Genomic DNA, 144,179 nt, shown 5'->3' on the forward strand with positions numbered 1-144,179 from the left:
GGGGGGTTTCTACAGTTTTGGTCCCTCTGGGGTGTTGCAAACCCGACATGGCACTGAAAACCAATCCATCAAAATCTGCGCTCCAAAATCCAAAAGGCGCTCCCTTCCCTCCTGAGCCCTGCCGTGGGTCCATACATCAGGTTATGACCACATATGGGGTATTGCCGTAATCGGGAGAAATTGCTTTACAAATGTTGGGGTGCTTTTTCTCCTTTATTCCTTGTAAAAATGAAAAAAATTCTATGTTTCCACAGAAAAAATAGGCGATTTTCATCTTCACAGACTAATTCCACTAAATTCTGCAAAAAAAAACTGTGGGGTGAAAATGCTAACTATACCCCTAGAAAAATGCCTTGAGGGATGTAGTTTCCAAGATGGGGTCACTTTTGGGGGTTTCGACTGTTTAGGTACCACAAGACCTCTTCAAATCTGACATGGTGCCTAAAACATATTCCTAAAAAAGAGGCCCCAAAATCCACAAAAGCTCCTTTGCTTTTGAGGCCTGTGTTTCAGTCCATTAGGACACTAGGGACACATGTTGGATATTTCTAAAAACTGCAGAATCTGGGCAATAAATATTGAGTTGCATTTCTCTGGTAAAACCTTCTGTGGTACAGATTTTTTTTTTATTACAAATGAATTTCGGGAAAAAAAAAATTACATTTGTAAATTTCACTTCTACATTGCCTTAATTCCTGTGAAACGCCTAAAGGGTTAAAATACTTTCTGAATGTGGGTTTGAATACCTTGAGGGGTGCAGTTTTCAAAATGGGGTGACTTCTAGGTATTTTTTAATATATAAGGCCCTCAAAGCCACTTCAGAACTGAAATTGCTGCTAAAGTTCTAAGCCTTGTAACGTCCTAGAAAAATAAAAGGACGTGAAAAAAAAGATGCAAATATAAAGTAGACATATGGGAAATGTTAACTAGTAACTATTTTGTGTGGTATTACTATCTGTTTTACAAGCAAATACATTTAAATTTAGAAAAATGCAAATTTTTGCTACAATTTGAAGTTTTTCACAAATAAATATTGAATTTATAGACCAAATTTTTTCACTAACATAAAGTACAATATGTCACGAGAAAACAATCTCAGAATCTCTTGGATAGGTAAAAGCATTCCGGAGTTATTACCACATAAAATGACACGTCAGATTTGAAAAAATCATCTGTGTCCACAAGGCCAAAACAGGCTGTGTCCTAAAGGGGTTAAAACAACATAATACTAGAGATTGTTTTAAAATAATATTTTGAAAATATATTGAGAATCTCTATATATTGGGACTCCAAATCCCTCTTGTCTCACCTACCCAGTGACATCCTGTACATTCTAGTAACAGTTGCCATGGACGCTCCTTTTCTTGCAACCAATGAATGCGCAGTCCCAGCGCATCCACTAGTCCCTCCAGCTACTAGGAGTCAGATGATATTTAGATACCTATATTATAAATCACTACATACCACATCCATTTCTTCCCTCTTCGAGTCCCCTTCTATGTCCCGTACCTTGGATCACTCCTTCGCGCTTGTCTGGTGCCGCTCCGCGGCTTGCCGTCCAGCACGTCCGCTCGTCGGCTCTGCAGTAGGAACGGCTCCCGCTGTCAGAATCACTGTACTACTATTTAAAATCTTTTAAAAATTATCCTGCATATGGCTATGATATAACATACTGCCACCACCCTAGTTCTTTAATACCACAATCATTTTTCATATCAATGAATTAGTGAATGTTTTGTTACAAGTGCCCCCTGACCTTTGCCCTTAACGCCCCGTTTTTTTTAAAGTATAAATACATGTACTGTTTTCTACTAGTCATTTGTGCTCTAAGGGTATGTTCACACGTAGTCAACAAAAACGTCTGAAAATCCAGAGCTGTTTTCAAGGGAAAACAGACCCTGCTTTTCAGACGTTTTTTGACCAACTCGCATTTTTCGCTGCGTTTTTCGTGGCGTTTTTTACGTCCGTTTTTGGAGCTGTTTTCATTGGAGTCTATGAGAAAACAGCTCCAAAAACGTCCAAAGAAGTGTCCTGCACTTCTTTTGACGAGGCTGTATTTTTACGCGTCGTCGTTTGACAGCTGTCAAACGACGACACGTAAATAACAGTTCGTGTGCACAGTACGTCGGCAAACCCATTCAAATGAATGGGCAGATGTTTGCCGACGTATTGGAGCCGTATTTTCAGACGTAAAACGAGGCATAATACGCCTCGTATACGTCTGAAATTTGGCCGTGTGAACATACCCTAATACTGCTTGAGGAAGGAGCCGGTTCGGCTCCGAAACGCGTTGCCTGTATTTTATTAAAGACTTTGACTTCAAACCCTGTTTCTTCCTTATGCTACACTAAGGACTAACAGCCAACTACGCTCCAAGAAACCAGCGCCGCTCCAAGGGTTGAATTTTTTGAGGTTCATCACCTTCATTGGTCTTGATTCTCACTATTCCACTATCCAATTAACAAGCGGTCCAAGGTATGGTGTCCGGCACAACCCGCGGCTTGCAGTTTTCTTGACACTTCAGACCACAAACTTCAAAGTCTACATCTCCAGGGGTGTCGTGGTCCTAGCACAACACCCGGTGAGCATTTCATCTCTACATCATCTATTTCTCATTGTACGAAGGTAATACCCTAAGGTTGCGCCGGTTTGAATTCTTTTTTTCTTCCAGTGAAACTCAAAATTCCTGAAGGAAGTCCGTGGCAGTTTTTTTGGCCGTAGGCCTAGTTTACATGATGTTTTTTGACAGGCAGAAAAATTCGGAAGGAATTTTGAGGCAAGTTTTTAATTGCCATCGTTTTTGGATGCCTTTTTTTTTACCGCGGCCATTTCAACAAACGCTTGAAACGAGCGCTGCAGGTTTTCTCTGCCTCCTATTGATTTCAATGGGAGGTTAGAGGTGGAAACCGTTTGAAGAAAGAGCATGAAACTTTTTTCCACGAGCGGCCAAAAGCCGTAGAGAAGAAAACGCCTCTGACTCCCATTTAAATAAATGGGGGGTGGTTTGGGAAGTTTTTTGGCACGGACTCCGACGTAGTTACCATGTCAAAAACTGACTCTTATGTGGAACCTATGGGGACACAAAAAAAGGGATGTTAAAAATCGTCAGATGTGTATGTGTATGTTGGGAGGGGGTACTTATTTTTTATTTCAGAATGGTATAGGGTTGACTCCTGACAGCCACAGGGTAAATAACCAAGTGTTACTGAGGTTGCAGTGAGCGCTCTCTTCCCTGCACAGCAGCGTCTCTGTATAAAGTTAAAGGCTCACTGATCACAAGGAGGGATCTACATATTTCCTGCTAGAGGCGGCTGCAGCACGGAACAAAATTCACCGTGCATTCACTAGACCCGGGTAAGTGTCCTCCCGTACCCCTGTATATGAAACTACGTGGTCCGGGTGCTGGTGGGGCGCTTCCACTGACAGGAACGCTGCGGCGCCGCTGTGACGTGCGCTGGCCCTTGTGACGTCACACACAACACGTGACCGGTCCGCGGCCTATTCGTGTTGCTGTACTGGGGGAACGTGTCTCTCCTGCAGCTCTTGATGTAGTAACTGCCGTCATCACGTCACTGGTTATCCTGCAGAATAAAATGCTGTAATACAGCAAAACGAGAGATATCAGTGACGTGTGCATTACATAAAGCTGCAAGTCTCCCTCATTTTCTGAGCTGTAAATTACTATAGCTGTGTCTGGGAAAGATGGGTGACGACCTGTGTGGTTGCCAATACTGCTCCTGCAGGAATTGCCACCCCGGCCTCTATGTTTGTACATTGATTTTTTAGCTAAAATTACGCCATTGTCTAGACTCGCCAGCAAGTTCAATGTTTCCCTATGGGAATAAAAGACATAAACAGGGAAAGGCTATGTTCACACAGGGTGGATACGCTGCGCAAAAGTACACACTGTATCTGCCCTGGAGCCCACAGGGAATTCCACCGAAAAATACAGCAAATGTTGGTTGGTGCAGACTTTCGGACTGTCCCCACTGCGGAAAGACTGCTGGGAAAAAAAGTTAATACTTAACCCGTTCTCCCTTGTCATAGCGACGCGTCCCCCTGTTTTACGTGCAGCCCGGTCTCCTGGGAAGATGTTGCAGCAGTCACATGGGATGAAACGTCATCTAAAATCCTAGGGACTAAGTTCACATCTGCTTTAGCCTCCATCGCAGATCCAGTAAAAAAATGACTGGAAAAATAGCAAAACAATGGACTCAATGATGGAAACCAGACGGAACCCATTAATGGGAACCTGTCACCAGCATTTCACCTATTGAACTCTACCCCTCACTGGCCGCTGCTGTCAAAAGTTTATTCCCGTTATCCCCTCTCCTAAACTCCGCCTCCGACTGTAAATAACGGTCTGCAAACATTTTGCGCCTTTTATAGTAATAATTCAGCAGTCTCGTTCGTTCCTCTTATGCCCGCCCACTGCCGAAAACTGGCCCGACCTGAAAGCTAAAATCTCATCTGGGATCGCAGGCATGCACCCATCATGTATGGTCCAAAACCCTTCCCTTTGCCCGGGCCCCAAATCTAGTTACTGCACATGCGGCACTATGATGTGCACACACCAGAACAAGACATCGATGCGCAGGATTTCATGTGTGCTTGCGGGAGGCGAGGAGCTGTCAATCAAAAGTAAGGAGGCGGGATAAACTCGGAAAGGCTTGAATAAAGATATGACTTTTCTAACGAAGATATGACTCATTTCTAACGAAGATATGACTCTTTTATGTTCATTAGCATACGGCACAGGAACACTAAAAAACAGAATACTAAGGCCTCATTTACACGAGCGTATCAGATTCACGCGCATGAAAAACGCACGTGAATCTGGTCCTTGTGTGTTGCGTTATCCATCAGTGTGCTTTGCGAGTGGCGTAGCTTATTCACGCACTCGCAAAGCGCATCTTTTTTTTTTTACTATTTACATGTGTAAATGGCCCCATTGAAAACAATGGGTCTGAGTGCTGTGCATTGTTCCAACGCACAGCAGACGGATGTTATTCACGCTCATGTGAATGGGGCCTAAAGGTACAGAGCCTACTTAGAAGATAATTATAGGTTACATAAAAATTATTTTTCACCCACTACCACCAGGTATTGCTGGTGTAATAGGCAGTGGCGGATTATCATATGGGCGATTCGGGCGGCCGCCCGGGGCCCGAGGCTCCCAGGGGGCCCATGGCAGCCCGAACCGCACATCATCTTGCAAAGTTACTTATTCAGCGCGCTAGCGCTGCTAACTAACGAAGATGAGGGGAGGAGCAGGGAATTGGCCGGGAAAGGGGTAGGACACGCCTCCCTGACAAGTGCGGGCCGCCGCCATTGAGTAACAGAACAGCGAGGGACGGCTGTTCTGTTACTCCGAATCTGCAAGACGGTCGGTCACCGGCGCTGAGGTCAGTACAGCAGGCTTATCCTCCTTCCCAACTGGTTCCCGACCGCTGGCTGTATTTTTACGGCCAGCGGTCAGGGACGGGTCCTTAAAACCCGAGCCATAGACTTTCTACGGCTCGGGTTTTAACTTGCTGCCCGCGCGATCGGGTCTCCGGCTGTCAGTGACTGCCGGGGACCCTGAGGAAAAGACAGAAGCAGCTTTCGCTGCTTCTGTCTTCTCCGATGTCTTCTTACACAGCGTTCAATGAACGCTGTGTATAGGAATAGAGACAGCAGCAGCGGCGCTGTCTCTATTCCTCCCGGTGATCATGTGACTGTTCACATGATCGCCGGGTGCCGTTAGTGGCAGGCTGCTGCTGGGTCTAACTAGACCCAGCACAGCCCTATTAGTGACAATCGTCACTATGAGAGGGCTGATTTCCCCTGTAACTGGGGCTGCTGTGCAGCTCCAGTTACAGTGGAAAAACATGGTGTAAAAGAAAGAAAAAATATATATAAAGTTCCCCAAAGGTCTTTTTTGACCTTTGAGGAACAGACCACAGTAATAAAAAAATAGGAAAGTAAAGCGCAAAAAAAATGAAATAATAAATACACATAAAATACCCACCCCAATAAAAACCGTCCGTCCCCCCCGCCAATCATTGTTGTAACGCTAGCGCTGACCCAATTACCCTAATATAGACATGTAATATATTAACATTTACGGTAAACAATGACGATTACAAATAAAAGGTCTATTTTAGGGTAAAACTATGTTATTACCAAAAAAAATAGCTGAAACGTAAAAAAGCTTATTTTTTTACTATTATTTTCAAACTTTATGAATAAAAATTCTAAAATAGCAAAAAAGGTGTGTATAAAAACGCTAAAAAAAAAGAAACATGCATTGTCTACGGAAAAAACGTCGCAAAAATCACGTCGTTTTTATTTATTTTTTATAAAAATGTGTGTTTGGTGCAACTTTGTAATTACGTTTTATTAAAAAATATTTTCACTTTTTGAGATACAGCTGCTTTGTATCCTGTATCCGTCAGGTCAGCAGGACTGACGGGATCAGTGAAACGGGCCCTGCGCTAAATTATAATCTTCGATGTGATAGATTTGAGGTGGATCCTGCGTCGTGTCACTGATCCTGTCAGTCCTGCTGACCTGACGGATACAGGATACAAAGCAGCTGTATCTCAAAAAGTGAAAATATTTTTTAATAAAACGTAATTACAAAGTTGCACCAAACACACATTTTTATAAAAAATAAATAAAAACGACGTGATTTTTGCGACGTTTTTTCCGTAGACAATGCAGGGTTCGTTTTTTATCGTTTTTATACACACCTTTTTTGCTATTTTACAATTTTTATTCATAAAGTTTATCTATATGGGGCTGTGTGTAACGCTCTCTACGGGGAGGATGTGTGATATATAGAGGGGGCTGTGTATGGCGATATCTATGGGGGTGTGTAATATCTACAGGGGCTGTGTGTGGCACTATGTACAGGGGGCTGTGTGTATGTGGTGTTTTACAGTGTGTGGTATTATATTCAGGCGCGCAGTGTTTGGTGCTATTATATTTAGGGGCACAGTATGTGGCACCATGATAACTTTATTTTCGTTTATAGGTGTGGAAATGTTGGAAAAGTGAGGAGACGTCTGAGTGGCAAATTCTGCAGAAATGAGTCATGGCCGGGAGAAGTCGTCATGAGCGCTGGACCGGATGGAGAAGAAAAGAGGAAAAAAACTACTAGAATCTGAGACGTCGTCACCTGTGAGTCACTAGATTTATAGAGAATCTGTCACCTCTCCTGACATGTTTATTATAGGAATCCTTGTATTTCACAAAAAGTCTTTCTGCAGTCCAGGACTGATAGACAATTCCCCTTGTCAGGAGGTTGTGTCCCTGCACAGTGTGATACTGTCAGTATGTAGGGACACAGCCCTGTGACAAGGGAAATCGTAACACTGTTAATGCTTGCCCAAAAAAGTAGTGTCAAAAATAGTTACGGCGCGGCAGGGCGGCGGTGAGGAAGGGGGGCCCAAGTTTGGGTAACAGCCCAGGGCCCATGGTCTACTTAATCCGCCACTGGTAATAGGTGAAATGCTGGTGACAATTTCCCTTTAAGGTCAACGGAATCCGCCGGGCACTGAAAAATGAAAAAATAGGGAAAGATGTTAAACCAGCCATAAGGCGAAATTCACATGAACGTGTGCGTTTTGCGCGCGCAAAAAACTCAGCGTTTTTTGTGCGTCGTATTTCCATGTGGCATCAGTGTTTGGTGCGTGACTGCGTGTTTTTTGCGCGTATGGCCTCGTTATGACACGTGGTTTTAATGTTTACAAGCATAAATGAAGGAGGTAGTTTTATTATTCGCTTAATTTTGTCAACAACTGTAGCGCGTATCACGCGCAGCACACGGAAGTGCGTCCGTGTGCCGTGCACGATTTTCATGCAACCTTTGACTTCAATGGGTGCGTGATTCGCGAAAAAAGCTCAAGTATAGGACATGTCGTAAGTTTTACGCAGCGGACACACGCTGCGTGAAAAACACGGAATGCCTGAACGGCCCCATTGACTTACATAGGTCCGTGCGACGCTCGTGATTTTCACTCGCGCATCACGGACGTAAAATACGCTCGTGTAAATAAGGCCTTAGGCCACCTTCACACTTCAGTATTTTGCATCAGTATTTGGAAACCACAAATACTGAAGTGTGAAGTGGCACCTACACAAAGAAAAATTATATTAGAAAGTTGTGCACCTCTTCAATGTTTTAGACCCACTCCTGAATTTTTGTAAAATTGAGGCAAAATGCCAAGTTTTTTCCGTGATATGTGGCTAAAAATACACTTGAAGTGTGACGTGAATTCTCAGCCTTAAGCCTTATTCACACGACCGGGTCCCGACCGAGTGTCGGCCGATAAAATCGGCCATTTTTCCCGGCTGGTTTGCATTTGTGTTGCATCCGTTCCGGGCCGGGCATATCTGGACAGTGACATCAGGGGCAACTCCTGAAGGGGAATCCCCATGTGGCCGGTGATTTCACTTCAGGAAAAGCCCCTGTCGTCTGTGTCCATTTATGGACACTGAACGTTACTGGCTTCGCCTGGTGTGGAATCCCCGGTCACAGAGTGTTCGGGGATTCCGCTTCAGGAGTTTCCCCTGATGTCACTGTCCAGATATGGACAGAGACATCAAGCGCTCTGTCCAGGAGCGGAATCCCCGAACACACGGGATTCCGCTCCTTCAGGGAGCTAAAGTGAGGCTAGCACATAGCAGAGCAGGGAGATACCTCCCTGCTCTGCTATAGTGGCGTCGCTACAGAAGTATCTGCAGCAGTAGCTGCTAGCGGCGCCATCGGCCATGGGAGGTGTCGCCGGGCCAGGGCGCTTTTAAAACAAGCAGGGGAAGGGAGCCAGCGCAGCGCTCCCTTCCACCTGCTGTACACCCGGGCCCTGCCACACTGTGTAGAAACTTACCTCCAGCGTACAGCTATTCGTCCGAATGGCATAAACTCCTCCTCCTCACATGCGCTGTGAGGAGAGAGCGAGCGACGGTAGATACGGCCGTCACTCGTGACACATTCCGGTGATGGCCGTGTATTACCCGGCCCCATAGACTTCTATGGGGGCCAGGTAAACGGTCGAAAATAGGGCATGTCCCATTTTTTGACGGCCGATTTTCCCGGCCTGTCAAAAAATCGGTCGTGTGAATAGCCCCATTAGGGGTCTATTGTTCCTACTGCAGCCGGGTGACATACGTTTTATGAACGGCCGTCACCCGGCCGTGAAACCCTGTCATGTGAATAAGGTCTTAGGATAAAATGGTCTAACTGGAGAAGCAGAGACAAAGAAACATAGATAAAAAAGTGTTATTTGTCTAGTTTATGTGACATTCACCAAAATCTCAAACAGATGTGTGCGAATTTGGCTACCACATTGTCCCTTAACCCCTTAACCCCTTAATGACCGGCCTATTTTGGACCTTAATGACCAAGCAATTTTTTACGTTTTTCAATCGTCGCATTCCAAGAGCTATAACCTTCTTATTTTTGCGTCGACATAGCTGTATAAGGTCTTGCTTTTTGCGGGACAAGTTGCACTTTTTAATAGCACCATTTTTAGGTACATATTATTTATTGATTAACTTTTATTAACTTTTTTTTGGGGGGGAATAGAAAAAAATCTGAAATTTCGCCACTCTTTTTTGCGTCCTAAATCTACGCCGTTTACCGTGTGGTATAAATAACACAATAACTTTATTCAGCGGGTTGTTACGATTGCAACGATACCAAATTTGTATAGTTTTGTATGTTTTACTACTTTTACACAGTAAAAACACTTTTTTTTCAAAATTATTTGTTTTTGTGTCTCCATATTTGAAGAGCCGTAATGTTTTTATTTTTTCGCCGATGCGGTCGTATGAGGGCTTTTTTTTTGCGGGACGACTTGTAGTTTTTATTGGTACCATTTTGGAGTAGATGCGACTTTTTGATCACTTTTTATTAAATTTTTTTAAAGTCAGTGTTCACAGAAAACAGCAATTTTTCCATAGTTTTTTATAAAAAATTTTACGGCGTTCACCGTGCGGGTTAAATAATGTAATAGATTTATAGTCGGGGTTGTTACGGACGCGGCGATACCAAATATGTGTAACTTTTTATCTTTATTTTGTTTTTTTAATAGTAAAGCAGTTTGTAAGGGGAAAAGCTGGGTTTTTCATTTTTTTTCAAATTTTTTTTTAAATTAACTTTATTAAACTTTTTTTTCACTTTTTTACTAGTCCCATTAGGGGACTATAATATGCGATTCTGCGATCGCATTTATAATACACTGCAATACTTTTGTATTGCAGTGTATTACTGCCTGTCCGTTTAACACGGACAGGCATCTGCTAGGTCATGCCTGCGGCATGATCTAGCAGGCATTCACTCCAGGCAGCCTGGGGGCCTTTATTAGACCCCCGGCTGCCATTACAGACACAGACACTCGGCGATCGTATCGCCGGGTGTCGGTGGGGGAGAGAGGGAGCTCCCTCCCTCTCTCCAAAACCACTCAGATGCGGTGCTCGCTATTGAGCACCGCATCTGAGGGGTTAAACGTGTGAGATCGATACTAATATCGATCTCACACGGCAGAGCAGGGACGCCCCCAGCCCTCAGCTGCCTCTAGCAGCTGAGAGCAGGGAGATCTGACAGTTCCCTGCTCTGTAAACTTATTCCGATGCCGCGACGTAAAAAGTCTATGGCATCGGAATAAGGCCCGTTAGTGACCGACGTAGAAACACGATGGGCCGGTCACTAACGGGTTAAGGACCGAGCCATTTTTCATTTTTTCGTTTTTGTTTTTCACTCCCCGCGTTCCAAGAGCCATAACTTTTTTATTTTTCCAGTGATGTGAGGGCTTATTATTTGCGGGAGGAGTTGTCGTTTCTAATGGCACCATTTAAACTAGCATGTAATGTACTGGGAAACTGAAAAAAAAATCTTTGTGGGCTGAAATTGGAAAAAACTATGATTCCTACATTGTCTTTTTGGTTTTCGTTTTTACGGCTTTCACCGTGCGGTAAAAAAGACAACTGGTCTTTATTCTGCGGATCAATACGATTACGGCGATTCGAAATTTATAACGTTTTTTATATATATAACTACTTTTAAAAAGAAAAAACCTTTTTGTTAAAAAAAAAATTGTTTTGTTTCACCACTTTCTGAGAGCCAAAACGTTTTTATTTTTTCATGCATTGAGTGGTGTGAGGGCTTATTTTTTGCGGGACGAGCTGTAGTTTTTATTGGTACGTACAACTTTCTGATCACTTTTTATTACATTTTTTTTGCGAGCTAAATTGACCAAAAAAAGCGATTTTGGCGGTTTAAATTTTTTGTTTTTTACTGCGTTCACCGTGCATGTTAAATAATGTTAAATAATGGTATATTGTAATAGTTCAGACTTTTACGGAGGCAGCGATACTAATTTTGTTTAATTTTTTTATTTTTTACATCCCCTAGAGGAAAAATGGGAAAAGGTTTTTCTTTTGAACTTTTAATATATATTTTTTACACCAATTACTGGTCCCCCTAGGAGACTGAAACCAGCGATCATTAGATCGCTGGTACAATATACTGCAATACTAATGTGTTGCAGTATATCGTTATTTTCACAGGCTTCTGTTAAGTCGTGCCAGAGACACGGCTTAACAGAGGCTTACAAAAGGCAGCCTTGGGGGCCTTCATTAGGCCCCCGGGCTGCCATCACAACCACTGGCGCTCTCCGATCGCGGTGTGGGGGCGCCGATGAGCTGTCAGAGCGAGCCGCCCCCTCTATAACGTCTCAGATGCTGCGGTCGCGAATGACATCAGCATTTGAGGGGTTAAACGACCAGGAACAGTGCGATCGCTGTTCCCGGCCGTTAGTCTGGGCTGTCAGCTGTAAAACACAGCTGACACCCGCAGCTGCCCGTGAGCGCCCTCCATACTTCCCTATGACACTTATCACGTGCATGTACGTGATAATGCATCAAGGGGTTAAAGGAGTTGTCTAGATTATAAAATCCATTTTCATATACTCTATTAGGGAACCCTGAGTTAAGATAGGGGGGACCTATGTTCAGGATTCTCATCTATTGGCCAGAGTAGAGAGCGGTTACAAAGAGCATCTCACTATAAAGGACCTGACCGGTCCCATATCACACAGACATCCCATTGATATCAATGCACAATGTATAATACATCATTTCCTCTGTGATGGCGCTGCATGGAAGTTAAACACTAAGACCTTATTCACGTGAGCGTGCTCGATCTGCGTCAGCAAAAAAACGGGCTATTTTTCTTGCTTATGACTGTCCGCGTCGTCAGTGTGGTTTCCGTGTGTCATCCGTTTTTCTGGTCCGTGTTTCTCCTCTGCAAGCACTTCCTAGTTAAGCAGTTGTTCGTCTGCTGTCCGTGTTTTTCACGCACCTTTAGACTTCAATGGGCGAGTCTGATGTACAAAAACGGACCAGAATAGGACATGCGGTGAGTTTCATGCAACGGACATACATTCCTTGAAAAAACCCAGATGTGTGAATAGCCCCATTGAATTGCATTGGTCAGTATGCTGCCAGTGATTTAAACGGACAGCACATGGATGTAAAATACGTTTGTGTGAATAAGGCCATACTTACAGCTGAATGCTGGTGGTCCCAGCAGGGGGACACTTTGTTAGGCTTCGTTCACATCTGTGTGTCGGGACTCCGTTCATGGGTTCTGTCAGACCTTTCCGTCAGGGGAAACCATGAACGCAAACCATAGCTTTCCGTTTGCATTACCATTGATTTCAATGGTAATGCTTCCGTTGCTAATTGTTTTAGTTTGTCTGTTCCTGTAAGGTTTCCGTTTTTTCGGCGGAATAAATAGCGCATTTGACTATGCTATTGATTCCCCCAAAAAAACAGAAACCTTACAGAACGGAGACAAACGGAAATCATTAGCAACTAATGCATTACCATTGAACCACAGCACAGATGTGAATGAAGCCTAAACAGTAATTGTCAAGTGACCCTCCTAACAAGTAGGGATTGTTCAAAGCAGAGAATCCCGTTAACCCTCTAAATGTACGACTGCTCCTGTACGTCATATTTCACTGCTAATGTCTAATAGGCGTCTAAGCATGTGACACCCGGTTACAACATTGCCACACCCGCTCACCAAAAAATGTAGGACAACCGGATTCTGACACAAATCGATTCTAATATAATCATTAGTCAGGAACGGTCACAGTTATGAATTCTATTCTCATGTTCTCACATTCTATTACTGACCGCTGTGGTTTTGAGGCAGAATTTTTGTGGTGTTTTCCCATTCCATTGTGGGACAGCAAAGCATATTTAATAAAAAGTACTTATAGGAATTTTACATGAGATGCTGCACATTGTCGATGCATTTGCTTCTAACAAAAAAACATAGTCCTAGAAAGGACCGAATTCATTCTGAGGTTTGACTATACACCAGGTGGGAGTCAAACTATTGAGACACGCACTCGATCCTGGGTAGTCTCTAGCCCCATGGGCAATATGATTCCATAGGAGACTCTTGGAGTAGCTTTGTTCTTTTTTTTTTTTTGCATTGTAATCAGAGCACCATGGTACCAGTCATAATACCCTGTATATTAAAATATGCCAATAAAAATATGGTAAGGGACATGCATTGTATTACAGTAGAGGAGGGATTCGCCGCCTCTGTTAACACTAGCGTCATGGCTTCCATTCATAACAGGGCTATGACGGATCCATTGTCAAATGAACTGCAGCGAATCCTGACGGATCCCACTGACTTAAAGGTTCCAATCATTTTGACAGGAAGAATAACGCTACAGACTACACTATTCTTGGCATAAAAAAATCAACATAACCCCAATGGGAAGGAAAAAGCACCATTGTGAACAGAGCCTATAATTCCCACAGGTCACGTATATGTTTTCCCCAGCAAGACACTGACAAACCTTCTACCAGGGCCCATAGACATGCAGTACATTGTCGGTAGATCCATTATAAATCAGTGGCAGTTTGCTGATCCGTCTGCTCTTTCCCAAATGATCTGCTCTTATCACAGGGGGAACTTGCTGCTCGCCACACATTTGCAGATGAAATGTATTACTTCACAGCGCCCGGTTAAATGACCCCTATCTTTCACCTTCCTGCATAGGGGCATAAAGAGAAATGTTCCCCATTTGTGAAAACCATTTTGGGAGGTAACACTTTTAACCCTTTGTTCAATTCAGTCAATCATCTCTGAGATTCTCACACCAACAGCATGAGAGCATAAAAAAAAGTAAAATGTGTTAAAGGGGTTGTTCACTACCGGACAACTGGTGACCTATCCGCCAGTATATCATCAGTGTGGGTTCGGGTGGGTAGGACCCCGTACCGATCAGCCGCAGTGGTGGCCTGCTGGCACCAGATGTTATTGCCCCTTATGCGATGTACGGAGCCGGAAGCAGTTGGCTCTGTACATGGTCCTATTCACATGATTCCAGCAGGTACGTCCAGTGCCCCGAAGGCAGCCGGAGCTGCTTAATGGTGCGATTCCGGCTGTCAGACGCCACAGATTATGTACTGATGATCTATTCGGTGGATAGTTCATCAGTTATCCGGTAGTGGACAACCCCTTAAAGGTGACACTGGTTATGTGACTATTATGGGGACATTGTGCCTGGCACTAATGAAGGCAATTTGGCAGGGGCTTGTGAGAAAATTTTGGCTGGCACTAATGGGAACAGTAACTGAAATCTATGAGGGCTCAGGTTTGCAGTTAGGGAAAGTCTTTGGTTGGTGCACAGAGGCTGGTACAATAGAGGCACTAGCAATCTCTTTGGGGGGGGGGGGGGCACTGTTTCAGTCACATATACTGTATGTCCGCACTGAAACTTGTTCTCTTGCATGCAAAAAAAAAGGGACATGTGGAAAATCTGGCCTATGTGTCCTTGGGCAGATTTCTTTAACTGCCTAAGAGAATGTGATGTATATAAATACATGTATATTACTTCCTCCGCCACACTGTTTGATGTCCATATATGCTGGATAAAGGGCCTTTTACACCTGCCTATATTCGGCCGGTGCAGCAAGTGCCGATCAACGAGACATCATTGATCGGCGTTCGTTTGCTCCTGTCACACTGAGCAATGTCTGCGGATGAGCGGTCGTTACTCGGATCGCTCGTCCCCATACATTATTATCATGTCGACCACGAATCTCCCTGTTTACACAGGGAGATGTGCTGCAGACAAAGATAATATTTCACTTTTTTTTTAAACGATACGATCAGCAGATGAGCGAGCGTTTGCTCGTTCATCTGCTGATCACTGCCCTGTTTACATGGCAATTATCAGGAACGAGCGTTCTATGAACACTTGTCTGCCCGATAATTGCCCAGTGTAAAAGGGCCTTTAGTCGGAGAATGAATCAAACTTCTAATAAGCATCTAATCCTTATCTCTGCTCTGAAAGCACTTCTATCTATTCAGACACAGATATCACAGTCACTACTTCCCTGTTATTATCAGCTTTGGTTTAGAAACAGATCACATTCCCTAACATTTACTCCTGCCCTGAACCTATTTCTTCTTATTTGTTACATTTTAGTCTTTTACTGGATGTTTTATTTTAAAGATAGCCACACCTATGCAGGGCGCCATTTGGTCACGTGACTAATACTCTAACTCCCTGAATCCTACAGCGTCTTCTGCATGGACTGAAGGTCCACATAGGCTTGCAAAGAGAAACAGACCTGTGGTCCATGCAGGAGACGCTGTAGGATTGTAGGAGTCAGAGTGTGGGTCACGGGACGAGACAACAGCCTGGAACAGAGCAGCTATCTTCAAAATAAAGTGCTCAGTAAGAGAATAAACGTCACTGCCTTTCACATAATCAAGTTTAGAAACAGATGGGGAAAAAAGATTTTGCAGGAGTGCTTCTTTAATCCTTTGTGGCTGCTTCTTTGTTTTATTATGTTGTGTTGATAAAATGCCATTCACACTACTCTGTACTCCCCTCTCTTCCTATAATTCGTGATCTGTAGCATATTGGAGGGCACAAGGTTGACAAGACCCACTTTTTGACAGTTTTCTATTAATTTCCATGTGGCGTTACTGACCCTGGGCCCTGATATAATCTAAAAAAGGGCAGAAAGCGATACTGTGTACAGACCCTAATAGTGGGTGTTTTTTTCACTGGCTTAACTTTATGGAATATGTTAGTGAATTACTATATAGTTAAGGTGATTGTTTTTTGCCCCATGTTGAGGCTTTTGCCCCATGTCTGCTCAGATTTTTGACACCGATATATTCCCATATTGATAACTGTCATTCATTTGCAGCGGTACATTCATACTTTATACTTAATTTAATTATCTTATAAACTTCAGATTCTTAAAGGGGTTTTCCGGCCATAGACATGGCAAGCTGATTCGCTGGGCACCCCCCCCCCCCCCCATTTTTGGGTTCACTGGTTGTTCTTGTGTTTAGACCCTTATCGATCAGACAAGTGGTATATCTAATCATTATGCCGTAAATGTCTATAATAGGAAAACATCTTTAATGTATCCCTCCATTTTATAAACTAGTAGCAAATCGCTAGGTTATGCCGCCACTCTCTGAATGGTGGGGGCCCGACCTCTGGGACTTCCACCGATCCTGAGAATGAGGAAGACACTGTGCTGATTTAGCGCAAGGGTCTTGCCTAGTAATGGTTGGGGTTAAAGTTTCCACAATTAGTAAATATACTCAGGGAAACTGTCATTTCTCTTTCCCTACTGGCAGTAATGGGAAAAGCAGTTCTCCCTAGAGTGGTAACTCGACTTTCATTAACCTGGGGCAAAGATTCACTTGACTGCCCTAGCCCTGTATCTAAATACTTTGACTAAAGGCAGAGTGGCTTTTTTGGCACCACCCTGATACCCATCACCTGGCTAGATGCCCCGACAGCCTCCAGTATCTACACCCCTGGTTCTACCAATAAAGAAATATTTAGGCTTACAGAAACCACAATACTTTGCCGCTGGTAAACCAACTAAGTTATCTTCACTATTCATCATTGCTGTATTATCATGGCGACAGGAAGCAGATAATTCACAAATTCAAGTATTTGAATAGGGCCTGCAGGTTCTGTTTGTAATGTCAAGATCTTTTATGTATTTAGTCCCTTTTTAATGGTATGTTTTATTTTCATTTTCAGGGTTGAAACTTAACAAGATACAATGACTAGTACTTTAGAATTCATTTCCAGAAGATCACCCATTGTCTGCACTGGAGGATGTGTAGCAACCAGCCAACCACTTGCTACACAAATTGGTTTAGGTACTCCATATTTAAGTTTACTTTATTTATTTATTTATTTTTTAAACAATCACCAATAAATCTCTTGTCACATTGTTAAAAGTTGTATTACATTTATTCTATTCCACTCATTCTATTTACTGAAAGAGGTTGTCTCACAATAAAAATTCTTAAATATATGCCCTATTAGGGCATATGGACATCATAGAGGGGTGGTCCCGCTCAGCACTTCATCTGATGAGCCTACTTTGGCATACCAGGCCTGTCCACGCATTACATGATTGGTGATTAATGTTACATTTCCCCTGCAGTATCTAAACGCAGCTTCCCCTGGTGATAACAACTGATTGCCAAGAGTTAGAAGAGACAAACCATTTAACTGTTCATGGTAAATCCTTAGTTAAACAGTAAGATCCACCGCCCCCTTCGCACCTGTATCACTGTATATCTAGGAAGATTCAGAAGTCTACACCTTTATACGTAGCGTAAACACTGCAAAATTTCCAACTGGATTTTGTGTGTGGAAATTCAGCAGCATTTTCGCTAAATGAACTGACATTGAGGATTGAGAATCCGCACCGAAAGTCAATTTCGGCATTTCTTTTCTGCAAATGTTATTTTGCAGCTGCTACTGTAATCCACTTCAGATTTTTCACAGATTTTTTGCTGCATGGGAATGTACCCTACAGCTGGCCATAGACATGAGTCACCATGTCTATAGTGTTTTGAAGACTGTCCCTGATATCTATCGTCCTGGCGGAAACAGGGATTGGACAGGTTGAATTTACGCACGTCTAGTCCGATTGTTTCCCCAAGCAGAATCACTGCCAGGGGCGTCCTGCACACCCTAAATGTATCAAAATCGGTGCAAAGGAAAAGTGGAGTAGTTGCCAATAGCAAACAATTAGGTTCAAGCTCTCATTTTTCAAAGGCCCTTTTAAAAATGAATGAAGCAATCTGATTGGTTGCTGTGAACATCACTGCTGCAACGTTCCCCTTGTATGTTTTCCCCACTGCTACATAAATGACCTCTATTGATCCTTTTCTCATTAGGATATTGATAAGATCTGACTGTAGGTGGTATCAGTACATAAATACTATAGTTAGTTAATAAAGTTAATAGTTTTCTTGCTTGGGATGGGAACCAAGGTCACTATTGTCTGCTGTAGGAGATGTGGGGAATAAACAGCACTGTACATCTCCTGCAGTTATTGGATCCTTCTTATGTAATAACTTTCCATATATGCAGACTAACGTATGATAAGTCCAATGGCTGGAGCTGTGAAAAAAAGCACCGTGCACAGATCGTGATTTACAAAGGGACAGAGGCAACATCTCTGCAATTACTGTAGTAGAGTCAAGTGACGCAAGTCTCATCCATGCATGTTATACGCATCTTTTCACCCCTTTATTCTTTTTTTCCCCCATAGGTAATAATATTTCATATCACAACAGTTTTATGAATGTTGCATGTATATGTGACTATCACACAACTTTCATGTTACTTTCATTTTGTCGAGATGAATGAATGCGATTATTGCCTGACCTTGCTTGACATTAAATTCTGGTCTTAAATTTAACATAACTGTCAGCCAAACACTCGTTCAGCCAACAGATATGTTGCTTATGTTTATTATAAACATGCTCCTTCTTCCGTCGCAGTATCCGAGCATGCACATTTATTTCAGTCAGGACAGCAGGATGATTGTTGGGCACCACTGTTGATACTTCCTTCCGAGGGCAGACCTTGAGCAACCATTAGGGAAGCAACTTAGGCGTGAGATTTTCATCAGATCCAAAAACCTTATGGGTTTAGTTTAAAATTAATACAGTTTAGCTGCGATTATGAAAATTGTGACAAAAAAACATTAGATGCACAGATCAGTTGATGAGTTCTTTAACTCTTAGATGAATGGAAAATAGTTTAGTGTTTATGATATTTCCACAAAAAAAATCTTCAACTAAAATTGAAAAGAATTTAAGAATTACTTCAATTACTTAATTTGTTTCCACTGAAAACAGCAGCATATGAAATCGTCTAAATTAATATAATTAATGCGATACAGTGAAATCCTAGAAGAAGAGAAGGTAGAATCCAGGGAAGTGCAATGGTTAAAAGAAAATCGATGTTTCCACTTTATTGAAAATCAACAATTAAATATAAAACACGGAAGGGAGAACGCAGTACAGGGTGGTCTCAGATGGCAAAATGGGAAAGCCTACGCGTTTCGAACATGGTCTGTGTTCTTATTCATGGCTGATGTACATGTAGAAATATTTTATAAGTATTCTAAAACGAATATAGACACAAGTAAATATATTCAAGTCTTTAATCAGTTGTAGAAACAACTATAATATATAACGGCATGTATTAAGGATGTAACAACGCACAGCACCAGCACAATGAAAGGGCAAGCAGTTCAAATGAGCATTTTTCACTACTTTTTTTTACTCGCGTTCCTTGCATTAGATTCAATGGCTGCGGGCAAAAAACACTGCAAAAAAACATGCAAAGAATACTGGCAGTTCAAAATATGCCTTAAAATTCCTGCCTACAAAAAACTCTGTGTGAACAGTGTCTTATAACAGTTCTGATTCACCCTTCAGTGTATTTATCTGACCATAGCAGCTAATTCTCAAAAGCAATCAAGGATCTGATATTGTATTAATTGCAAGAGGATAAACTACACACAAAATACCATGTAAAAAAAAATATTAATTACAAATCAAACAGATCCATAATTTTTAACTTTTAATAGTCTAGTATTATGTCCCAACGTATTTCCCCAAACGTATTTGTTCATCAGGGGGGTAATAGTAAAACATTGATGGGTCCAGTCCTCACAGATTAATAAAACAAAGCAATACATTTGAAACTGAATTAAACCCGGTGAGAAGTAACAGTATGCCACGGGCTGTTGCTACATTTCAGTATACAGTATCCAGCAAACACACATCAATGATCATGTTAAAATGTAGCACAGGATAAAACTCCTGCACATAAACAAGAATGCGCTTAAAGAGAACCTTTCTCCTGCCCATACACGTGCAGCTGAGTGCAGCATGTAATAGGGAGGGCTTCACAAACACTGTCTCACTTGACATTTTTTTCGTATCTTCTTCCGTTATATACATATCGGTGCCATTATATTTGGCACCCGATATGTAAATAAGCCCCTGAACTGTCAACTGTTACAAAATTATACCAATAAAAACTACATCTCGCCCTGTAAATAAACAAGCCCTATCAACACCGCCTATAAAACACCGCTCTATCTACGCAAGAATAAAAAAGTTATTTTAGAAAATGGCTACCCAAAAAATTAATTTTTTTAACAATTAGTTCTTTCTTTGTAAAAGTATGAATATGCCATAAATGTCTGTGGTGACACAACCCCTTTGAAACAGATCCACTAGGGCAAGAGCCGCTCAGGACCCCCCCCTTTATGAAGTGCATATGTGTCACAAAGCGGGTTAGTGGACCCACTAGGCCGTACCGCCGTAGCGGGGAGGCAGCTGGCCAAACAACAGGAAACCTCAGTAATACAATGTCCCGCACAATGGTACCTGGATAATCCAGACAGTGGCCGCAGCTCTGGCAGTGATGGAGATGGGTGCAGCAGATAACGCCAAACGTGGCGGATGACACAGGTGCCGCAGGTTGCGCCAGACGTGGCGGATTCCTCCGGACGTGGCAAATGACATGGAATGTGGCGGATTCCTCCGGACGTGGCAGATGTGACACAGGACGTGGCGGATTCCTCTGGACGTGGCAGATTCTATCGGACATGGCAGATGACACAGGATGTGGCACGACTTGATACTAGAGGCACAGCATGGGAAACAGGAACAGGTAGCAAGGCACGGGTAACAACTGGAACGGGAAACACTAAGGGACCATTTGCAAGACAGACTGGGAAAACTAACAACGCTCAGGCAAGGATCAGAAGGCCCGGGGCCTTCTTATAGACCAGGAAATCGTGGCAGTTGATGATGATGACGATCTCCTTTGTGCGCGCGCTGGCCCTTTAAGGCCGGGCACGAGCGCGCGGACCCTACGGGACACAGCAGACCGGAGCGGAAGTGAGTGCTGGTGTCTCCTAGGAAGGAGATGGGAACCAGCGCTCACGGATCCATGGCTGCGGGCGTCTGGAGGTGAGTAAACCCGACGGCCCGCGGCCATGGACGCTAGAATATGTCTCTATAGGTCATATGGAATTGGGTTCTCAAAATGGGACAACCCCTTTAAAGCTATGTTTACATATCGCATTTGATGCAGATTTTTGAGCCAGAGCCAGAAGGGATTTTGGAAATAACGGGAAATATAAAAGGAGAACTTCTCCTGGATCCTTTTCTGTCTTTGGCTCAAAAATCTGCATCAAAATTGACAACAAATCGCGATGTGTTAGTTTGACGAACCTGAGTTTATGGCACATTTCATCAAATGAAGTAATTAATTTGGATTAGGAGCTGTACGTATATATTGTAAATACATGTGCAGTTACAGGGTATGGCTTTTGAAAGTTTCATTCCCTATGTCGTTTTTGACTGTTCGTTTCTATGTACACAAGCAAAAGTCACCTAGTGCGACATTAAAGGTCACAGTAAGGGTATGTGCACACGATAACTGCAATTACGTCTGAAATTACGGAGCTGTTTTCAGAAGAAAACAGCTCCTGAATTTCAGACGTAATTGCATGTACTCGCGTTTTGCGGGGCGTCTTTTACGGACGTAATTTGGAGCTGTTCTTCATTGGAGTCAATGAAAAACAGCTTCAATTACGTCCCAAGAAGTGTCCTGCACTTCTTTTGACAAGGCTGTAATTTTACGTGCCGTCTTTTGACAGCGACGCGTAAAATGACAGGTCGTCGGCACAGAACATCGTAAAGCCCATTCAAAGTAATGGGCAGATGTTTGCCGACGTATTGGAGCCGGTTTTTCAGACGTAATTCGAGGCGTAAAACGCCTCCATAACGTCTGAAAATAGGTCGTGTGAACCCAGCCTTATGGGAATGTTTTAAAGGTCATCATCAGGAAAGTGAATTACATGACAAATAAATAAATATGATAAAAAGACTGTTTAACAGGCGGCCTGCAGATAAACGATGTGACACATTCGCTTAGTGAATGGTTTCTCAAATTACATTTTCTAATATTATTTTCAATTATTGTATATGAATAATGAAAGTACAGCTACAATGGGGCAGAGACTGGCAGGCTGCTTCCAAGAAATTTTGGAAATGGCATAAACAGCAGTTCACTAATTTTATTATCAGAATTTTGCAACATGGCACTCAAAACTCATCTGTACCTGATTTAGCAAAAATCAGATTATAGAGTGTAGACTCAGGCAAGGGCTACATCAGAGAAATACTGCAACACAATCTCAATGTTTCCTAAAAAAAGTTGCAAGTGATCTTCTGACTTTTGCCAAAAATCAAAGCGTAATGGATTATATTCCGTTTTCAGTAGTCACGGGATTTTACCACAATTTGTCTATTTACACATTCTGCCATGCAGCCCTAGTCTAATGCAGTAGAGTGAAAAAGCAGGTGTTGTATAGGCAGGGGGATAGGTCATCAGTATGTGATCGGTGGGGTCTGGCACCTGGACTCCGCACCGATCAGCTGCCTCCGGGCACCAGACGTTATGTAGGGTCGGTGTCAGAAGCAGAAGGCTCCGTGCACTGTATAGTGAACTTGTTGCATTACTGTATCTCTGCTCCTATTCAAGTGAATAGGAGCAGAGCTGCAGCAAGGCCGCTATACAGTGGTCGGACCCCCACCGATCTTATACTGATGACATATCCTGTGGATAGGTCCTCAATATGAAAAACCCCCCTGCCTGGACAACTCCTTTTAATGGCAGATTCACACAGAGTGTTTTTGGGGTGTGCAGTGTTTGCAAATGGGAATTCATAAGAGTCCTATTCACACGTTGCATTTGTTTTCATTGGTGTTTTGGCGCATGCTGTGGTATTTTGAATTTACAGCCGTTCACATTTGACCTTTTCTTTTATTACAATTGAACAAATATAGTCTATTAAATGTACCACACGATGAATTGTATTGTATTTCCCAGATACTTTGTAAGTATGAATTCTGTATCAATATGAAATAATGCTATTTGATATGAGGCAGCAGCTGATCCTGGAGCTGTCACATGTGGCCACATGTACAATGATTGTATTAATGATGATTGTATAAATGTTTGCTTTCACAAAGGTCACTGCAGGACTGGAAACAGACCAATAAATGTTTGCATGATTGTTTCTTAGCATTAAATAAGTGACTGGGAAGAATGACTTGTTTATTCTTTATTAGCATTTTCAGTATTATTTGTTTCCATTAATGTAATATAGACATTAGAAGTGAAGTTTTGTTTTCTTTATTTGCAGATATTCTGAAGAAAGGTGGGAATGCCGCTGATGCTGCAGTGGCTGTGGCGGCTGCCCTTAATGTCACTGAACCCACTGGCACAGGAATCGGTGGGGATTGCTTCTGTTTGTTTTATAAAGCAGGAGCTAAAAAAGTCTATGGACTGAATGGGAGGTATGAGTGGTTCAATAATTCCAGTTGATTTTGCTTAAATTAAGGGCATGATTTTGAATTGCCAATTTTGGGCATATCCTATATATACAGTTGAACTCATAAGTTTACATACATCTTAGCCACATTCATTAAATCTCTGTTTCTTTTTCACAATTCCTGACCTTTAATCCTAGTTCAAATTCCCTTTTATAGGTCAGTTAGGATTACTACTATATTTAAAAAATCTGAAATGTCAGAATAGTACTAGTAACAATGATATATTTCAGCTTTTACTTCTTTCATTACATTCCCAGTGGCTTAGACGTTTACATACACGTGGTTAGTATTTGGTAGCATTGCCTTTAAATTTTTGTACTTGAGGGAAACGTTTTGGGTAGCCTTCCACAAGCTTCTCACAATAAGTTGCTGGAATTTTTACTGATTCCTCCTGACAGAACTGGTGTAACGGAGTCAGGTTTGTAGGCCTCTTTGTCACACACGCTTTTTCAGTACTGTCCATACATTTTCTATGGGATTGAGGTCAGGGCTTTGTGCCACACCATTACCGTCACTTTGTTGTCCTTAAAGAGGCTCTGTCACCAGATTTTGCAACCCCTATCTGCTATTGCAGCAGATAGGCGCTGCAATGTAGATTACAGTAACGTTTTTATTTTTAAAAAACGAGCCTTTTTGGCCAAGTTATGACCATTTTTGTAGTTATGCAAATGAGGCTTGCAAAAGTCCAAGTGGGTGTGTTTAAAAGTAAAAGTCCAAGTGGGCGTGTATTATGTGCGTACATCGGGGCGTTTTTAATACTTTTACTAGCTGGGCGTTCTGATGAGAAGTATCATCCACTTCTCTTCAGAACGCTAAGCTTCTGGCAGTGCAGACAGCGTGTTCTCGAGAGATCACGCTGTGTCGTCACTCACAGGTCCTGCATCGTGTCAGACGAGCGAGGACATCGGCACCAGAGGCTACAGTTGATTCTGCAGCAGCATCAGCGTTTGCAGGTAAGTAGCTACATCGACTTACCTGCTAACGCCGATGCTGCTGCAGAATCAACTGAAGCCTGTGTCCTCGCTCGTCTGATGAAGAGAAGTGGATGATACTTCTCGTCAGAAAGCCATGCTAGTAAAAGTATAAAAAACGCCCCGATGTACGCACATAATACACGCCCAGTTGTACTTTTACTTTTAAACACACCCACTTGGACTTTTGCAAGCCTCATTTGCATAACTACAAAAATGGTCATAACTTGGCCAAAAATGCTCATTTTTTAAAAATAAAAACGTTACTGTAGTTTTATTATTCCCTACATTTCGTCAACAACTGTAGCGCGAATTACGCGCGGCACACGGAATTGCGTCCGTGTGCCGTGCACGATCTTCATGCAACCTTTGACTTCAATGGGTGCGTGATGCGCGAAAAACGCTCAAGTATAGGACATGTCGTAAGTTTTACGCAGCGGACACACGCTGCGTGAAAAACACGGAATGTCTGAACGGCCCCATTGACTTACATAGGTCCGTGTGACGCGCGTGATTTTCACGCGCGGATCACGGACGTAAAATACGCTCGTGTAAATAAGGCCTTAGGCCACCTTCACACTTCAATATTTTGCATCAGTATTTGGAAACCACAAATACTGAAGTGTGAAGTGGCACCTACACAAAGAAAAATGATATTAGAAAGTTTTGCATCTCTTCAATGTTTTAGACCCACTCCTGAATTTTTGTAAAATTGAGGCAAAATGCCAAGTTTTTTCCGTGATATGTGGCTAAAAATACACTTGTGAATTCTCAGCCTTAAGCCTTATTCACACGACCGGGTCCCGACCGAGCCCGAGTGTCGGCCAATAAAATCGGCCGTTCTTCCCGGCCGGTTTGCATTCGTTTTGCATCCGTTCCGGGCCGGGCAGGCATATCTGGACAGTGACATCAGGGGCAACTCCTGAAAAGTACAACTGGGCGTGTTGAAAAGTAAAAGTACAACTGGGCGTGTATTATGTGCGTACATCGGGGCGCGTTTACTACTTTTACTAGCTGGGCGTTCTGATGAGAAGTATCATCCACTTCTCTTCAGAACGCCCAGCTTCTGGCAGTGCAGACAGCGTGTTCTCCAGAGATCACGCTGTGTCGTCACTCACAGGTCCTGCATCGTGTCAGACGAGCGAGGACACATCGGCACCAGAGGCTACAGTTGATTCTGCAGCAGCATCAGCGTTTGCAGGTAAGTAGCTACATCGATTTACCTGCAAACGCCGATGCTGCTGCAGAATCATCTGTAGCCTCTGGTGCCGACACGATGCAGGACCTGTGAGTGACGTCACAGATCTGCACTGCCAGAAGCTGGGCGTTCTGAAGAGAAGTGGATGATACTTCTCATCAGAAAGCCCAGCTAGTAAAAGTAGTAAACACGCCCCGATGTACGCACATAATACACGCCCAGTTGTACTTTTACTTTTCAACACGCCCAGTTGTACTTTTGTAAGCCTCATTTGCATAAATACGAAAATGGTCATAACTTGGCCAAAAATGCTCGTTTTTTAAAAATAAAAACGTTACTGTAATCTACATTGCAGCGCCGATCTGCTGCAATAGCAGATAGGGGTTGCAAAATCTGGTGACAGAGCCTCTTTAAGCCATTTTGGAAGTATGCTTGTCCATTTTTAAGACCCATCTTCCCCCACGCTTTAACTTCCAGGCTGATGTCTTGAGATGTTGCTTCAATAACTCCACATCATTTTACTTCTTTATAACGCCATCTATTTTGTGAAGTGCACTAGTACCACCTGCAGCAAAGCACATCCACAATATGATGCTGCTAGCCCTGAGCTGCATGGTTGTTTTTTTTGGCTTGTAAGAGTCCCCCTTTTTCCTACATATATAACGATGGTAATTATGGCCACTTTGAAGATCCTTGTGCGCCCACGCTTTAACTTGCTGGTTGATGTCTTGAGAAGTTCAGTATCTCCATATAGTTTGCCTTCCTCTTAATGACATCTATTTTGTGCAGTGCACCAGTCCCTCTTGCAGCAATGCACACACACATTATGGTGCTGCCAGCCACAAGCTGCACGTTTGGGATGGTGTTCTTTGGCTTGCAAGCCTCCCTCCTTTTTCCTCCATATATAGCGATGGTAATTATGGCCAAACAGTTTCATAGTAATTTCATCAGACAAGCGGACATTTCACCAAAATGTAAGATCTTTGTCCCCATTTGCAGTTTCATACCATAACCTGTCTTTTTTTATGGTGGTTTTGGAGAAGTTACTTCCTTGCTGAGTAGCCTTTCAGGTCATGTCAATATACTTTGTTCACCCAATCATTGGCCCATGTATAAGGGCCTTAAGAGTTACATTTCCCTGCAGCACCAACATGGGGGAAATGAAGAATTACACTGTGCCCATTGAAATGAGTTGGCTGTGGGACAGGGGACGTGACTTGCTAGCTGAGCCAAGTCCAACCCTGAAGCTAACCTTTATCTCCATCATCATCCTGCTTACCTGCTCTGTGGCATTTTGAGGGGTGAATCTAGGCGCCATCCATCCGAACACTGCCACGGCCCGCTACACGGCAAAGCCACGGCCTAAATTTGTTGCCACACTGCTTCTGTCAAGCTTCCACCACCCGCATGGCTTACAGGAAAATACATGGGTGCTGAAATACTTGTCCAATTCCATGATCCTATCTAGTGTCCTGTGAAGGCTCCAACAGCACATATCGGCTTCTGCTGCCTGCTGCAAGGCTAAAGCCCCGGCCTTGTGGGGGGCATCCAGGACATGACATGGCTGCAGCCTACCTACAGACTCAATAGAGGAGCCCCAACCCAGAGGACCTCTCCCACCATCCTTACTTCCTTTTCTTCCTAGAAGACGCATCTAGTACTTTTCCGACCTCACAACAACCGCATTGTAGTTCATATCGCCTAACCCATATCGCCACAACTTTGCAGAAATCCTTTATTCAAGCCATACTAACTGACACAGGCACTAAAGACACTCACACCTCTGAAAATATAAGCGAGCTTAAAGGATTCTATGAGGCCCTTTCTGACCTGGAAGCGCAAGTTGCTCCAGAGGAGTCTCGTGCTAAACTGGAACGCATTTTACACATTTTTAGTTTCGATCTGTTTCTTACAATTGTCCTAGGAATCCCAAGTTAAACTCTTCCTGCACTTTACACTATCTAAGGTCCTATAAGTCTATAGAGGTTCTATACTCTCAGGGAAAAGCCCAGGCCGCGAGGATTTCATCACAATATATTATAAATAGTTCACATTTTCCTACTGTGTGTAACGCCTTCGTGGTGGATGACAACGTTGCATACCAAGCATTAGAAGCTTACATCACAGTTCTCCCCAAAGAGAGGAATTATGTCCGAGTTATAGGCCTATATCCCTCCTTAATGCTGACTTATAATGATGGGCCAAACTTTTAGCACACTGTATTAAGGCTTGTTCTCATATACCCAGGCCGTTTTCCTCCAACATTGTACAGAAACCCAGGAGGGAAACTGATGCCAGAACTAATCCCATTCTTTCCTCTGGTAGCAGTTCTAGCATCAGTTTCATTTGTTTTTTCGTTGGATAGAAAAAAGTTGTATGCAGCGTTTTCCTGTCCAGCTATGGACACTGGAGAGGTGCACAAAGTTTCATCAGTTGTGGTAAGCTCAGGTTAAATACAACTGGTCGGAAAACAACTGTTATATGTGAACCCACCCTTAGTGGCCTATTAGATGGGTCAATTGGTCCAGAACAGATGGGTTTTATTCCCAGTAGAGAGGGCAATTACAGCAAAGCTAGAATCATTCACTCCGTCTATTACGCAAGACAAAACAAAATTCTGATAATTCTCTTAGAGGGAACCTGTCACCAGCATTTCACCTATTAAACCAGCAATACCTGGTGGTAGTGGGTGAAAAATTATTTTTATGTAACCTATAATTATTTTCTAAGTCGGCTCCGTACCTTCAGTATTCCATTTTTTAGTCTTCCTGCACTGTATGCTAATGAGCATAAAAGAGCTATATCTTAGTTTTGAAAAGAGTCATATCTTCATTTCTCAAGCCTTTCAGAGTTAACCCCGCCTCCTTACTTTTGAACGACAGCTTACTTTTGATTGACAGCATTCAGTGTAGGCCAGTTTTCTGCGGTGAGTGGGCATAAAAGGCACAAAATGTTTTCAGACCAGTATTTACGGTCAGGGGAGGAGTTTAGGAGAGGGGATAATGGCAATAAACTTCTGACAGCAGCGGCCAGTGAGGGGCGAGCAGTGTTTAATAGGTGAAATGCTGGTGACAGGTTCCCTTTAAGCCCCGATGCCGAAAATACTTTTGATAGGGTTGATCAGACCATTCTGCAATGTGTACTAGAATCTCTTCATTTTCCCCCAGCTTTGTTTTTGGTTATACTATCTCTTTACCATGATCCTCATGCCAGGATTAGGGTGAAAGGCACCCTGTCACAATTTTTCCATATCCGGAATGGTACTTGCCAATGATGCCCTCTCTCACCATCATTGTTTATCTTCGTTATGGAGACCCTCATTCGGAAGATTCGACAATCCCCTGAGATTGAGGGGTTTACAGTTGGCTCCTCTACTCAGAATACTTCAGCTTTTGCAGATGATCTCATCCTATTGACTTATCCAACCCAAGCTATTCCTTTCATGTAGATCTTTTTCACACAATTTTAAAATGATCTTGGGCAGATCAGAGGCTTTGAATGATACAGATTTCCCTTTTCCCAGTGACTTCTCTACTCCGAGAACTATGCACCTCTTATAATTAGCATTACAAAAAAAACTACGACAGTGCCCTTTTCCTCTTGGATTGGCTCTTGGATGGGTAGAAAGAATATCCTTAAATCCTACATTCTTCTTAAGATTCTCTATGTGTTGCAGATGTTTCCAATACACCTCTCCCTATCCTTTTTTAAAACCATGTGTAGTCCAAAAATCCTATGGAGTGGCAAACGGGCAAGGCTTGCTCAATCCCAACTCATCCAAACGAGAGCAAGGGGTAGGTTTGATTGGCCTGATGTCCAAATCAACAACAGGGTTAACAATCTGTCCAGGTAGCTTAATCTGGTATCCCTGTCTCCTTCCCACATTGATCTAGAGAATTCTCCTTTGGGGCGCAACAATCTATTACTTCTGTGGTCACTATTTACCCCTCACACTGCTCAGCAAATTATTAGTTTTATCTTGAGAGGTACTCTTAATTGATGCAATCTCAGGAGGTCACATGGTCATCTCCATCCCTTGTGATGCCCATCCACCTGGTTCCCTTATTACTACAAGAATGACCCATGGCTCTGTTGCAACCTTGGCCCAGGCTGTGAGATCTTCACCTTAGATCAGCTTTCAGGGGAAACATAATGTTAGATATTAGTGGATAGAGTTAGTGGATGAGTCTCTGACACAAAACCTTACTAGACTTTGCCTCCCCTGATGCGCCAGTGTTTCTGGGAGTCTGAACCAGATAGTAAAATCCACAGGGGAGGAATCAAAGTTCATCCTCAACATTCTCAATGGTTCTCCATCTGTATCAGGATACAAAAAACCATATTGACTAGATGTATAAGACACAGTGTTCTTAAAGAGGTTTTAGCTATCCTCTTCTGAGGTCTGTTGATGTCACTAAGCCCCAGACTTTATGTTTTATATATGTAGTACTGGTTCCCTGGCCTGGAAAACTTCTGGTGTCAGGGTAGGCAGACAAACAGAAATGTGTTTAGTGGACATCTTGCTCTCCAGTTTTGATTCTGTTAGGGGCTTTAACAACTCAATGTAGGCCCTCCAGGTACAACTTAGGCATCTTTCACACTGGCGCTACTATCAGTTTACCTCTCTTTCGTCAGAGGAAGAGAGGATCGATACATTAAAACGGAAAGCAGCGGTTCCGTTAGAATTACCATTGATTGCAATGGTAATTCTTTTGTATCAGTTGCTTTCTGTTTGTCTCCGTTCACTAGGTTTCCGTCTTTTTGAACGGAAACAAAAGTTCTGCAGACTGGACTTTTGTTTCCGTTCAAAAAAACGGAAACCTAGCGAACGGAGACAAACAGAAATCAACTGATACAAAAGAATTACCATTGAAATCAATAGTATTTCTAACGGAACAGTTGCTTTCCGTTTAATGTATCGATCCTCTCTTCCTCTGACGGAAGAGAGATAAATTGATGATAACGGTAGTGTGATCTTCGCCTGATAGACATGTTTACTGACGGCGTCAAAACTGGTGATTCTGCTACAATGGCTCTCTGTTAGTTTCTCTTCCATTCTTGAATGGATCAAATTTATAGATATGAGAAACTTCTGCCCGGGAGAATAACTCCTGTGCTAGATACTTGTCCATCTGGGGTAAGTGGTCTTACCTTTAGGAGAAATTGCCTCTCCGTTACCTAGTTTTACCTTCAATTCCATCATTTACGAAAGATCACTTTTCATATTCCTGTTTTCTATTATACATCTGACATTCTCGAATTGCGAGTCTTGTGCAGTTATTTTATAATTTTTTATATTTATGTATTGTTTTGGTTTCTGGTCACGCTCTAACATTCTACTCATTTTATGTACTAATTGTATTTTGCAGAGATTTAACAAAAAAGGAAATGAGTTGGCTGTCTGTGTAAGGCACCAACATGCCAAGGCCAAGAGATGCTTTTTGTAGCCGCTCTCTACTAATGAATATCCTCTCTCTTTTAATGACTCCCCCCTCTATTAAATCAGAATTCTCTAATCGGATCATTGAATATGGGTTTTCTAAACAAGACAACTGCTTTAACGTCCTAACCAGTATATCTGTATAGACAGTGCATTCTAACATCAGAATACACCGAAATTACATCCCCTTGGCAATTCTAACACTACAGTACGTATGTGAATATTGAAGTTGGATGGCTGCAGAGTGAAACCCTGACCATTCATCACCACTTATCTGACTTCCATGCTCTCTGATTAGCTGAGTGCATGGCATCTCGCACAGGTAGTTCCCATAGGTGATTGTCATCTAGTCTTGAGATTTTTTTCCCGAATGCAAGACAAAGGCCAGAATGAAGAAAAGGAGCTATTGAACTACAGTGTATTAGTAAAGAATATAAAGCTATTTTTTTTCTTTAAAGTTAAATATGGGTATTCTCAGTTATGCACCCAGAATGAGATATAACTAATAGATTGAGAAATAATTCAATAACTACCTTATGGGGGGTGCTTGCCTTAGATAACCTATGTTTATATGGCATGTTTGGGCATATGAATGTAATAGAGGGGAGTTTTCCGCTCGGGATCGCCCTCTATTGGCCAGATCAGAGAGCTTCTACAAAGTGTGGCTCTACCTCTGCACGACTATTTGTTTCCATTCAGAGGGTATGGACACTCACAGGCCACTGACAAAAAGAGCTGATCTTATTGGGCCAAGTCACGCAAACGAACCCATCATCCGCTGCGAGATCATCGGACTTGTCAAGTAAATGAGGGTTGTCCAGCCCCCTTTAAGCAAATGTTATTTTGTAATTACAAATATTTTTCAAACTTTGGGTGTCATGATGGCACATTCATTGTGGCACTGCTGCTTTGCAGGACTGGAGCCATTCCTAATAAGCTGAACATCTGCTTGGACTTTGTATGTTCTCCTCATAGTCATTTAGGTTGACTTTCTAAATTATTAGTATATAGTACTGTACTTGATGTTGGCTATAGATTGTTATCACCAGACTATTGATTACAAATTAACTAAAACTAAGCTCTTATACTTTTGAATATTATGGGACTTACTTCATCTGTTTGTCTTAGTTTTCATCAGCCCGTGTTTTTCTGGGATGGTGTATCTAATCTTTGACACCTTCAGAAAACCATGTAACACAGCATTTACCATATTGATGTATTTCCTGCATGGAATTATGAGGTAATTGTTCTTTTAATACATGTTCAATAAATATAGATAACTAGATGTTTGAGGAATATTAAATCGACTATACGGTGTGACAGTCACTTATCATAGGATAGTTTTATATTCATCCCTGACTAGCTTTACTCGTGTTGTCATGCCTTCAGACTACCACTACCCTGCAGTGACAATATGGGGAAACCAGTAGACTGAGATTTATAGAAAGGGTGCATTATTTTTTATAATACTCACATCAGCTGCTGCAGAACCTTGTTTTGAAAAGAACGGGAAGATTCCTTTCCACCATTTATTAATTGATTGATATGAGACGCTCTCATGCTTTTCATCAAGATCTGTAGCAATTGTATTTTTATGTTCTGCAGTAGTTGGAGGCACAGTACTGTAGTTATACACATATACATTGCCTGAAGAACCCCTTCTTAACAGAAAAAAAGAAAGACAGCTTTATATGTCAGTCAAGTAAGGAATTTCCTGCAAAAGTTAACAGTTACAGACAACAGATGGGCAGCTCCTTATGTAGTGCGCCACTCCTCTTTATAATACTCAGGTTCTGACATCAGAATGTGATGTTTATACAAGTATTATTTACAGACATGTCAATAGAGAATTCCTATTGACATGTAGTATAAAGGATAACATTTGAATATTGTAATTTGTACACATATTAGTCATCTTCCTGCTGCAACTCTCATTTTGATTTGGACTTGGTTACTTTCCATGTCATAATAATCGCTTAATTCAAAAATATATATATTTTTTGCCTTGCAGTGGCAGATGTCCCGCAGCATTGAGTTTGGAATTGTTGAAACAACAGGGGTTTGATGAGGAAAACCCCCTCCCTCCTACCCACGCTTACAATGTCACTGTGCCAGGGGCTGCTGCTGCTTGGGTTGACACAGTTTCCCTATTTGGAAGTAGGAAGGTAATCTGCAACTTACCATTTTATGTGAAATATAAAAAAAACACTCGACGATCCATTAAATGAAACTCCACTGATATACAGTGTAATGCCTAATGAAGGGCCTAGGGGGCAGAGCATGACACAGGAATTCTCTATTTGAATTGTTTTATTTAAATTATATATTCGAGATTTGCTAAATAACACTAATTTACTTATCTTATCAGAAGGTGCTGATCCAGATCATGACAACCTAAGGCTTCGTTCACATCTGTGTCAGGGTTCCATTCTGGAGTTCCGTCAGAGCTTTCCATCAGAACGGAACTCTGACGGAAACCGTGGGTTTCCGTTTGGATCACCATTGATTTCAATGGTGACGGAACCAGTGAGAATGGTTTCCGTTTGTCTCAGTTGTGCAAGGGTTCTGTCATTTTGATGGAATGTATTTCATAGTCGAAAACGGTATTGATTCTGTCAAAACGAAGGAACCCTCGCACAACTGAGACAAACGAAAACCATTTGCACCGGATCCGTCACCATTGAAATCAATGGTGATGCAAACGGAAACCTACGGTTTCCGTTTGTTTTAGTCAGGGTTCCGTTCTGACGGAAAGCTCAGACGGAAAACTCTGACGGAACGCCAGAACGGGACCCTGACACAGATGTGAACGAAGCCTAAGAGAATACCTGCTGAGAAGAGCGCTTAGCATTCTGCTGATTTTTCTACAAAATCATATAAAAATTTAAAATGTCTGCAAACCTACTGGTTATTAGCACAGTGCTCCCTCTTGTAATAAAATGACTTCCATTTGTTATTGCAATTCCTTACTACAATCTGTAGAGTGGATCCAAAGGTGGAGTTTTCTTTTAAATGGACACTAACTTTTCAAACAACATATGCAAATCTAGTAGTATACCTGATATAGATTAATTTAGTAATTTCCTTACTGTTAAAATGTAGTTGTTTTAACAATGCAAATTCTGTGTGAAGTTAATGTCACTAGGTGTCTCCCTTCCTGTCATCTGCTGTTTACCCCGTTGTCAAGCAAAGTCCGTCCCTAGTTACAAAGCAGAATTGACGGGCTGCAGAAGGTGGGGTGTGTTTCTTCACTGCTTGGCTATACATGTCTATAAAGAGAGGAGGGGGCACAGGAGAAGGGAGCAGTGAGGAGACACAGTCATGCTGCCCTTAGAAGTCTATGAAGCGTGAAACGGGGAGCAGGAGGAGTAAGCAGGGAGAGAGAAAGGAGACACAGAGATGTTGTCCATACATGTCTATGAAGAGGGAGGGAGAGCACAGAGAGAGCACAAACTTGCTGTGCTTAGAAGTCAATGGAGAGGGGAGGAGGATGGAGCAGGGAGATGTGAGAGGCTGCTGGTAAGCGTTCTATCTCTCCCCAATGCTGGATATACAGCGAAACTGCCGATCACTGCTGTGTAATGTCCTCCATGTTTTTGCTTATATATCTATATCTACATATATATATATAGATTTATTTATATAAATATATATATATATATATATATATATATATATACATACATACATACAGTGAAGGAAATAAGTATTTGATCCCTTGCTGATTTTGTAAGTTTGCCCACTGTCAAAGACATGAACAGTCTAGAATTTTTAGGCTAGGTTAATTTTACCAGTGAGAGATAGATTATATTTAAAAAAAAAACAGAAAATCACATAGTCAAAATTATATATATTTATTTGCATTGTGCACAGAGAAATAAGTATTTGATCCCCTACCAACCATTAAGAGTTCAGCCTCCTCCAGACCAGTTACACGTTCCAAATCAACTTGGTGCCTGCATTAAAGACAGCTGTCTTAAATGGTCACCTGTATAAAAGACTCCTGTCCACAGACTCAATTAATCAGTCTGACTCTAACCTCTACAACATGGGCAAGACCAAAGAGCTTTCTAAGGATGTCAGGGACAAGATCATAGACCTGCACAAGGCTGGAATGGGCTACAAAACCATAAGTAAGACGCTGGGTGAGAAGGAGACAACTGTTGGTGCAATAGTAAGAAAATGGAAGACATACAAAATGACTGTCAATCGACATCGATCTGGGGCTCCATGCAAAATCTCACCTCGTGGGGTATATTTGATCCTGAGGAAGATGAGAGCTCAGCCGAAAACTACACGGGCGGAACTTGTTAATGATATCAAGGCAGCTGGGACCACAGTCACCAAGAAAACCATTGGTAACACATTACGCCGTAATGGATTAAAATCCTGCAGTACCGCAAGGTCCCCCTGCTCAAGAAGGCACATGTACAGGCCCGTCTGAAGTTTGCAAATGAACATCTGGATGATTCTGAGAGTGATTGGGAGAAGGTGCTGTGGTCAGATGAGACTAAAATTGAGCTCTTTGGCATTAACTCAACTCGCCGTGTTTGGAGGAAGAGAAATGCTGCCTATGACCCAAAGAACACCGTCCCCACTGTCAAGCATGGAGGTGGAAACATTATGTTTTGGGGGTGTTTCTCTGCTAAGGGCACAGGACTACTTCACCGCATCAATGGGAGAATGGATGGAGCCATGTACCGTCAAATCCTGAGTGACAACCTCCTTCCCTCCACCAGGACATTAAAAATGGCTCGTGGCTGGGTCTTCCAGCACGACAATAACCCCAAACATACAGCCAAGGCAACAAAGGAGTGGCTCAAAAAGAAGCACATTAAGGTCATGGAGTGGCCTAGCCAGTCTCCAGACCTTAATCCCATCGAAAACTTATGAAGGGAGCTGAAGATCCGAGTTGTCAAGCGACAGCCTCAAAATCGTAATGATTTACAGATGATCTGCAAAGAGGAGTGGGCCAAAATTCCATCTAACATGTGTGCAAACCTCATCATCAACTACAAAAAACGTCTGACTGCTGTGCTTGCCAACAAGGGTTTTGCCATCAAGTATTAAGTCTTGTTTGCCAAAGGGATCAAATACTCATTTCTCTGTGCACAATGCAAATAAATATATATAATTTTGACTATGTGATTTTCATGTTTTTTTTTTTTTTATATAATCTATCTCTCACTGGTAAAATTAACCTAGCCTAAAAATTCTAGACTGTTCATGTCTTTGACAGTGGGCAAACTTACAAAATCAGCAAGGGATCAAATACTTATTTCCTTCACTGTATATATATATATATATATATATATATATATATATATATATATATATATATATATATATATATATATATATATATATATATATATATATATATATATATATATATGATAGAGATAGAAGAGCAGGATTTTCCTCTATGTGCAGTGTATAAAAGACACGATAGCCGTTAGAGACCAACCACTAGCTCAGAGAAAGCTGGGAATTAGAGATGGAGCCTGCAGAGGGGAAAACTGCAGAATGCAAATCAGATAATGGCCAGAAATAGTGTTATCCCTCATGTACACACATATAACAGCCTATTCTAAAAAGTTATCTGAAAAGCTAGGTACGCTTTAAAAGTTGTTAGCTATGGCACATATGTGTGTAAATAAGCATCTTTGGGAAACACACAGCAAACAGTTAATAACTAAATAAATCCTGTTCCTTCCCTCATGTGATAAATTCTAAATAGATGAGCCTGAAAGAAATTCTTCAACCAGCTATTGAACTAGCTGAATCTGGGTTTCCTGTATCTGAGGTGACTGCTTTTCAGTGGAACATCGCAGTCGATAAGCTCCATACTCTCAATAACAAGTTTGGGGCAGATCTGCTTATCAATGGACAATCCCCACAACATGGGCAGCTTTTCAGAAACCCATCACTGGCAAACACATTTAAGGTACAAGCTAGTAATAAATTATGCTTATTGTCCTTTTTCACTTGTGTAATATATTAAAAGTGATCCTATATCTATGCTAAAAGTTGTTTAACACCATCACATCTAGTTACTGTACATTTCCTTCCAAAAAGCACTTCAGGTAATAAAACTGCCGATCATTGGTATCTATAGATCAGATATTTTCTCTCAGTGTCTTACAAATCAGCACTCTTGGGCTTAGTGTAACGTCTATGGCCGTGGACCGTCGTTCTGACTTACCCTCGGACGGCCGCGGCTATGGACGTGTGAGTTCTCGGCGGCATCTCACTTCCTGGTTCAGAGACTGCGTGCAAGGCCTTAAAGAGCCAGTGCGTGCACAGTTGCAGAATATCTGCAATTAGCCCAGAATGCTGCTGGACTATAAAAGGGGCTCTGCCCTCTTGATCATTGCCTGAGCGTTGTTGTGTTACCTAAAATTTCTATCTGCAAATGGTCTCCTAGTGTTTTCCAGTGTTACCCGTTCCTGCTGCCTGTACCTTGTATCACGTGCCTCTGTGCCGTCAACAGTTGGTGTCCTGTTGTATCCTCCGCTGCATCTAGTGAGTCGCACCCCGCCGGGTGTCTGTCTACTATCGGAGCCTCACCTTAACCTGAACCATCGCTACTGTCTACATTGCCTCAGGTACCCTTTCTGAACTATAGACATTGCGTTGTACCTGTTTGGCGTAGCTGCTATCCCGCTACGCGGTACGGCCCAGTGGGTCCACACCCCGCGCCGTGACACTTAGTTACAAAATTGTATTCTTACCAGATTATGGAGCTTTGTAGCCATTTACTACAAGGGCTCTGACACATTAAGCTTTTCACAAATGCTTTTAACCTGATTTATTTATTTTTGGAAAAAGATAATTTCCAAAAGAAAGATTCTTTCTTCACCCTCATTGTGATCTATTACTGCAGCCCAAACCTTACTGAAAACTGGAAAAATTTAGTAAGTCCCCTTTTCAACTTTTTACCAATTATTGAATTCTTCTATCTATTGTATGGCTAAGCCTGTACAACTTTCTATTAAGTTATGATTAAATAGACAAATGAACAATTTTGAAGAAAGCAGAGTTTGACTTAGGTAATGAGGTCAGAAAATAATGTTATTTTTATAATGATTGAAAACTACATTAACGACTGTCATGACTATGGGATATGTGGACCCACTAGGACGCTCCACCGTAGCGGAGCATCAGCTGGCCAAACAACAGTCAATGATTTAGGACAAGAGTACCTGGATAAAAGATGTGTCAGACTCTTGGCACAGATGATGAACTCGACTCCGTCACTAGACTTCACACTGGAACAAACACAATACAGGATACAAGAACACAGGATACAGAATACAACTAAGGGACCATTTGCAATATGGAACATGGGAAGACACAACAACGCTCAGGCAAGGAGGAAGAGGGCAGAGTCCATTTTATATTGCAGGGTGCGTTGGGATTGGATAGGGAGCATTTTACAGATGCGCGTTCTGGCCCTTCAAGGCCGGGAACACGAGCGTGCGTGCACCCTAGCAGAGACAGTAGAGCGGGCGCGTGTGCTTGCGTCTCTGGGGAGTGGAGTACACTGGTCTGCGGCCGCCTCCGCTGGAGAGTAAGTGATGCAAGCGGTCCGAGACTGCGGCCATTACAGTACCCCCCCTTACGCCTCACTTCTTAGGTCCAGAGCGTGATAGGACTCTCCTGATGAGACCTGGAGCATCCACATTTTCTTCAGGCTCCCATGACCTTTCCTAAGCACAAAACCCTTTCCAGTCCACCAGGAAGAAGGTCCTCCTTCCCACCCTCTTGTAATCCAGGATCACTTTTACTTCAAAAGTGTCAGAAGAACCGCAGGGAGCAACTGTAGAACCAGCGGAATTGCTGAATCGGTTCAGGACCACAGGCTTTAGGCGGGACACATGGAATGAGTTAGGAATTTTGAGGGTAGGAGGTAGCCGAAGCTTATAGGACACAGGGTTTATTTGTTGCACAATTTTAAAGGGGCCGAGGAATCTGGGAGCGAATTTGTGGGAAGGGATCTTTAGATGAATGTTTTTGGAAGACAACCAGACCTTGACTCCAGGAGAAAACTGAGGAGGAATTTTTCTTCTCCTATCTGCATATCTCTTCATGCGATCAACTGCCTGAAGGATCGCAAACTTAGTTTGCTGCCAGATGTGAAGGAAACCTCCAAAGGAAGAATTGGATGCAGGACGGTGAAGAAGCAGCAGATTCACTAGTATGATTGTTCTATAAGAATTGGGCCCATGGCAGCAGCCGTACCCAATTGTCTATTTGAACTGAAACAAAATGACGAAGGTAATTCTCAAGTACCTGGTTGATCCTTTCGACTTGGCTATTAGGCTGCCGGTGATAAGCGGAAGAAGGGGGGAGGTCAGTAATAAAATCCATGGTGATGTGTTGCCAGGGAGCATTAGGAACTGGCAGAGGTAGGAGCAGGCCAGCAGGTTTTGCATGAGTAGCCTTGTTTTGGGCACAGTACGTACAGGAAGAACATAGTCCAAGACGTCTTTAGGTAGCGTGGGCCACCAGTAGTGACGAGCAATAAACTCCCAGTTTTACGGACACCAGAGTGACCAGCCGGTTTGGAATTATGTTCCCAGCGGAGAATTCTTCTCCTGCCAGCAAGACGGACAAATATCTTTCCAAGAGGAATGTCCTTAATTTGCAGAGGGTTAACAGCAATAATCCTAGAGGGATCAATAACATGTTGAGGACTTTCTTCAGAATCGTTAGTCTCAAATGACTGGGACAGGGCATCGGCCTTAATGATTTTGTCAGCAGGGCAGAAATGAAGTAGGAATTGAAATCTGGCGAAGAACAGTGACCATCTGGCTTGACAAGGGTTCAATAGTTGTGCAGATTGTAGATATGTAATATTTTTGTGATCTGTGAAGATGATGATGGGATGAGCAGCCCCCTCCAGCAGGTGTCTCCACTATTCTAAGGGCAACTTGACGGTGAGTAATTCTCGATCCCCAATGGAATAGTTGCTCTCAGCAGGAGAGAAGATTTTGGAGAAAAATCCACATAATATTGCCCTACCCTTGGAATTCTTTTGAAACAGAAGTGCTCCAGCACCAATGGAAGAGGCGTCAGCCTCCAATGAAAACTGTCGAGTCACATTAGGATGATGAGGGACGGAAGCAGAAGTGAAGGCGCTCTTGATGTTGGAGAATGCCGACTGCCTCCGGGGTCCAGTCCTCAGCATTCACTCCCTTCTTGGTAAGAGCTGAGATTGGAGCAGTAAGTGATGAGAAATTTGGACTGAACTGACGATAAAAATGTGCGCATCCTAGAAATCTTTGTATGGCTCGGAGACTTTGAGGACGTGGCTACTCCAAGAGAGACTTCACTTTCTCTGGCTCCATTTGTAGACCAAGATCAGAGATAATATAGCTCAGGAAGGGCAAAGATTTTCTTTTAAATACGCACTTCTCAAGTTTAGCGTATAAGCTGTTAACCCTTAACCGCGATAGGACTTTTCGTACATGCTTCCGATGCGTCATCAGATCAGGTGAGTAGATCAAGATGACGTCCAGATAAACCACCACATAGACAAACAAAAGGTCACAGAAGATGTTGTTTACAATTTCCTGAAACACCCCTGGAGCACTACACAGTCCAAAGTGCATTACAAGATACTCGTAGTGACCGTCTTGGGTGTTGAATGCGGTTTTCCTGGCGAATACAGACCAGGTTATAGGCCCCGCGTAAATCCAGCTTCCTGAAAATCTTGGCTCCACAAATCCTGTCGAAGAGCTCGGAGATAAGCGGCAAGGGGTACTTGTTTTTTTTACCGTGATTAGGTTTAACCCACGGTAATTGATGCACGAAGTGATCCATTCTTTTTCTTCACGAAGAAGAATCCAGCTCCGGCTGGTGAAGAAGACTTTCTGATTAACCTCTCTCTAGTTTCTCCTTGACATACTCTGACATTGCCTGGGTTTTAAGCAAGGAGAGGGGATAAACCCATCCACGAGGAGGTGAAGCTTCAAGAAGCAACTCGATAGGACAGTCGTAGAGACGATGAGGAGGAAGGACCTCTGCCTCCTACTTGCTAAAGATGTCCGTGCAATTAGCATATTGTGGAGGTAGTCGAGTGAGAGACAGAGGTAGTGGAGAAAAAAACAGGACGAACCTGAGGCAGACAGTGATGAAGACATCGAGAACCCCATTTGAGAACCTCTCTGGAATTCCAATCAAGAACTGGAGCATGCTGGTGAAGCCATGGCATTCCCAGCAGGAGGGGATTTATAGAGGTTGTCCATCAACACAAGAGACTGCCAGAGGTTTTGTTCTAAAGGAACAATTGCCAAGTGGAGATGGTCTACTAAGTCCTGCGGGATGAAGTTTGCAGCTGCTCGAGAATCCAAGTAAGCAGGTGCAAAGTGCGATCCTTCACCGGGGACGATAGACACAGGAATCGAAAGTCTGGGAGAGAATTTACTGGTCGAGGGAGATTAACCTAGGATTGTCTCTCCAATTAAGCCTAGGTGCTGGAATTTCCCGGCTTTAGAGGACATTGGCGCACGAAATGTCCCTTGTGGCCACAGTACAGACATAACTCAGTAGAATATCTGCGTTGCCCTAGCTGTATAGGCTCCTCCGGAGGTGCGTCAGAACAGGATAGTAGAGGCCTTTGAAATTTTGGTGACCGTCAACAAGAATTTTTCTCCCGACGAATTTCCAGAGTGCGCTCTTGTATCCTCATATCGATCTGGGTTGCCAGAAGTCTTAGGGTATCCAAGGTAGCAGGCAGCTCTCCAGCTGCCAGTTCTTCCTTTTTTTTGAGAAGCAAGGCCCTTTGAGAAAGTTGCCACTAAGGCCTCATTACTCCAAGCTAGCTCCGCTGCCAGCATATGAAAGGAGATGGTGTACTCTCCTACAGTTGATTCCTCTTGGTTGAGGGTAAGCAGTGAGGCAGCTGCAGAGGATGTTTGACCTGGTTCCTCGCACACTTTACGGAAAGTCTCTATAAACAGTGGCAAATCTGAGAATTCCGGGCCTCTCGTTCCAAGATGGAGTTCGCCCATGCCAGGGCTATGCCAGAAAGGAGAGAAATAATAAAAGCGACCCTGGCCTCCTCAGCACGTAACTTAAAGTGGATCGTACACTGGTTGATGAAGCCTCTACAGGTCTTAGGATCCCCGTCGTAGCAAGGATCCTATGGAATTTGCAGACCCAGGACAGGCAGGAGAGATGGCAGGTGGTGGTGCAGCAGAAGCAGCCAGAGGAGGTACAGAAGGAACATCCAAACGGGTAATTATGGCGTTTACAGCCTGTAGGAGTTCTTCCTAGCTTGCCTGGAGGTCACGCATGTCCGCTTGCATCTTCTGGACCATGGTTTTGGGTTGACCAGTGGGATCCATGGCCTGAGGGTACTTTCACGACTAAGGAGTATGTGGACCTACTAGGCCGCTCCGCTGTAGCGGAGTAGCAGCTGGCAATTAACAGTCAATGATAGTATTTCGGACAAGAGTACCTGTAAAGAAGATTTGGCAGACACTTGGCGTAGCAGACACTTGGCACAGATGATGAACTTGACTCCGACACTAGACTTCGCAAACAATACTGGATTCGGGGAATACAAGATACGGGAATACAGGATACAACTAAGGAACCATTTGCAATAACGAACATGGGTAGACACAACAATGCTCCGGCAAGGAGGAAGATGGCAGAGTCCCATTTTATAGTCCAGGATGTGTTGGGATTGAATAGCGAGCATTTACAGGTTCGTGCGCTGATCCTTTAAGGCCAGGAACTAGAGCGCGCGTGCACCCTAGGAGAGGCAGTGGAGCAGAGTGGGCGCGTGTGCTGGAGTCTCCGGGGAGGGAGTACAATGTTCTGCTGCCTCTTGAGGGTAATTGATGCTGACGGTTTGCGGCCATTACAACGACTTGTGACAACTGTGGATCCATTGGTTCCTCTTGGAATCTCCGGCCAAAGAAAAATGTTCTGTGATAGTATTTGAGAATATTTCTTACTTTTGCTTCCTTTAGCGCTCTCATAGATTTATTTGGATCCTTTCTCTCACGCTCCCCATGTCATTCTCATGGATCGCTCAAGCAATCTTACAAACTATAGGAATTATAACTATTCCTTGATGCTAGAAACGATAGTAGGGTACATAAGTGTGTGTATTTGGATACACAATCGGTATCCACTCTCACTAGAATATGTATCTTGGAGTTTAACAATGTGGCTGGCTTGTCAACAGAAAGAAATGAACACAAATGACTATACATTGACGCATATAGTGACTATTACCAAAATTTGTTATGCCATTGATTGCTCAACTGAGCTATTCTTAGCTCTACCTTGTGATTTGCTAATGACCACTTCCTCGTTTTTTCTTTTGGGATATCCACATTCTTTATATAGAGTTGTAACATTGGTACCAAGAATTATGTATACAGTTGAAGTCGTAAGTTTACATACACCTTAGCTACATTCATTAAAACTAAGTTTTCTACAATTCCTAAAATGTAATCCTTGTACACACTCCCTCTCTTGGGTCAGTAAGGATCAATAGTTTATTTCAGGAATGTGAAATGTCAGAATAATACTAGGAGCTTTTATTTCTTCCCAGTGGAATGAAGTTTATCTACACCAAGTTGACAGTGCCTTTAAATAGCTTGGTAAATTCCAGTTTCACAGGTCCTGATAGTGAGACTGTCACAGGACCTGCAGAGGATGGTGTGAACCTACTGTGTACCCAATGGATTTGACATAAGGGCTAAACCAGGGAGCGGAGTTTATGGAGACCTCAGGTATTCAGCCTTTAACCCCTATAACTTGGATCTGGGCTTTGCTGCTGTGGAACCTCAGCTTTCTACCCACAGCGTAGTCTCCCTTGGTGACCAGCAACGTAAACAGGCGTAGTACTAAATCCGTAGACAGTATCCAGAGTCAGGTATAGAAAAGATCAGGGCAGGCCGCAAACTAGCACTCACGGTTGGACAAGCAAACAGTAACGGCAGGTCGGCAGAGATTCGTCACGGGTTGCTAGCAAGAGGTCAGGGCAGGCAGCAGGCAAGGAAAATCATAGGTACAGGCCGAGGTGAATTACAGGAAATCCAAGTACGTAATCTAGGAAGAACCTAATTGCTCAGGCAAAGTGTTTAGGAAAGGGAGGACCCTTTATACCCAGGGAAAGCTGAGTGGATAATTTGTAATTTGCTGGTCCTTTAAGGCAGTGAGAGTCAGCACACACACTAAGAGACATAGGATCCAGAGCAAAAGGTGAACTTCGGCAGCGTGGGAGGCTGCCAGAAGCAGAGATCTGGGGAAAAGGAGCAGTTCCGGCCAGAAGATGCCGGGATCCGGATAGTATAGCTGCGGCCATTACATCCAGAAACAATGTCATGACTTTAGAAGCTTCTGATAGGCTAATTGACAAAATTTGAGTTAATTGGAGGTGCACCTGTGGCAGAATTTTAAAGCCTATTTGCTCCTTTGCTTGACATGATCGGAAAATCAAAATAAATCAGCCAAGACATCCGAAAAGAATTGTGGACCTCAACAAGTCATGTACATTCTTGGGAGCAATTTCCAAACGCCTGAAAGTACCACGTTTATCTGTTCAAACAATAATATGCAAGTTTAAACACTATAGGACCATACAGCTATCATACCGTCAAGGAAGTAGACCTGCTCTGTCTCCTAGAGATAAACATACTTCGGTGCGAAAAATACAAATAAATCCAAGAACCTCAGCAAATGAACAACATCAAGCATCTACAGTATATAAACAATAAAATATTGATATGACCTGAAAGGCCGTTTAGAAAGGAAGAAGACATTTTTCAAAAATCTCAATAAAAAAGACCGGTTACAGCTTGCAACTGCACATGAGGACAAAGATCTTACCTTTTGGAGAAATGTCCTCTGGTCTAATGTAACAAAAATTGAATTGTTTGGCCATAATGACCATAGTTATATATGGAGGAAAAAGGAGGGAGGCCTGCAAGCCAAAGAACACCATCCCAAACGTGAAGCTCGTGTCTGGCAGCATCATAACGTGTGTGGGCATTGATGCAAGAGGGACTGGTGCACTGCACAAAATAGATGTCATTAAGAGGAAGGCAAACTATATGGAGATACTGAAGCAACTTCTCAAGACGTCAGCCAGCAAGCTAAGCGTGGGCGCAAAAGGATCTTCAAAGTGGACAATGACCCCTAGCATACTTCCAAACTGACTTAAAGGGGTTTTCCGAGATAAAATGACTATGTGTTAATGCTTGTAATTTATTAATGTAAATACATTTGTAATATACTTAACTTTTCCAAATTGGCCCCGTTTCCCGATGCTGACGTGGGGTACTTAACGGGTGACGTCACTCTCTGGCCGCTGTGTTGATCTTCAATTATTTTCCGGGTATACGACACGTCACTTGTGACATGACGTGTATGGGCTGTTCTGTTGTACAGCCCGTAACATTCATGCCCGGTCCCTGCTGTTATTGCGAGAACAGCAGGGACCCTAAGAATAGTAGGGACCGCGCATGCGCGTTACGGGCTGTACAACATAACAACCCATACACGGAACGTCACAAGTGATGTGTCATATACCCAGATAAGAATTGAAGATCAACACAGCGGCCAGAGAGTGACCTCACCCGTCAAGTACCCACGGCAGCATCTGGAAACGGGGACAATTTGGAAAATGTAAGTATATTACAAATGTATTTACATTAATAAATTACAAGCATTAACACATAGTAATTTTATCTCGGAAAACCCCTTTAAGGAAAAGTAATTGAAGGCATTGGAGTGGCCATCACAAAGCCCTGAACTCAATCCCATAGAAAATTTATGGTCAGTACTAGAATAGCATGTGCGAACAAAGAGGCCTACAAACCTGACTCAGTTACACTAGTTCTGTCAGAAGGAATGAGCTCAAATTCCAGCAACTTATTGCGAGAAGCTAGTGGGAGGCTATGCAAAATGTTTGATCCAAGTTACACAATTTAAAGGCAATGCTACCAAATACTAACCACGTGTATGTAAATTTCTGAGTCACTGAGAAAGTGATGAAATAAATTTAAACTGAAAAAAATAATTGTCTCTAGAATTATTCTGCCATTTCACGTTTTTTAAATATAGTAGTAATTCTACCTGACCTAAGAAAGGAACAAACATAAAAACTAGAGCAGCCATTAACTTCAAATTCTTTCTGCCATGTTTCTGTTCTAGTTTACCACCATATTAAATAGTACTGACGCCGTGTAATGACAGGGATAGGGAAACAGACAAGTGAGCCCTAATCTACCCGCCACTCAGTCCCTGCCTACTTGCAATGACCCGCCCTAGGCGACGTGGTACAACTGGGCGACGGTCCCTACACTCAGTAAGTGCACGACAGACAACCAGACAAGGAAACACAGAACAAAGGGAAACGGGGCAGTTGCCAACGGCAACACCGTGAGCAACAAGAGTAGTAAACGAGCCGAGTCAAACCAGGAGAGTACGAGGTGCCAAACTCAGAGCAGGAGAGTAGTGAACAAGCCGAGTCAAACCAGGAGTGTACGAGGTACCAAACACAGAGCAGAAGAGTAGTCAGTAAGCCAGGGTCAATACGAAGCAGGGACAAGTTTTTCAAGAAGCTGCAGCAGGGCCAGGAAACCAACAGAGAAGAATCACAAGCAAGGAGGAAAAGGAAAGGCAGGTATAAATAGACGGAGGGCGGGAGCTAGCTCCGTCTGGCCAAACTGTGATAGGCTCTCCCACTCCTAAGCCTGCCATCCTGAGTGGTGGAAGATGGAGTCAGTCTCACAGACATAGAAGCAGGTGCAGACTGATTACCTATTGGCGTGGATACAGAAGCTGTGCCTGGCAGATCCTTAACACTCCGCTTCACACACATTTAGAAGGGCCCTAACAGATGGTGGCACTGAAGTCTGTGTACTTCAGACGATGCTATAGATATTCCTGCAATGAATTACTAAAATTTGACTCCACTGTCTATTGTAGTTTGATAACGTGGCTTTTGTACTTATCTTTTCTGCTAGCTGGATTATTCATCGTTTCACATGAGAGAATATGTTGTATGAATACACTGATGTAAACCTGACCTGTTATCTGACATCTCTGCACTAATCTTAAACACTTGAGATCTATGCAGATAGAAGAATCTAAAGCTGCCAATACACTTTGAACCTGCTGACAATCTAATGTTCATGTAGCCCTCCCAACTGTCCTTTGACGACAGATGTAAGGGAAACAAGGATCTGACATGTTGGATTTCAACATGCCTGATCCTTTGTTGTGGCAAGACATAAGTGGCTGCCAAAAGTGTCTGGCAGCTGCTTATCCTCTACACCGCGTTCCAAATTATTATGCAAATGTTATTTTTCGCTGATTTTCCTAAATAGTCGATGCAAATGACAGTCAGTATAATCTTCAAGCCATCAACCGTTGGAGTATAATGCAAATTTTATTGAACAAATCTCCTAATGATAACAGATTTTTTTTTAGAAGTAAAAAACTCAAAATGCACTGTTTCAAATGATTATGCACAACAGAGATCAAAACATTTTAAAGATTGTAAAGAGAACTAAAATGGTAATTTGTTGAATTTGCAGCATCAGGAGGTCATATTTACAGAAATCAAAAGCTCTTTCAATCAAAAAAAACTTAACAGGCCAAGTTACATGTTAACATAGGACCCCTTCTTTGATATCACCGTCACAATTCTTGCATCCATTGAATTTGTGAGTATTTAGACAGTTTCTGCTTGAATATCTTTGCAGGATGTCAGAATAACCTAGAGCATCTGTTTTGATGTGAACTTCCTCCCACCCTCATAGATATTTTGCTTGAGGATGCTCCAAAAGTTCTCAATAGGGTTGAGGTCAGGGGAACATGGCGGCCACACCATGAGTTTCTCTCCTTTTATGCCCATAGCAGCCAATGACACAGAGGTATTCTTTGCAGCATGAGATGGTGCATTGTCATGCATGAAGATAATTTTGCTACAGAAGGCACAGTTCTTCTTTTTGTACCACGGAAGAAAGTGGTCAGTCATAAACTCTACGTACTTTGCAGAGGTAATTTTCACACCGTCGGGGACCCTAAAGGGGCCTACCAGCTCTCTCCCCATGATCCAGCCCAAAACATGACTCCGCCACCTCCTTGCTGACGTCGCAGCCTTGTTGGGACATGGTTGCCATTCACCAACCATCCACTACTCCATCCATCTGGACCATCCAGGGTTGCACGGCACTCATCAATAAACAACACGGTTTGAAAATTAGTCTTCATGTATTTCTGAGCCCACTGCAACCGTTTCTGCTTGTGAGCATTGTTTAGGGGTGGCCGAATAATAGCTTTATGCACACTTGCAAGCCTCTGGAGGATCCTACATCTTGAGTCCAGAGGCACCAGCGGCTTCAAATACCTGTTTGCTGCTTTGCAATGGCATTTTAGCAGCTGCTTTCTTAATCCTATTAATTTGTCTGGCAGAAACCTTCCTCATTATGCCTTTATCTGAACGAACCCGTCCGTGCTCTGAATCAGCCACAAAGCTTTTCACAGTACGATGATCACGCTAAAGTTTTCTTGAAATATCCAATGTTTTCATACCTTGTTCAAGGTATTGCACTTTTTCACGCTTTTCGGCAGCAGAGGGTTCCTTTTTCTTTCCCATATTGCTTGAAACCTGTGGCATGCTTAATAATGTGGAACGTCCTTCTTAAGTAGTTTTCCTTTGATTGGGCATACCTGGCAAACTAATTATCACAGGTGTCTGAGATTGATTACAATGATCCAAAGAGCCCTAAGACACAATACCATGCATGAGTTTCATTGAAAAACTAATAATTAAATGTTTATGACACTTAAATCCAATGTGCATAATAATTTGGAACACGGTGTATTAGGGTAGGAACACACACAATGTATTCAGTGCTGATACACTGCGTTAAGCTGCGCAGCGTATCAGCCCTGAACACTGCAGGGATTTTAGTCCGGAAAATGGCACCACATTGTGTTGCGTTTTTCCGGCTGAATTTCCACTGCAAAGCGGCGCCGGAAAAATAAAAAAACGTTCATACTTACCCCCTCCCTCTTCTCGCCGCGTAGTCCGGCCTCCTGGGATGACGTTGCAGGCCATGTGACGCTGCAGCCTTGGATTCCACAGTTCCAAAACTTTTCCTTCTTAGGCTGGGTTCACAGTTTTTTTGCAGGCAGATTTTCGCTGAGGTTTTTCACCCGTGGCCAAAAAATTTAGCAAAATATGCTTTCTCTGCCTCCCATTGATGTCAATGGGAGGTCAGAGACGTAAACGCCTGAAGATAGGGCATGTCGCTTCTTTTTCCCGCGAGCCGTTTTTTCTGCTGGCGTAAAAAAAACGCGTCCGCCTCCCATTGATATCAATGGGAGGCATTTTTGGCCGTTTTTTTGGCACGTTTTCCGACGCGGTTTCCATGTAAAAAAAAAACTGTGTGAACTGGGCCTTAGTGTTGCAATTTCAATGTTGAGGAGTGTATATTCATATCACAACTACATTGTGCAATGCATTTGAATTAAGCATTGGAAAGTTATTTTTTTCCAAGCCCCAGACAGACTTCTCACTAAACATTTATTGTTAAACCTCAGCAGTATAATTGACATGTATAATAATAATAATAATAATAATGTGTGCTTGTGAAAAACTCTTGACATCTGTCATTATGACCTGAATCATTAGCTTCAGGCCCTGTTCACACAGAGTTTTTTTGCAGGCAGAAAAAATCTGCCTCAGAATTCCTTCAGTAAGGGTATGTTCACACGGCTTATTTACGGACGTAATTCGGGCGTTTTAAATGCGCCTCGATGGCGTTGGCAAACATCTGCCCATTCATTAGAATGGGTCTTACGATGTTCTGTGCACACGGGCATTTTTTTTACGCCCCGCTGTCAAAAGGCGGGGCGTAAAAAAGTGCCTGTCAGTTCTTCAGACGTAAATGGAGCCGTTTTCCATGGACTCCATGGAAAACCAGCTCCATTTAACGTCCGTAATGGATGCAGCAAAAACGCCTCAACATGCCATGACGGCTGAAATTACGGTGCTGTTTTCTCCTGAAAACAGCCCCGTAATTTCAGCCGTTACGGACGCTGCCGTGTGAACATACCCTAATTTTTGGCAAATTTTGAACTGCCTGTGCTTTTCTGCACGGTCATTGAAGAGGCCATTGAAGCTAATGCAAGGACCGTGGGCAAAAACACTGCGAAAAACACTCGGAAACTAGCGCCGCTGTTTTTGTCTGCTTCTTATGGATTCAATGGGAGGTCAGAGGAGGAAGCCGCGGCAAGAAAGGACATACCACTTTTTTTTCCCCGCCAGCGACCAAAAGCCGCCTGGGAAAAAAATGCCTTTCCCTCCCATTGAAATCAATGGGTGATTTTGGGCATTTCTTGGCGCTAATTCCGACGCGGTTTCCACGTCAAAATGAGCGCCAAAAAAATGATGAATCAGTTAAGCTGTTAACCATTTTCATTGTTGTTCCTAATAAACTTAGATGATGATATATAAATCTGTTATGGTCATGTGAATAAAATATTACCAGTTTATCTCTGTTCCACTTATTACACTGCATACTCATGATCATTTTATGTAGGAGTAAAGTTATAACATATACGTGTAATTTATGACAGATTATATAGGGCAAAACAATATAACTGAATTCTTACTGAAATATTACAGCCTCTATATCAGATAACACCTTATCCTCTGGCAAGCTAGCTAGGCAAGGTTCACAAGAGGGAAGATTTCTGTGTAATTTAGGTAACGTGACTGCTGGTATATAGCTGTCTGCTATCTGGTTTTTTTATCAAGGATCTTATTATTTGCCACATGTGCAAAGAGATGTTCTTTGAATTCACTGTTACAACTTGCTTAGCACATGTATATCAACGTTTTGGTATTATTTTATATAAAATAATTACAAGAATTCCTAAAGTGCCAGGAATATGACTATAGCTTTACAATATAATGCTGATATAATCTACTTAAAAGAACACTAAATATAGAAATGAATTATAAAAGTAAACAGGATAAAAACTTGGCCACAGTAGTCATCAGTCTGCAGGATGTTCCTGAAGAGAAAACAGGGGTTCACTTCCTGCTGATCTCTTCCATTTTCTGCTGGTAAATGGCTGAGAGGTTGGGCTTAGCCAATGGGCTGTGTTTAGTAATCTTCGTGTCTGACCGGTGATAGACAGAACAGTGGGGGGGGGGGGGGGGGCTCCTTCTGCAGCCAGTTGTCTTACAGCCAGACACATGATAGTGAGGAGGGGAGAAATAGCTGATCTCCTGGAACACATATAGAAGAATTCTTTATATATTTCTCGGATTAGATTATAATATGAGATACAATAGGATCAAAGTAAAGCAGGAGGTTAATGGAGGGGATATTAAATTTTTTCATTTTTTTGTGAATTTCCTGTTTGGGGTTTATTTAACCCTTTCACTGGCAAAGACATATATAATACTTCATGACTCTAAACACTTGCAGTGCATAGAATATAAGGACTAAAGATATTGGTATTATATTATATTAAAGCCCAAATGAAATCTCAAAGCTTTTGTGTCCCTGTAAGGGCAGATTCACACGAACGTTGCGTTTTTGCGCGCGCAAACAACGCGGCGTTTTGCGAGCGCAAAAACCATTTGACAGCTGCGTGTGTCATGCGTGTCTGATGCGCGGCTGCGTGATTTTCGCGCAGCCGGCATCATAGAGATGAGGCTTGTCGACGCCCGTCACTGTCCAAGGTGCTGAAAGAGCTAAATCTTTCAGCACCCTCGACAGTGAATGCCGAACACAACAGCGAAAAACCTGTAAAAAAAAAAGATAAAGTTCCTACTTACCGAGAACTTCCCGGCCGTTGCCTTGGTGACGCGTCCTTGGTGACGCGTCCTTGGTGACGCGCCTCTCTTGACATCGGGCCCCACCTCCCTGGATGACGCGGCAGTCCAAGTGACCGCTGCAGCCTGTGATTGGCTGCAGCCTGTGCTTGGCCTGTGATTGGCTGGAGCTGTCACTTGAACTGAAGTGTCATCCCGGGAGGTCGGACTGCAGGAAGGAGACAGGAGTAATCGGTAAGTTAGAACTTCGTTTTTTTTTTACAGGTTCATGTATTTTGGGATCGCAAGTCACTGTCCATGGTGCTGAAACAGTTTAACTCTTTCAGCACCATGCACAGTGAATGTCTTCCGACGTCGCGGACCGGAAATTTTTTTGCCGGGTTCGGCCAAAACGAGTTTGGCCGAACCCTGTGAAGTTAGCTTCGGTTGTCGGGGTTCGCTCCTCGCAAAGACACTCCGTTTGGATGCTTGGAAACAGAAAAGCACGTGGTGCTTTTCTGTTTCCACTCATCCTTTTGACAGCTGTTGCGCAAACACGCAGTTCGCACGGAAGTGCTTCCGTGCGACATGCGTGGTTTTCACGCACCCATTGACTTCAATGGGTGCGTGATGCGTGAAATACGCAGAGTTATTGAACCTGTCGCGTATTTTGCACAGCGAACAAACGCTGCGCAAAATACACGGACTGTGTGTACTGCCCCATAGACTTCTATAGGGCATTGCGTGCCGCGCGAAAACCACGCGCCCTACACGCTGCCAAATCACGCTCGTGTGAATCCCCCCTAAGAGTGGGGTAGGAAGAGGAACAAATATCACAACCTATTATTGCCATCTTGTACTACATATCAAAAAGCTTATTTTTATTATGCATGTATTCTTTCATGGACCACTTTTGGTAGGTATTACCACTGCAAACCGAGAACACCTGCCGTTTTAGAGATGCACTGACCCAGTTGTTTAGCCATCGCAATTTGGCAATTGTTAAAGTCGCTCAGATGCTTGTGCTTGCACATTTTTCCTGCTAGCCACACATCAAATCCAAGAACTGACGGTTCACTCCTTGACAGATGTCATTGTAACAGATTTTTTTTGTATGGCTGAATAGTGCATATACTGTACATTTATATCTATATATAGATATATATATGAAAAAAAATGCTCATTCAGAAAAATGTTGTTCTAAAAATGTAAATATTAAAATATTTAAACAAGATTCGTAACACCCAAGCTTTGCTTTATATTCAGCAAACAACTAAACCAGTGTTTTACAAGTTCACTTATTGTCTTTTTAGGCACTGGCCAATCAAGGTAAAAAAGGTTTCTATGAAGGATGGATTGCCCAAGCCATTGTCCAAACTGTACAGAGCAATGGTGGGCTTTTGGACATAATTGATTTGACTAATCACATGACAGAGGAAGTGCAACCAATTTTCACAACTTACAAGGTAAATGTTTGATCAGTTATAGCATATTACGGCATTTGTGGAGTTAAAGATCTGAAATAACATTAAAAGAGCTGCCAGAATTAGAGAAAACAGCACCTCGAAACAGCATCACTTCAGTATCCATTTAAGTGAATAGGGATGAGCTGCGATACCAGACACAGCCACTGGAAAGGAGTGGCACTGTTTCTGAAAGCTGGGTTTTTTCTAATCCAAGTCCATCCCTTTAAGGCCGGGTTTACACGAGCATGTGCGTTTTGCGCGCGCAAAAAACGCGGCGTTTTGCGTGCGCAAAAGGCACTTAGCTCCGTGTGTCATCAGCGTATGATGCGTGGCTGCGTGATTTTAGCGCTGCCGCCATCATTATGACACTCCGTTTGGATGTTTGTAAACAGAAAAGCATGTGGTGCTTTTCTGTTTACATTCACAGTTTGACAGCTGTTGCGCGAATCACGCTCGTCCCACGGAAGTGCTTCCGTGTGGCATGCGTGATTTTCACGCACCCATTGACTTCAATGGGTGCGTGATGCGCGAAAAACGCCGAAATATAGGACCTGTCGTGAGTTTTACGCAGCGGACTCACGCTGTGCAAAAATCACTGACAGTCTGCACTTCCCCATAGACTAATATAGGTCCGTACGACACGCGTGAAAATCACGCGCGTGGCATGGACGTATAACACGCTCGTGTAAACAAGCCCTAAGTCATATTAATCAGAATCACCATTTAGAGACGTCCCTTAATTTTCTAATCTCTTATGTTTTTAAAGGGAATATCTCATAAAATTATGTTCAGATGGCGGTCCAACCTCTTAGACCCCTGTCATCCCAAGAATAAGCTTTCCCTGTACATCGCCAGAAAAAGTGAGAAAACCTCTTCCCGACATTTGGCGTAAATGTATGTCATAGTCAGGAGGGAGGTGTATGGAGAGGACTCATAGGCTGAGCCCGCTCCATACGCCACGGGGGTCAGATGTGTATTACATTATGAATAAGGACCCCAGTAGGTTATGGGAAATAAATATATATGGAAATTCAATACAAATTGTCAAATTTCAAAAAATATACCCTAAATTTCCATATCGTGCTCTAGTAAATTATAAAATATAACTTCTATTAGATCGCTAAAATTAGCCACAAAATGTAAAAGTCTGACATGAATCTTACCTACAGCCTAAAGTACTATAGTGATGATTGACAATATAGCCCTACCAACCGGCAGTGGTATCAACAAGGGGTTAATTTAGTATGGAAGTGACTGCAGTTCACATTTAATTTTTCCCTCACCAAGGTACATAGTATTACAGATGTAGCCGTCTTTATCTTGACTTTTAATGCATTAAATAAACAGTGTGAGGAAACTTTAACTTGACTTTATCAATGGCTTTTGTTGTGTGATGTCACGATGCAGAAAGTTATCAGAGTCAGGCCTCATTTACACGAGCGTAATATACGCGCGTGCGACGCGCGTGCTTTTCACGCGTGTCGTACGCACCTATATTACTCTATGGGGCAGTGCAGACGATGCGTGAATTTTGCGCAGCACGAGTGCGTTGCGTAAAACTCACGACATGTTCTATAATCGTGCGTTTTTCGCGCATCACGCACCCATTGAAGTCAATGGGTGCGTGAAAACCACGAAGGTCGCACGGAAGCACTTCCGTGCGAACTGCGTGATTCGCGCAAGAGCTGTCAAACTGAATGTAAACAGAAAAGCACCACGTGCTTTTCTGTTTACAAACATCCGAACGGAGTGTCTTAGACATGAGCGAACCGAACTTTACCGGGTTCGGCCGAACTCGTTTTGACCGAACCCGGCAGGAGACAGTCACTGTGCAGGGTGCTGAAAGAGTTAAACTGGTTCAGCACCCTGGACAGTGACTTCCGATTCCAATATACGTGAACGTGTAAAAAAAAAAAAAAGTTCTGACTTACCGATAACTCCCGGCTTCTTCCTCCAGTCTGACCTCCCGGGATGACAATTCAGTCCAAGTGACAGCTGCAGCCAATCACAAGCCAAGCACAGGCTGCAGCGGTCACATGGACTGCCGCGTCATCCAGGGAGGTGGGGCCAGATGTCAAGAGAGGCGCGTCACCAAGGACGCGTCACCAAGGACGCGTCACCAAGGTAACGGCCGGGAAGTTCTCGGTAAGTACGAACCTCTTTTTTTTTAAACAGGTTACTCGATATGGTGATCGGAATGCACTGTCGAGGGTGCTGAAAGAGTTACTGCCGATCAGTTAACTCTTTCAGCACCATGGACAGTGACTGACGTCGACTAGCCTCATCTCTATGAAATAACGCAGCCGCGCATCATACACGGATGACACACGGAGCTGTCAAGTGCCTTTTGTGCACGCAAAACGCTGCGTTTTTTGCGCGCGCAAAACACACACGCTCGTGTAAATGAGGCCTCAAGATAAGGATGGCTCCACCTGTAAGTCTTATTTAAAATATTAGAATCATTGCCCCCTGACATCGGCCATTGAGCGCCGCGGGCAAAAAACACAGCGAAATACGCTTTCTCTGCCTCCCATTGATGTCAATGGGAGGTCAGAGACGTAAACGCCCAAAGATAGGTTGATTGAGCCATTAAGCGCTCGCAGGAAAACAACGCCTCCCATTGAAATCAATGGGAGGCATTTTTGGCCGTTTTTTGGCGCGTTTTACAACGCTTTTCCCGCATCAAAAACCGTGTAAAAAAAACAGTGTGAACTGGCCCTAAGAGTCACACATTTGTTAACCAAAACTAGCACAGCCAAACAGATTGCCATGGCAAAATATAAATATATATAAGGAAATATAATAACAAGTGTCCACTAGCAAGTAATAAAAGCTAATGTCAAGATATACTCGTGATACGCAGATTACTCTCCTACAAATATAAAGATGACATTATGTATAAATGGTTGCTTACCCATAAATTCTGTTATATTAGCTGACTGGTGCCCTCCCGACGTGCATTTCAGCATCTCAAGCCCTCATCTGGGGGTGGTGAATGATTAAAATGGCGATGTTTAAATACTACTATTGGGGAATAAAGCACAGGTGCGCTGAATCATGAGAGCCACAAGACCCAATAAGCGAGACGCTGTAATGGATCTAAATGTAAAGGGTCAGAACTTACTATCGCATGGTATGTTTGCATTAGCTAAATTTTTTATATAATTGCACAATTTTACAATTATAAAAATATTAAAATGTGCAGAATACATTCGTATAAAAAATTATGCAGCTCTTGATATAAAACCAGTATAATAATAATAATAATAATAATCCCTATATAATAAATATAACCAAATGTAAATAATATGAAAAATATGTGTCATAAGTGTTCAATTGGTGTCAAAATTACAGTTCATACAAGGATCATAGTATTTTTTTATTGCACATATCTACCCCATTCAAGTGTACTGAAGAAGAATATAAAAGGAATAATATAAAAGTAGTTAAAGAGGCTCTGTCACCAGATTTTGTAACCCCTATCTGCTATTGCAGCAGATTGGCGCTGCAATGTAGATAACAGTAACGTTTTTATTTTTAAAAAACGAGCATTTTTGGCCAAGTTATGGCCATTTTTGTATTTATGCAAATGAGGCTTGCAAAAGTACAACTGGGCGTGTTGAAAAGTAAAAGTACAACTGGGCGTGTATTATGTGCGTACATCGGGGCGTTTTTACTACTTTTACTAGCTGGGCGTTCTGACGAGAAGTATCATCCACTTCTCTTCAGAACGCCCAGCTTCTGGCAGTGCAGACAGCGTGTTCTCGAGAGATCACGCTGTGTCGTCACTCACAGGTCCTGCATCGTGTCGGCCACATCGGCACCAGAGGCTACAGTTGATTCTGCAGCAGCATCAGCGTTTGCAGGTAAGTAGCTACATCGATTTACCTGCAAACGCTGATGCTGCTGCAGAATCATCTGTAGCCTCTGGTGCCGATGTGTCCTCGCTCGTCTGACACGATGCAGGACCTGGGGAAGTGACGTCACAGCGTGATCTGCCAGAAGCTGGGCATTCTGAAGAGAAGTGGATGATACTTCTCGTCAGAACGCCCAGCTAGTAAAAGAAGTAAAAACGCCCCGATGTACGCACATAATACACGCCCAGTTGCACTTTTACTTTTCAACACGCCCAGTTGTACTTTTGCAAGCCTCATTTGCATAAATACAAAAATGGTTATAACTTGGCCAAAAATGCTCGTTTTTTAAAAATAAAAACGTTACTGTAATCTGCATTGCAGCGCCTATCTGCTGCAATAGCAGATAGGGGTTGCAAAATCTGGTGACAGAGCCTCTTTAAATCTATTGGAAAAACAATGCGAGAGTTAAAAAATTAAGGAATATATGAATATATATCTTTCAATAAATGTGAATATGAAGGAAATTCCCAGCCCAAACACACAGTACAGTTACTTTAATGATATATCCATGCATATTAAATATGTGTAATAAATAAAAAATATAAAAAATTATTTAAAAAAAATGTAAAAAAGAAATAATAAAACCAATGTGTCATGGTGACCAAAGTATATTGACAAAGTGTACTGATTATTTATAGAAGTATTGAGGATTGTGTTACAAAGAACATGACATTGTAATCATAAAAATGTCATAAACATGTCATAGACAAATTATATGTTCAAACATATTTACATGCGCCCAACCAAATATCCCCTAAGGACGACAGGTCCATGTTTACTCCACCATTGAACAATGGACATCTTAGACAGTGTTATAAAATTCATGGGCCACCAGCAATTGACTCTTAAAGGGAATGTGTCGCAAATTAAACCTTTTTTTTTAAGTGTCGTTACTTATTTCTATTATATTTTGTACGTTTTTTGCTGTATTTTATTTTTTTTTTCCGTATGGTGGAAAGTATTAAAAATTAAATAATAATTTGACATGTTTTCCAATGTTGGCCACCAGGGGGAGCACTTCCCAGAATTACAGCAAGGTGAATAAGGCAAAGCAACCTGACTCACAGCTGCTGTAAATGTGGGAGGGAACCTCACCCCCCCTCTCACAAGCCAGGTAAAGGTGTCTTCAAATTGCTAAGCAGTGTCTGGCAGCCATATTGGGTGTGATTCTGCAGCTGGAAGAAGTTCTAGGACACACCAAAAGGCTAAGTGTATGTTCACACGCTTACTAAACAAAGGGAAAACCGATCCTGATTTTCAGCCATTTTTTAATCAAACTCGCGTTTTTTAACGGCCGTTTTTGGAGCTGTTTTTCTATAAAGTCAATGAAAAACGGCTCCAAAAACGTCCCAAGAAGTGTTGTGCACTTCATTTTGGTCGGGCGTCTTTTTACGTGCCGTTTTTGGAAAACTACCACGTAAAAAACGCCCTGTCGGAACAGAACGCCGTATTTCCCATTGAAACCAATGGGCAGATGCTTGTAGGCGTTCTGCTTCCGATTTTTCAGCTGAAAACATTGTGTGTGAACATACCCCTAGGGTATGTGCACACGCTAACTGCATTTACGTCTGAAATGACGGAGCTGTTTTCAGGAGAAAACAGCTCCGTCATTTCAGACGTAATTGCTCGTACTCGCGTTTTGCGAGGCGTCAATTACGGCCGTAATTTGGAGCTGTTCTTCATTGAATTCAATGAAAAACGGCTCAAATTACGTCCCAAGAAGTGTCCTGTATATAAGTGTCCTGCACTTCTTTGCCGAGGCTGTTATTTTAAGTGACGTCTTTTGACAGCGACGCGTAAAATTACAGGTCGTCGGCACAGTACGTCGGCAAACCCATTCAAATGAATGGGCAGATGTTTGCCGACATATTGGAGCCGTCTTTTCCGGCGTAAATCGAGGCGTAAAACACCTCGTTTACGCCTGAAAATAGGTTGTGTGAACCCAGCCTTAGAATGATGAAAGTGAAGTGAATGACTTTTCAGTTGACCGGTTCACATAAAACCACATAAAAAACCACATAAAAAACGCTTGATTACACTTGATTTTGCGTGTTTGGGGGATGTGTGTGTGTGTTCTCGCCGCTGATTCTTCAAAACAGCTGATAAGCGGCTATGAAGTATCAGCGGCGCCCATGCACACTCCGCTCTGCCACACGCACACACACGGGAAAAGTCTTAAAGGGGTCGTCCAGGAAAACATGGCGCCGCACCTGTCCTCAGGTCATGTGTGGTATTACAGCTCTGTCCTATTCACTTCAATGGAGGTGAACTGCAATACCAGACAAAACCTGAGGACAGGTGCGGCGCTGTGTCTCCAATCCGGACACCCCTTCTGTCCTGAGATGACACGACGGGGGAGGCGGGTGTCAGAGCCACCCACCGCCATCACCGCAGACAGAACCACACAACTATGGCATGAGGGCAGGGCTTGTCCTGAGTGCACTGTCTCTTGTTATGGACAGAGTTATAGTCACATGAACCCCGTCTGATGAACCGGTAACCTAGGTCCGATCACATGACAGAGGGGGATCACCAAAGACCCTGTGCACCCTCAGCCTGTCCATCCAGCCCTTTCCTGGTTATATCTGCGTCTGGGAAAGCTGGGTGACCACCATTACCCCTCATACTGGAGTGTTTAGGGATGTGACTAATGAACCTCTTCACACTCCAGTAGGTGGGGTAATGGTGGTCACCCAGCTTTCCCAGACCCCTGAACGGTAAATTTCTCTAGTTGTCCTGAGACTGTTTGGGGATGTGACTAATGAACCTCTCAGTCTCAGCACAACTAGAGAGATTTATCATTCAGGGGTCTGGGAAAGCTGGGTGAGCACCATTACCCCTCCTAGTGGAGTGTGTTTGGGGATGTGACTAATGAACCTCTCACACTCCAGTAGGAGGGGTAATGGTGGTCACCTAGCTTTCCCAGACCCCTGAACGGTAAATCTCTCTAGTTGTGCTGAGACTGTTTGGGAATGTGATTAATGAACCTCTCAGTCTCTGCACAACTAGAGAGATTTATCATTCAGGGGTCTGGGAAAGCTGGGTGACCACCATTACCCCTCCTAGTGGAGTGTGTTTGGGGATGTGACTAATGAACCTCTCACACTCCAGTAGGAGGGGTAATGGTGGTCACCCAGCTTTCCCAGACCCCTGAACGATAAATCTCTCTAGTTGTGCTGAGACTGTTTGGGGATGTGACTAATGAACCTCTCAGTCTCAGCACAACTAGAGAGATTTATCGTTCAGGGGTCTGGGAAAGCTGGGTGACCACCATTACTCCTACTGGAGTGTGTTTGGGGATGTGACTAATGAATCTCACACTCCAGTAGGAGGGGTAATGGTGGTCACCCAGCTTTCCCAGACCCCTGAACGATAAATCTCTCTAATTGTGCTGAGACTGAGAGGTTCATTAGTCACATCCCCAAACAGTCCTCAGCACAACTAGAGAGATTTACCGTTCAGAGCTTTCCCAGTACAGTTTCATCGTGTGTCCTTCACACAAGGGAGGGAGGGAGCCGTTTCAGGGGGGGGGGCCGTCATGGGAGGGGGGCCCGTTTCGGGGGGGGGGAGGCGTCGGGTGGGGGGGCCCGTCGGGGGTCACGAGAGCGGGGGTCTGTGAGGTAGAGAGTGGGACATGCAGAGACACACATCTTACCTGCAGTGCAGCTGGTCTTCAAGATGGCGCCTGCTCTCTCCCTGCAAACAGCTGCTCTGCTCTGTGTGACTCTGACCTGCGTCTGCGCAGGACAGAGCCATAGTGCAAAGTCAATGGGACGGCCCCCGTTCATTGACTCCTATGCACTGTAGCTGCCGTATTCCATCTCTGTATGTGTCGTTAATCGACACATACAGAGATGAAAAACAAAATGGCAGCCCCCATAGTGAAGTAAAAGTTAGAAAAAAGAAAAAAGTAAAAAACAAACACACACATAAATAAAAGATTTTATAATAAAACACTAAATGCAAATTGATATCAAAATATTTTTTTTCGTGACACCTTTCCTTGAATTAATTATTTATTTCTAATAGAAGCGTTCTGTGTGAAAAAAACATATGTCAATATACACAAACGCAAAACTAAAAACATGGCTGGGGGTCAAAATCCCAGAAGGTCGTTCCATGCATAGAAAGTAAAAAAAAATTATATATATATATATATATATATATATATATATATATATATATATATATATATACAGAAATATATATATATATATAAAATAAAAAACACCACTTGTGGGGTTCTACCGAAAAATCTGAGAAATGCTGCGAAACCCAGATTTTCATTTAATTCTAGGGGTTGTACCATCCTAAGTGTCCAAATCCATTTAGACTCTAGTTGAAGAAGCCTTTTCATCAATGGACCACCTCCTAAACTACAAATTGGTGAAAAAGCTTCTTCAACTAGAGATTAAATTGATTTGGACACTTAGGACGGTACAAACCATAGGATTAAATGAAAATCTGAGTTTTGTAGCATTTCTCACATTTAACGCCCCCACAAGCTGTGTTTTTAATTTCATATATATTTTCGTGTGTGTGTGTGTCGCTGGTGCGCCGTGAATTTGACAACACTGTCTAAGATGTCCATTGTTCAATGGTGGAGTAGACATGGACCTGTCGTCCTTAGGGGATATTTGGTTGGGCGCATGTAAATATTTTTGAACATATAATTTGTCTATGACATGTTTATGACATTTTTATGATTACAATGTCATGTTCTTTGTAACACAATCCTCAATACAACTTCTATAAATGATCAGTACACTTTGTCAGTATACTTTGGTCACAATTACATATGGGTTTTATTATTTATTTTTAATATATTTTTATAATTTTTTTATTTTTCATTCATTAAACATAGTTAATATATATGGGTATATCATTAAATTAACTGTACTGTGCCTTTGGACTGGGAATTTCCTTCATATGCACATTTATTAAAAGATATATATTCATATATTCCTTAATTTTTTAACTCTCACAATGTTTTTCCAATAGATTTAAATATTTTCATATTATACATTTCATTTTCTTCTTCAGTACACTTGAATGGGGTAGTTGTGTGCAATAAAAAAATATTATGATCCTTGGATGAATTATAATTTTGACACTAGTTGAACACTTATTACACGTTTGTAAATGATCTGCCAGGCACAGCTTCAGGGTTAACTTCCTTAGGTAATCAGTCTTCACCTGAGTCTATCTCTCTGAGACTGACTCCAGCTTCCACCACTCAGGCTGGCAGGCTTAGGAGTGGGAGAGCCTATCGCAGCCTGGCCAGACTCAGCTGGCTCCTGCCCTCTGTCTATTTATACCTGCCTTTCCTTTTCCTCCTTGCTCGTGATTCTTTCCGTGTGGTTTCCTGGCCCAGCTACAGCTCCTAACAATTTGATCCTGCTCCATTCTGACCCTGGCTTTCTGACTACTCTTCTGCTCTGCGTTTGGTACCTCGTTCTCTCCTGGTTTGACTTAGCTCGTTCACTACTCTGTTGCTCACGGTGTTGCCGTGGGCAACTGCCCCTTTCCCTTTGCTTTATATTCCCTTGTATGTTTTGTCTCGTGCACTTACTGAGCGTAGGGACCGCCGCCCAGTTGTACCCCGTCGCCTAGGGCGGGTCGTTGCAAGTAGGCAGGGATAGAGTGGCGGGTAGATTAGGGTTCACTTGTCCGTTTCCCTACCCCTATCATTACATAATCACAAGCCCATATACCTAGTCTACCCTGGTCCCTGACACTACTATGGACCCCCTTGAGACCCTGGCTCAGCAAATGCAGGGTCTCTCCCTACAGGTCCAGGCCCTGGCTCAGAATGTCAACCAGCCTGAGGCTACCTTGGTGGTTCCCCTCAACTCAACTCCTGAACCCCACCTCAAGTTGCCCGACCGGTTCTCAGGGGACCGGACGGCTTTTCTCTCCTTTCGGGAGAGTTGCAGGCTTTACTTTCGCTTAAAGCCCCACTCCTCAGGTTCTGAGAGCCAGCGAGTGGGTATAATTATGTCCCGCCTCCAGGACGGGCCCCAAGAATGGGCCTTCTCCTTGGCTCCTGACGCCCCTGAACTTTCCTCCATTGATCTATTCTTTTCTGCTCTCGGACTCATTTATGACGAGACTGACAAGACTCCCTTTGCCGAGAGTCAGCTGGTGACCTTACGTCAGGGTAAGAGACCTGTTGAGGAGTATTGTTCTGACTTTAGGAAGTGGTGCGTAGCTTCTCGGTGGAATGACCCTGCCTTAAGGTGCCAGTTTAGGTTGGGTCTGTCGAATGCCCTGAAAGACCTGCTAGTTAGCTATCCCTCTTCTGACTCCCTAGACCAGGTTATGGCTTTAGCGGTACGACTTGACCGACGTCTCAGGGAACGACAACGCAAACGTTTATGTGTTTTCTCCTCCGACTCCCCCATGATGCCTCCCGAGGTTCCGTTGCTTCGTTCTTCCCCGGAAGACTCAGAGGTACCTATGCAACTCGGGGCCTTCGTGTCCCCCCAACAACGTAGAGATTTCCGCAGGAAGAATGGTCTCTGCTTCTACTGTGGGGATGACAAGCATCAAGTGAACAACTGTCCTAAGCGTAAGAATGCAGCCGGAGAACTTCCGCGCCTAAGTGATCATCGGGGAGGTCACTTGGGCGCACAGGTATTTCCCGTAAATATGAAACGTAATAAGATCTTGCTTCCCTTTCAGGTCTCTTTTGGTGGTAGGTCTGCTACCGGCAGCGCCTTCGTGGATTCAGGGTCCTCTGCTAATATCATGTCTGTGGAATTTGCTATGTCTCTTGCTATGCCTTTGATTGATTTGCCTAAACCTGTCCCGGTAGTGGGTATCGACTCCACTCCTCTTGCTAATGGTTATTTTACACAGCATACCCCTGTTTTTTAACTCCTTGTTGGCTCCATGCATTTGGAGCAGTGCTCTGTACTGTTGATGCAGGGATTATCGTCCGATTTGGTTTTAGGCCTTCCCTGGTTGCAGTTGCATAATCCCACGTTTGACTGGAATTCTGGGGAGCTTACCAAATGGGGTAATGAATGCTTGACGTCATGTTTTTCTGTTAATTCTATTTCTCCCCCTGAGGAGGTGAACACGCTACCTGAGTTTGTTCGGGACTTCGCTGATGTTTTCTCTAAGGAGGCCTCCAAAGTGTTACCTCCTCATAGAGAATACGATTGCGCTATCGAATTGGTACCAGGAGCTAAGCTTCCTAAGGGTAGGATATTTAATCTTTCTTGTCCCGAACGTGAAGCCATGAGAGAGTATATCCAGGAATGCCTGGCCAAGGGTTACATTCGCCCCTCTACTTCTCCGGTAGGTGCTGGCTTCTTCTTCGTAGGGAAGAAGGATGGTGGTCTTAGGCCATGCATTGACTACCGTAACCTGAATAAGGTCACTGTAAGGAACCAGTATCCCCTTCCTTTGATTCCTGATCTCTTTAATCAGGTTCAGGGGGCCCAATGGTTCTCTAAGTTTGATCCTTATCCGCATCAAAGAGGGGGATGAGTGGAAGACTGCGTTTAACACGCCCCAAGGTCATTTCGAATACCTCGTCATGCCCTTTGGGTTGTGTAATGCGCCGGCGGTCTTCCAGAATTTCATAAATGAGATTTTGAGAGATTACCTGGGGATATTTCTTGTAGTGTACCTTGATGACATACTGGTGTTTTCCAACGACTGGCCCTCCCACATTGAGCATGTCAGGAAGGTGCTCCAGGTCCTTCGGGAAAACAAACTTTGCAAAAACCGAAAAATGTGTGTTTGGGGTACAGGAGATACAATTTTTGGGTCAAATCCTCACTCCTCATGAATTCCGCATGGACCCCGCCAAGGTTCAGGCTGTGGCAGAATGGGTCCAACCTGCCTCCCTGAAGGCATTACAGTGTTTTTTGGGGTTCGCTAATTATTACAGGAGATTCATTGCTAACTTCTCGGTCATCGCTAAGCCTCTTACGGACCTCACTCGCAAAGGTGCTGATCTCCTCCACTGGTCTCCAGAGGCTGTCCAGGCTTTTGAGGTCCTTAAGTGCTTTATCTCGGCCCCGGTGCTGGTTCAGCCCAACCAAATGGAGCCATTTATCGTGGAAGTTGATGCATCCGAGGTGGGAGTGGGGGCTGTCTTGTCCCAGGATACCAGGTCCCTCACCCATCTCCGCCCCTGTGCCTACTTCTCCAGGAAGTTTTCGCCCACTGAGAGTAACTATGATATTGGCAACCGCGAACTCTTAGCCATTAAATGGGCATTTGAAGAGTGTCGCCACTTCCTGGAGGGGGCTAGGCACCAGGTAACGGTCCTTACCGACCACAAGAATCTGGTTTTCCTAGAATCTGCCCGGAGGCTAAACCCGAGACAAGCTCGATGGGCGCTATTTTTTACCAGATTCAACTTTTTGGTTACCTATAGGGCTAGGTCTAAAAATATTAAGGCCGATGCACTGTCGCGTAGCTTCATGGCCAGCCCTCCTTCGGAGGAAGATCCTGCTTGTATTTTGCCTCCCGGTATAATCATTTCTTCTTTTGATTCTGATTTAGTCTCTGAAATTACAGCTGATCAAGGTTCAGCCCCCGGGAACCTTCCTGAGGACAAGCTGTTTGTTCCCCTGCAATACCGGCTAAGGGTACTTAGGGAAAATCATGACTCCGCACTATCTGGTCATCCAGGCATCCTGGGTACCAAACACCTCATTGCCAGAAACTATTGGTGGCCTGGCTTGCCTAAAGACGTTAAGGCCTACGTCGCCGCTTGTGAGGTTTGTGCTAGGTCCAAGACTCCCAGGTCCCGACCAGCGGGCTTACTATGTTCGTTGCCCATTCCCCAGAGACCTTGGACACATATCTCCATGGATTTTATCACCGATTTGCCTCCATCCCAAGGCAAGTCGGTGGTGTGGGTGGTAGTAGACCGCTTCAGTAAGATGTGCCACTTTGTGCCCCTCAAGAAACTACCCAACGCCAAGACGTTAGCTACCTTGTTTGTCAAACACATCCTGCGTCTCCATGGGGTCCCTGTCAATATTGTTTCGGACAGAGGGGTACAATTTGTTTCTTTGTTTTGGAGAGCCTTCTGTAAGAAGTTGGAGATTGATCTGTCCTTCTCCACTGCTTTCCATCCTGAAACCAATGGCCAAACTGAGAGGACTAATCAATCTCTAGAACAATATTTAAGGTGTTTTATCTCTGACTGTCAATATGATTGGGTCTCATTCATTCCCCTCGCTGAATTTTTCCTTAATAACCGGGTCAGTAACTCGTCAGGGGTCTCCCCCTTTTTCTGTAATTTTGGGTTTAATCCACGGTTCTCCTCCGTTTCACCTGGTAGTTCCAACAATCCCGAGGTAGAGGTCGTTCATCGGGAAGTGTGCACAGTCTGGGCCCAGGTTCAGAAGAACCTAGAGGCCTACCAGAGCATACAAAAAACTCAGGCTGATAGAAAACGTTCTGCTAACCCCTTGTTTATGGTCGGGGATCTGGTGTGGTTATCATCTAGGAACTTGCGTCTTAAGGTCTCGTCCAAGAAGTTTGCTCCCCGGTTTATTGGGCCGTAAAAGGTCATTGAAGTCCTCAATCCTGTCTCCTTCCGGCTGGAGTTACCCCCATCTTTTCGTATACACAACGTGTTTCATGCCTCTCTCCTTAAACGCTGCTCCCCGTCCTTGGCTCCCTTGAGGAAACCTCCTGTTCCCGTTCTCACCCCTGAGGGGGTGGAATTCGAGGTGGTCAAGATTGTGGACAGCAAGATGGTCCAAGGCTCCCTCCAGTACTGGTCCATTGGAGAGGATACGGGCCTGAGGAGCGGACTTGGGTACCCGCCCGGGAGGTTCACGCTGGGGTATTGGTCAGGAAGTTCCACCTTTGTTCCCCCAGTAAACCAGGTCCGCTTAGAAAGGGTCCGGTGGCCCCTCATAAAAGGGGGGGGGGTACTGTAAAGGAGAGGTAATCAGTCTTCACCTGAGTCTATCTCTCTGAGACTGACTCCAGCTTCCACCACTCAGGCTGGCAGGCTTAGGAGTGGGAGAGCCTATCGCAGCCTGGCCAGACTCAGCTAGCTCCCGCCCTCTGTCTATTTATACCTACCTTTCCTTTTCCTCCTTGCTTGTGATTCTTTCCGTGTGGTTTCCTGGCCCAGCTACAGCTCCTAACAATTTGATCCTGCTCCATTCTGACCCTGGCTTTCTGACTACTCTTCTGCTCTGCGTTTGGTACCTCGTGCTCTCCTGGTTTGACTTGGCTCGTTCACCACTCTGTTGCTCACGGTGTTGCCGTGGGCAACTGCCCCTGTCTCGTGCACTTACTGAGCGTAGGGACCGCCGCCCAGTTGTACCCCGTCGCCTAGGGCGGGTCGTTGCAAGTAGGCAGGGACAGAGTGGCGGGTAGATTAGGGTTCACTTGTCCGTTTCCCTACCCCTATCATTACAACGTTTTTTCACATATATTTTTCATACTATTTACATGTGGTTATGTATTTATTATACAGGGATTATTATTATTATTATTATTATTATTCTGGGTTTATATCAAGAGCTGTACAATTTTTTATACAAATGTATTCTGCACATTTTTAGAATTGTATAGTTTTGAAATTATGTGCTATTGATCTATTATTAATTGTACATTATTATGTATTTATTGTTTCACACTTGTGATCCCATTTATAATGATCTTTTTATTTGCGATTTCTAGCCAGCACCAATGTACACTTCTTTATATCTGTCCCTCTACCCCACTTAGAGGCCATTGTTTGTACTACACTGTCTCTCGTCTGCACCGTGCGCATGCATGCTGGCCGCTACCTTCTGCCTACTGGTCGGGTTTCTGTGCTGTGCCGTTAGGTGTCTGCCTTATATGATGCTGGCGTCTGACGTCACATGACACCTCGACCCGTGGCTCATAGGGGTGAGCCACTGCGCATTCGCCAAAAATGGCGCTGATGCAAACATCCGAGCGATAGTAAGTTCTGACCTCTTACATCTAGATCCAATTCAGCGGCTCGCTTATTGGGTCTCGGGGCTCTCATGATTCACCACACCTGTGCTTTATTCCCCAATAGCAGTATTGGCTGTCCTGGTTCTGGTTAACAACTGTGAGACTCATCCTCTTTGCATGATCTTTTTTGTTTTTATGATCATTCATGTATGGGTATAAATTTATAATCATTGAATAGATAAAATGTATACTTTTTCATTATATAGTGTGTGATGAGTATTCTGCTCCAATATCTGTTTGAATAGTTTGAGGTGCGGAGTGAATCTCAAAACACTACAAATAACTCATGCTAGTAGCCCCATTTAGCATGTGTATTGACTAAGGTCCTTGGGAGCTGTCGTTGTTGTCTTTTGGTTTTAGTCTTTCCCAGGTCTGCCATCTTGGTGCTCCAATGAAGCCTTACCAGAGGCAGAGCTTAATATGAGCTGGCAAAAAGCACAATGCACTGCAATATACAAGTGAACAGCGTAAAAGTAAAAAAATTACCAGAATTGCTGTTTTTTTGGTCACCTTACCCAAAAAAAAAAGGAATAAAAAGTGATCAAAAAGTCATATGCACTCTAAAATGGTCAACGTTAATCTGTTGACAAAAACAAAAAAGTAAACGAGTTATTGGTCTCAGACTATGGCAACACAAATTTTTTTGTACAGATTGTTTTTATTTTGTAAAATTAGTAAAATATAAACAAAAACTATAAAAATAATTGGTATTGCCGTAATAGTATTGACCCACAAAATAAATAAACCAGAAAAAGAAACAAGTCACGACCAGATAATAAAAAAACTACAAAAAAACCTTTATTGAAGTCAAATAGACACAAACATGCACATAGACATAACTATAAACAATAAAATAACATGAGCCCTCGTTTTAAAATGGACTCCGAACATGAAAGCAGCATAGCCCCCCAGATAGTAAACCGTTCAACGGATCACCCAGAATGCTATAGTGCATATATCATCAATTTTAAGCAGGTGCTAGGTATGGTACGTTTGCACAGCTTGATAAATAGACATGGATAAATGCAAGTGCAGTCACAAACATATATAACGTAGAAACAGCAGTATGCCTACACCTACAGAGTACAGGGATAGCCGGGAGATCAGGGCCGGGGGGGGCGCTGCTAGACCTGACGCGCGTTTCGCTGATGCTTTGTCAGGGGTAAATGTATCATGTCATTTTTACCACTCGGTGTACGCCGATAAAACAAAAACCCTCCTATAAAGTAATAGTGGTTCTATTTTCCATTTCACTCGAGAAAATAATTTTTAAACATTTTCCAGTACATTATATGTTGCATTAAATGGTTCCATTAAAAAATACAAATCGTCCTGCAAATTAGAAAAAAGCCCTCATACGACTAAGTCAACTTAAAAACAAAATAGTTATGGCTTTTGGAAGGCAGGGTAGGAAAAATTGAAAATAATAATTGCTGAGGTAGGAAGATGTTAACTGCGAGTATCAAAGAGGACTAGTGATGCACATATATGACTGGTTAACACTTCTATAAATTTACTTCACGTTACTAAATATGTAATCTCTAGTGTAATTCAGTAATAAGTTTAACTGGTTCCCTACCACCCGCTCTATATAAACATCCTGTGGTCGAGGTCCTTAAAACCCTCGCCATAGCAGATATACGGTGCAGGTTTTAGCTGGCTGCCCAAGCAATCTGACAGCTGAATGTTGGGGGGACCCAGAAGAGAAGATAGAAGCAGTTTTCGCTGCTTCTTTCTTCTCTGACTGCTTGTACGCATTGCTCAATGATCGCTGTGTATAGAATAGAGGCAGCGTCGCTCCCTGTTATGGTTCCTGTGATCATGTGACTGGTCACATGATCGCCAGGATGCTGTTAGTGGCAGGCTGCTGCTGGGACTAACTAGACCCAGCACAGCCCTATTAGTTACAATAGTCACTCTACGATGGCTGATTTTCCCTGTAACAGTTACAGTGGAAAAATAAGGTTTAAAAAAAATAAATGTATTAAAATAAAGTCACCCAAAGGTCTTTTCTGACCTTTGAGAGACAAGCCATAATATTAAGAAAATAAAAGTAAAATAAAGTGCAACAAAACTAAATAATAAATACACATAAATTACCCACCCCAAAAAAATGTTGCCCACGCCAATCATTGTCATAACGCTAGGCTTAAAAGACCCTGACCAATTTACCCTAAATTAGACATTTAATATATAAAAATTTACGATAGACAATGACTATCACAAATAAAAGGTCTATTTAGGGTAAAACTTTATTATTACCAGAAAAAATTAGCTAAAAAGTAAAAAAGCATATTTTTTTTACTATTATGTTCAAACTGTAAGCCTAGATATTCTAAAATATCAAAATGGATGTGTATAAAAATGCTAAAGAAAGAAACCGGATTTTCTACGAAAAAAAACATCATAAAAACCACGAATCTAGCCCAACAATTAAAAAAGTTACAGCCATTTAAGTAACGCATGCTAAAAATGACTAAACGGTGTCTGGTCCTGAAGGCTTAAAAGGCCCGGTCCTGAACCGGTTAATAAAGAAAAACAAATTCTTCAAATGGTGTAAACCTCTTGTCATGCCCGCAATACCTAATAGCAGCCAAAACCTTGGCATCCAGCCAAATGAGACAGACACACCCATCTTAATTGCTTTGGGAACAGAATAGTATTGGATTGTATGTAAACGCAGCACCGCAACTGGGTGCCAGCCATTCACTATAATACATCTGGGAATTATTCAATTGCAGAACTGACCATTAACTCTAAATACAGTTTTGGATTAGGTACAAGGTGTCTGAGTCATAGTATCGCCTACATCTATTAAACAATCTAATTAGTCAACAGTCACACCTATAAAATTTTATATATATATATATATATATATATATATAATTGGGGCATTATACAGAGTACTATAGAGTGAATGATATGGTATTCTACTTGCAGTGTGGTGTGGTGTGTCTAGTTGCAGAGCGGGGCACATAAGGGGCACTAGTGAAGTTGATTGTGAAGGCTTATGATCCAGATATAGAGAACAGGTGCATATCCACTTTTAATTTCATTGTAAACTGTGCTATTATCATCACGCACAGGCTATAACATAAGAAAGGCTAGAATCATATAGTGCAGTTTTATATATTGCCTAAAAAAATACCACACCTGCCATTTCACCAAACTTGAACCATAAGGGTATGTGCACACACACTAATTACGTCCGTAATTGACGGACGTATTTCGGTCGCAAGTCCCGGACCGAACACAGTGCAAGGAGCCGGGCTCCTAGCATCATACTTATGTACGATGCTAGAAGTCCCTGCCTCGCTGCAGGACAACTGTCCCGTACTGTAAACATGATTACACTACGGGACAGTTGTCCTGCAGCGAGGCAGGGACTCCTAGCATCGTACATAAGTATGATGCTAGGAGCCCGGCTCCTTGCACTGTGTTCGGTCCGGGACTTGCGGCCGAAATACGTCCGTCAATTACGGACGTAATTAGCGTGTGTGCACATACCCTAACATGTATTGTTGGGTCATTTCACAAATAGTCTAATAAAAATGTTTGTGTCCTTTTATACCCCTCTTCGCAGTATATTTTAGTTTTGCCTTTGTAAAATAACAAAGCTGCAGTACAAGTGATAATGTCACCATATCACAAACTAAAAGCTCTATCCCTAAAAGCAGAACCTCAATCAGGCCAACTTTTATACCAGGATTAGAAAAAATCTCGACTAGTAACTTGACCCAGCAAAAATATATGTAAAAGGCTGGATTCACACCCAGTCTATAGTAAAATATAAAATGCACCACATACAGCTGCGTTTTGGGTTTGTGGCATTTTCAATGCAATTTTGTAGTCAGTGGCATTTTTTTCTAAACACAGAATGCTCTGGGTATGCAGTTTTTTCATGCGTTTTCCCATAGGCTTCTCTATGGGACTTCAAAAACACCATCATAAAAATGCATGTACAAAATGACACTGAATGAAAAATGCCACTAAAAATGCCATTAAAAACGCAGGTTACATTTGATAAATGTTAGCGTTTTTTTTGTGCAGTTTAAATTCCCAGGAATTTTCTGTGTGTGAAGGGGGACTGACTAAAGAAGCATCAGTATGCGTTTGTGGAGGTATATAGTAAACCATTCCAAGTTATTAACATGACATACTTATTTTATACTCTGCATCTTTTATATTTTTGTTACAAAAGCTTGCTTTATTGAGGACACATTTTCAAAGACGATGTTAACTGTTGGTTTAGGCCATGCGAACACACTGTTGCACTATATGGTGATATGTGTGTATATATATATATATATATATATATATATATATGAGAAAATCCTTTTAAAAAGGGTATTCTCAAGATGTTATCTCTAGACCTTTAGACTTTATTACAGTAACTTTTGTTCTAAATTACATGGGTATTCCCTTTGATAAATTATCAGAAAGACTACAGTAAAGATAATATATCACAGAAAGAATGTTGTAGTCAGCAGAAAGCACGAAAAAATAATAAAAACGTGTTTACACTATCTTATAGGAAAACTTTGCTTTATTGCAACATAAGAACTGGTAAGATTGGGCTGTCACACAGAGGTTTATTGGGCCATACTGTATAAGATTTAACCGATATGTTGTAGAAAAGAGATTGGTTAAAAGGACATACACCAAAACATGGCATACAAAACATGCACTATCCAAGGATTGCAATGGATCCTGATAAGTAGCACATAGTGGATGACACTGTATTAGAGCAATCTCCTTGATAGTAATTACAATGAAATGGGGCAGGCCACAGGAGCCACTCTAACTGTCCTATCCGCTAAGGGCTGTCTGAACGAGCACCGATCAACAAACAGCTCGTTGATCGGCTCTCATCTGCTCCTTTCACATGGAGCTATCATTGGTTATGTATGAGAACAAACTATCGTTACTATGATCACTTGTCCCCACACATTTCCATCACGTTGGTGGCGCATCTCCCTGTTTATACAGGGAGATGTGCTGCCGACAGCGATAATATTTAATGCTGCATAAACGATACGATCAGCCAATGAATGAGCGTTTGTGCCTTCATCGACTGACCGTTGCCCTGTATAATTTATACAGGGCAATGATTGGGAACAAGCGTACATATGAACACTCGTTTGGCCAATTATTGGCCCGTGTAAAAGGGCCTTAAAGAGGTTGTCCAGCTTCTGACAACTGATGACCTATCTACTGGATAGGTCATCAGTATGTCATCGATGCGGGTCCGACACCCCGACCTCGCACCGATAAGCCACACCGGTGGCCTGCGGGCACCAAATGTTGTGGTGCATAATGCTATGGACGGAGCCCGGAAGCAGTTGGCTCCGACCATTGCATATCGGCCATGCTGCAGAAATGCAGGTACGCTCCTATTCACTTGAATAGGAGCAGAGCTGCAGCTCGGCCGCTATTGCGTCGCCGGAGCTAACTACTTCCGGCATGTATGTCCGGTGCACAGAGGCTTGGTGGATAGGTCATCAGTTGTCAAAAGCCTTTTAACAAAGCCATTGACAATATGTACAATATTTAGGTCTCTCCTGTCAATTATGCCTAGTTGTTATAATAGCATTTCATGATATTGACCTCCCACATTTATTTTTCATTACATTTCACTAGGGAGTAAAAGTTTGGGAAATACCACCAAACAGTCAAGGAATCATTGTTCTAATGGCTTTGAATATGTTGGAAAGTTTCCCTGTCAAAGGTAGGTCATAAAAGATATTGTTAAAGATATCTAAACAAATCAATAACACCCGTGGTAAATGATGTGATGCAGCTGCTACCAAGCTACTTCTCTGCAGGCAGTGCACGGCTAATTCAACTTAGTCTGACAGTCTGGTTGCAAGGGGGATGTGTAACCACCACAGTTTCTTCAATGAGGTTGGCACAACTTTATTAACCAGTCTGTATCTGATTACCCCAGTCTTTGGCTCAAGGGCAAAGAAGGGATGAGGAGGTTTGGGAGGTCTTAAAGTAGAACTTTCTGTCTTTTAACAAGATAACATAGACTCAGATGTAGAATCTTTTTAAAATACAGATTAATGATCTATAATGTTCATTATCAATACTTAATAAAACATGATAGATTGGTTTGCCTAGATGATTTGTTTGATACAATTGGACATTTTTTCTAATACTGTCATAAAATCGAGCATTAAAACGGTGCCCCAAAGTAGAAAAAAATCGAGGCACTCACCGACTTGGCAATAAATTTATTTTATTCAGGATCTTGGTCTAAATGATGCGGAGTAAGCCTACGGCCATTTCACATGCAAACACACATCCCCCTAAATTAACGTTCCTAGTGCGTATTAAGGTATTACAAAAATTGCATTCTCCACATTTTTGATTGCCTTTCGGCCCCATTGCTGAAAGCCAGTTCTCATTTTATTTTTCCTTCTCTGAAAAGCGGCCCTTAACCAGTACATCTTTTAAATTCTTGAACCTGCGAAAGGATACTATTGGTTGTCCGGTTGCGACCTTCACTAACAACGGCTCATTTTCAATCAGATGCCAATTTATTCTAATGCTAGTACGAATTACATCACACATAGGGCTGAGCCCGGTGGGGATTCAATCGATTTGTGTATTTTGTAAGAGACATAAAATCCTCTTACAAAAAGAGGCTGCCCGCTCGGTCTTAATGACCGAAACGATCTTAGTGCTTTCTATAACATAGACCATGTTATTTTAAGTAAAACAATGTAACGCTATTTTTTGCTATAAAACGAATATGTTGCATTACCTGTTATTTTGTACTGTGTATTTTTCTGCTTGTTGTGGTGAAAGGTTGTTATGAAAACATGCACTGACATATGGATATAAAATGGGCAGGAAAAGGAAGTGACGCCAGGGCCTTGAAAAAGCATGTTTGCATGTGAAACGGCCGTAGTCTTACTCCGCATGATTTAGACCAAGATCCTGAATAAAATAAATTTATTGCCAAGTCGGTGAGTGCCTCGATTTTATTCTACTTTGGATTTCAAGTTGTACGTGCTGTACTAGTCGATGAGCACCCCGTGGGCATATTGACCGCCACAATCTATTAGTGTGAATAGTGCCAATGTGAACCTCCATTCAACTATCAAATTCTGGTTCAACAGTGCCAGCCCCTTTCCTTCTCTCTTTATTTAATTCATTAATACAGTGCAGCTCCTGAGCCATGTCAGGTTTACTTGTCGTAGCTCACCACTGTTATTCAGAAAATTAGGCAGTGATATGGAAAGAAAAAAGAAGACACAGAGCGCTCCTCTGGGGTATTGCTGTTGTTGCAGGGTGGTCAACAGTAATATTCTTAAAATTAGATTTTAGACTCACCTTTTAAAGTTGTGATGGATGGTCGGCATAACTTGATCAATAGTCCAATGGAGCCTCAATACTCCGTATGTGTGCAGTCTGCTAGCCCTCTGGGTGAACGTCGGCGGCTGAATGATCAGCGGTAGTTGATGTTGAAGCGATCCAAATAGTAAAAAAGAGAAAAATGGTCACCCCTGATGGAAGGCGCTCCTGCACTTGTAGATTGAATTCAACTAGAATCCCAGTTGGGACAAGATGTCAACTGAGGGTAACATTTTTATTTTTTAAAAGACATACATGCTGTCATAAAATTGGAATAAATGCTACGCATTTTGAACCTGAACCAGGGTCTTCCTCAGGCTTGAAGAAAGTGACTCAGAAAATTAGCAATATTTTCTTGAAAAGAGGGCTTGGGCTTAGTAAATTTGGCCTTTAGCCTGAACATAATTTTTTTTAATTCAATTGCACCAGAAAGCTTGCACAATTGCATTGATAAATATTCTCCAATGTTTCAGATCAGTATAGCTGTCTCATTCTTAAGGCATGGGGCGAATTTGCTGCAGAATTCCACTGCGGACACGTTACAGTGGAAATACACAGCAGACTTTTTTCCTTTGTTTTCTAAAGCCTTTTAGTTAAGTTAGTGCAGCTGTTGCGGAAAACAACTGTGTGGAAACTAGTTTACAGTGTGGAATTTATGGCGAGTCCGCTGCGAAATCCGCCACGTCTGGACAAACCTTCAAATATGTTCATTTTGCTGCAGATTCGTTGCGTATTTGCTGCAAGTTTGTGGCAAAATCTGAAGGGGAAAATTTCTGCTAGGTCTGAACGTGCCCTAATAGTTATCTAGTTATACCAATAACTGTCCCTGATTAATATATAATTTATCATATTGCAGAGTTGGGTCATAACAGCGCAGACTATGTCCATGCTGTAACCGAGGTTCTGAAACTGGGCACAGCAGATTGTCACTGGTACTGTGCTGACAGTGCAATTGTTCGAGTGCCCACAGAGGAACTCCTTAGTAAGGTGTACGGTACAAAGCAGGTGAAACATATTGATATCAAGAGGTAAGTGAGGAGCAGCTAATAACCTTCATGAACATAAAGAAAATGTCATTGTGGTTGGGGATGTCATGATACCAGAATTTGGACTTCGATACCGATACTTCCTTGTAATATTGCGATTTCGATACCAAAACGATACTTTGCCAACAGTAAAAAAAAAAAAAAGTTCTTCCATTTTGTGATGTGAGGCGCGAGGTGTGATGAATTTTGAATGTGCCTCACATTAATAGTAATTAACCCCATCATGTTTCTAAGTCATAATGGGTTAATGTGTGAGGTACATGATGGGGTTAATTACTATTAATGTGAGGCACATGGAGGTTAAATTCATCACACCTCGTGCTTCACAATAAGTGAAAGAAAGCAGTTTTTATTTTACAGCACACACATCATAAATTATGCAAAAAAATTGTTGTTCAGGTTATTACGGCCGCGCCAATACCCAATATGTGTATTTTATGTATTGAGACTTATTTTAATGTTTATTGTAAAAAAGGTGTATGTGTATTTTTTTACATTTAATATTACTTTATGATTTTACTTTATTTGTAATCTTTAATGTACTGGCATATATCAATATGCCAGTACATTAGCCTGAGCACGGATAGTACACAGGCAGTTGTTAGGACATACATAAGTATGCCGTAACAACAGGAAATATGGTAAGACCGCTCTGGGGTCCTTCAATGGACCCTGGGCTATCTGCCCATATATGGTATGTCCCTCAATCGCATCACAGGGATTCCTGTTATGCGATCCAAGGGGCATCCCCCCTTTTCACTTTCCTCTTGAATGCTGCGTTCAGCTTTGATCGCAGCATTCAGGAGAATAGCGGCGGAGATGAGAGGTTTCTCTGACCTCCGCCGTTATAGAGCGCGGCTGTGTAATACAGTCATTGCCCCGCTCCGGACATTAAGTGTGTGCGCGGTCAGCATGAGGTGATGCGGCCGGCACTGCACTAAGGAGCGGCGGCGCAGGCACTGAGGACAGAACATGGAGGTGTTTTGTAGTGCGCCCGCCATGTTCTGTCTTCATTGCCGGCAATCATTAGTGCAGCGCTGGCCGCATCACATCATCCTGACGGCGCGCACTTGTCAGGAGCGGGGCAAAGACTGTATTACACAGCCGCAGCTCTCATACATTCATGTGTTACTATACTTAGCTGTGTGGCTGCACAGCTAAGTATCGAAATACATGAAATAATGGTATCGAACCGTTTGGGGATGCAAACTATCGAAACAGTATCGAAGTTTCGATGCATCGTGCATCCCTCATTGTGGTACTAGGCACCTATTGTCACTGTTATGTATTACTACTGCAATGTAGTAATACACAATACTATGTAGAGGTATATAAGGGTGGCCTGGTTGAAAAGTGTAGTTTGTCTATTTTTCTTCTTTACTTTAACTATATTCAACAAAATAATTTCTGTTCATAATAATAGTGTGTGCAACTCTAGCTTTACTGTTTATTTCATATCAATCATACTGGGTAGAATTTAAGAATGGCATTTCATAAACCAGTCGTAATATAAAGAGCGCTGAAGTAAAATGCGCCTAATTTATTAAGAGGTTCATGCCTCTAAAGAAATTAAGCGCATGTCTGGCTATCCGTGTAGCAAAATCTGGTGTAAAATATTGTGAATTTGTCAGGCCACGGGTGACCCTGCCCCTTTTGTTTAACCACACCCAATTTTTATAAAAGTGGCAGAGGAGGCAAAAAAATGCATGTTGCAAAATGTGTGTGCAAATTTGAGTTTTTGCTGAAATTGCAACTTTTTTACAAAAGATAACTGGCGTCGAATGCTTAATAAATTCCCTCCACTCTGTGGTATATGCTGCTACAAACAATGGATATTTTTTTTCTAGTTGTATTAATCATTCGGTAGCAATATGGTCATGGCCAAACGTAAAAGTCTATTAAATGTCATTTGTACAGGAAATGCTGTGCTTGTACTTAACAAGGAAAGATGAGCGCTTTCCATCTGTTCACTTTTTCGTGGTGTTGTGTGGTGGTCTTTGTTGCTGTGGTGCTGTATGTGTTGGGGGACGTTGTCCAAAGCCAAGGTGGCTTAAACTGGCAGCATGGGTGCTGTTTGTTTTCTGGGTTGCTCCCTCTGCAGGTGCTGTGTTGCAGCGGCATTGGTTGCCGTGGGATACAACACTTAATAGTGTAGGGACCTACTTAAAAGAGGTCGCCGTGAAGTGGCAAGTGGGCTTACACAGTTTGATCAAAATGTTTACTAAGAACCTCATGTTCATACGTTTTTTAAATTTGCTTAGCCGCATTAGATCTAGTATAGCAAGTGGATGTGCGGTCCAGGTTTTTTTCTCCGCCATATTGGTATTTTACATTTACTTCACAATCCGTTTTAAAGGGTTAGTTTTCTACTAATGCCCCATTCACATCCCTTTAGTGTATACTCCAGGAAAAGCTCCTGACATTTATGTTAAACGGAGGCTGTGATCTATGTCTAACAGGGGCAACTATTTAAAGTATACAAGCTTTTCATGACGTAAACGTTATGTGGATGCCATAATTGCCTATAGGTGTTGGATTCCTTTGACGGATGCCATACAGTGGCATCCGTTACATATAAGCTATTATTTCATCCGTTTAACGTATAAGCCATGAGCTTTTCATGTCGAATATGTTAAATGGATGTTGTGTATATTAATAGGGTTGCCTGTGACGAATGCCATTTAGTGTCATTCGTCAACTATAGACTCCCATGTTAAAAATCACATGGTATATACGTTTTTGGTCAGGTCTGAAGTATGGAATAGTGCTGTCTATTCCATAACTGTTATTTTTGCGGAATACTGATGTATACCAGCTCAACAGACACCAAAAGGACACTCATTTGGCCTCCGTCTGGCTAATGTAATCTTAGATTCATGTTAAGCGTGTGCGCCGTGAGCATCAAATAATGTGATGTGAACAGGACCTAATACAGATTTTTGAGCGTGACTATAATTTGGAGCAATTCCTTCAAGTGCTATTCTAAAGTAAATAGTTGGTGTAGCTTCTGCCCTTTAGGGCTGTAAAGTTTCACAGGCAGATGACTTCATGGCCACAGCAGGGTGCCCCGTGATGCTGGTACCAGTGCGTGTAAGACCGCTTTGTGTGCTTTAGATAAAACTGTTTGCTTAACTTACTGGCAGTTTCATGGATATTACCTGGCCATAAATGGATCACAGACTTTGGAACCTTTGTCAGTCAACAGTCCTCTATTGTGATGAGCCAAAAAATGAGACAGCAGTGCCCCCTAGGAATCCCCTAAGCACACATCTTTGGAAAAAATGTTTTTCGCTCTATACTTGTCTTTAATACCAAGATAAAAAATAAAGTGTGTATTACAATATACTTATTGGCGACCTCTTCTAGTGTTTGAAGCCTTTCTGTCTTGGATGCGTTGTTATCGGGATTTTAGGAGGAGCTGGCATTCAGATAATCTGTCTTGTTGACAATTGGATTTTAGTTATACGATTTTTTAATAATGAAAATCATTGAATACCCCTTTTTTATTAAGAGCCTCAGAAGCTTATAACCATGGAAGTCCTTTTGAAATGGGAAGCGACACAGTTTACTTCACCGTTGTGGATGTACATGGCAATGCCTGTTCGTTTATTAATAGTAATTACATGGATTTTGGCACAGGACTTGTACCGGAAGGTTGCGGGTTCACTCTGCAGGTTAGTCATTATTAAGTCCACGATATGTTTGCTTCTGGGAAAAAAAAGTAGTAATAGTTTACATTCACCTGAAGATGATGACTGTTCAGTCTTATCATAAAAAAAGTCCTAGTCATAGTGATTGCTTTGCTAATGTTCTTTATGACTGATTAACATAACAAAAAGTTACCTATAGCAATAAATCAGGTTGATTTGTTTCCTAACGTGTAGTTCAGTTGGTTGCTCTAAGCTACATATAATGTTTTGCGCTAGATTTTATATAGAAGTCCCTGTTATGTAGTTTTAGTCAGTGTCCCTTTTTTTATGTTAAAAAACGCTGCATTTATAATCTCCTCATATTAAGCCCTTCAGAACCGAGACAATTTGGGCCTTAGGGACCAAGAGAATTTTTTCATTTTTGCCTCCTCACATTCTGTTAGCCATAACATTTTTATTTTTAAGGCTACTTATAGGGGTTATCTGGGTTGTGCAAATTTTTTTGTAGGCGCTGGAAATTAAATAAAGAAACAAATAAAGCAGTATATACCTGTACTTGCCCCTGGCGATCCAGCGCTGATGCTCCGGCGGCACTCCCGGTAGATGTTTACATGTACTTAGCATGTAACCGCTGCAACCAATCAGAGGGCTCAGTGGTGACGAATCGTATTTCTGCCATAATGCCAGAAATACAACACATGACCGCTGAGTCCTCTGATTACAAAAAAAAAAATTCATAACCCGGATAACCCCTATTTGAAGCTTTGTTATTTGCGGGACGGTACCTATTTTATTAAGGCTTTATTTCTGGGTAAATATATGGTACATTTCTTTTTTCTTACAATTTCTAAAGCAGGTACAGTAATATTTTGCTAGTTTCTTACAAAGTAATTTTATTGACACTTGAAATATTGTCAGCACTAAAATCTGACAAGTGACTTTGACGCGGCCTTTATCTGCTGACCTCTAATGTTCCATCAGTTATGTAGGGATATTGACACAAATTACACAAACAAAATAGGCATAATAAGCTAAAACCTAGGAGTGGCCTGATATGATTCAGCTGCTCTATCTTGTGATGTCACTGAACACTCCCTAAAATAACAAAGACGTATAGCTATATAACTGCTGCACTATTATAGTCTTAGGCCTTATTCACACGGACGTGTCCATTTTACGTGTTCAAAAAACGCTGCGTTTTGCGCGCGCAAAAGGTCCGTGTGTCATCAGCATATGGTGCGTGGCTGCGTGATTTTCGCACAGCCGGCATCATTATGACACTCTGTTTTTATGTTTACAAACAGAAAAGCACGAGGTGTTCTTCTGTTTACATTAATTTATTTTACTACTGTTGCGCGAATCACGCGCGGCACCTGGAAGTGCTTCCGTGTGCCGAGCGCGATTTGCATGAATCCATTGACTTCAATGGGTGCGTGTTGCGTGTAACACGGGCAAATATAAGACATGTCGTGTGTTTTACGCAGCGCACATACTCTGCGTGAAATTCACTGACAGTCTGCACGGCCACTAACATAGGTCCGTGCGACATGCTTGATTTCCACGCGCGTAGCACGGACATATTATACGTTTGTGTGAATAAGGCCTTATACTGTGGATTTTTATTGATTTATTTTATGAAACTATTTACATTAAAGATAATCTGTCACCAGGATTGAGGCCTTTAACTAAGAGCAACTAGAGTTATATGCCCAAAGGAAAAGAAGCCAGCGCATGCTCCTAAATTAACGTGGTCTGTCTTGGTGGCAGACTCTCTGGAATCATTGAAGAGAACTACCATAAGATGTGTATTCATGACCCTTTAGCGCATATCTTATTTCTGTGTTACATTATCAGAGGTTGGATGTTACGGACATCCTGTTTTATCTGCAGCAATTTTGCATTGGAGCAGTATTGTAATATAAGTAACTCAAAGTATCAAAAATCTGTAGATCTTTCATATACAAAATACAGCTAGAGAAATGTAAAAAACAAAACAAAACACACAAACACATAAAATAGATATAGGGCAATGGGTACATCCACTAATAAATTATAAGGCCAAATGTGATACATCCAAGTTATTACCATGGCATAACAAGTAAAAATTCATACAATACGTTCCATACATCAGTACTTCAAGTAAATACACCATACACAGCCTTCCCCTGGAATACTGACCACCTCATGACGTATTAGACATGTGAATGAGTGTAAACTGCCCCAAAAACCCAAAGTGTGCTGTACTGGTTGCCCTATTGGCCAATGCTAATTTAATGGGTTGGAGGGTTTTATCGTTTATGCTGCTGTTTATTAAAGATTTGCATATTTATACTTTGGAGTAACTTTATGTTGTAGATTTTCCATATTGGATCAAAACATTTCAAATCAATCTTTCCAAAGCATGACTGTGAATGTGTCTCCAAATGTTTGAGCCGTAGGAAAAACCATTCGTGTTTGTGGTTTAGTACAAATATTGTGATAATTGAAACATGAGACATTTCCCACTATCACGACCTGTGGGTATGTGGCTCCACTAGGCTGTAACAGAGTAGCAGCTGGTCAAACAACAGTATACAAAGTTTATGCAAAGTCCTAGCACAAGAGTACCTGTAATAGTCCAGACAGTAGCAGAGGCTTAGGCACAGATGGAACTTGATGGTAGATAACGCCAAATGAGGCAGATGATACCAGGTGTGGCAGATGACACTAGACGTGGTGTGTGACAGCAGGCATGGCAGATAACACAACACAATTCCAACACTAGAATGGGTACAGGAACAAAGACAGCACAGGATACAGGTATCAGGACACGGGAACATTGGGAACAGGATACGACGAAGGGACCATTTGCTAAGGCTAACATGGTCATACACAGCAACGCTCAGGCAAGGAGTGAAAGGGCAGAGCCCTTTTTATAGTCCAGGGTGATCAGGGGCTAATTTGTAATAACTTTCATGTCCGCGAGCACCATAGAGAACACTGCAGGGCGGCCCGGAAGTGAGTGCCGGCATCTCCTAGGAGGGAGATGCCAGCCAGAACTTGGAAGTCTGCGCTCGCGGCCATTGAGGGGTGAGTAGGGACGACGGGCCGCGGATGTTACACCCAGTAACCATTTTATATGAAATAAGGTTACAATATATACACTTAGAAGATTTTCCAACATGTTCAATTCATTTTGTAATTATGGAATTATCTGTGATCCAATCGCAATAGTGTAATATAGATACTCCAATGGAAATTGTTGTAGTAAGCTACGGAAAAAAACCCTAACGTTTTATGAAGGATATATTTTATGCTACATACTCCAGTATTTTCTTTGAATATTTCAGAACCGAGGGAACAATTTTTCCCTGTCCCCTGGACACCCCAATTGCTTGGCACCCGGGAAACGGCCTTTTCACACGATCATCCCAGCCATGGCCACTAACGCTGACACTGAAGATTTGTTATGCAGTTTCGGCGTTATGGGGGGATTCATGCAACCTCAAGGCCACATCCAGGTAAATTTGGTGACTTGAATTTGACAGGATGTAAACACTCAAAGCTGCTACATTGTTGGACTGAAAAAAGGCAAAGGTCCATGAACTTCAGAGCATTCTCCTCAAAGCCACAAGTGAATCATAGTGTCCCAATTGTAATAGAAATACACCAAAACACACATAGAAGAAAGATAACTGGGTCTAAATGAATACTGAAAGGATGTGACCTGGATTCTACCTGTTTATAACCTTAGACCCACCCAGCATTAATCACAACACATGATAAATGCCGGTACACAGGAAAAAACTGACGATATTCAAGAAGAATGGACACAACAGACGCTTAATCCATGTTCAGACATCCCTGAGGCTTATTTTTACTATTTTCCTGTATACAAAGGTGGCCTCCACTCAGGGAAGGAGTCCGTGTTGGGCTCATAAAAACAGCAGACTTATTCTTATTGCTAATATTGCTTTTGACATTAATATAACAAAAAAATGATCTGTATTTTTTTTGTTCCATTTGGGAAACCAGCCCAGCACATCTCTACTTATAACATGCTGTATTTAAGGAAAGTAGCATGTTAAAGTAACCAATCTGCTTGAAACATGAATGTAAGCAACAGACACGTGTACAGGAAAGGGTAATGAAATAAGGGAGTGGAGTCTGTGCAGCATGGTGTGGAGATCACAATATTAGCTGCTACAGTACAGAAAGCATACAGGAACCACGAAGGATAAACATTTAGCACCTATCCCTAGGACATGGGGGTCCCATTGGTGTGAGGAGAACTTTGAATGGAGCGGCGGTCAACCATGCGCAGTGCTGCTCCATTCAAAGAACTATAGACTGACAGAGACACCAAAGTAAATTGCTCTGCTGTTTCCGTCAGCCCCAAAGACATTGAATAAGAGCAGCAGGGCATATGCGTTACCGCTGCTCCATTCAAGCTCTTCAAAGCAGGGGGTCCAGTGAGGGGGAATGGGGACGCAAACTGCATGTGTGATTCAAGCCTTACAATGGACATTTGCGATATACATACAAGCATAATGTGATTTTTCTTTATTCACTTTTAAATTCCAAACTTGAATATAAAATAACTAATTTATTGTTTAAACTTCATCTACATGTTCCCAAATCACAAATTAACTAGATCTTGGAAGGTACTGAGTCTTTAGGGCAATGCTCCCTGGGAAAAAGTATGCAAAATAGCTCTCCTCCAGTGGATGAAAACTGTCTCTCTAGTGCCACATATAGGTGACTATACTGTAGGTCACTATCAAACCCTTTATAGAACCTTGAAACATTACTTAAAGAGGCTCTGTCACCAGATTTTGCAACCCCTATCTGCTATTGCAGCAGATAGGCGCTGCAATGTAGATTACAGTAACGTTTTTATTTTAAAAAAACGAGCATTTTTGGCCAAGTTATGACCATTTTTGTAGTTATGCAAATGAGGCTTGCAAAAGTCCAAGTGGGTGTGTTTAAAAGTAAAAGTCCAAGTGGGCGTGTATTATGTGCGTACATCGGGGCGTTTTTAATACTTTTACTAGCTGGGCGCTTTGAAGAGAAGTAACATCCTCTTCTCTTCAGAACGCCCAGCTTGTGACAGTGCAGATCTGTGACGTCACTCACAGGTCCTGCATCTTGACGGCCACATCGGCACCAGAGGCTACAGTTGATTCTGCAGCAGCATCAGCGTTTGCAGGTAAGTCGATCTTACCTGCAAACGCTGATGCTGCTGCAGAATCAACTGTAGCCTCTGGTGCCGATGTGGCCGTCACGATGCAGGACCTGTGAGTGACGTCACAGATCTGCACTGTCACAAGCTGGGCGTTCTGAAGAGAAGAGGATGTTACTTCTCATCAGAGCGCCCAGCTAGTGAAAGTATTAAAAACGCCCCGATGTACGCACATAATACACGCCCACTTGGACTTTTACTTTTAAACACACCCACTTGGACTTGTGCAAGCCTCATTTGCATAACTACAAAAATGGTCATAACTTGGCCAAAAATGCTCGTTTTTTAAAAATAAAAACGTTACTGTAATCTACATTGCAGCGCCTATCTGCTGCAATAGCAGATAGGGGTTGCAAAATCTGGTGACAGAGCCTCTTTAAACAGGTTTTCTGGGAGCTAATGGTATGTTCACACGGCAGCGTCCGTAACGGCTGAAATTACGGGGATGTTTCCGCCTGAAAACATCCCCGTAATTTCAGCCGTAACGGCATGTGCAGGCGCTTGAACGCCGCGTCAGTTACGGACGTAATTGGCGCTGCTATTCATTGGAGTCAATTAATAACAGGTCACTTCTTTGACGCGGGCGTCTATTTACGCGCCGTCATTTGACAGCGGCGCGTAAATATACGCCTCGTGTGAACAGACAAACGTCTGCCCATTGCTTTCAATGGGCATATGTTTGTCAACGCTATTGAGGCGCTATTTTCGGACGTAATTCGGGGCAAAAACGCCCGAATTACGTCCGTAATTAGTGCGTGTGAACATACCCTAAGTGTAATGGCCAATTACCTACAACTGCAAAAACAAGTCACTTTCAAATTTACTTGCGCTGCTAAAACTGCACTGTTCTCAAGATATGGGTTGCGGGTCACATGATGCTGCCCCCATAGAATTTTGAGTCTTCCGCTGATGACCTATTATTGACTACACATGTTTCCTCCCGGCCTGCTCAATGTACAGTGTGTCATCACTGATGTCACGTACAAAGGGGGCCATATATGCTCAGACATACACAAAGCATGTGTGAACATTGAGTAAACTGTTCCACACATGCTCATCAGTGCATTGCCTCAACAGCGCCTGCCTGTCAGCACACAAGCCCTTGTGACTGTAGGGTGCTGGAGTGAAGCTAGAGTCCTACAGAAAAGGGGCGGTTTGCTTGCCAGCGTTATGCATTCTATACATGTAGTCAATTAGGACCAGAAACTTCAGCGGATGTAAACAAATGGAGAAGTGTGTCAGAAGAGTGGGATCGTCAGGAAAACGGACAAATCATGCAAAAGGTATTTGACAGGCCTTATTGGAGGGAATGTAGTGCAGCCAGACCTTTTTAAAATTTGGAAATCGTGTTGGAAAACCCCTTTAAGTTGTTGCTCCTTCCAGTAGCTGCTTCAAAGGCATCTCATTGAGGTTAATGGCCAATCCAGAGACGTCCATCTGTAGATGGCACTGTTTCAGAGTTCTTGCTCCTCATCAGGACAGAGTAGGGTTCTTTATGGCTGAATGAGAAGTCTATGAAGCAGCTCTTGGAAGGAGCAACAGCCTAAGTCATGTTTCAATACTCTATAAAGGGTTGGACATTGACTTACAGGTAATTACCTATAGGTGGCACTAGAAAGACAGTGTTTTTTCTTCTTGGGGAGAACTGTTTTGCATAAAATAACTAGAATTTCACATTGGGTTTTCATTCTTTTCAGTGTAGATAAGCCCTACAATTATTTCTGGAGTTTTTAAATATGATACTAGTTAATAACTGCCCCTCTTGCTTCCCCCTGGGATTACGGTAATGTTTAACATTGCAGGCAATTCTATTAATAATTTCCAACAATGCCTACAGGGCACACCTATAAATGATGCAACCCCACTTCTATGACGGTGAGATGTTTATGTTTGCATAATGCTTTATTGTTCCTAGCAACGTAAATGTGTATCTTAATCAGAGGAAACATGAAAGGTAAGATAAGTTGATAACTATTGGTGACAGAAGCTGAGAAAATATATTAAGATTGCCAAAACACGTTGATTGGATTTCACATAATGATTGGATTGAGAAGCACTGTAGATCCTGTTTGCTTTGTATCCAATTACTAAAAATTCACATACGCATTAAAATGAAGATCAATTATTAGCAGTATAGGTATTCATTCTATATATTGCACCCTATAGTAGATCAATGCAGGAATCTTCTTTTTACTTGCAGAAGTCACTTTTTTACTTGCCTATATACAACCAATTTCAGCGGCCACAGTGATCGAGAAATATGCTCCGGCAGCTAACAAGTGCCTCTGTCATATTTGTTAATGTATGGGCTAAATATGGATCGAGATCTGTGCATATATTGCTTACCAGCAGTAATAAATACAATTATTATTTTTTGTGCTGATTTCAACAATCTGCTAATTACTTTTAGAAACTGACAGCAGTTGAGCTCCATTTCACCATCACATGTGATACAACAACTTCATATTTGATTGTTTCTTGCATAAAGCCTCACATTCCATAAGTAACCAAAAAGTAGGGGACAGATGGAAGGGAGTATAACTGCAGTATCAGACTACAAAGGGTTTGTTTGTAGTCTGTTACCATGGAAACACATAGGTCTGCACTGCAGCTGTGGACAAAACAGTAGGTTTTGTTAATCAAGATTGTTTGCAAAGTTGCTTTCTTTTATATTTTAGATGTAGTGGTGCAATAAAATTGATTACACACAAATTTTTAAAAACTGGTTGGAATTTAAAGTATATTAGAAAATGTATACAAAATTGATGCATACAGTACAATAAAGCTTTATTTACATAAGACCGGACCACCCCTTTAATCAAGGACTTTGCATTCCTCAAAGGTTCTTTTGAACATGATAGAATTTGGAATGAATCCTCAACATGCAGTGGACGCCCCACGATTCTATGTGGAATATATTAAGAAAGGTAAAAGTATTACAATTTCTACTAGAATAGTATTCTATGAATTACTTCTAAAGAGAGTTTATCACTAAAGTATGTAATAGTGAAGCTAATCTGGCCTGTCAGTCAGACCTCTAAAGTATGACCTTACACATTATTTGACATTTGGTCGAACCCACCATTTTCGCAAAATCTATATTAGGCTCTATTCACATCTGCTCTATGAATTCCGTTATTTTTCCATCCTAGTAGCAGAAAAAGGGAATTCAATGCTGTCACTGATCTGTCACATAATGGACACCTATGGTGCCCGGTGGACATCATTGACTTTAATAGGGTCCGTAAGGTTTCCGTCATGGGGGTGGCATTTTACTGGAACAATTGCTCAGCATGCTGCACTATTTTTTCTGGCATTTTCGACAGAAACTGCAACGGAAGCGCCAACGTAGATGTGAACACAACCTAAACTGTAAGACCACCTTTATACAAGCCAAACAAATCTGAGAAGCATCATAACAATTCTCAGAACCATTTTCTGCTTCAAAATAATTTGAGAGGCAAGGAAACACCCTCTTGGCTCATCTGACTGGTTAACCCTATTGTAAAGAAGCAGGGTGCCATATTTTGCTCTTTGGAGCAGTTTATTGGGTTCCCCTGCTAGCTTAACATTATAAAGCTGACCATACACTTAAGATAAAACTGATCTAATGTGTATAGGGGCCTACCAATTCCAACTGTCCTCCTGATGAAAGATGTAGGGTAACACAGGGATCATGCACGTTGAATGCCTGTTCCTTTGTTCCCAAGAGATATAAACCACTTTCTGAAGGGTCTGGCAGTGGCTTATTCCTCTCTCTCCATTAAAGTAAACATGCATGTGTATGGACAGCTTTAGGGCATCTTACAAATGTTCTACTTTAAAGGGATCTGTCTGGTTACCGATTCCCTTTAAAGTATATTGTATATTTGGTAGGAGTAAAGTGACACTATACCACAGTCTTGGAATTAAAGCACAACAAGTAAGATTGTTAGTTATAAATATCTTACCACACACCTAAAACTTTGAGATTTATATTTCTTGTGTACTATCTGTCTTTATATATTTTTTCATATTCAGATCAGAAATGGCACCTATATCTAGAGGACGGCTTTCCAGGCAGTGTTGCAGAAGACTTAAAAGCAAGAGGTCACCTTGTGCACTGGCCTATCACTGGTCATGATAGGAAACTTTTTGGACGTGGACAAATTATTACTAAAGGGGATTGGTGGAGATCATCAAAAATCTTCTCCGATACCAGCAAAGTGTGGTGGGCTGGGTCTGATCCCAGAGGGGATGGCTGTGCTATGGGATATTGCAGTGTAAATATCTGCTAGTAGTTAAAGCCAATGCTCTGATATCTACTTTAATAAAGTGTTTTTTCATATACTTGATAACAAAACATTTATAAAAGAAATACACTACCAATCAGGTCTCTTAATAGCAACACTGCCAGTAAGGATTTGAGCAGCTCATAACTACTGCCATTGATGATTTTGCCCTTTGACACCATTCTGAAGTTCTCCTAACTGAACACAAAGGTGAAATTGTAATCATGTTTGTAAATATTTTCTCATAAATGAATGTAAAGAGTTTTTCAATATTTCCAATTTCCATTAAATAAATGTGAAAATTCTTTTTGTGACATATTGTGTCTATATTTACATAACAGGCATTTTGTATAACACCTGAATCAGATTTAACCCCTTAAAGGGGCTGGCCGCTTTGTAAAAATATTTCCTAAAATCCCTTAAACTTTTTGCTGTGGCACAATAAACTATAAAGCTCCTCACACTTTACCCTGGCTGCTCATTAGAAGGCCCGCTTTTACTGTATGGATATTACATAGGACTTACATGGGTCTTAACCCTTTGTATATATACTGCAAGTATGAGGCCTCGTTCACAGCTGCGTCAGAGGCTCCGTTAGGGGCCTCCATTGCAGATCCTGCCAAAAATACCCCTATTGTATTCTGTAAAACCCATAGAAACTCAACGGAACTCATTAAAGTCAATGGGTTCTGTTGGCCGTCGGAGGTGTCCGGCATACAACAGAAACGCTGCTTCTGTTATTTCCATTGTTCTGCTCCTCTGACGGAGCAATACAATGTAAACACCGACGCCGGTGTGAACCCAGCCTAACACTTTGGGCCTTGTTTAATAATGAGGGCAGACAAGATGCGATGGCCTTGCAAATACCAACCATTCAAATCCCTGTTTCACTTTCTAACCAAGAACAGGAATCTGATTGATTGCTGTGAACAACACCTCAATTTTTCTCAGCATTAGTTGTTGTTGTGTTTAAAAACAACGTTTTTGTTTCTGTAAAATAAGAGTGTAGTTGTCACGAAAGGTCTGTGGACCCACTGGGCCGTACCGCTTTAGCGGTAAGGTAGCTGGCCAACAGGGAGCAGGTGAAAGTCTATAGTTCATATAGGTACCTGTGGCAGCTCAGACAGCAGCAGGGCAGGCACGGCTTGGACTAGGCAGCAGGCAGATGTGGATACAGCACGACACGACTTAGGCTAAGCACAGTGTTCGACCAGGATGGTATGGAAATGCAAGGAACTGGAACAGGTACAGGAACAGGAAACACACTAGGAGGCCATCACATAGACAAACTAGGGAACACAACAACTCTCAGGCATAGAACTAGGGGGCTGGACCCCTCTTATAATCCAGGGTACTCACTGGTCAAAGTTAATCAACAAGGTCCGGTGCGCGCGCTGCCCCTTTAAGAGTAGGCACGAGCGTGTGCGCGCACCCTACGGGATCCGGCTGAGGTAAGTGGACGCGAGCGCTGGCGTCTCCTGAGGAGGAGGCTGGGGCCAGCGCTTGCCGACTCGCGGCTGTCCGGAGGGGAACGGAGCTGACAGCCCGCAGCCACGGACATTACAGTCGTTTTGAGGTTGCGCTCTGACTGAATTCTAACTTTGTTCATTAGCTGTTCTATAAACAGTATATCGCCAGTATATTACTTTGCGATCGGTGGGTATCCAATTGCCGGGACAAAAGCAGGTAAACCAATCCTGAGAATAACGGGGCCATGGCGCTGATGTAGCGATGTGTCCTGTTCAATGTTTCCCTGCAAAGTAGAACTCTCGGCTATCCGTTCAAGTGAATGGGGCAGTGCTGCAGTCCCCTGCACAGCTGGTGGCCAAGAGCATCGCTGTGTAAAGGAAAACTGAGAAGGGGACACAGCGCTAAATCATTGTCGTGGCCCATTCATTCTCAGGATCAATGGAGGTCCTGGCAGTCAGACCACCACTGATCCCAAAGTCATCGCTTTGTGTGTTGGGAAAACCCCTTTAGATCTGAACAGAACTTTCTCTCTCTAATCATAAATGCTCCTTTTTATACTTCTAATTATACATTTAAGGGAGTTACTTAAATGACTCAACCTGGTATTAACCTTCCCTAAGTCACATGGTTATACAATGTGATCTAAACTCAAGGAAGTGTATTCTGGCATTTATTAATATTATGACGTGAGCTGCAAACAATTAGAATTTCCCGGCACAGTGTATATGAGTATGGATATAATAATACACCTTCAAAATGTCAGTACTCTCTGCTGACAGAACCAATCAGTGAGATTAGGAACGGATGACTACATTGCTTTCCTGTGAGACAGCTCTACATGATGATGAGAACATTTGGACAAGGGCCATGTGACAATGGTTTCATTCCAAGCCTAGTTTTTAGTATAACTTTTTTGTTGACAATTTCTGCACTTGATCTAGATTACTTTTATCCGCTTCATTGCCATATTAGCCTCCTCGTACTCCCTCATTTTTCCTTACATTCTTTTCCATTTGGCCTATGCCTAACCTCCCATATTGTTTATTTGAATTCTGTCTGCTTGTAGAATCTGAAACTTTCTTCCTTTGACAATCTGTAGTCAGAACTTCCCAATATTGATGTTTTTCTTGCAATATTACTTTTTTAGATGTATCTCAAGATTGTTGCACCTTAAAGTTATAGGGAAACTCCACCTTTTTATTTCGTTTTTGAAAATCTGATTACTACCACAGCTCAATATGTAGAATGATATGACAGCACAATAACTATCTAGTTTTGAACTGAACAACAATACAGTCTTTTAAGGGCCAGTTCACACAGAGTTTGTTGACAAGTATTTTGCACGGAAACCGCTCCAAAAAACAGCTGAAGATGTCTGCCATTGATTTCAATTGGAGGTGTAGTCGTTATTTTCCCTCGAGCGGGAAAACCGGCTCGCGGGAGAAAGAAGGGACATGCCCTATCTTCGGGCGTTTACGCCTCTGACCTCCCATTGACATCAATGGGAGTCAGAGAAAGCGTATTTCGCTGCGTTTTATGCCCGGGGCGCTCACTGGCTGCGGGCGAAAATCGCTGCGAAAATCGGCATACAGGCAGAGGAAAATCTGCCTCAAACTTCCAAATGGAATGTTGAGGCAGATTTTCCTCCTGAAAAGAACTCAGCCTAATGGTCTTGTCAGGCAGACTGTCCCTAGCAGCCAAGGCAGCACAGGACAGAATTGCTATTACATTGAGGGCAGATAGGGGTCAAAGAGGCTTGGCATGACCTACGGCCTATTCACATCTCTGTTATACGGCTTTGTACTGGAGCCATATAATTAGTACCAAAAACAGCAGGGGAGGCTTTTCCTAGGGATGATACAGTCCTCTTTATAGGGGTTTTCCAGGACTTTAAAATTGATGACGTATCCTTAGAATAGGTCATCAATATATGATCGGGGAGGGACTCCGGGCACCCCCACCGATCAGTTAATTAAATGGGCTGCATCACTCCGGTGAGCACTGTGGACTCTTCATTGCTTACCAGGCACAGTTCTGTGCATTTGGTAGTGGATGTGCCTGTTACTGCAGCTCCGTCCCATTAAAATCCCTAGTTGCAATATTCAGGGTGCAGCACTCGTTTCAAAGGAGCAGTGTGAAATGTTTTACTTCGTGGTCTTGTGGAGGGGAGGAAGCTGCAAGTGAGAGCAGCCTGTTACGGTCATCTCTCTCTGTATACAGCCTTCTAGTGACCCCAGGGGAAGGGCATACATGAAGTTTTTCATATCACCCCCTCTTACTAATCAGAGCGGATATGTTCATGTTAAATTTATGGGGGGGGCGTCTTTATTTCCTACTGCAAGTGTGAGAAGATGAGCAGTTGCACATCTAGTCATCCCCTGCACCTAATCAGACCATTTGTTTACCGGTATCTGGATTGCAGACATTTTTGGTCTTTTCAGTTATGGTGATTATGTGAAGATATATAGGAAGGTAGAGAATATATATACATGTAGACTTTTTGTATGTAGCAATATTTGTTTTTAATTTGTATAAAATTTCCTTGGAGGCTGCCATAATGAAGGCATCAATATCATTTCTGCTCTGTATAGACAGTACAGCAAGGTGTGTGCTTTATGACAGCTGTAATAAATGGGAGTTGACAGAGAACGTTCATAGATTATTAGGCTGGTTTCACACTGCGTTTTTGTTGAGATTTTAGCATTCATTTTTTGTTCTGGTAGATAAACTCTAATATCTCTCAATGGGAGTTCATCAACCAAAACAAAAAAAAATGCATGCTAAAAAGATGACCAAGCAAACGCTTGATCATCTGCTGGTCGTATCATTTTAAATAACGAAAAGATTATCGTTGTCGGCAGCACATCTCACTGTGTAAACAGGGAGACGCGCTGCCGACATGATAATACTGGATGGGGAAGAGCAATCGGAGTAACGACCGCTCATCCCCATCCATAGCTCCGTGTGACAGGAGCAAGCGAGCGCCGATCAACGATGTCTCGTAGATCGGCGCTCGCTGCACTAGCCTATTGTCGGCCGGTGTAAAAGGGCCTTATTTGTAATGCCTTATAATAAAAACCTGATTTAAGTCATATGTCATCTTCTGAGTATACATTTTCCTCAATTAGTTTCAATATATCAATAATTATCACATGTGCCGAACTAGAGCATCTATTAGATGTCTTGATTAAATGGTGTCTGTGGGTTCAAAGGTGTTCCCTCTTTATGAATCAGCTCATTCCTCTCAGCTGAGTCCAATATTATTGTAGCAACAGCCCTAGGATTGAGCTGCAGTAGGGCCAGCAGGGGCTGGGATGAACCCTTTTTGTCACCAAGGGATTTGATTGGAGCTGCTCCAGGGAGCTGAGTCTAAGGAAACCCTTGTCTTCACCTCTTAACCCCTGTACAGGGATATGGACTTTTCTGCGGGGGGGGCTCCGGGTTGGTACCCCCAGAGTAGTCTCCCTTGGTGACAGTTGACTTTGGGAGAAGCAGAGTGGTAAATGTGGCAATAGGTCTGGGCAGAGGTTCAACACGATAAACGTAGCAATAGCTCAGGGCAGGCGGCAGATATTTGTCACGATAAACATAGCAATAACGCAGTTGGCAGGCACGAATGGTCAATAACAGGAATTCAGAAAACAAGACTGCAAGGGAAGCAAATTGCTGTAGTAATGTTTATTAATGCAGGCAGTGCTTAATACAGGGTCAGGTGTTGGAATTAGAAATTTGGTGCACTAGCCCTTTAAGAATACAGGGGTCAGCACGTGCTAGGACCCAGTGGAGCGCGTCGGCGGCTGGAGTGGCCGCCAAGCAAGGAGGCAGAGGTAGGACGCATGGACCAGGACGCCAGGAACAGGTAAGTCAGGGGCATAGCTAGGGGGTAGGTGGGGCATGTGCCCCAGGCGCAAATAGAATGTAGGAACGGGGGGGCGCCCTGCTGGGACAGCTGCCGCTACTTACATAGGTCCTAACCGCAGGATCAGTAGGGACAGTCCAGGTTTCTTACCGCTGTCCAGGGGCGTCTGAAAAATTTTCCGCTGTGCTTCCTGTCGCCAGCCACGCCCCCGCCAGTCCCGTGAGCTGCCTGCGCACAGCGGGACTACATCATTATAACGCTGGGCGTAACAGCGTTCTGAGTGGAGCAACGGAGCAGGGCGTTGAGCACCCCGGCACCAAGCAGAGCAAAGTAAACACAGTGGTGAGTATAAAGTAAAAGCAATTTAGTGCCTGGGAACTCTAGTGTTTCTAAAATCATAAAATAAATGACATTTTATGATTTTAGAAACGCTAGTTAAAGGGGTTGTCGCACAACCACATGTATCCACTGTATAGGAGATACATCATACAGTGGTCAGACCCCGAGCGATGAGAACAGGGGACCGAAATTCCCCTGAATGAGAATTCCTTCATTTATTTTTATGGAGCTGCAGGAGACAGTTGTCCCATGGAAATGAATGGAGCGCTGGCTACTTCAGGGGAATTTCGTTCCTTGATTCTCATCGCTGGGGGCGCCAGCGATCACACATGTGCAGGGGCATAGCTAGGGGGGGCATGTGCCCCGGGCGCAACTAAGAGGGAAGGTAGGGGGGCGCCAGGACCGCACCATACATGACGGCGGCCGCTCTGAATCCACCACACCCTTCTGCACTGTAGGCGATAAATCGCCGGGTATGTTCCGTGCCCGGCCATTCACCGCTTTCAACTACTCAAGCGGCGCGATTACTTCTTTGCGGCGCGATTACTTCTACAGGGGAGGCTCTAGCTACAGTGGGGGCTATATACAGGGGAGGCTCTATCTACAGAGGTCGGTTCTATCTACGGGGGGTTATATACAGAGGTCGACTCCTTCTACAAGGGGGCTATAGACTATCCACAAGGAGGGGCTATATACAGAGGTAGGCTTTTGTGGAACACTATACGGGGAGCTATTTGTGAGGCACTATATACAGGGGTGGGCTATATGTGCAGCACTAATTATAGGGGGAGATATATGCAGGGCACTATCTACAGGGGGGGCTATATGTTGGACACTGTATACAGGGGTGGGCTATATGTGGAGCACTATCTACAGGGGTGGCTATATGTGGGCACTATCTACATGGGTGGCTATATGTGGGACACTATCTACAGGGGTGGCTATATGTGGGAAACTACAGGGGTGGCTATATGTGGGACACTATCTACAGGGGGCTGTATGTGGGACACTGTATACAGAGGTGGGCTATATGTGGAGCACTATACAGGGGTGGCTATATGTGGGCACTATCTACAGGGGTGGCTATATGTGGGGCACTATCTACAGGGGTGGCTATATGTGGGACACTATCTACAGGGGTGGCTATATGTGGGACACTATCTACAGGGGTGGCTATATGTGGGACATTATCTACAGGGGGCTGTATGTGGGACACTATCTACAGGGGCTCTACGGGGGTCGCTATCTACAGGGGTGGCTATATGTGGGGCACTATCCACAAGGGGCTCTATGGGGGGCACTATCTACAGGGGGCACTGTGTGTGTGCGAGACAGTGTATGGTGCTATTATAATTAGAGTTGCAGTGTATGGTGCTATTAGATTTAGGTGCGCAGTGTCTGGCTCCATGATAACTGTATCTTTGTTTATAGGTGCAGAAATGTTTGAACAGTGAGAAGCTGAAGACATCTGAGTTGCAAACTGCAGAAATGGGCTGTGGCCAGGAGAAGTCATCATAGAGGTCTGGACTGGATGGAGAAAAAAAGAGAAAAAGAACAGCTAGAATCTGAGATCGTCACTGGTGAGTCAGTTAATGTAAATGTTTATTCTGCCTCTAATCAGCACTGTAGCAACTGTATGATCTGCATCGAGATGATGGGTGCTATGATTTTTTTTCTTGTAAAGCAGCAACTCCCAGCATATCCTTATCATTGTTTGGGCCATGCTGGGAGCTGTATACAATTTAGTGCAAACCTATACTGCAGGAGTTGCACTAAATTGAGCTGTATTTGTGCTGGTGTTGTATTTATGTACTGAGCTTGGTTCTGGCACTGTATATATGTACTGAGCTTGGTTCTGTAATGAGTTGTGTTCTAGTGTTGCATATATGTAATGAGCTTTGTTCTGGTGTTGTATATATGTACTGAGCTTTGTTCTGGTGCTGTATATATGTAGTGAGCTTGGTTCTGGTGTTTTATATAGAACTATATTGCTTGTAAAATGTAGAAATGGTTTTTTGCTTGAGTTACATAAAAAAAAATTGGAAACAATTACACCTCATTGATTGTTAGGGAAAACAAACATGGCGGGGGGGAAGGAGATGTCGGGAAAGAGGTTCGGGGGGGGGCGCCAAACGGAATCTTTGCCCCGGGTGCTGGAGAACCTAGCTACGCCTCTGGGTAAGTATAGAGCAACGGGGGCAGATGGAGGCCTTTACAATTCTTCATATATAAAGGATGCTATCGGAATGCTAGCCACAGGATCACACTCTTTGCCAATGAGTGAGGTCTATCCTGTGACAGATCCTCTTCAGATGAGCTCTTACTTTATCTCTTACAGCTGTTTTAACCATTTAATTTAATCAAATAACTTTAGATAGAGAAAGAAAACAATTTATGTTTCTATTGTCATCTTTTGTTTTCATGTTTTATACATATTGTGGAAGCATTGCTTTGGACTGGGCAGTGCTCATTGTTTCTTTGTTGTACCTCCATGTCTAATGTATATCCTTACTTGTACTGACTTCAATAACAATTGGAAATTTTCATCATGCTTTAAAGTGGTATTATGCTTTCAACACATAGGGTTGAATAGAACAAGAACCAAGTGGCAGTATGATTCTCACATTGCAGATATCTTTATGGTTAGCTATGCTCAAACGTTGGAAATTATAAGCCTATGTTTACACTTTTCAGGTAGGGGATTAGAGTTTATATCGCACATCTAGCCACGAACCAGTCTCCTAGAAGCCTCCTCCTAGCATATTCTTGTGCAATATATGATGTTGGAAATACACATCACTAGCAACAGGACATGACAGAGTAAAGAGAACCAAAGCACAATGGGCTACTCAACTGCACTGTCCTCCACCCGCTGCCTTTATTCATAGGCAATAAATTATGCAACAAAGGTAAACTTGGCAAATCGCAGTCAAGCGTGTGTCCAGTCTCTTGAATCTTTCATTAGTTTTACCATGTGAATGTGTCATCTTTTAATACATAACTGTCCGTACTGACAATAAGCTGAAAAACAAACATAGGTGCCGGACATGGGCTAGCGTAGGTCTGAATTTGGTGATATCTCAGGAGCGGGGACGAAGAGTAGCACAGAAAAAAAAAGACTTCATTGGCACTATGACAACTTGTTGAAAGTAGAGTTAACTGTAGCACAGGAGAAGTTTGGCAGCAGGCAAAGAGGATAAATAACAGGAATTGTTATTGAGTTGCCACAAGTTCTCCTGTTGGACAGAGTCTAAGGAATTCCCCTAAGAAAATATGCACTTTGCCGATTGGATTCCCAGGTCGTGGTCCCCAGGATAGTCCCTAATAGTCAGTTGGGGATTGTGCATGGTCACAATTGCAGACATTGCAGCCTCTTCAAGGGTGGTCTGTAGGTCCGCAGACTAGATGTACCTTGACGAGAAGTATGAAACTACATTTATCCATTCAAATTCTTTGCAAAGTTGCTGCCACTAGTTGTCTCCCCTCCTGTATCATGCTGTCCACCCCCTGTTGTCAAGCAAAATCTGTCTCTAGTTACAGAGCAGAAGAAAGGGACTTGTGGTGTGTGACTCTTCACAGCCTGCCCATAGAAGTGAAGGGAGAGGGGACCAGGAGGGGGCAGCAGAATGAGAGAGAGAGAGACAGGCATGCTGCCCATCTTAGTCTATGGATAGGGGAGAGGGAGCAGGAGGAGTAAGCAGAGAGAGACAGAGTCGCTGCAGCATATTTTAGTAAGAGTTCTATCTCACGCCAGTCCTGGATTCCCAGCTAGACTTCTCATTGCTGCTGTATAATCTCCATGATGCTGTTTCTCTATATGTGATAGATAGAGATAGAAGAGCAGGATTCTCCTCTTCTCTGTGTGCAGTGTATAGAAGACACGATAGCAATTAGGGATTAAGAAAGTATTAAAAAATATATATATTATCTATGAAGGTAAGGTAACACTTGAGGAAAACACTATAATAATACTTTGGTAGCAATCAGATACCTGATCCTTCAAGGTCATTGACAAATACCTTCAGTTAATCTTGTGAAAGGAATAGAGTAAAATATATTAATCAGCCTTTGAGTCACAACTGCGTCAAGATCTTAACGCAGAAAAAGCTTATGAGCAAATATAGGTAGGACTCCAGAGAGGTAGGAAAGTGCTCAGAATTTATCAGTACGCATATTCAATGTAGCCGTCAACAGGTAATGGGAACAAAAGCTTAGAGCCTGTAATCACTGAGTAAATTACAGAGAACATTAGTAAATCTGCAAACACACATCACATGAGAATGAATCTCATTGAAAGCTACTTAAGAGAAACGTGATGTCACAGTTTTGTCTCATTTAGGAAGTATCACATTTAATGCAAACAAGACTTTATCTTGCCCCGCCTTTTTCTTTCTACGGTATGTAGGTGGTACGTTCCCCCAAAAAAATATCCACATAGTGCTTGTGTAGTATGTAGTTGGTGCTGGTATTAATAGGTGTCACCCTGGTGACTAAGGCAGCTCTGGGTATTTAAGAGCTAGAACAAAAGGTTCACACTATATTTATTCACTCCAGCACCTGCAAAGGAATATCAGATCTCCACCACAGGAACAGCAAAGATGTGTTTTGGCAGATGTGCAAAGTGCATTGGCTATATTCTTCTAACTCTGGCAATATTTTCCATTGTTGCTAACCTCTTGTTATACTTCCCCAATGGAGAAACAAAGTATGCCCGGGATAACCACCTGTCAAGATACGTATGGTTTTTTGAAGGTCTCGCAGGAGCTGGACTTCTTGTGAGTACTTATTTTTTTACATTAACACTGCAAAAGTAGGATTTTGCTTATGTTACTGTGATGGTACATAGGATACATTCTCACAGGATGGTACTGTTGTGGCAGAGATCCACACCTTTATAGAACTGCAGCAAAACCAGAAATCTCTGCCATTCCCATCCTGTGTGAATATACCCTTATACCTTGTATCCTTATAGCCCTGTGCAGTTATAGATTCCTATGAAATATTAAGATGTTGTTCATTTTATTAGGTTCTTCTTTGAACTTCCGAAAAAGTGAGAAGGAAAATATATGAACATATTTTATAACTAGTAGCTCATGGTGTAAGAATTTTAGAATGAGTTTTTAGAATGATGGACTGGAAAGTAGTCTACAGCAAAGTTCTGTAATATTGAGGACCACAAATATTTGGAGTTATATATTTATTGTGGGTGAGGCTCCGCATCATTTCCCATAAATTGTTGTAAAATTGAGGAATTACCATGATCAACTTGTTGCCTATGGGGAAAAAAGTTTCATGTCAGTTTTCCATGATCGTAAGGTCGCTTGGGACTTTTATTCCCATAGGGATCATGATGTGGTATTCTAGCAATTTCACCATGACATGAATCCGATGCTGTGGAACCCCTACCTTAAAGTAAAGGATACTAGATCTAAGGAACTGCTAGTAACTGATTTTCTAGAGAAGAGCATGAGGAAATTCATGAAAAATTTGACAGCCTATCAACAAGTTACAGACTGATTTACAATAGCCTATGTCTACTGCTCTATAGGCAGAATTCAGGCTGCCATAAACAGTATCCTGTATTCTGATGACAGATTTCCAAAGTAACTTCAGAAGGTGGTCCTGTGAGCTTATACCGCATCATTCCTGCCGATAAACTAAGCAATTCTGATAAGAAGTACATGTTAGGTTAATATGCATTTTCATATACAAATACTACAGCACAACTTGCAACCAGTTCTGGACTGGGCACTGACACTATGTAGAGGACCCACAATCAGGTTATATATATATATATATATATATATATGTTTACCCCAGAAAAATTTCCTCTCAGTTTTTAACAATGCAATGGTTTCTTTTAACTAAAAATCCTTGAGTCAAGTACATGTGACTTATGTTTTTTCAGTGACTCTGCCCTCCTTCGACATGCCCATGCACGTTGGTTAAATTGCTAATAGCTGTTTTCCAAAGAGAACCTTTGTTTATTCATACACAATCCACAATACTAAGAATAACCTTCCTAAAGGGTGTAACAATATAAGATAACATGCTAATTACCCCAAACAAAACTATAGTTCAGAGCTGTGTGTTCTTGTGTCACATGGAGAATGCAAAAACAAAAGTGGTAATACGTACATTATACATTCAGTAGACTATTGTCACCAGGTCCAGTGTCGGTACCTGGTAAAACTGCCACGGTCGACTGTTCGTAGAGTGGTCCACTGCCTCTATGTGGACTGGTGCATTTCAATGCACTTGTCAGATCCTGGTAGTATGCACTACATATAATCCGATGCACACCATCACAGTAGCAGAGATATTTAAACTAATGCTGTTATTGCCTCCTCAATATGTCAAATCACCATACGGGTGGGTCAGTGCGTGAGTCTAAGATATTGGGAAAGACCGGGGCAGCCTTGAGGGACACCTTTAGTGGGGAAGACAGAGGAAGTCTTGAGAGACACCTTTGTTTAATGACTATTATATGTAATCCATAAATAGAGGATTGGTCATGTGGGTAAAACTTCACATAATAATGAAGCTCCTTCTGTGGATAGGGGTCCTGGTTCAGTGATTGTTACCGCTGGAACTTTTTTGAAGACTTTATGCAAATGAGTAACATCTTACTTATGTCCTGTACAGTGCAAAGCTTTAGGCCTCATGCACACGGCCGTGCCCGTGATCACAGCCCACAGTTGCGGGCCGCAGCTCGCATTTTTGGGCCGTTCCCCCATACAAAGTATAAGAGCACGGCCCATAAAAAACTAAAAGTAGGTCATGCTCCATAATTCCTGGTATGGTCCTATGGCATGGAATCCGTAGCGATACGGAAAGGGGTACGCGGCCAATAGAACCGGGTGGGTCCGTAATTGCGGACCGTATTACGGTCCGCAATTACGGAGATTTTTTAAGGTCGTGTTCATGGGGCCTTAGTGTGGAAAAAGTTCCAGAGGTCCAAATCTCAAAAGAAGGGTTCTTATACACAGTTGGAACAGAAGATCCGAAGTCATGAAGGACAGTCTTCATTTATACATGAAGTTGAGCCGCATGACACCATTTTGTTTAACCCCTTAATGTCCAGGCCTTTTTGCACTTTAATGAAAAAGGATTATTTTTGTGTGCATATAATATATTGAATAACTTTTATTAACTTTATTTTAGGAAAGAATTGAAAATAAACACCTATTCCAGCGTTGATTTTCACGCTATAAATTGACGCCGTTCACTATGAGACATAAATAACATGTTACATTTATTCTTTGGGTCGTCACAATTACGGGGATACCAAATATGTACAGGTTTTATGTTTTCCTATATTTGCAAAATAGAAAACCTTTTTTTTTTTTTTTTTTAAATACATGTTTTTGCATCGCTGCATTCCACGAGCCGTAGCTATTTATTTTTCCATCGATGCAGCTATATATGGGCTTGTTTTTTGCAGGACAAGGTGTAGTTTTCATTGGTAATATTTTGGGGTACTTGGGACTTATTTATTAACTTTTATTTAGTTTTTATGGGGGGAATGGGAGAAAAAAATGAATTTTTCCGTTATTTTTTGCATCTTTTTTTGGACGCCGTTTACCCGGCGGTTTAATTAATGTGTAAACATTATTGTTTGAGTTGTTATTGGTTTTGGGTATTTTTTGGGTATTTTTACTGTTATCTTTTCATTAAAAAAATTCATAAACTTTATCTAACTATTTTAAGTTTTTTCTTTTTTGTCCCACTTGGGGACTTCGCCATGTGATCTTCTGATCGCAGATATAATGCTTTGGTATACTTAGTATACCAAAGCATTATTGCCTGTCAGTGTAAAACTGACAGGCATAATAGGCAGTTGCTGAAGGCAGACCTGGGGGCCTTTGTTAGGCCTCCGGCTGGCATGGAAGCCGATCAGTGCCCCGAAATATCATTGAGGGCTGCCGATGGGATGACAGAGGGAGCTTCCTCCCTCTGTCAAACACCTTAGATGCCGCTGACGCTATTGACAGCGGCATCTAATGGGTTAAACTGCCAGAATTGGAGTTCACTTAGATTCCGGCAGTTGGAGCAGGAGCCAGCCTGTGTATAACAGCCGTGCTCCTGCCGCTGATCGCGCGGGTACACTGGTAGTACCCATGAGATCAGAGCGATGGATATATCCGTTGCTATGCAGGAACTAGCTCCTGCTTGTGATGGATATATCCGTTGCGCGTTGTTAAGGGGTTACTTTTTCCCATAAAATTCATGAATTTATATGAGGTTATAAAATAAGGATAGCAATTTATACAACAAAATCTTATGAATACTCAGCCGTCCTACACAGTGCTGGACTAATTTTTCATAGCCCACTAGAGAGAAATTATTCTGAGGGCCTACCTTGCATGTGCACACAATACATTTATTTGTGAATAATATAGTTATTTGTGAATAAAACCAACAAGAATAGTGCCTAATGATGGGTTTCAAATTAGCTTCAAATGGAGTTGTCTTCTGCTTGACTTTTGGGGTACATTAGTATCAAAACATGTGCCCACAAGATGATCCTCGGATACTCTGATGGGCAAGTCTGACCCTAATGATACATGACACTTTGTTGACTATAAAGACCACAAAACAAGAAAGATTGCGGTCAGTCTTGACTTATACCTAACTGGCCAAAGTTTGTAAATGCTATGCTCAACCTAAATGGAACTTTTTGGAAAGTGTCTATCACTTGTATGCTGGACAATCTTACATATAACAAATCACTGGCTATTAAAGTAGTAATGAAATTCGATGTCAACTGTTGGAAAAGGACATGTTTGCATTAACCAGAACCAGCATGTTGACAATGAGAATTAGCTATTGTTTGCTAGAGATGTTTTCTTTTCAATTTAATAGGCATTAACATATGGAAGTTATTCTCATGAATATGTCACTGTCATGTAGTCCTTATATTATTAGGAGGCTTTCTTTTTTTTCTAGATGCTGATTCCAGCATTTGTGTGCATTGGACTGGAAGGAGAGGATTGCTGTGGGTGTTGTGGCAATAGGAACTGTGGGAAAAGCTGTGCAGTAAGTTGCTTTATACATGTGTAGTCAATGTCACTTGTTTTCTATTAGCATTGGATATAAAAGACACTAATATTTCTTCTTTATTACAGATGTTGGGATCTGTTATGGCTGCATTAATTGGAGTTGTTGGTGCTGGTTATTGTCTCATCATTTCAGCACTGGGCTTAGCAGAAGGACCATTATGTCTTAAAAATGGCCAGTGGGTCTATCCATTTAAAGATTCTAATCAACAGTATGTATAGTTTTTCAACAAATTCTTAACTATTAGAAACATGCCTAATAATAATAATCTTTTATTTATATAGCGCCAGCATATTTTGCAGCACTTTACAATTCAGAGAGAACTCGTACAGACAATATCAGACATTACATAGTGACAAAACTAATTTACAATTCAAACAAGAGGAGTGAGGACCCTGATCGCAAGAGCTTACAATCTATGCCTAATTCCTCTGTTTCTAACATCTGCCAGTGGGGGACAGTTGGGAGACCCCATACACATAATATAGTTGGCCAATCCCTCCATGGGCATTACAGTAACCCCCCCTCTTACACCCCTTCCTCTTGGGGCCAGATGTATCTGATGAACCGCCGGGAGCCACTGCAGGAGTAGGAATCTTGGAGTAGCGGTTCACGACCACAGGCTTCAGAAGGGAGATATGGAAGGAGTTGGGGATCTTGAGGGTAGGAGGCAGCCGAAGCTTGTAGGAGACCAGGTTGATCTGCTGCAAGATCTCAAAGGGTCCGAGGAACCTGGGAGCAAACTTGTATGAAGGCACCCTCAGCCGGATATTTCTGGAGAACAGCCAGACCTTTGTACCTGGAGAAAACGGGGGAGGTTCTTTTCTCCTTGTGTCTGCCTTACGTTTCATGCGGTCTACCGCCAGCAGAATGGAGGATCGGGCCTGCTGCCAGATCTGCAGAAGTCCCTAAAAGCAGAATCAGCTGCGGGCACTTCGGACATAACAGACACCGGGACAGGGATTCGTGGGTATTGGCCGTAGACTATGAAGAACGGTGTATTTCTTATGGACTCGCTAGTATGATTATTGTACGAGAACTCGACCCAAGGAAGAAGCTGCACCCAGTCATCGTGCTGCTTGGAGATGAAGTGTCGTAGGTAATTCTCCATGATTTGATAAATACTCTCGACTTGACCATTGGACTGAGGATGGTAGGCTGAGGAAAAGTCCAACTTTACATTGAGTTTACAGAGGGCTCTCCAGAACCTTGAATTGAACTGAACCCCTGATCAGTCACGATATGCTGAGGCAAGCCGTGCAGGCGGAAGATTTGTTGGATGAAGAGGGTGTCCAGTCGAGAAGCAGAAGGTAGACCGGTCAGCAGAACGAAGTGAGCCATCTTCGAAAATCGGTCCACCACTACCTAGACCGCACTGCATCTCGCAGAGGGAGGCAAGCCCGTAACAAAGTCCATTGCTATATGCTGCCAGAGGGTATCGGGCACAGGCAGCCATCTGGAGCAGGTCAGCAGGTTTGGTGTGAGCAACCTTGTTAGCTGCGCACACCGAGCAGGATGAAACAGAGTCCATGATGTCTTTGGGCAGCGTGGGCCACCAGAAATTACAGGTATCTAGGTCTCAGGTTTTACGGATACCCGCGTGACCTGCCAGTCTGGAGCTGTGTCCCCAGCGGAGGACTCTCCCTCTGTCTGCCAGGCACACAAAAGTCCCGGAGGGATGTCTCTAACTTGCAGAGGATTGACTGAGACAATGCAAGACAGGTCAATAATACTTTGTGGAGAATCCATGGTGTTCTCTGTCTCGAACGACCTGGACAAGGCATCAGCCCTCACATTCTTGTCGGCCGGATGGTAGTGGAGCTCAAACAAACCGGGAAAGAACAGCGACCACCTGGCCTGACGTGAGTTCAGCCGTTGGGCCATCTGGAGATAGATGAGGTTCTTGTGGTCAGTGAATATCAAGATGGGATGAAGTGTGCCCTCTAGTAGATGTCTCCACTCTTCCAGGGCCAATTTGATGGCCAGTAACTCCCGAGCCCCAATCGAGTAGTTGTGTTCTGCGGAAGAGAAGAGTTTAGAGTAATAGCCACATACCATTGTCTTGACCTTGGAACCTCTCTGGAACAGAAGTGCACCAGCGCCAACAGAGGAGGCGTCGACCTCCAACGAAAACTGTCGAGATATATCTGGATGATGGAGGATAGAGACTGACGTGAAGGCACTCTTCATGCTATTAAATGCGGATTCCGCTTCTGGAGTCCACACCTTGGCGTTCATGCCTTTCTTGGTGAGAGTAGAGATAGGAGATGTCAGTGAGGAGAAGTTTGGAATGAACTGTCTGCAGAAATTGGCGAATCCCAGGAAACGCTGTATGGACCTTAAGCCTTGAGGGCGTGGCCATTCCAGGACGGCCTTTACCTTCTCTGGATCCATCTTGAGACCTTGATCCGAGATGATGTAACCTAGGAAGGGTAGAGCATTTCTCTCAAACACGCACTTCTCCAACTTGGCGTACAGGCGATTCTCCCTTAACCGCAGCAAAACTTGATGGACAAGTCTCTGATGAGTCATTGGATCTGGAGAAAAAAATCAAGATGTCATCAAGATAGACCACAACACAAACATAGAGGAGGTCACGGAAAATGTCATTAACAAATTCTTGGAAGACCGCGGGAGCGTTACACAGGCCGAAGGGCATTACTAGATATTCATAGTGTCCGTCCTGGGTGTTCAATGCCGTCTTCCATTCGTCACCCCTGGTGAATCTGGATAAGGTTATAAGCCCCCCCGCAGGCCAAGCTTCGAAAAAATGTTGGCTCCTCGTATGTGATCAAACAGTTCAGAAATCAAAAGCAACGGATATCTATTCTTTATCGTGATCTATTTGAGACCCCGGTAGTCGATGCAGGGTCGCAGAGAAAAATCCTTTTTTTTTATGAAGATTAACCCGGCTCCTGCCCTGGCAAGGAGAACATGGACTGAGTCCCTGGCAAGGAGAGAGGATATACCCTACAACGGGGAAGGGAAGCCCCAGGAATCAGCTCAATAGGACAGTCATACGCCCGGTGTAGGGGCAGCGTCTCTGCCTCTTTCTTGCTGAAGACATCCGAGAACGCAGAATAATGACAAGGCAATCCTGCCAAGAACTGAGGCAAAGGAGGCTGAGCTGGATGAATCTGTACCAGGCAGCGTTTGAGGCACTCGGAACCCCACTGGAGAACCTCTCCAGAATTCCAGTCCAGGACTGGGGCATATAGTCGGAGCCAGGGCAGGCCCAGCAGCACAGGGTTGACGGCCTTAGACAGGACAAAAAATGAGATGAACTCGGAATGAAGGGCTCCCACTTGGAGCTTCAGCGGCTTGGTCACAGCAACAACCGGGTCTGGCAGAGGTAGTCCATTCACCGAGGCAACAATCAAAGGCCTCGCCAGAGGGGTTGTGGGCAACTGGAGAAGATCCACCAGGTCTCTCCGAATGAAGTTAGCTGTGGATCCTGAGTCTAGATAGGCGGATACCTGATGCGTCTTTTCGGCAGACACTATGGTCACGGGAATGGACAATTTAGAAGAAAGACCTTCTTCACCCAAGGTTGTCTCTCCAACCAACCCTAGGCTCTGGGCTTTTGGGGGCACAGACGCACAAGATGGCCTCCAAGGCCACAATACAGACAGAGTCCCAAAGTGCGTCTGCATTGTCTCTCCAGGGTAGACAGCTTGAAACGGTCCATCCTTAAAGACTTCATTGGAGGAACAGCTGAAGAGGACAGCAGGGGTTGCTGCAAAGTAGGAACTGGGCTAGGGAGTCCTCCCTCCTGACAAGCCTCTTGGAACAGTTCTCGGATCATTAAGTCAATCCGGGTGGCCAGAAGGATGAGGTCATCCAGGGTAGACGGCAGCTTGTCCTTAATCTCAGGAGACAGTCCCTCCCAGAATGTAGCCACCAAGGCCTCATTGTTCCACAACAATTCTCCCGCCAGGGTGCGGAAGTGGATGGTGTACTCGCCCACGGAAGTGTCTCCCTGGCGCAGGTTCAGCAAGGAGGCAGCTCCTCAAACACCATGCAAAATGTCCGTAGGAACCCCTGGAAGTCACGGGTCTCTGGTCCTTGTCTCTCCCAGATAGGGTGCGCCCATGCTAGGGCCCTGCCAGTGAGGAGATAGACGATGAAAGCGACCCTTGCGCCATCAGACGAAAATGTCCTTGCATATAGGCTAAAGTGGATCTGGCACTGGTTCAAAAATCCCCTGCAGGTCTTCGCGTCTCCATAATAGCGATGAGGTAGCGGCAAAGAAAATCGGGGATAAGCACTGCCAGGAGGTGTAGTAGGAGGGTCTGTACTGCCACGAGGTGTAGTAAGAGGAACGGTAGTTTGCACATCCAGCCGATGTGCAATAATATTCAATGCCTGGAGGATTTGGTCCTGTCGAGACCGGAGGTCTAGCATACCTGCCCACATCACTTGTGACGTCATCATGGTCTTGGATTGACCAGCGGGGTCCATGGCCTCAGCGTACTGTCAAGTAGGGTGCGTGGACCCACTAGGCTGTACCGCCTTAACGGTATGGCAGCTGGCCAACAGGAGACAGGTCAAAGTCTATAGTTCGTATAGGTGTACCTGTGGTAGCTTCAGACAGTAGCAAGACAGGCTCGGATGGAACTCAGGCAGCAGGCAGGCACCAGGCGTTGTGTAGCAGGACAGGCGTGGTACTCAGCGCAGTATGACTTCAACTCAATACCTCAATACGGCACTTGGACCAGGCTGACTCGGGATACAGGTTACAGGTAGCAGGAGCGGGAACACTGGGAACTGGAAGACACTTAGGGAACGATTTGCAGAGACAAACATAGGTAATGACAACAACGCTCAGGCAATGCAGGAGGGGGCAGGGCCCCTCTTATAGTCCAGGGTGCTTAGGAGCTAATTTGGTTCTTTAATTCACGCATGCTCACTGATCAGGTGGTAAGTAAAGCTGACGGCCCACGGCCATGGGCATTACAGGAGTAAACCCCAAAATTTCTGTTAAGTTTAAACCTAGCGGTATTATTATAGTAATGTAGTATTATTATAGTAATGTAGTATTGTTATAGTAATGTAGTGTTATTATAGTAATGTAGTATTGTTACAGTAATGTAGTAATATTATAGTAATATAGTAGTATTATAGTAATGTAGTTTTATTATAGTAATATAGTATTGTTGTAGTAATGTAGTGTTATTATAGTAATGTAGTGTTATTATAGTAATGTAGTATTGTTATATTAATGTAGTATTATTATTATTATAGTAATGTAGTATTGTTATACAGTCTACTGGCTTTACAGTCTACTGGGCAAATTAACGTTAATCTAGGTTAAAATTGAATACGTTGATATTAATTTGTTAAGGACATTATGAAGTTATTTTAAAGTCTGATGGTTTTTCATTTTTTTGCATCATATAACTTCAAATGTACTTTTTACAGCTATTTGGTTGACCATTCAACTTGGTCTCAGTGTGAGGAACCAAGTAACGTTGTTGTATGGAATGTCACCCTCTTCTCCATCCTATTGGGTTTGTCTGGAATCGAAATCATTTTATGCATAATCCAGGTCATCAATGGTTTGATTGGAGGGATATGTGGAGCTTGTTGCTGTCAAGAGAAAAGCCAGGTAATTTGATATTGTTTGATAGCTGTCCATACATGTAGCAATGCTCGCTGTAATGATAGAGTGACAAATATATATTTTTTGTTTGTGTGGATTTCCTGTTTAAACAATTTTAATGCCAGATTTTAAATCACAGCTGTATATAAGTAGACTTGTTCCCTTACCTTATGCCCAATTAGGGCATATGAATGTTAATGAAGGGGGTGCCCTCTCTATTAGGACTCTTGCACACAAACATTGTTTTCTTTAGTGTCCTGTCCGTCTTTTTCCGCAGATAGCATACTGAACCATTCATTTCTATGGGGCCATGCACACATCAGTTTTCTTTGCCTATCCGTATGTCCGTTTTGCAAATTATAGAACAGGTTCTATACATGTCCATATTTGCGGTCCGTCTCACCCATTCTAGTGTATGGGTTCGCAAAAAAAAAAAAAAAACAGACAGCACACAAAGCCACTAGGATTCATGTTTTGCAGTCCGCACAACGGAAATGGTCATGTGCATGGGCCCTTACGTTACAGGGAGCAGCTCTTGTTCTGGCAGACCTGGCCTGTCGATGTATTACATTGTCAGTCATTAGTACATTTTTTAGTGGAACGATTAGTGAACTACGTACCATATGCACAATACACCTTTTTGAATAACATAAATTGTACCTCCCATTACGTTTAAATCTAAAATCCAGCAGAATGATTTACTATACAACAATCTTGGCCACAGTGTAAGATTTAACTAATTAAGTGGACCACAATAGCATAATGTATATTAAACATCAGCTTTATTGATATAAAAGTTTATTACTCCTTTAAGTCTGTTGGGAAACTCTTTGCAAAGCTAGAGCTAGATATCAAGACAGGATGCAAAGTCCTAGCAATATCCCACCCTGTTGGTTCCAAAGCATTTCATAACACCCATGTGCAAACAGTTGAGCTGCAATCTGGCTGTAAAACCATGGGACACTAGCCTTAGGCCTTATTCACACGAACCTGTATTACGACCGTGCTACGCGCGTGGAAATCATGCGCGTCGCACAGACTTATATAAGTCAATGGGGCCGTTCTGACAGGTCGTGATTTTCACGCAGCGTATGTGCGCTGCTTAAAACTCACGACATGTCCTATACTTGCCCGTGTTTTGCGCAGCACGCACCCATTGAAGTCAATGGGTGCATGCAAATCACGCTCGGCACACGGAAGCAGTTCCGGGTGCCGCTCGTGATTTGCGCTACAGTAGTAAAAATAAAAGAATGAAAACAGAAAAGCAGTTGGGCATTAAGAAACTAATTAGCATAAGTCTAAAATTGCTCATAACTTGCTTAAAAATGATCGTTTTTCAAAATAAGTTATAATCTGCTGACAGAGCATCTTTAAGGCCCTTTTACATGGGCCATTTATCGGGTGAACGAGTATTCATATGAACGCTCGTTCCCGATCATTGTTCTGTGTACACAGGCATCAGGTGATTGTATAGTATATGCAGCATTAAATATTATTGTTGTCGGCAGCACATCTTTCTGTGTAAACAGGGAGATGTGCTGCCGACATGATGGAAATGTATGGGAATGAGCGATCGTAGTAACGATCGCTCGTCCCCATACATTACTGATAATATCTCCTTGTGAAGGGAGCAAACGAGCGCCGATCAATGAGCTGTCTCATTGATCGGCGCTCGTTTACATGGCCCATGTGGGGACGTGTAAGAGGACCCTTATTCCCTGGTACAGAATCATTAAAAGACTCTTTGTAGCTGGCCAGCTATACTATTTGACTATAGACTATAGACTATAAAGACTATATGCATAAAGTGCCATATAGAGAAGGAAGCGGGTATTAGACTGCAGCCATGACCAGATTATTTATGTGCACAAGGGTGCACCATCCATGGCGGCACACTTCCTTGTATGCAGGGTGCAGCCTTTTGATATATATACAGTCCTACTCTGCACTCGTCTTCAATTTGTATAGGGGGCATTTGAGTGGACAGGAGAGACATAGCACAAATGTCCAATGAAGTATATTGCATCTTACTAAGGAGAATAAGTGCTGCTCTAGTCATATATTTTAATTGTAATGAAGACATTAAAAGTTGCCTACCAATATGCAATATTATACGTATATACCGGATAGACTCTGTATAAATCTTCTTTTAGTATTCCGGACTTAGTTTCTCTTTTTTGTCTTTTTATATAAGTCATCACAATTGCTTTAAATTGTATCTTTTTTTGTATTTTTTTTGTAGCAATATGTTTGCTGATGAAGTTTCCTGGAATATTTGGACATGAAGAACTGCATTGTATTTTTACTATATAACTTGTATATGACATTGTACAGAATTATGTATTTAATACCCTGGCTCGTTGGATATGTAAAAAATGAAACTTTTTATACAGAGATTGTTCAAAATGAGTAAAGGTAAAGTAGGGGCAGGTAATATGTTGGGGTTGGCTTTATTAAAAAAAATAAAAAAAATACTTTATAACCCCATTATAACACTGTATGATGCTTATCTATACTCCTTAATGCACAGCTCTATTTTCATATGTTCATGAAATCAAAGTTGTAATTTATACGTCTTAATATTTGTGCGGCTTCTATGACATATTGTTTTCTAACTGTAATATCATTATTAAAAAAAATTGACAACCATACACAGCTTGCTTTTGTGCTGCATGATGTAAATGTATGTACCAGCTGCCTATTCCAAAAATTCAATGTACACAAGGAAAACATTTGGGGGAATTTAACAATGTTTCAAAGCCAGTTTTCTATCATAAGAAAGTTGCAAACAGACAAAAACTGGCAAAGAGTGGACCGAGCTTTCCGCAATGTGGACAATGTATTGGGACACCTACATATTACGACTGCAGAAGCTTTTATGACATCTCATTCTAAATGCAAAGGCATTAATATGGAGTTGGTCCCCCCTTTTACAGCTAAAACAGCTTCCACTCTTCTAGGATGGCTTTCTACAAGATTTTGGAATCTGTCTGTCGGATTTTTGCCCATTCATCCAGAAAAGCATTTGTGAGGTTAAATACTGATGTTGGAAGGGAAGGCCTGGCTCACAATCTCCGTTCTAGTTTATCACAAAGGTGTTTGATGGGGTTACGGTCAGGTCTCTGTGCGCCCAGTCAAGTTCTTCCACAACAAACTCACCCAACCATGCCTTTATGGACCTTGCTTTGTGCACTGGGGCACAGACATGCTGAAACAGAAAAGGGCCTTCCCCAAACTGTTCCCACAAAGTTGGAAGGATACAATTCTCTAAAATGTCTTGTTATGCTGAAGCATTAAGATAACAACCCCATAGCATTATCCCTCCCCCACCAAACTTTATAGTTGGCACATTGTAGTCTGACAGGTAATGTTCTCCATCAGACTGCCAGATAGTGAAACGTGATTCATCACTCCACAGAACATGTTTCCACTGTTCCATAGTCCAACGGCGGCGTGCTTTACACCACTCCATCTAACGCTTGGTATTGTGCTTGGTGATGTAAGGCTTGTATGCAGCTGCTCGGCCATGGAAACCCATTCCATGGAGCTTCCGGCGCACAGTTTTTCTAATGCTGTTAAATCGAGGGAGGTTTGAGCCAGCCATACATTGGCAACTTTTATGCACTCGACGACCACAGACACTTCGTAGCTGAGTTGCTGTGATTGCTAAAAACTTTCACTTTGCAATAGTACAACTCACAGCTGATCCTGAAATATCTAGGAGGGAAAAATATTTTATGAACTGACTTGGTGCAATAGTGGCATCCTATTACAGTACCACACTCCTTAGAATGACCCATTTTTTTCACAAATGTATGTAAAGGCGGATTGCATGGCTAGGTGCTTGATTTTATACACCTGTGGCAATAGGACTGAATTCATATAGTGTATATACACTCCTCGACATTGAAATTGCAACACCAGGAAACAAAAGACTTGCCATTGTGGAAATCACAGGATCGATAGATATGTTAATGATATGCAAATGATAAAAAAATATAAACAAAATGTTTCAAACATTTTGATTTATTTAATTAGACACAGAAAGTCTCACAGGACACATAAGTATTTTTGTGGGAAATAAAGGTCTCAACCATCTACATAGGTTGCTAGAGATAAGGACTCTAACGATAATATATATAAACTAGAGAGAAAAAGAGTCCATTACTATCAGTTTTAACAAAAATAGAAAATTTCTTTATTGTAAACAGAATAGAGAATCTAAAAAATACATCTATATCTGGATCAACGTTTACATGCACATTGTCAAAAACATGTACAAAAAAAGTATATATAGCATGGGAAATCACACAGTTTTTATATCCGGATTAGAGATGTATTCACTCAAGTAGGTACATGTGAGAAAAGAAAGTGGAAAACTCGTAATGAGAGTTTAAGAGTAGTTAAAGTGACAGGTGCGGTAGGTATATATAAAACCCAACAGGACCTTGATAGTACACTTACCCATGCTAAATGGCGTGGTTACGTGACCCAGAAGGTGAGGTAGCGCCCCGACGCGCGTTTCACAAGTAGCTTTCTCATATATGGACAGTGACATCAGGGGCTCTTCCTGAAGCAGAATCCCCGGCCAGAGCATTGCCGACGCTCTGGCCGGAAATTCCCCCACTGGAGAAGCCCCTGGCATCACTATCCATATATGGATAGTGACGTCAGGGGCACCTCCTGGAGCGGAATCCCTGGCCACAGCGTGGCCGATGCTCTGGGTGGGGATTCCACACTTAGAGAGAGCCCCAATGGAGCTATTTACAGGGGTGTTAGCGCTATCTACTGGCAGGGTGGAACTATCTACAGGGAGGGGTTAGCGCTATCTACAGGCAGGGGGGCGGTATTTTTAAAGGGGGTGTTGCACTATCTACATGGGCACTGTGGCACTATATTGGCACCATCTACATGGGCACTGTGGCACTATGTAGGCACTGGCACTTTATATTTTGGCACTGGCAGTTTATATGTGGGCACTTACACTTTATATCTGGGCACTATGTGGGCACTGTGGCACTATCAACATGGGCACTGTGGCACTATATAGGCACATGTACATGGGCACTATGTGGGCACTTGCACTTTATGTTTGAGAACTGGCACTTTATATTTGGGCACTGTGGGAATTGTGGTGGTATGTGGGCACTGGCACCATCTATGTGGGCACTATCTACAGTGGGCACTGTGGCACTATCTACAGGGCATTGTCGCACTATGGCGCATTATACTGTATGGGGGCATCTCTTTGGGCATTATACTGTATGGAGGCAGCTATGGGGGCATTATACTATATGGGGGCATTATGCTGTATGGGGACAGCTATGGGGGCATTATGCTGTATGGGGACAGCTATGGGGCATTATGGCATTATACTGTATGGGGGCATATGTGTGGGCATTATAATGTATGAACGCATCTGTGTTGGCTTATACTGTATGGGGGCATTATACTGTGCGGGGGCAGCTATTTGACATTATACTACGTGGGGGACAGCTATAGTGGCATTATACTGTGTGGGGGTTATATGGGGGCATAATACTGTGGGGAGACACTATTGGAGCATGATAATGTGTGGGCTGAACCGGATGTGTATGGGCGGGGATTGGCCAGGGTTAGAGGAGTGGTTTAAAAGGTTAAAAAAAATGTCGCTACGCACGTCGCATCGGTTGTCCCTCTTTGCGATAATTGAAAGTTGGTTGGCATGTAGAGGGATGATGGGCTTTATATACAGGGATAATGGATGGTATTTACAGGGATGATGGGGTTAATGCAGGGATGATGGCTGTACTAAGCATCATCCCTCTATATAACCCCCAACATCCCTGTATATACCAGCCATCATCCCTGTATATAACCCCAATCATCCCTATATATATATATATATATATATATATATATATATATATATATCAGCCAGGCTGGTATATACACAGGGATGATGGCAAGTATATATAGTGATGATGACTGGTATATACAGGGATGATGGCTGGTATATACAGGGATGATGGGATTTATATACAGGGATGATGGTTGGTATATACAGGGATGATGGGGGTTACATATTCTTTCATTTACTTTCAGAGAGGTCTGCAACACTTTATAATGCAAACTCCTCTGTCAGAGAAAAGATTAAACTTTAGTAAGAGTGGGAAATATAACAGCATATACAGCACTCTTGCTCACTCAGAATGATAAACAATATGATTAGGCTGCACTTCTGCAGTTGTAAATATCCAGTGGGGGGGCCCACCGGGTTGGGGCCCACTCAGATATCTTTCACCCCCCCCCGTGCTAAACCCCTAGTTATGCCTCAGCATGTGCGCGTGTGTGCGTGTGTGTGTGTGTGTGTGTGTGTGTGTGTGTGTGTGTGTATGTGTGTTCCCACCGAAATTGCCAGAATCCACTGACATCAATCTAATGTGAATGGCCAGATTTAGGCTGGTTTCATACACACTATTTTGCAGCATTTTCGGTGGTGTTTTTACAGCATTTATTTGCAAATGTTTTTTATGTTGGATAGAATACTGTAGCTAGCTGTTAGTTCAAAGTCTATAGTGAAAATATGAAAATGCCTATTTACGCATTTTGGGGATCAGTTGTGTTTTTATCAAATTGCATGCTCTAAATATGGTGTATTTTCTCCATAAGCTTCTCAACGGAATTCCAAAAAGTCAGGAAAAACGGCTCTATAAAAAAGTTAAAAATGGCAATAAAACACTTCAAACTGCTGCCATTTTTACATTAATTTTAACCCTTTTAGGACCAAACTAATTTTAGTTTTTATGCTTTTGTTTTTTCCTCCCCGCCTTCAAAAAGTCATAACTTTTTTATTTTATCGTTGGCACAGCCATATGAGAACTTCATTTTTAGAGGACAAATTGTACTTTCTAATGGCACTATTTAATATTATGTGTGATGTACTGGGGATCTGGAAAATAAATCCGAATGGGGTGGAATTGGAAAAAACAGCAGTTCCGTCATTTTCTTTATGGTTTTAGTTTTTACAGTGTTCACTGTACGGTGAAAATGACCCATTACCTTTATTCTGTGGGTCAGTACGATCACGGTGATGCCAAATTTATATAGTTTTTGTTATGTTTTAGTACCTCTAAAAAAAAATAAAAGTTTGAAAGAAACAAAAAATGTTTTGCATCGCCATATTCTGACCCCCATAACTGTTTTATATTTCTGTGTACAGAGCTGTGTAACGCGTCTTTTTATACAGGGAAAGATGTAGTTTTTATTAATACCATTTTGGGGAAAAAACTGCGATTTGGCCATTTTGATAGTTTCGGCATTTTCGGACGCGGGGATACCTAATGTGTTTATGTTTATTTTATTGTTTTTTATATGTGATCTAGGAAAAGGGGGGTGATTTTCAGTTTTATATATATTTTTTAAAACTTTTTTTATTACTATTTTTTAGCTCCTCAAACCTGCAATCTCTTATGCCATAGACTACAATATCACAGTATTGCAGTCTATGGCATAATCTGTGCATTGCTACAGGTCTCAATAGCAATCCTCCTATAGCAGGGCTGGGAGCATTTACAAGGCTCCAAGCTGCTATAGAAGTACACCAGCTCCCGCGATCTCGCCACGCGGGAGCTGGTGACCAGCAGCAAAGTGAAAACCCCTCGGATGCCGGTGATCACATCTGACACCGGCATCGGAGGAGTTAAATACATTGCCGCTGGATCCTTGCTATGTAAAACATAAGAGACCCGGCGGCTATGGCTCCCACTCGGCTTCTGAATGGGCGCCATTTTTAAAAACCCTTTCCCGACATAAATCGCCTGTGGAGCAACGGGAAATGGTTAAAGCGTGTAAACAAAACACTGTGTGAAGGAGGCCCCCATTCATATAAGATAAACCTCGGCCGAACCCACTGATTTTGGTGGAAAGGGCCAACGATTTAATGTTTCAGGGGGGCCACCCAACTCTCCCCCAGATTCCAGGTAAAAAAAGGACTGGACAGTAATTTAATGTGTATGGCAACTATAAAGTTGCTTTTACACAAACAGATTTCTTTAGTGTTTAAGCAGAAAATAAAACATCATAACACTAAAAAGCTGTAGAAGGTAAGTAAAGGAAAGTGCTTGTAAATATACGCTACATTTTGTGTAGATTTAAACTGTGGTATATTGTAAATATGTTTTGCAAAACTTAAGATTTCCTTTAAAAGGGTATTCCCATAATTACTTTAATGCATTATGTTATAGAGCTATGGCAAATAATCACCCGCCATAGTGTAGGTAGTAATAACCAACAATGTAACATTCTTCTGAAATACCCCCCAAAAATACCCTTTATCCTTTGTTTGTTAGTACCTTTTTTTTTTAGGTGGAGCATGGGCACTATCTTTCTGCTATCTCTCTATTGCTCTACTCTCTGCATGGGCCAGCGCAGTCAGACAGCACATGTGCAGTCGCACCATCTTCATTACACAGGGAAAAGTCTGCACAGTAGAGACCAGAGCACTGAGTGTGAAGAGAAGATTGCACATGCACGTTATCTCTTCCACTTATCCTCAGAGCTGCTCGGCTGTGCACAGGTAAAGCAGAGAGTGCACAGCTGAATCACCATGTGATGTTCTCCTGTGTGCACTGCTACCATTGCCACTGACTTCAAAAAAGTATTAGTACAGTAGTGGCAGTAGACTACCGGAAGCCCCAGGGTGCTACTGAGAAATGTCATTTTAGAGAGGAAAACGGGCAGTAACGTGAAAGGATTTGTTGGACCACCCACTTTTCTTTCTGCATGCCGCAAAGATAATGAAGCCACTTGGAATCAAAATGAAATAAATGCATGTTACAGTGTCTTCTGGTGATGTAGTCTTCATTTATCTAAGTTATGAGCGTTGGTGGGGTTTGGAAAAGGTGTCCCATGGTGGGAAAACACCTTTAATGGCTTTTTCACATGTATTTTTTGGTCCATGTCTATCTGCATATTTCCTGCTAAAAACAGATTTAGACCACATTAAAGTCAAATACGACATGAGTATGGAACCCAGACCTAAAATACAGCTATGTATACAGTTGGCCAAACACTAGAGATATTAGAGAGACACTTTCTAAACAATTTGTCGTTTACAGGTAATCTGTAAGAAAATTAGTCTGGGCGACCGCTCCATAAATTAAAACGATAAATAGCAACAATTGGCAGATCAATCTCTACCTTGCTCTATGCCTTGAACAGATTTATATTTATTACTTGCACAGCTGACGTCTGTCATGGACAAGTTTCCAAGTATGGACAACTACTGCGCCTGAAATGTCCCAAAACATCCAACACTGAAAATTACTTTTTTTACAGCATCATTTTGCGTGTCTGTTTAGTTCTTTAGTGTCATGAAATTGCAGGTCATGAACAAACCCAGATGACCATTAGCGCACAAACTATCATTGTCATGCATGTAGATTCACTAACAAAATGCTCAGATAGTAACAAAAGTGAAGGACTATGGAGTCCTTCAACTAGTTAATAATTTTCATAATATCAGATGTATTTATATTTCACACTGAGGGAACTGGACTGCCAGAGAAACAACAAGAACAGAGGATCATTGCCAAATGCACTAATTGTACGCCCTGTCTCTCACAAGATTAACATTCAGGATTACGCAAGTGGGCAATGTTCCAGCGTACTCTGTCAAGTGCAGCATGATGCCTCTTGTCTCAAATCAGCAGTAAGTGTGTTAGATATTTCGCTTGCAGGACTTGTACTGTTTGACAATATCCATATAGTCCTATACTATATCATACTATATTATGCCTTGTTGAACTGGCTAAAACTATAACCGTAATTAATGGAGCATTGTCACCATGCACATTGCCCCGTAGGAAGTTCAATACCCAACAATGACCTCAGTATGCCAGATAAGGAGTGATGCACAAAGCTTGTACAGCATTACACGTAGGCTGTATGACTCCCTAGTAAGGAGCCTCATGACCTTTGTGTGCTGCCATACAGGCTCTATCTAGTGCCGTATGTATGGCTGTATTCTCGCCTAGAAGCATTGCTTAGAGGGGAGAATATCTCTGTACATATGGCATCGGATGGAGCATGCCATAATTATTCATATGTCAGATTTGTATTGAATTAGACAGAAAAAAGCTCCTTATACTTCCATATAGTCACGAAGCGGGTAGTGGACCAACTAGGCCGTACCGCCGTAGCGGGGAGGCAGCTGGCCAAACAACAGGAAACCCCAGAATACAATGTCCCGCACAAGGGTACCTGGATAGTCCAGACAGTGGCCGCAGCTCTGGCACTGATGGAGATGGGTGCAGCAGATAACGCCAAACGTGGCGGATGACACAGGTGCCGCAGGTTGCGCCTGACGTGGCGGATTCCTCCAAACATGGCAGATGACACAGGACGTGGCGGATTCCTCTGGACGTGGAAGAAGGCACAGGATGTGGCGGATTCCTCTGGACGTGGCGGATTCCTCTGGACATGGCAGATTCCTCTGTATGTGGCAGATGACACAGGACGTGGCACGACTCAATACTAGAGGCACAGCACGGGAAACAGGAACAGGTAACAAGGCACGGGTAACAACTGGAACGGGAAACACTAAGGGACCATTTGCAAGACAGACTGGGAAAACTAACGCTCAGCCAAGGATTAGAAGGCCTGGAGCCTTCTTATAGACCAGGAAATCGTGGCAGTTGATGATGATGAGGATTTCCTTTAAGGCCGGGTACGAGCGTGCGCGCGCACCCTACGGGACACAGCAGACCGGAGCGGAAGTGAGCGCTGGCGTCTCCTAGGAAGGAGATGGGGACCAGCGCTCACGGATCCATGGCTGTGGGCGTTGGGAGGTGAGTAAACCCGACGGCCCACGGCCATGGACGCTACAGTATCCCCCCTCTTACGCCCCCTCTTCTTGGGGCCAGAGCGAGAGAGGAATTTCTTAATAAGCGCAGGGGCACTGAGGTTCTCTTCTGGCTCCCAGGACCTCTCCTCAGGACCAAACCCTCTCCAGTTCACCAAATAGAAAGTCCTTCCTCCTACCCTTGCAGTCCAGGATCTCTCTCACCTCGAATATATCAGAATAACCGCTGGGAGCAACTGTGGAACTAGAAGTCTTGCTGTAGCGGTTCAGGACCAGTGGCTTCAGGCGGGACACATGGAAGGAGTTGGGGATTGTGAGGGTAGGAGGCAGCCGCAGCTTATAGGAGACAGGGTTTATCTGTTGCAGAATCTCGAAAGGACCAAGGAACCTGGGAGCAAACTTGTATGAGGGTACCTTCAAATGAATGTTCAGAGACAACAGCCAGACTTTAGTCCCCGGAAGATACTGAGGCGGCTCTCTTCTCCTAGTATCTGCTTTTCGCTTCATGCGATCGACTGCCAGTAAAATAGAGGACCGGGTCTGTTGCCAGATTTGCAAAAAGTCCCCATAAGCAGAGTCAGCAGCGGGTACTTGAGATGTGGTCGATACTGGGAGAGGGACTCTAGGATGTTGACTTTACACAATGTGAAATGGAGTGGAAGTGGTGGATTCACTTGTGTGGTTGTTGTATGAGAACTCGGCCCATGGAAGAAGCTGTACCCAGTTATCGTGCTGTGAAGAGATGAAGTGGCGGAGATAATTCTCCATGATCTGGTTGATCCTCTCAACTTGCCCATTGGATTGGGGGTGATAAGCTGAGGAAAAGTCCAATCTCACATCCAGGAGTTTACAGAGGGCTCTCCAGAATTTTGAAGTAAATTGAACCCCCCGGTCGGACACAATGTGTAGAGGCAAGTTATGCAAGCGAAAGATGTGTAGAATGAAGAGACTCGCCAGACGAGGAGCAGAAGGTAGGCCGGTCAGCGGGATAAAATGTGCCATCTTAGAGAACCGGTCCACCACCACAGACAGTGTTGCATCCTGTTGAGGGGGGAAGGTCTGTGACAAAGTCCATCGCAATGTGCTGCCAGGGGGCATTGCGTACAGGCAGAGGTTGAAGCAGGCTTGGAGTGAGCAACCTTGTTAGAAGCACACACCGTGCAAGAAGAGACAAAGTCCAGAACATCTTTAGGTAGCGTAGGCCACCAGAAGTGACGAGCAATCAGGTCTCGAGTTTTACGCACACCAGCGTGTCCAGCCAGTTTAAAACTGTGTCTCCAGTGGAGAATTCTTCTCCTGTCTGCCAACCGAACAAAAGTCCTCCCCGGAGGGATGTCTCTAACCTGCAGAGGATTAGCAGTGACAATGCAGGATGGGTCTATGATAGTCTGAAGGGACTCCACCATGTCTTCCGTCTCAAACGATCTGGACAGGGCATCGGCCCTCACATTCTTGTCCGCGGGACGGTAGTAGAGCACAAACTGGAAACGGGTGAAGAACAGCGACCACCTGGCTTGACGGGGATTCAGTTGTTGTGCAGACTAAAGGTAGGTAAGGTTTTTGTGGTCGGTGAAGATCAGGATGGGGTGAGCAGCGCCATCTAGAACATGTCTCCACTCCTCCAGAGCCAATTTGATGGCCAGCAGCTCCCGCTCTCCAATAGAGTAATTGCGCTCAGCAGAAGAAAAAAGTCTTGAGTAGTAGCCACATACTACTGCCTTTCCTTTGGAGCTCCTCTGGAACAGAAATGCACCTGCACCAACAGAGGAAGCGTCCACTTCCAGTGAGAACTGCCGAGATACGTCAGGATGATGGAGGATCGAAGCTGAAGTGAAGGCTTTCTTGAGGCTAATAAATGCAGACTCTGCCTCTGGAGTCCACACCTTGGCGTTCCCACCCTTCTTGGTAAGGGTAGAGATGGGAGCCGTCAGAGAAGAGAAGTTAGGAATAAACTGCCGGTAGAAATTGGCGAATCCCAGGAACCGCTGTATGGCCCTTAAGCCTCGAGGACGTGGCCACTACAGGACAGCTTTCACTTTGTCAGGATCCATCTTGAGGCCTTGATCCGAGATGATGTAGCCCAGGAAGGGCAGAGAACTCCTCTCAAAGACGCACTTCTCCAACTTGGCGTATAAATTATTCTCCCTTAATCGTAGTAGAACCTGACGGACATGCCTCCGATGAGTCGTCACATCTGGGGAGAAAATCAAAATACCATCGAGATAAACAACAACACAGGCATAGAGGAGATCTCGGAAGATATCATTAACGAACTCCTGAAACACTGCGGGAGCGTTACACAGTCCGAAGGGCGTCAATAGGTATTCGTAGTGCCCATCCCGGGTGTTAAATGCCGTCTTCCATTCATCACCCCGGCGAATCCGGACTAGGTTATAAGCCCCCCGCAGGTCTAGCTTAGAAAAAATGTTGGCTCCTTGTATGCGATCAAATAACTCAGATATAAGTGGCAACGGGTATTTGTTCTTGACCGTGATTTGATTGAGACCACGGTAGTCAATGCAGGGTCGAAGGGATCCGTCTTTCTTTTTAACGAAGACGAATCCAGCCCCGACTGGGAGGAAGACTTTCGTATGAAACCTCTTCAGATTCTCCTTGATATAGGCCGACATGGATAGAGACTCTGGCAAGGAGAGAGGATATACTCGACCACGGGGGAGAGAGGCATTAGGAACCAGTTCAATGGGGCAGTCATAAGTCCGATGTGGAGGCAGCGTCTCAGCCTCCCTTTTGCTGAAAACATCTTCATACTGAGCAAACTGGGGAGGCAGTCCCGCCAATGACTGAGGCAGGGGAGGCTTGATAGTATGGATCTGCAACAGACAACGACCATGGCCCTTGGAGCCTCATTGGAGAACCTCTCCAGAATTCCAGTCCAGGCATGTAGTTGAAGCCAAGGCAGGCCTAGTAGAAAAGGATTGATGGCCTTGGGCAAAACAAGGAAAGAAATTAGTTCAAAATGAAGGACTCCAAACTGGAGCTTCAACGGCTTGGTTTTAGAAATGATGGGATCAGGCAGAGGCAGTCCATTAACTGAGGCAACAGCCAAAGACGTCTCTAGGGGGACTGTGGGCAACTGAAGATGATCCACAAGCTCTTTCTGGATGAAGTTTGCAGCAGAACCAGAGTCAAGATAGGCGGAAACCCAATGCGTCCTCTCACCGGATACTAGGGTCACAGGAATAGTCAGCTTGGAACAGAATGCTTTATTAGGTACCGTTCCATCTAGGGTTGTCTCTCCAATCAGTCCTAGGCAATGGGGTCTCTCTGGCCTCTGGGGACACAGGCGCACAATATGGCCTCTGAGGCCGCAATACAGACAAAGTCCAGAAGTGCGTCTGCGTTGTTTCTCCTGGGTAGACAATATGAAATGGTTACTCTGCATAGGATCCTCTGGTGGGACGACTGAGGAGGATTGCTGAAAAGTAGAATCCAGCCTAGGAAAGTCTCTCTCCCGGAGAACCTCTTGGGAACGCTCCTGGATCCTCATGTCAACCCGGGAGGCGAGTAGGATAAGATCGTCCAGGGTAGATCGCGAGCAGCCAGCTCATTCTTGATCCCTGAACACAGTCCCTGCCAGAATGTGGCCACCAAAGCCTCGTTGTTCCAGGTCAATTCAGCAGCCAGTATACGGAACTGAATGGCATACTCGCCCATGGAAAGGTCTCCCTGATGTAGGGTCAGCAAGGATGCAGCAGCTGAAGAAACTCTCCCAGGTTCCTCAAAGATCGAGCGGAAGGTCTGTAAGAAGCACTGCAAGTCACAGGTCTCTGGTCCCTGATGTTCCCGCAGAGGAATAGCCCATGCCAGGGCTTTGCCAGTAAGGAGAGAGATGATGAAGGCGATCCTGACATCATCCAAAGAGAAGGACCTGGCATGTAGTCTGAAGTGGATCAGGCACTAATTCAAAAATCCCCTGCTGGACCTCGGATCTCCGTCATAGCGTGGCGGTAGTGGCAAGAAACACAGGGGATTGTCACCGGTACAGACAGGAAGTGTAGCAGGAGGAACAGCAGGAATGGGTGCGGTGACGACTGAGGTTGGAGCAAGCAGCCGATGGGCAATGGCGTTCACCGACAGGAGGAGTTGGTCTTGTCGTGACTGGAGATCCTCCATCTCAGCCAGCATGGCTTGTGTCGTCAAAGACTCAGGTTGACCAGCGGGGTCCATGGCCTGAGCATACTGTCACGAAGCGGGTAGTGGACCTACTAGGCCGTACCGCCATAGCGGGGAGGCAGCTGGCCAAACAACAGGAAACCCCAGAATACAATGTCCCGCACAAGAGTACCTGAATAGTCCAGAGAGTGGCCGCAGCTCTGGCACTGATGGAGATGGGCGCAGCAGATAACGCCAAACGTGGCGGATGACACAGGTCCCGCATGTTGCGCCAGACGTGGCGGATTCCTCCGGACGTGGCAGATGACACAAGACGTGGCGGATTCCTCTGGACGTGGAAGAAGACACAGGACATGGCGGATTCCTCTGGATGTGGCGGATTCCTCTGGACGTGGCAGATTCCTCCGGACGTGGCAGATGACACAGGACGTGGCACGACTCGATACTAGAGGCAAAGTACAGGAAACAGGAACAGGTAACAAGGCACGGATAACAACTGGAACGGGAAACACTAAGGGACCTTTTGCAAGACAGACTGGGAAAACTAACAACGCTCAGGCAAGGATCAGAAGGCCTGGAGCCTTCTTATAGACCAGGAAATCGTGGCAGTTGATGATGATGACGATTTCCTTTGTTCGTGCGCTGGCCCTTTAAGCCAGCAGACCGGAGCAGAAGTGAGCGCTGGCGTCTTCTAGGAAGGAGATGGGGACTAGCGCTCACGGATCCATGGCTGCGAGTGTTGGTAAGGTGAGTAAACCCGCGGCCATGGACGCTACACATATGAATTCAGAGGCATAAAAAGGGTTTGGGGTTGCACGGAACCATAACACAGCCATGTACATGAGTACTTACTGTCAGACATGACTTCTGGTCCATACTAATACGACCACATATGGCCACTCAACTACCAAAAGCAACTGGATCTGTCAGTGGCAGCTTTTGAATTCTGTGTTGTACACATGGCAAGTCAAGCATGCAGATTCCATGAATCGAGGGACCTGTCGACAAAACCATTTAATATCTTCCTGTCCAGTAAAAAGGTAGTTTAAAGAGGCACTGTCACCAGACTATAACTGCCCTATCTCTTACCTAATGTAATAGGGGCTTTGATGTAGATAAGTACTGTTTGTTTTTTTAAGAAAGTTTATTTTTGACAAAGTAATGAATATTTTAAGATTTATGCAAATTTGTTCTTAATGCCCAACTGGGCGTTTTTTTACTTTTGATCAAGTGGGCGTTGTAAAGAAAGTGTATGACGCTGACCAATCAGCGTCATACACTTCTCATTCATCCATGTCCAGCTGTACTCACAGTGTCGGGAGAATGACCAGACATCGCCTCCAGCCAGGAGGACCTGTTACTTACAGCCGGTTTTTAGTGCAGATGTCACCAGGGTGCCGATAAACCCCCTCTACTACAGCGACGCCAAAATGCGTCGCTGTAGACTGAGTACATGCACCGCCTGACGTCAAAAGACGGTGGGCGGTCGTTAAGGGGTTAAAGGGGTTAAACGACCGTTGGAGCACTCGCTCCAGCCTGCACGGAACACCCGTGCAGGACTTAGACTAGACTGCCGTGAAAAGGCGTATTGGTGGTCACTAAGGCGTTAAAGAGGTTGTCTGCTTTAGACGATCTATTTCCATTTGCCATATAGGTCATCATGACAGAGGGGGTTCATTAATAATAATGATTTTTATTTATATAGAGCCAACATATTCCGCAGCTCTTTACAATCAGGGAAGTAACTAGCAAGTGAAATGGCAAATAATTAAAACAAATGAACGAACAATGAGACAAAAGCAGAAAGGGCCCTATCCATAACAGCTTACAGATGTTGATGGAGACATCAGTTTTATGTGAAGATGATGATCAAGGAAACAGAAGAAGTTCATTTTTAGAAAGATATAGAGATATTTGAGATATAGAAAAGACATGACATTTAGAGATAACTGGCAGTCCATTGCTTGCTTAGTGGCTCTCTCATCTCTAGAAAAGCCCATTATCTTTATAGGGAACCTTGGAATGCTGTTTTTGCTTTGCTTTTACATTGTAGGTCTCATGCCCATAGTAGGTGACCAGAGGGTAAATCCCTTTTACACAAACCAATTAATGGGCAAATGAGCGTTTACAGAATCATTGACCTGTGTAAACTAAAAACTTTGGGTTAGTGTCGGGATTCAAAATTAACCCCGAAAAATTTGAGTTTCTTAATTTATTCCCCATTACTCATTTAGATCGACAGGCTATTGACTTGGTGGGATTGAAAATTGCTCATACACACATAAGTTACTTGGGGATCAAAATAGGTAAAACCTCGGCTTCCATATATGGTCTTAATTATCCCCCCATAATACATAAAATACAGTCTGAACTGAGACGGTGGGAAACACTTCCAATAAACTTAATGGGACGGGCACATGTCATTAAAATGATGAGCTTTTCTAAGATTTTGTATCACTTACAGACCATACCACTTCTCCTGAAGCATACAGATGTCACTAATTTGAATAGGGCATTTACCAGATTTATATGGAAAGGGCAGAGGTCCCGGATATCTTTAGCTAAGATCTGTCTGAGTAGAACACAGGGAGGGTTAAATGTCCCCAATGTCAGAACCTATAATTTCGCATGTTTGAGCAGGCACATTGTGGATTGGGCTCATTCCTCTAATTCATATTCTAATTTTGCTTTGGAGTCTGCATTGGTGGAACCAGCTGATCTGATGTCATTAGTGCATTCCAGTTATGCTTCTCTCCCGCTGATTGCAAAACACTCAATCACGATACGTGACACAATAGCAACCTGGAAGGAATTGAGAAAGCGATTTGGTCTTTCTTTCCAGTTTTCTAAACATTTGCCCCTCTGGAGTCACAAAGATTTTCTGGCTGGAAGGCTTAATAAATTCTTCAGAAGTTGGAAACAGAGCGGCATCACTACTATAGCGCATATATTGCATGATTCTATACCACGTATAAAGACTATTACAGAGCTGATGCAAGGATTTGACTTACAGGGTGATCAGACCTTCCAGTATATGCAACTTAAATCATTCTGTGTCAAGAGCTTTGGTGAAATATCTGTTAATGATTTTGACAAATTATTAGATCAGAGATTAACTGCAAACTCGATTTCTGCCATATATCAGACGATAAGAGATAAATGTGGGACTTATAAATTACCACTCAGATTTCCCTATTGGGAGAAGGTATTACGTAATACTGAAGTTTCTGCATGCATTCTGGAGGGTTGGTTGTTATTAAGAAAGTATATTATAAATGAAACCTGGAGGCAAACACATTTTAAACTAATACACGCAGCTATATATGCCTTTAATTTACCTGTTACATCTCATAATCCTGACAGATTGACCAGCTGTCCGAAATGTCACAAGCCTTGTACGGACCTTTATCATGGTATGTGGACATGCCCACAGATCCAAGATTACTGAAAGAGCATACTTACCTATATAAATACCATGTGGAGAATCCCCATTCAGATGACACCTCTGATGATACTATTTCACTATATAACTCCTATAATACCTCAATCTAAAAAGGAACATAAATTGCCCGCTTTGATACATGTCATTCTCTTGGTGGCGAAACGATGTCTATTGAATACATGGATTACCAGTCACGTACCCTCGATAACCGATGTGTCAGATCAGCTTAAACTTTACTTATATTCGGATAGGCTTGACACTGAGAGACATAGCAGTACAAAAGTAACAAAATTTTTTGCAAAATGGAAACCATTTATTATTACTCACCTTACTTCAGATGAGATCAGAGAAACTATGTCAATAATTCGATTCTCCAGGTGGTATCACACAGAGGATTTGAAGGGCTCATTGGGAGTTTTGAAGCAAACTGATTGATGATGTTTGTTGTTATTCGGAGGGATAGCTCATTTCGGACTTCCCAGGCATGCTTTACTGAAGTGTCGTGATTATCTATGTGATTTCATTCATGATCTTTCTAAGGAACTGTAAAAATGTATTAGGCAGACAATATGTGCTTTAATGTTTCTGACCATGTTTTTTTTTTTTTCCTTTCTTTATGTATAACTGGATTTTGTACTAGTTCTTTGTATGAACCTTTGATTTTTCTTCAATAAAAAATTTTCAAAAAAAAATAAAAAATGACACATTTGTGAAAAAAAGTGAAATTAAATTTTCTTTCCACCTGCTTTGCATTAATTCCTGCGAAAACTGTGGGGTCAAAATACTTAGTACACACCTAGATGAATACCTTAAGCGGTCTAGTTTTCAAAATGGGGTCATTTATGGGGAGTTTCTATCTTTTTGGCAGCTCAGTGCCTCTATAAATGTGTAATGGGACCTGTAACATTTTCAAGCAAAACGTGTGTCCTGAAAGTCTTCGGGCGCTACCTCCCTTTCGGACCCTGCCGTGTGTCCAGGCAACGCATTAGGGTCACAATGGGAGCATTTTTTAAAACGGGAGAAACAGGGTGATAGATTTTGGGGGGTGTTTCTTCCTTCTCATGGTCGCTTTACAAAGAAATCGGTCTTCAAAGTGATACTTTTATATAAAAAGTGTTTGTTTTTTTTTATTTCACCTGCTATACATTAAATTTAGCAAAAAACTGTGGGGTCAAAATACTCACTACACCCCTAGATAAATACCTTAAGGTGTCTAGTTTTCTAAATGGGGTCGTTTATGGGGAGTTTCTATCGTTCTGGTAGTTCAAAACCTCTCCAAATGTACAGTGGGGCCTAAAACATTTTCAAGCAAAAATGAGACCTGAATGCCTCCGGTTGCTCCCTTCCTTTCGGGCCCTGCCGTGTGTCCAGGCAACGCATTAGGGTCACAATGTGGGCATTTTTGAAAACAGGAGAAACAGGGTGATAGATTTTGGGGTGTGTTTCTTCATTCTGATGGTCGCTCTACAAAGAAATCGGTCTTCAAAGTGATACTTTTATATAAAAAGTGTTTTGTTTTTTTATTTCACCTGCTATACATTAAATTTAGCAAAAAACTGTGTAGTCAAAATACTCACTACACCCCTAGATAAATACCTTAAGGTGTCTAGTTTTCTAACTGGGGTCGTTTATGGGGAGTTTCTATCGTTCTGGTAGTTCAAAACCTCTCCAAATGTACAGTGGGGCCTAAAACATTTTCAAGCAAAAATGAGACCTGAATGCCTCCGGTTGCTCCCTTCCTTTCGGGCCCTGCCGTGTGTCCAGGCAACGCATTAGGGTCACAATGTGGGCATTTTTGAAAACAGGAGAAACAGGGTGATAGATTTTGGGGTGCATTTCTTCATTTTCATGGTCGCTTTACAAAGAAATCGGTCTTCAAAGTGATAATTTTGTGAAAAAAGTGAAATTATATGTTTTTACGCCTGCTTTGCATGAATTCTTACAAAAAAACTGTGGGGTCAAAATACTTACAACACCCCTTAATAAATACCTTAAGGGGAGTAGTTTTCAAAATGGTGTCACTTGTGGGGGTTTCCACCATTCTGACACCTATGAGCCTCTGAAAACCTGGCTTGGTGCAGGAAAACAAAATGTACTTCAAAATGTATAAAATCATTACTAAACTTGTAAGTCTTCTAAATTGCTCCAAAAAAAATTTTTTTTTAAAAAGTGCTGCCAAAATAGAGTAAAGCGATGGAAATATATATTTAATAAAAAAAATTGTACAGTATGTATGTACATATGTGACATATTGCAGTTAAAAATAGGGAAAAATGATAATTTTTACAAAATTTCTTCAATTTTTCTATTTTTTCATTAATTTCCGCAAATCGTATCAGTCTACTTTTACCACTAAAATAAAGTACAACATGTGACGAAAAAACAATGTCAGAATTACTTGGCTATTCAAAACTTTCGCACAGTTATTCTCTGATAAAGTCAGACATACCAGATTGAACAAATCTGGCTTGGTCATTAAGGTCTTTTCAGGCCCGGACATTAAGGGGTTAATGCTGCGGTCAATAGTGACCGCAGCATTTAAGTCATTTACACAGGGAGGGAGCTCCCTCTGTCTCCCATCGATCACACCCGATGGTGTGTCATGGCAGCCAGGGCCTAACAAATGCCTATTATATGCCTATTAGGCCATGCCAAAGGCACGTAATAATAGATTGCCTGTTGGTTGTACACTGACAGGCAATAATGATTTGGTTTAATAAGTATACCAAAGCATTATAGCAGCAATCAAAAGATCGCATAGTGAAGTCCCCTAGTGGGAGTGAAAAAATAATGAATTATTAATAAGGATTACAGTTAATAAAAAATAGAACCATTTTTTTCATTAAAAAGTGGTTTTATTTAGTAAAAGTGTAAAAAAGAAATAAAAGTACACATATATGGTATCGTCGCGACCGTAATGACTCAAGCAATAAAGTTAACATGTAATTTAAACCGCAAGAAACTATGGCGGAATTGCTATTTTTTTCCAATGCCCACCCCCCCCCCCCCCAAAAGTAATAAAAGTTAATCAGTAAGTCCCATGAACGCAAAAAAGTACCAGTGTTTGCTCAACAGAGATGACTTTATTATGATTGTTAATTGTACTTATAGTTCTTCTTAATGTACATTATTTGCCCTTCCCCTCTTTCCTCAGTTTGTTTATCCATATCATTGCTCCCATTCCAAATGTACCTTTGTTTCTTACCCAAATTCATAAATAAATAATTTACCCCAAAAAATATTTTTTTTAAATTATTCCATTTTTGTGAAGCAGCAATCTTGCATGGAGTCTCCATCTAGGTTTTTTTGTAGTGAATAAGAAAGTTATTGTTCCTTTAAGACAAGTATATTAAAGAGGCTCTGTCACCAGATTTTGCAACCCCTATCTGCTATTGCAGCAGATCGGCGCTGCAATGTAGATTACAGTAACGTTTTTATTTTTAAAAAACAAGCATTTTTGGCCAAGTTATGACCATTTTCGTATTTATGCAAATGAGGCTTGCAAAAGTACAACTGGGCGTGTTGAAAAGTAAAAGTACAACTGGGCGTGTATTATGTGTGTACATCGGGGCGTGTTTACTACTTTTACTAGCTGGGCGTTGTGTATAGAAGTGTCATCCACTTCTCTTCAGAACGCCCAGCTTCTGGCAGTGCAGACACAGCCGTGTTCTCCAGAGATCACGCTGTGACGTCACTCACAGGTCCTGCATCGTGTCGGCACCAGAGGCTACAGATGATTCTGCAGCAGCATCAGCGTTTGCAGGTAAGTCGATGTAGCTACTTACCTGCAAATGCTGATGCTGCTGCAGAATCAACTGTAGCCTCTGGTGCCGACACGATGCAGGACCTGTGAGTGACGTCACAGATCTGCACTGCCAGAAGCTGGGCGTTCTGAAGAGAAGTGGATGATACTTCTATGCACAACGCCCAGCTAGTAAAAGTAGTAAACACGCCCCGATGTACGCACATAATACACGCCCAGTTGTACTTTTACTTTAAACACGCCCAGTTGTACTTTTGCAAGCCTCATTTGCATAAATACGAAAATGGTCATAACTTGGCCAAAAATGCTCGTTTTTTAAAAATAAAAACGTTACTGTAATCTAAATTGCAGCGCCGATCTGCTGCAATAGCAGATAGGGGCTGCAAAATCTGGTGACAGAGCCTCTTTAATGCTGATTTTGTATGTTTCTAAGTTAGTTACCTTTGGCCTTGCTTCTCATGCGAAGCTTGTGGAAAGAAGGAAAGGGGAGGGAGTGAGATAAGAAGGGGAGACACGTTCACATATGTATGTCAGTAAAACTCCCCCATCTTAGAAGAACAATCTATTGTATCCTTGCCAAGAGAAATAAGCCAGCTGCAAACCTGACATCAGCATCTAATGAAATTCTAATATTATATTTAAAAATGTAATGTATGTCTGTGATTGGCTGATTGTGAAGTATTGTCATTGTATGCTATTGGCTGAATCAGAGTTATTGTCATATTGTAAATAATTGTCTGAAATTAAAGGGGTATTCCGGAACTAAAAAATTACATTTATTTAAATAAAACAATGAAAATGATATAACTTTACAATGTACTTACGTTTCATCAGATGGCTGTAGCGTCGTATATCCTCCTCCGTCACCGCCCCCTTAGTGAAGCAAAATCTGCACTTCCTGTGCAGACCCGTCCATTTAGTCTTCTGCCTTGCTTCCGGTTTCCGGCTTTCACACTGTACGGTTACGTCACAAATGACGTAACCGTACCACGTGCTTCTTTATCTCAGAGCATGCGTGGTTAACACACTCCACCGCGCATGCTCTGTGAAATTATAACCCCTTATAAATTACCGACGGAATACGAAGTTGCGGGAATAACGGCCGTTTCGGCCGTCTTCCCGACAGGTGCAGGAGCTGTGACAGCTGCTGTCTCGTACAGCAGCTGCCGCAGCTCCTACAGCGGGGACCGATCGCTGTGTCCCCGCTGTCTAACCCCTTAAAAGCCGCGTTCAATAGAGATCGCGGCTTTTTAGGGGTTAAGTTACCATCGCCGGCCTGCTACACGATAGCGGCCGGCGATGGTTACTATGGCAACCGGACACCAAACAATGGCGTCCGGCTATGCCATCGACGGAAGCCTAATGGGTCCTGACAAAGTCAGGACCCACTATGCTTGCTGTCAGTGAATAGCTGACAGTTCTAATACACTGCACTACGCATGTAGTGCAGAGTATTAGAATAGCGATCAGGGCCTCCTGCCCTCAAGTCCCCTTGTGGGACAAAGTAATAAAGTAAAAAAAAAAGATGTGTAAAAATAAGAAAATAAAAGTTAAAAAAAATCCCCTTTTTTTCCCTTATCAGTCCTTTTTTATTAATAAAAATATATAAATAAATAAAATATACATAATTGGTATCGCCGCGTCCGTAACGGCCTGAACTACAAAATTATTTCATTATTTATCCCGCGCGGTGAACGCCGTAAAAGAAAATAATAATAAACCGTACCAAAATCACAATTGTTTGGTCACTTCACCTCCCAAAAAATTTATTAAAAAGAGATCAAAAAGTTGCATGTACAGAAAAATGGTCCTGATCGAAACTACAGTTCGTTACGCAAAAAATAAGTCCTCGCACGGCTTTATTGATGGAAAAATAATAAAGTTCTTGCTCTTAGAATAAGGTAACACAAAAAGTGAATGATTTTTTACAAAACGTATTTTATTGTGCAAACGCCATAAGACATAAAAAAAACTATAAACATCTGGTGTCACCGTAAGGCCGAGTTTACACGAGCGTGTGCATTTTGTGCAAGCAAAAAGCGCGGCGTTTTGCGTGCGCAAAAGGCAATTAACAGCTCCGCGTGTCAGCCCTTTATGATGCGCGGCTGCCTGGTTTTCGCGCAGCCACCATCATTATGACACTCCGTTTGGATGTTTGTAAACAGAAAAGAACGTGGTGCTTTTCTGTTTTCATTCATCCTTTACAGTGCTGTTGCGCGAATCACGCACGTCCCACGGAAGTGCTTCTGTGCGACATGCGTGGTTTTCACACACCCATTGACTTCAATGGGTGCGTGATGTGCGAACAGCGCACAAATATAGGACGTCGTGCGTTTCACGCAGCGGACATACGCTGCATGAAAATCACGCACCTGGCTGCACAGCCCCATAGACTAACATAGGTCCCTGCGACGCGCGTTGCACGGATGTATAACACGCTCGTGTAAATGAGCCCTAATCGTATCGCCCCGCAGAATAAAGTGAATATGTCATTTATAGCGCACGGTGAACGCTGTAACAAAAATAGAATAAAAAAACAATAGTAGAATTGCTGTTTTTTTAGTCACCACGCCACTTAAAAATAGAATAAAAACTGATCAAAAAGCCGCATGCACCCCAAGAAAACTGCAATGAATTCCTCAAGGGGTCTAGTTTCCAAAATGGGGGCACCTTTTGGGGGTTTCCACTGTTTTGGTACCAGAAGACCTCTTCAAACCGTTTAACCCCTTAATGACCGGGCCATTTTGCACGTTAATGACCAAGGATTATTTTTGTTTTTTTCACGGTCACATTCCAAGAGTCGTAACTTTTTTTTTATTCCGTCGACATAGCCGTATAAGGGCTTGTTTTTTGCGGGACGAGTTTTATTTTGTAATTCCACCATTTTTAGATGCTTTTAATATATTGATTAACTTTTATTAACTTTATTTTAGGAGAGAATTGAAAATAAGCAGCTATTCCAGCATTGATTTTCACGTTAGAAATTTACGCCGTTTACTATGCAGCGTAAATAACATGTTAACTTTATTCTATGGCTCGGCACGGTTACGGGGATACCAAATATGTAAAGGTTTTATGTTTTCCTACGTTTGCACAATAAAAACCCTTTTAGAAAAAAATTACTTGTTTTTGCATCGCCGCATTGCAAGAGCCGTAACGGTTTTATTTTTCCGTCTATGTGGCCGTACGTGGGCTTGATTTTTGCGGGACAAAGTGTAGTTTTCATTAGTACTATTTTGGGGTACATAGGACTTAGATTAATTTTTAATGGTGGGAATGGGAGAAAAGAGCGAATTTTGCCGTTGTTTTTTTGGACGCCGTTCATCCAGCGGTTTAATTAATGTGTTAATTTTATTGTTCAAGTGGTTACGATCGCGGGGATACCATATATGTGTATGTGTGATTTGTTTTGACACTTTTACTTTCAAAAAACAACTTTTTGGGCAAAAAAAATAGTTTTATTTGATTTTCACTGTAATTTTTTTTTTGTTTTTTCACCAACTTTATTTAACGGATTGACATTTTTTTTTTAGTCCCACCATGGGACTTCTCTATGCGATGTGCCGATCGCATATATAATGCTTTGGTATACTTCTTGTTATTATTGCCTGTCAGTATAAAACAGAGGGAGCTCCCTCCCTCTGTCAAACACATTAGATGCCGCTGTCACTATTGACAGCGGCATTTAATGGGTTAAATTGCCGGAATCGGAGCGCGCTTCGATTACGGCAGTTGCAGCAAGAGCCAGGCTGTGTATAACAGCCGTGCTCCTGCCGCTGATCGCGTGGGTACACTGGCAGTACCCGCGCCATCACAGGACGGATATATCCCTCCTCCTGCGCGAACTAGCAGCTGCAGAGCACTGATATATCCGCCCTTCGGCGTTAAGAGGTTAAAAACGCAGATATCCAGTGATTTCAGCTTGTGCTATCAGTAATAGAATGAGAGCACCAAAATGAAGACTGAGATTGCAGAAGTTAGTAGAGCTGGGTGTAGTAGGCGGAGCAAGTGCACTGCTGCATGCACATTGCATGCTGGGACTAGAGCAGTGCATGCAGGGAGGAGAAACACAGGAAGAGAAGAGGAATGAACTTACTGAGCAAAACAAACCTCTCAAGGTAAACAATAGGGAGTAGTGTTACTAAAACCATTTATTATCAAGAAAAAGATAGTCAGAGTGCACTAATATATTAATAGAGGAACATTACATTGATTTAAAAAAAAAAAAAAAAGGATTGGAAAACCCCTTTAAGCCTACTCCCTTTAATGAATGATATTACTGTAATTGATTTTGGCAATAAACTTCAGAAGAATATTTTGAGCATACCAGCAGCATCTGTGCGTTATTCCTCTCCGATATATCGATAAAATGTGGACCTGAGGGTATCGGTTGATGTACCCATTAAAAATATCAGTCTAATATGGTTTTTTTTGCCATAATTTTGTTAACAGTCTCCTGCAAAAAACAAGCCCAAATATAACTAAATTGACAGAAAAATAAAAAAGTTACAGCTTTTGGAAAGCGACGATGCAAAAACAAATTATTTCAGTTCAAAAGAGTTTTTATTGTGCAATAGTAGTAAAACATAAAAAATCTATACATATGTGGTATCGCCGTCATCGTACCGACGCATAGAATAAAGGTAACATGTTATTTACGCCACGCGCTAAATGGGGTAAATATAAAACACATAGAACAAGGGTGGAATTTCATTTTTTTTTCTATTTCCCCCAAAAAAAGTTAATAAAAGTTCATCAAAAAATTATATGTACACCAAAATGGTGCCATTAAAAAATACAACTAATCCCTCAAAAAAAAAGTCCTCATACAGCTATGTCGACAGAAAAATAAAAAAGTTAAAGCTGTTGAAATGTGACGATGGAAAAACGAAAAAACTGCTTGTCATTAAGGCCTAAAATAGGCTGGTCACTAAGCGGTTAAGGTTGGATTTATCGATTTACTGTAGCTTTGACAAAATAAAAACTGAATTAAAACAACATGTGAATCCAGCTTTGAAATAAGTCAAAACTGCCATTCATCTTGTAGTCCGGCTGTCTTCAGCCCAGCAGACCTCCAGGGATACTTCTCCGTGAAGTGGCTGCTTTGTTGCCTGCTCTGTGTGTTTGTTGATATCCCAGCAACCAGCCAGTTCTTTGCCGCTGCTTTGTCCACATACTGAACCACTTGCAGATACCATAGTGATTTTATATACAAGCCTAGGTTCTCTCTACTAGTTAGTTGCTGTTTAAAGATGTTTCTTAAGAATTGCTCAGAATATTCCGTCCTTGCTATCATTCCTCTGGCTGTATGGAGTATTGTTGTGAATATCCTGCTGTACTTTCCAAATGGCGATACAACGTATGCTGCCAACAATCAGCTCACAAATTATGTCTGGTATTTCCAAGGGATCTGTTTTGGGGGCATTATGGTAAGTACTGTATTATATTTTGTGACTTGTATTCCGGAAAGGAAGATTTAATGCCGGTAAACAACAGTAGTCTTATGTGTCCCAACCCTACTGCAAGGTCCTGACGTAGGGAAGACTGGAAAGTCTAGTGGGCAAGCAGGACAAGTTTTCAATAAGTTCAGGACATTACATGTATGATAACTAGGATATAAAATCAACTTGCTAGACTATCTATCTATCTATCTATCTATCTATCTATCTATCTATCTATCTATCTATCTATCTATCTATCTATCTATCTATCTATCATGAGGTTGGTTGTACTGCATTTCATTTACTTAAAGAGGCTCTGTTACCAGATTATAAGTGCTCTATCTCCTACCTAATCTGATAGGTGCTGTAATGTAGATAACAACAGTGGTTTTTATTTTGAAAAATTATAATTTTTGAGCAAGTTATGAACATTGTAAATTTATGCTAATTAGTTCTTAATGACCAACTGGGCGTTTTTTTACTTTTTACCAAGTGGCGATTGTAAAGAGAAGTGTATGACGCTGACCAATCATTTATGCCCAGCTTGTTTTACTGCACAGTGTGATCTCGTGAGATCACGCTGTAATGGGACTTCCTCCCACAGGTTCTTCATCGGAGCCATGGAAGACTGAACAGACATCGCCTCCAGCTGCTGCAGATTCGGATAAACGTCCTGGCACAGCTGGAGGCGATGTCTGTTGACTCTTCCATCGCTCCGGTGAAGGGCCTGTGGGAGAAAGTCCCGTCACAGCGTGATCTCGCGAGATCACGCTGTGCCGTGAAACAAGCTGGGCATGAATGAGTTGAAGTGTATGACGCTGATTGGTCTGATTGGTCAACGTCATACACTTCTCTTCACAACGCCCACTTGGTAAAAAGTTTAAAAAAAACGCCCAGTTGGTCATTAAGAACTAATTAGCATAAAACTAAAATTGTTCAGAACTTGCTCAAAAATTATTTTTTTCAAAATAAAAATCACTGTTGTTATCTACATTACAGCACCTATCAGATTAGGTAGGAGATAGGGCACTTATAATCTGGTGAGAGAGCCTCTTTAATGTTTTAACACAACACTGTGTACTTACTTCTAATTATGCACAACCAAACTTTTGGTCATTTTAGCTGAATTGTGCCCCCTCCCCATTCTGTGATATCTCAATATCTGTGATACTAGAATTCTTGATTGTATCATATCACAAGGGCTTTCCATTCGCTTTGTACAACCTTTACTGCCTCACAAGGGCACTGTTCTCACTGATCTTCTGGGGGCACCCAAGAATATTGCTCCTTTCCCTTTTTGCTTTGGCTTTAGTGTTGTGTGGGTGCCGTATGTGTTATGTATTTGTGTTATGTGGGTACGGTGTTAGTGATCATATCTACTGTTTGGGAGCCAGGTGGGATATGGAGGTATGAAGAGGACTAAAGGACACAATCGCCCATGCTGCAATGAAGGCCAATGAATCTGTGAAGAAAAGCTATAACACTAGTGTTAGCTGGGCCTTAGAGCAGATGTATGTTCTGCCAGCAAGTTCTCTGGTGCTTTGGCTGCAGTTGTTGGACGGACTCCAGAAAAGTTGTAAATAATGCCCTATTGTGCCCACACATATTAAATTAAATCGATTTAGGCAGAACCGGCCTGAAATCTAATGTGTATAGGGGAAAGATGGAGGAGGATTGGCATGTTGAATTTCAACATTCCTGATCCAATTAAAACGCGGCGCTGCTATGTCTAGTCTGGGGGTGGCGTATTTCCCTCACTCATTGAAATAAACATGCTACCTCAGCAGAGCCAAGCATGCATGTTTATAGGGGAGTCAGGTGAAATAACTGTTAGGGTATGTTCACATGCAGTGTTTTCAGACGTAATTTGGGCGTTTTACGCTATTCGGACGTAATTCGAGGCGTAAAATGCCCGAATTACATCCGTAAATAGTGTGTGTGAACATACCCTAAACATCATTGCACCCACTCGCTACAACTTTGTAGCTTCCTGTTTGTGATTAACCCCTTCCCTCCACAGCTAATTTTAGTTTTTACGTCCTTGCTTTCCAAAAGCCATAACTTTTTTATTTTTTCATCGATGTAGAAATATTGGCTCTTGTTTTTTGCAGGACAAGTTGTAGTTTTTCATGGCACCATTTATTGTTCCATATAATGTACTGGGAAAATGAAAAAAAATTCTTTGTGGGGTCAAATGGGCAAGAAACAACGATTGCACCATTAGTTTTTAAGGAGTTCAATCTACGGTAAAATTTACATGTTCACTTTATTCTTTGGGTTGATACGATTATGGCGATACCAAATTTCTAATTTTATTTCATGTTTTACCACTTTAATAAATAAAACTATTTGTTAAAAAATAAGATTGTTTTATGTCACCACATTCTGAGAGACATAACATTTTTATTTTTCCGTCGACTGAGCGGTGTGAAGGCGCATTTTGTGCGTGGTGAGCTGTAGTTTTTATTGGTACTATTTTGAGGTACACGTGACTTTTTAATCACTTTATTCCATTTTTTGTGAGCTAAGGTGACAAAAGGTGACAAAAAAAATGTTTTAAATATATATATTTTTTTTTACAGCGTTCACCGAGCAGGTTAAATAATGTCATATTGTTATAGTTCTGACTTTTACAGATGCGGCGATACCAGTTATGTTAACTTTTATTTTTTCTAACATTAATGGTTTTTTTTGGAACTTTTAATATATTATTATTTTTTTTCACTACTGAAAACGTTATTTACATTTTTTTACACTTTTTATTAGACCCCTTAAGAGCTTTGAACCAGCAATCATTAGATCGCTGGTATAATACACTGCAATACTAATGTATTGCAGTGTATTGTCATTTTTACATGGTTCTGTTTAGCCCTGCCAGAGGCAGGGCTTAACAGTGGCAGAGTAAAGGCAGTCCTGGGGGCCTTCATTAGGCCCTAGGGCTTAACAGTGGCAGAATAAAGGCAATCCTGGGGGCCTTCATTAGGCCCTAGGGCTTAACAGTGGCAGAGTAAAGGCAGTCCTGTGGGCCTTCATTAGGCCCTAGGGCTTAACAGTGGCAGAGTAAAGGCAATCCTGGGGGCCTTCATTAGGCCCTAGGGCTTAACAGTGGCAGAGTAAAGGCAATCCTGGGGGCCTTCATTAGGCCCTAGGGCTTAACAGTGGCAGAGTAAAGGCAATCCTGGGGGCCTTCATTAGGCCCTAGGGCTTAACAGTGGCAGAGTAAAGGCAATCCTGGGGGCCTTCATTAGGCCCTAGGGCTTAACAGTGGCAGAGTAAAGGCAATCCTGGGGGCCTTCATTAGGCCCTAGGGCTTAACAGTGGCAGAGTAAAGGCAATCCTGGGGGCCTTCATTAGGCCCTAGGGCTTAACAGTGGCAGAGTAAAGGCAGTCCTGGGGGCCTTCATTAGGCCCTAGGGCTTAACAGTGGCAGAGTAAAGGCAGTCCTGGGGGGCCTTCATTAGGCCCTAGGGCTTAACAGTGGCAGAGTAAAGGCAATCCTGGGGGCCTTCATTAGGCCCTAGGGCTTAACAGTGGCAGAGTAAAGGCAGTCCTGGGGGCCTTCATTAGGCCCTAGGGCTTAACAGTGGCAGAGTAAAGGCAGTCCTGGGGGCCTTCATTAGGCCTTAGGGCTTAACAGTGGCAGAGTAAAGGCAGACCTGGGGGACTTTATTAGGCCCCTTGGCTGCCATGACAACCATCGGCACTCGACGAGCTGTCGGAGGGGCTGCCCCCTTTTTTGAATGCCTCAGATGCTGCGGTCGCAATTGACCTCTGCATTTGTGGTGTTAAACGTTCCGGAACAGCACGTGAGCCCGCTCCATACTTCAACCCCTGCAATATGACATACCTGGAGTAAGATGATTCATCATCCAGTGGCTTGTAGCCTATGGTATTTGCAAAATTCAAGGAATTCAGCATTGAACCTGCATTTCTTGTTGGTTTGCTGGGTTCTACTGGTGACTGACATGAGTAATACCATTGTCCCTACATCCATTGTTGCCCCTTTTTAAGACTGGCTTAGAAGACTGACCAGATGAGCAGTGACTGTCACTGGAGAACACCGCTTATTACTCCTCTTTGTCTGGTCTGGGACTTCTAAAATAAGTAATTTGCATGTTAGCTGGTGCAGTATTTCGGTCTTCTATTTCCCCTATGAAACAAGATATAAAGTGTTTATGATTAATCTTCAGGACATGAACACTTTTTTATAATGGACACTCACTGATAGACCATCTTTTACCAAAATAATAATAATTGTATTTTGGTTTATGACAATTGCAGATGATCATTTTATCCACTGTCCTCCTGCTGGTGGATTTCTATAAATGCAGCTCATCTTGCTGTGCTGGGAAACAAGTGTATCACATATATTTCGCTGTGAGTATAAACTTGATCTATTTTATGCCTGCCTTGTATCATACATATAACAATAACCAGACAATTCATTCCTAGGGTATTCATGTGAGATATGTGATGTGATGCTATATACAGTACTATAACTTAGATCCTATGGTGGACTACTGTGTATAACATTTATGGCTATTTGTAGATGATAGAAGTATAAGTGGTTTATATTAATGTCCTATGTGAATTGTTACTTTTCTCCACAAAATGATTAGTTCTTATTATTTATTCTTTCATAAATGATAAAGGACACTTTATATCCCCCTATATGTCACTTTTCTTCATGTATTTCAGAGACTGGGGTCTGCACTGTTTGCTCTGCTGGGTGTGTTATTTTCTGGATATTCTTTGATCATCTCCTCCTTGGCATTGTCTCAAGGCCCATACTGTAGGACGGAGACTGGATGGAGTTACCCCTTTGCCAACACATCGGGAGGGTACTGATCATTTTCTATATTCTTAGTCCAGAAGGAAACTGATGTTGATCTTTAGTCCAAACATAGTTGACTATATTCAGCAAAGTTCACATTATTGCCCACTCAGGCGATAAGGTGAATTTATCTGCATGCATTCAGATGTAGCAGAGGGGAATTTATTATCTAACCCTTTGTGGCAGCATTGTTTCTGCATAGTAATAACCCTGGGAAAATATTACTGTAATCCAATGTAAATCCACAGATATCATGGTAGCATGAATGGTAGACACTTGGTTCTGTTATATCTGGAAAAGTACATAAAATAGTCATTCCCAGGTCAGGAATGGCTTTTGTTCTCTATACCCCATGTAGTTATAGACAACGCGTAGGTAACACCAACAGAAGAAATCAAGTTTTACGTCAGTGGAGACCAGTCTTTTGTTTATAACCCAATGTATATGCGTTTCTGTGCTGTGACTATGTTCATGTGTTTATTCCAGGTATCTTGTGAAGTCTTCCTCCTGGTCCCAGTGTTTAGAACCCAGCAAAGTTGTGGAGTGGAACATCATTTTATTCGCCATTCTTATTGCCCTCAGTGCCCTGCAAGTGTTAATTTGCCTTTGTAAAGCCATATATGATGTTATTGGGGTGTTGTGTGGGACGCACAAGATTTTAGCACAGGTAACAAATTAGTAAATTCCTAGCACTGAATTATGTCAGGTCAACTGTGGAGTTTTGGTAGAAATAAAATAAAAAAAAATTCTATATAGGCTAAAAATGCCATAGTATACCTAATAATTACATAATAATATGTTTGTTTTGCAGCCGGATACCATATGATACGATGCAAAGAAAATACATTTAATTTTGAAGTTGTGCTTCAGATTTAATGGACACTATGACGTCAATAATACCCAGAATCCTCTGTTAATTCGAAATGAAAGAAGAACTGGAGTTCACCCTAAAAAAAACAAAAACTAAATGAATACAAAACAAAACAGAAAAAACCTGTTACTGCCAATGTAGTGTATGTGGTGATGTATTTGCTCTTCTTCCCTCTTGTGGTTACTTCTGTTTATGACGCCTTTTTACCGTGAAGTTTTTCATTGTTGAATTGTGAATTCTTCTTTATACATTAAATCTGAACATGATACATGTGAAACTGAATATATACTACATTACCTGTAGGTGTTCAGTGCATGGTTTCACTGAATTACCAGAAACGATACAATCAACTATTTATAACAAGAAGCAAAGAAGGTTAATGCGCCAGACTCACCAAGCAGTTAAAAG

General features: G+C 42.6%; 3 protein-coding genes across 4 annotated transcripts in view; all 3 read left to right on the forward strand.

Annotated features, from left to right (window-relative positions):
- Positions 1 to 3,244: 3,244 nt before the first annotated feature.
- LOC142760805 (glutathione hydrolase-like YwrD proenzyme) lies at positions 3,245 to 90,372 on the forward strand. Its single transcript, XM_075863983.1, has 12 exons — positions 3,245 to 3,354; positions 17,097 to 17,218; positions 23,596 to 23,749; positions 33,406 to 33,559; positions 37,135 to 37,341; positions 53,520 to 53,672; positions 74,204 to 74,291; positions 76,782 to 76,953; positions 80,483 to 80,645; positions 83,951 to 84,121; positions 88,685 to 88,769; positions 89,863 to 90,372. The coding sequence occupies exons 2-12, from the start codon at positions 17,119 to 17,121 to the stop codon at positions 90,117 to 90,119; spliced, it is 1,704 nt and encodes a 567-aa protein (XP_075720098.1). The 5' UTR covers positions 3,245 to 3,354; positions 17,097 to 17,118; the 3' UTR covers positions 90,120 to 90,372.
- A 10,007-nt stretch (positions 90,373 to 100,379) lies between these two features.
- LOC142760446 (transmembrane 4 L6 family member 1-like) lies at positions 100,380 to 111,410 on the forward strand. Its single transcript, XM_075863637.1, has 5 exons — positions 100,380 to 100,556; positions 104,731 to 104,820; positions 104,910 to 105,052; positions 110,263 to 110,449; positions 111,258 to 111,410. Exons 1-5 carry the CDS (start codon positions 100,380 to 100,382, stop codon positions 111,408 to 111,410), a joined length of 750 nt encoding a protein of 249 aa, XP_075719752.1.
- Positions 111,411 to 136,226: 24,816 nt separating this feature from the next.
- TM4SF18 (transmembrane 4 L six family member 18) overlaps positions 136,227 to 144,179 on the forward strand; it is an 8,680-nt gene continuing 727 nt past the window's right edge. Inside the window, exons 1-5 of one of the 2 annotated variants that reach the window (XM_075863985.1) lie at positions 136,227 to 136,743; positions 142,348 to 142,443; positions 142,765 to 142,907; positions 143,387 to 143,567; positions 143,712 to 144,179. The exon at positions 143,712 to 144,179 is cut by the window's right edge and continues 727 nt beyond it. In XM_075863985.1, the coding sequence (XP_075720100.1) occupies positions 136,657 to 136,743; positions 142,348 to 142,443; positions 142,765 to 142,907; positions 143,387 to 143,567; positions 143,712 to 143,726 (522 nt within the window). In that variant the 5' untranslated portion in view covers positions 136,227 to 136,656 and the 3' untranslated portion in view covers positions 143,727 to 144,179. Of the gene's footprint in view, positions 136,744 to 137,734; positions 138,055 to 142,347; positions 142,444 to 142,764; positions 142,908 to 143,386; positions 143,568 to 143,711 lie in introns of those variants that run through there. The other variant, XM_075863984.1, reaches the window with a different exon arrangement.

This window comes from Rhinoderma darwinii, chromosome 4 (assembly GCF_050947455.1).
Source record: "Rhinoderma darwinii isolate aRhiDar2 chromosome 4, aRhiDar2.hap1, whole genome shotgun sequence".
In the NCBI taxonomy this organism is placed as follows: Eukaryota; Metazoa; Chordata; class Amphibia; order Anura; family Rhinodermatidae; genus Rhinoderma; species Rhinoderma darwinii.

Coding starts and splice junctions, on each gene's coding strand:
- LOC142760805 (XM_075863983.1), top strand. CDS start 17,119: ATGACTAGTACTTTAGAATTCATTTCCAGAAGATCACCCATTGTCTGC. Junction 84,122..88,684: donor AACCTCAAGGCCACATCCAG/GTAAATTTGGTG, acceptor CATTCCTCAAAG/GTTCTTTTGAACATGATAGA. Junction 88,770..89,862: donor TGTGGAATATATTAAGAAAG/GTAAAAGTATTA, acceptor TTTCATATTCAG/ATCAGAAATGGCACCTATAT.
- LOC142760446 (XM_075863637.1), top strand. CDS start 100,380: ATGTGTTTTGGCAGATGTGCAAAGTGCATTGGCTATATTCTTCTAACT. Junction 105,053..110,262: donor TTTAAAGATTCTAATCAACA/GTATGTATAGTT, acceptor TACTTTTTACAG/CTATTTGGTTGACCATTCAA. Junction 110,450..111,257: donor GCTGTCAAGAGAAAAGCCAG/GTAATTTGATAT, acceptor TACTCCTTTAAG/TCTGTTGGGAAACTCTTTGC.